The 144,179-nt window shown below is 44.4% G+C and overlaps 1 protein-coding gene across 1 annotated transcript; it reads left to right on the top strand.

Moving 5' to 3' along the window:
* The first annotated feature begins 39,804 nt into the window (after window positions 1–39,804).
* mphosph6 (M-phase phosphoprotein 6) lies at window positions 39,805–107,469 on the top strand. Its single transcript, XM_085991759.1, has 5 exons — window positions 39,805–39,993; window positions 62,243–62,355; window positions 89,044–89,134; window positions 92,598–92,695; window positions 100,964–107,469. The coding sequence occupies exons 1-5, from the start codon at window positions 39,943–39,945 to the stop codon at window positions 101,097–101,099; spliced, it is 489 nt and encodes a 162-aa protein (XP_085847885.1). The 5' UTR covers window positions 39,805–39,942; the 3' UTR covers window positions 101,100–107,469.
* The last annotated feature ends 36,710 nt before the right edge of the window (window positions 107,470–144,179 follow it).

Here is a 144,179-nt window from a genome sequence, read left to right as displayed (position 1 = left end):
ATGATTGCATATCGCACTTCAAAGCAAAACGCAATCACAGATGCCTTGTCCAGGTTGCCACATGAGGACTCATGTTGGGAGTGAAGGTGCTATTTTCATGCTAGGTGCAGTTGACAAAGACTTTCCTGTGAATGAAACTGAGATTGCAGATGAGACTCAAAAGGACTCAGTACTGAAAAGAGTGTATGAAAACACCTTGAATGGATGGACTGATCAGTGTATGGACACAGGATTGAAACCATTCCATAATCGTCGTACTGAATTGTCCTGTGAGCAAGGTTGTATCAAGTGAGGAAACAGAGTGGTGGTACCTACTTCTTTGAGAGATAGAAATCTGGCCGAACTTCATACTGAACATCCAGGGATCGTCAGTCTGAAATCAATTGCAAGAAGCTTTGTTTACTGGCCTGGATTGGACAGTGATCTTGAATCACTTGTCAGCAAATGCAGCATTTGCCAGAATTGCAGAAACAAACCACCCAAAACTCCACTACAACCCTGGTCATGGCCAAGTCGACCTTTACAGAGAGTACATGTAAACTTCTGTGAGAAAGCAAATGATTATTTCCTGCTACTTATAGATAGTCACTCAAAGTGGATTGAAGTGAAACACATGGATTCAAATACTACAACTAAGTTGAGGTCTATCTTTGCATGTCATGGCTTACCTGAAGAGTTTGTTTCTGACAATGGCCCTCAGTTCCATTCTGTTCTTGTCCAAACACACTCTCGTTCCACCATATCATCCAGCTTCAAATGGAGCAGCCGAAAGGTCAGTCAGAATAGTAAAAGAAGCTCTCAAAAAGCAAGTGTTGCAAAGTTGTTCGGGACTCAGCATGAAGCAACGTTTGGCAAATTTCTTGCTGAAGTACAGAACGACTCCACACACTACAACTGGACATACCCTAGCAGAACTCTTGATGAAGAGGAGATTGAGAACACGATTGAGTTTTGCTCAACTAAATTTGGCCTCAAGAGTTGAACAGAAACAGTTGAGTCAGAAATGTTAATATGACAGCAATCAGAAAGAACACAGTTTCAAACAAAACGAGTGTGTTCGTGTTCTCAGTCCCCCTGGCAAGTTGAGTTCACACAAATGAGATGTAGGAACCATAGTAGAGGTTGGTGGAACCAAGAGATATTTGGTTGAAATTGGTGACAACATCCAAAGTGTTCATGTAGATCAAATGATCTCTGCTAAAGATGAACCAAGACGTGATCTTGAACCATTTGATCATGAACACGTTCATGAGTTTAACTCAGTTCAGACTTCAGTAACTGAAGTACCAGGTTCAAACAAATCTGAGGCAGAAACAGTATCATCTTTGAGTTCAGAACTAAAACAAAACAGTCCGAAAATTGGTTCAACACCAAAACCTTCTTTAAGGAGATCAGGAAGGCTCCGCAAACCTGTTATTAAACTGGATTTGTAGTTCATTTAAAAAAAAAAGCCAGGAGTTTTAGTTGTGGTACATGTAATGCTGGAAAAGGTGGGACCATAGTTTTGTTATATTTCAGAGGGGAATACATACTTAAGGGGGAAAGCAGCGTAATGTATTATCACATGGTTTGTCACATGGTTTGCTATGAGCATGCTCAGTTCGCTCTGGCCTAATAAAGCAAGCACATGGACTAGCATCTCATCATGTCTCTGTCCTTCATTTGTTCTACCCACATATATTACATACACAGCCAGAAACTGGTGAGTTAAAATGGTAGGGTGGGGCTGTGAGAAGGGTGCAGGAAGCGCCCAGACGCAATTTTAATCCCTTCTACCCTGTGCGTGCCAGGCAGCCTAGGTTGAAATTGTGTATGCAAATAATTAGTATGATTCATTGTCAAAATAAATATCGAAGGTTACAAAAGTAGTTCAGTTATGTCACAGTAATTCAATGTTAACTGACTTTCTGATTATTAATTTAAGTAGAGGTCAGTGTCTCAAATTGAAATAAATTGCTGATATTAATTTAGGATTAGACTTCTTAGCTAGCTGACAAGTTCACAGCATTAGATACAAAAGCAAAATACTGCAGATGCTGGAAATTTGAAATAAAAACAGGAAATGCTGAAAATACTCATTAGGTCAGGCAGCATCTGTGGAAAGAGAAAAAGAGTTCGTGTTTCAGGTCGATGACCTTTCATCAGAACAGGAAAAAGTTAGAGATGTAACAGGATTTAAGCAAGTACAAAGACAGGGAAAGGGTGGAGGGAGGAAAGAACAAAAGGGAAGCTCGGTGATAGGGTGGAAGACAGGAGAGATTAAATGACAAAACGGATGGCAAAAGTGGATGGTAATGGGACAAGTAAAGAAACAAAAGATGGGTCTAGAAGAGGTGTAAATGGCAATGGCAGAATCATTACCAACAGCGGCTATCCAAAAAAATGGGTGTCGTGGTTTTGATCTGAAATTGTTAAACTCAGTGTTAAGTCTGCAAGGCTGTAAAGTGCCTAATCAAAAGATGAAGTGCTGTTCTTCAAGCTTCCGTTGAGCTTCATTAGAACAGTGTAGGAGACCAAGGACAGAGAGGTCAGAGTGGGAGTGGGGTGGAGAATTAAAATGACAGGCGACCAGAAGCTCAGGGTCACACTTGCAGACTGAATGGAGGTGTTCTGCAAAGCAATCACCCAATCTGCGTTTGGTCTCCCCAATGTAGAGGAGACCGCATCGTGAGCAGCGAATACAGTATACTAAATTGAAAGAAGTACAAGTAAATCGCTGTTTCACCTGGAAGGGGTGTTTGGGGCCCTGGACAGCGGGAAGGGAGGAGGTAAAAGTGCAGGTGTTGCTTCTCCTGCGCTTGCATGGGAAGGTGCCATGGGAAGGGGAAAGGGTGCTGGAGGTGTTTGAAGAGTGAACCAGGGTGTCGTGGAGGGAGCGGTCCCTTTGGAATGCTGAAAAGGGAGGGGCGGGGAAGATGCCTTTGGTGGTGGGATCACGCTGGAGGTGGCGGAAATGGCGGAAGATGATCCATTGAATGTGGAGTCTGGTGGGGTGGAAGGTGAGGACAAGGGGAACCCTATCATGGTTCTTCAGTGTCAAAAACACCATCTTATATATCCTTAATTTCCAAATTAATTTTAATTGCCAATCTGAGTGATATATTCAGAAGCGCGTTAAACTTGTTTAGCACTTCTGGTGTCAATCACCTTTAGACTATGTTGGTACCCCTGATAACCTCTAAATCATAACTTAGTCCCCTACGACCAGGAAATATCCTGATCACTATTTTCTGAAATCCTTTTTAATACATATACATATTGTTGTGTATGTACCTTTAAGGGAATAACTGGTCTTAGACTGCAGTACCAGCAGTGACCACCCCTGTATAAAAGGCCCCAGCAGGCTTCTGTAGTTTCAGTTTCAAGCTGCCTCTTGTTCAGTAAAGCACCTGTTAAACTGTTCTCCCGAAGTCCATGTATTATTGAGGCGCGGACTTTACAGTGGCGACGAGTAAGTTCGAACTCACCTGCAGTGTGGCATCATCTCACGGGGATCTCGCCTGAAAGGAAGGTCCTGGAAAGTCGTAGTCTGAGCAACGGGCGTCGACCGAGGGCAACCGCCCAAAGAATCCATCGGTGTTTGGAGAATTGCGGGAGAGACTGTGGTTCCAGCGAATCGTGCTGGTAGCAGGTAGCGCGCTGACCCTTCCGGACTGCGGCGGGCTCAAGCTCGATCGAGCGGCTCTACAAATCGGGCCGCGCAGCGTTGCCGGGAAAAGAAAACAAGAGAGAGAGGGTGGCGCGCACAGGGCGCGGTCGGTGCTCGAGAACAGGACAGCGGAGAGAAACTAAACGGGCGGGAAGGAAAGCAAGACGCGCCGAAGCTGCGGGTCGCCGCCATTACCCCGTAGAACGCTAGGAGCAGCGTGGCAGTAAGGGGAAGAAGCAAAAGCGCGGGAGGCGCCATTTTATCCCGTTGGGGAAGAAGCAAAAGCGCGGGAGGCGCCATTTTATTCCATTGGGGAAGAAGCAAAAGCGCGGGAGGCGCCATTTTAAATCGCCCAAGATGCCGAAAAGTGGCAGTATCACTGCTTTCGACAACGAGGTAGAAGACTGGACCACGTATGTGGAAAGAATTGAAGTGTACTGCAAGGCAAATGAGGTGGCTGATGGAAAGAGGGCGTCGGTATTATTAAATCTGATGGGTGCGAGTACGTACGGCCTATTGCGGAATTTAATTACCCCAGCTAAACCAATGGAGAAAAGTTTTGAGGAGATTGTTCATATCTTACAGGAACATCTAAGCCCTACACCACTGCTGATAGCAGAAAGATTCAAGTTCCATAAAAGAAACCAGCACAAAGATGAGAGCAATGCTGACTATCTTACGGAACTATGCAAGTTATCGAAGCACTGCCAGTTCGGAGCAGGACTGCTCCTATGTTTCTATGTTTCTAAGATCACCGAACCATTTGGATCACCCTCATGATAGCAGGGTCCCCAGTGAAGATGGAATTGGACACAGGATCAGCCCTAACTGTCATGAATCGACAAGACTATGAGCGGCTATTCTCACACATACCCTTAAAGGACACGTCCATTGTATTGAAGACATACACGGGGCAAAAGGTCTACCCCAGAGGAAAAATAAGGGTGCCAGTTGAATATAACGGAAAGGAAACACAGAAACTATACATGTATATACTACGAGATGGAGGACCACCATTATTGGGACGTGAATGGATCCGAAGACTACAATTGGATTGGCATTCCATTCTGGCACTAACTGTGACTGACAAAAAAGATGATGACGTCGCACCTGGACGTCTGTCACAAATTCTATCTGACGCGGAAGAGGTGTTCCAACAAGGACTTGGGACTCTAAAAGGAGTAAAGGCAACCATAAAGATTGAGGATAACGCAACCCCAAAATTTTTCAAGGCCATACGCGATACGCCCAGCTGTGGAAGCTGAACTGGAGAGTCTGGAGCATTCGGGGGTGCTGTCTAAGGTGGACTGGAGCGAGTGGGACACACCCATCGTTCCTGTAATGAAGAAAGCATTGAGCAGCACGCCTGGGGAGCCAAGGAAGGTTCGCATCTGTGGGGACGTCAAGGTGACTGTGAACCCAGTCCTGCACACAGTACAGTATCCGCTTCCGCGGATAGCAGATATTTTTGCCTCACTATCTGGAGGGAAACGTTTTACAAAGATTGACCTGGCTCAAGCGTATCTACAAATGGAGGTGGAAGAAGCATCTAGGAAATACCTCACGATAAACACTCACAAAGGCCTTTACCAATACAATCGACTGGTATTTGGGGTAGCATCGGCCCCGGCTATGTGGCAGAGGGCAATGGAACAAGTCCTGCAAGGGATCCTGGGGGCCCAGTGTTATTTGGACGACATCCTGGTTACGGGCGAAAATGACAATGAACACCTTGCCAACCTGGAACAGGTGCTCACGAGATTGCAGGAATATGGGCTACGAGCCAACCGTCCCAAATGCGAGTTCTTCAGGAGACAAATCTCGTATTGTGGCCACATGATTGATGAGGAAGGGTTGCATAAGTCGCTGGACAAGATTGAGGCTGTAGTCAAGGCTCCAGCACCAGAAAATGTGTCGCAACAGGTCGTTCCTCGGGTTGGTGAACTACTACCATAAGTTCTTGCCGAATTATCTACAACTCTGCACCCACTGAATGCCCTCCTTCAAACTGGTGTAACATGGAAATGGAGTGATGAGTGTAAGCGTGCCTTTCAGGAATGTAAATGCCAAATCACTTCAAAAGAAGTATTGGCCCACTACAACCCAACACTACCGATTCGGTTGGCATGTGATGCGTCACCTTACGGCATTGGAGCGGTGCTGTCACACAAATTCCGTGACGGTTCAGAGAGGCCAATAGCCTTTGCATCGCGCTCGCTAACCTCAGCCGAGCGTAACTACGCCCAGATTGACAGGGAGGCCCTCAGCCTGGTGTGGGGGGTGAAGAAGTTCAATCACTATCTGCACGGGCAGAAATTCACCCTACTGACTGATCATCAACCCCTGGTCTCAATTTTTAACCCAAAGAAGGGCGTTCTGGTGATGACAGCGTAACGGCTGCAAAGATGGTCACTTTTTCTAGGGGCACATCAGTATGACATAGAGTACAAAGGTACGAAACAACATGGAAACGCTGATGGGCTGTCGCGCCTACCGTTGCCTACGGCGGAAGAAGCACCTGCAGTGGACCCGGTGGAGATATTCCATGCGACCATAGTCGAATGTTTGCCTGTTACAAACGCAAGTATTGAGAAGGAAACCCGAAATGACCCGACACTCTCTCGGGTCTATGATTTGACGGTGAAGGGATGGCCAGCATATGGCGACTCACTGTTGCCAGCATTCTCGCCAAGGAGGGAACAGCTGTCAGTGTGCCGGGGAACCTTGATGTGTGGATCCCGAGTGGTAATTCCACCCAAGTTGAGAGATAGAGTACTCAATGAGCTTCACGAGGGTCATCTGGGAGGGGTAAAAATGAAGAGCCTAGCCAGGGCGTTTGTGTGGTGGCCGGGAATCGATAAAGAAATCGAGGATATGACCAAGAGATGCACAGGATGCCAGAAGATCCAAAACGCTCCACCACAGGCCCTGCTACATCCATGGGAGTGGCCCTCATCTCCATGGCAACGGGTACACATTGATTTCGCTGTGGGCGCCCATTCGAAATGGCCAGAGGTCATTAAAATGTCCTCCACCACCACGGAGAAAACTATTGCAGTCCTAAGGACCATCTTTGCCAGGAATGGGTTGCCAGAACAGATCTGTTCCGACAATGGCCCACAGTTTGTGTCTGAGGATTTCCGGAGGTTCTTGAAGAATAATGGGGTGAAACATTACACATCTGCCCCATATCATCCAGCCACAAATGGATTGGCTGAGAGGTTTGTTCAGACCTTTAAAAAAGCCATAAAGGCAATGTATAATGACGACATACCACTGCAACACAAGGTGGATAACTTCCTGTTTGCTTACCAGAATGCAACACATGCAGTAACCAAACAAACTCCAGCCGTACTGTTTTTCAACCGGAGACTAAGATGTCGCTTGGATTTGCTCAAACCAAACATAAGACGAGATGTTGAGGATAAGCAGTTCCAGCACATAAATGAGAAGCCAACCAGGAGCTTCAAGATAGGGCAACCAGTCTTGGCCCGCGACTACCGAACAGAAAAATGGCAGCCAGGCACGATATGCACACAGCAGGGTCCACTAATGTACACAGTGGACGTTGGAGAGAGCATCGTGAGACGCCATGCTGACCAGATTCTAGAGTCACAGGAACAAGCCAAACCTGTACCACAAGCATGTGCACCTGGTAATGAGCCCAAAGTACAGATTGCGTCTACCTCAGAAGCAGGGGTATTGGAAGCTGATGAACCAACCAATGACAATGAGCCAGAATTGACTCCACCGCCAGAACAGGATACTCGAGAAAGGCGCTATCCAGTCCGGATCAGGAAGCCTCCTCAAAGACTGAACTTATAAATGACTATTTCAGTTGATGTATATATTACTGAGAAAATTGTAATTGTAAATAGTTATTATTTAGTTGTTAAATGAATGTTATGTACTGTTTATCTAAAAGGGGAGGAATTGTTGTGTATGTACCTTTAAGGGAATAACTGGTCTTAGACTGCAGTACCGGCAGTGACCACCCCTGTATAAAAGGCCCTAGCAGGCTTCTGTAGTTTCAGTTTCAAGCTGCCTCTTGTTCAGTAAAGTACCTGTTAAACTGTTCTCCCGAAGTCCGTGTATTATTGAGGCGCGGACTTTACACATATATATATCTATATATTGAAGTAGAGTGATCAAAGCTGCATGTCAAACTCCAGAATTGTCCTCACTATTAATTAGTACAATATAACTTGTTCTGACTTGTGGCTCAATGCTCTCCAGAAGCACACTGGTACCCGATTTGCCTTATTAGTAAGTATCTCACATTGACCAGATGTTTTCATAATATGTTCACTTCCAAATATTGTTCCTTTTCCGTCTCCACCAACACAGACTGTGGCCCTTTCATGTTAAACTCTTACATGTTATTCAAACCTGAAATTTTAATGGCATCTCCATTTTGTGGAGGCAGCTGCTGATTCCTGGGGTTGGGCTTTGCCCAGTTCTGTAATTTCCACTGGCTTATCTTAAAATAGGACGTTTTTGTAGTGTATGTACCTTTAAGAGAGAACTACTTTTACAGCTCCTGTATACTGTAGTACCGGCAGTGACCACACCTGTATATAAGCCTTGAGCAGGCATCTGTACTGTTAGTCTTTATACTACCTTCCTCCAGTAAACACCTGTTGATTGTTAATCTGCAGCCTCCGTCTAGTTATTGAAGAACACCATACTTTAAGATTCACGGATTCAACAGTGGCGACGAGGTCGATTTGAATCTACCTGCAACTCTGCATTTCCTTCCAAGGATTCGCTCCAGGAGGACGGTGGAAGAAAGTCGAGGCCAGAAGCACAGGCGTCGACCACGAGCAACCGCCCAGTCATCTGGCAGAGAGTGAACATCGCAGGGGAGGCTGTTGAGAGCTGGGCTTGGTTCTCCAGCCACGACGATCCAGCAACAGACTGGCAACAGGTACAGCGCAGACCCTTCCTGGACAGCGACGGCTGGAGCCGACCGACGGCACAGAAAAGGCCGAGCAGCGTCGACAGGGTAAGAGAGAGGGTAAAGCGCACAGGGCGCAGCCGGGGGTTGAAGACCGAGCGGCGTCAACGGAAAACAAAAAGAGAGAGAGGGTAAAGCACAGCCGGGGTTCAGGACCGAGCGGCGGCAACGAGAGAGGCGCACAGGAGAACGCGCAGAGCGCAGCCAGGGCTCAAGGGCTGAGCAGTGTCCGCGGGGAAAGGAAGGAAGCGCGGGAGACGCCATTTGAGCTGCGGAGAAGAAGGGAGAGCGCGGGAGACGCCATTTTTGAAGCCGCAGTGGAGAAGAAGGGCGAGCGCGGGAAGAAAGGAAAGCGCAAGAGACGCCATTTTGAGCCAGCGGAGAAGAAGGGAGAGCGTGGGAGACGCCATTTTAGACAGTTTAACCACACCCAGGGATGCTGAAGTGTGGCAGTGTCACTGCGTTCGACAATGAAGTCGAAGATTGGGCGACATATGTGGAACGCATTGAGGTGTACTGCAAGGCGAATGAAGTGCCAGATGCTAGGAAAGCACTGGTTTTGTTGAATTCCATGGGTGCAAAAACATATGGCTTACTGCGAAACCTAATAACCCCAGAGAAGCCAGTGGATAAGGATTTCGAAAGCATAGTGGAAATCCTACAGGACCACTTAAACCCCACACCGCTGCTGATAGCAGAAAGATTTAAGTTCCACAAAAGGAACCAGCATAAAGATGAAAGTAATGCTGATTATTTAACGGAACTGCGCAAGCTATCGAAACATTGCCAGTTTGGAATGGGACTAGCAGATACGTTAAGGGACAAGTTTGTGTGTGGGCTTCAAAGTGAAGGAACCCAGAAACGGCTTCTATCAGAAAAGGATCTTACGCTGGACAAGGCTTTCAGCATGGCAGTATCACACGAAGCAGCCGCACAGGGCGCTGCAGAGATACAACGGAGACCGCAAGAATATGGCACCAATGAAATGTCATATGGAGCAGGAAGTGTTATCGCTGCGGCAGAACAACACACGACCAGAAGGATTGTTGGTTCAAGGACCAAGTGTGCAGACAGTGTGGAAAAGCAGGACACATAGCAAGAGTCTGCAGGTCAGGGAAGAAAACCAGCAGCAAGAAATCTCCACAGGAGAAGTACAAAAAGGTACATAAGGTGACGGAGAGTAGTTCAGACGAACAGAAAAGTGATACAGACTCCGGAAGCAAGGAGCTGGGTTGTCTGAAACTACGTAAGGTAATCAAAATGGAGGATCACCAGACTATCTGGGTCACGCTCAAGATAGACGGAGTCCAAGTGAAAATGGAATTGGACACAGGATCAGCCCTAACAGTCATAAACCGAAGGGACTACAAGCGGCTATTCTCACATATACCCTTGAAAGCTACAAAGATGGTCCCTTTTTCTAGGGGCGGACCAATATGAAATAGAGTATAAGGGCAAGAAACAGCATGGAAACGCTGATGGGCTATCACGCCTGCCACTGCCTACTGCGGAGGAAGCACCAGCAGTGGACCCTATCGAAATATTTTATTCGTCGATAATTGAACGCTTGCCAGTAACTAACGCGGATATAGAGAAGGAGACCCGAAATGATCCGACACTGTCTCGGGTATATGATTTGACGGTGAAGGGATGGCCAACACATGGCGACTCACTGTTGCCAGCATTCTCATCCAGAAGAGAACAGCTGTCAGTATGCCAGGGGACAGTGATGTGTGGATCCCGAGTGGTAATTCCACCCAAGTTAAGGGAGAGAGTGCTCAATGAGCTTCACGAAGACCATCTGGGAGGGGTGAAAATGAAAAGCCTTGCTAGGGCTTATGTGTGGTGGCCGGGGATCGATCAACAAATCGAGGACCTAACAAAGAGCTGCTCAGGATGCCAGAAGGTCCAAAATGCACCACCACATGCCCCTCTACACCCATGGGAGTGGCCCTCCTCTCCATGGCAATGGGTGCATATTGATTTTGCTGGTCCATTCATGGACTCAATGTTCTTAATAGCAGTGGATGCGCACTCAAAATGGCCTGAGTTGATCAAAATGTCCTCCACCACTACGGAGAAAACGATTGCAGTCCTATGGACCATATTTGCCAGGAACGGCTTGCCAGAGCAGATTTGCTCTGATAACGGACCACAGTTTGTGTCCGAAGAGCTTCGGAAATTTATGAGAAGGAATGGGGTAAGGCATTACACATCCGCCCCGTATCATCCAGCCACAAATGGATTGGCTGAGAGGTTCGTACAAACCTTTAAAAAGGCAGTAAGGGCCATGTGCGATTATGACATTCCACTACAGCATAAGGTGGACAATTTCCTGTTAGCCTACAGAAATGCGACACATGCAGTTACCAACCAGACCCCGGCCATGATGTTCTTTAACCGAAGTTTGAGATCTCGTCTGGATTTGCTCAGACCAAATGTGCGAAGAAATGTTGAGGATAAGCAATTCCAGCACATCAATGAGAAGCCGACAAGGAGCTTCAATGTAGGACAACCAGTCTTGGCCCGCGACTACCGAACAGAGAAATGGCAACCCGGAACGATATGCACACGGCAGGGGCCACTAATGTACACAGTGGATGTCGGGGAGAACATTGTGAGATGCCATGTCGACCAGATCCTAGCGTCACAGGAACGAGTCAACCCCATGTCTCGCGTACCTGGGGATGAACCCGACATACCAGTAGCATCTACCCCAGAAGCAGTAGCAGCGGAAACTGATGAATTAACCGATGACAGGGGGCCAGAATCGCCTCCGCACCAAGAACAAGACACTCAGGAAAGGCGCTATCCAGAAAGGATCAGGAAGCCGCCCCAAAGACTGAATCTATAAATGGACTATTTCAGTTAAATGTGCATGTTAAAGTGTTAACTGTTATTTGAATGTTGCGGGTACTGTTAATCTAAAAGGGGAGGAATTGTAGTGTATGTACCTTTAAGAGAGAACTACTTTTACAGCTCCTGTATACCACACAGGAGTGACCACACCTGTATATAAGCCTTGAGCAGGCATCTGTACTGTTAGTCTTTAGACTACCCTCCTCCAGTAAACACCTGTTGATTGTTAATTTGCAGCCTCCGTCTGGTTATTGAAGAACACCATACTTTAAGATTCACGGATTCAGCAGTTTTCATGTTACTATAAAATTTATCAGGTTTGTGCCTTGCTCTTTCTTCTGCACACTGAAACTACATTTTAGGAACATAGGAACAGGAATAGGCCATTTAGCCCCTCGAGCCTGTTCCGCCATTCAATGGGATCATTGTTGATCTGTGATCTAACTCCATATACCTGCCTTTGCCCCATATCTCTTAATACCTTTGGTTAACAAAAATCTAGCAATCTCAGATTTAAAATTAACAATTGATCCAGCATCAATTGCCATTTGTGGAAGAGAGTTCCAAACTTCTATCACCCTTTGCGTGTTGAAGTGTTTCCTAATTTCACTCCTGAAAGGCCTGGCTCTAATTTTTAGACTCTGCCCCCTAGTCCTAGATTCCCCAACCAGCGGAAATAGTTTCTCTCTATCTACCCTATCAGTTACCCTTAATATCTTGAAAACTTTGATCAAATCACCCCTTAATCTTCTAAATGTGTAATCTCTCCTCGTAATTTAATCCTTTGAGTCCAGGTATCATTCTGGTAAACCTATGCTGCACTCTGTCCAAGACCAATATATCCTTCCTAAGGTGTGGTGCCCAGAACTGCTCACAGTGCTCCAGGTGTGGTCTAACCAGGGTTTTGTAGAGCTGCAGCATCACTTCTACCCCCTTGTATTATATTCCTCTAGATATAAAGGCCAGCATTCCATTAGTCTTTTTGATTATTTTCTGCAACTGTCCATGGCCTTTTAATAATGATCTATGTAAATGGACCCAAAAGTCTCTTTGGACTTCCAGGGCAAGAAATTCATGGCCCAGAAATTTGGGTCTCCACGGGTGAGTACGCACGGGGTACTCACCCGTAAGCCCAATGGAAGTGCCGGTTTCCCGCATGCGCGGGAAACCGGCACTTCCGTTCCCCTGAAAGAAGGGGTTCAGAAATCGAACGCGTGCGCAGGAGAGGCAGCGCGTGCGCATCGAACTTACGTTTTTTTTGCAGGTTTTCCTGGGAAGGTAAGTCTCCAGAAGTTAGACATGTAAAAAGCAGTCGCAAGGCCTGCTTTTTACAAGGTAAGTGGTGAATTAATTAAAATTAAAACATTTTTTCCACAGGTTCATTATTTTTAAATACTTTGAAGAAAGGTAAGTTTATTTTTATCCCCATTAGAAAATAAAATTATTTTTTTCAAAAATTTAAATTATTGTTTAAAATAGTTATTTCATGTAATTTATAGTTTATTTAAAAAATGTGATTTAAAAAATATATATATATATTTGAAGATTTAGTGATGTTTTGGGGCTTATAGCATTTATAAGTTTGACAGCCCTTCTTGTCAAACTTATGAATGAATCATTCCCTGCTCCGATTGGCTCCCCATGGCCCACGTGATCCCAGGGGATGCATCGAACTAACTGCGCCCCTGGGATACGCAAGCACTGCGCGCCGGCAGTTGGAGGAGGCCCAGGATTGGAATCCCACGGGGGCCCACAGCACAACGGCCAGCGCGCAAGGTAAGTGCAGGTCGGGGGCTTGCACCCGCGGAAAGCCCCCGACCCGAATTTCTGGGCCCATATACTTACCGCCACCTGTTAGCACCAGCGATTCTCAATAAAATGGCGGCCGCCGCTCTTGCGTCAGCTGGAGGCGGTCCCTGCGGCGGCCACCATATTCGTGGGCCCTTTTGTGCTGCCAGTAACCGCCAGGCAGCGCCTGTAAAAAAAAAGGCGGTGTGGTGATGCCAGTCGGCGTGCAACATTGACTTAACGTCACCTGCACGAACTTTGACCCTAGCACTCGATTCAGCGCTGCGTCCTAAGCAAGCTGAATTGCATGCAAGCAGGCTGACAGACGCGATATCTGCAGCTGTTAAAGGGACGCACACACCAAGCAGGCAAGTTTGAATGGAAGGGCTTGGCCTTGGGTTTTTGGATTTTATTGAAGTGGTGGCTTTCTGCAATATATGTGAAAAGTTTTTTTTAAGTGTTTTGGGAGTGCTGCTGGACGCTTGCAAGGGCTCGGATGGTAAGTGAACGCATTTGAGAAGACAGGCATGCTGCGAATACTCAGCAGGTTACGCTACATCCGTGGAGTTCGCATCTCAGGTCGACATGCTGCCTGACCAGCTGAGTATTTGCAGCATTTTATGCTGTCATTTCACATTTACAGCATCCACATGCAGAGGGAAGAGGAAGACGTGGAAGATCAAGATGCAGTAGAGGAGGAATTAGACGGAAAGATGCATCCCGGATAGCCCCTTTGTGGCTGAGATATCCGGGGTGGAATCATCCGCCTGCGGTCCCACTGGCTGGGCAGGCTATCTCTTCTTTTTGACCCATTGACTGGGCAGGCTGCATTTCTTGGGTGTGTGAAATGAGGATGACACAAGGGTGGAGTTGTGCTGATGGGAGGGAGGGCAGGAAACCTAGAAGTGCATGCCAGAAGGGGGATAATGTATGAGGATACCCGCATCTTGTATCCTTTCAGCCCCGCCGCTAGCTAAGGGCTCAGCCATGTCCCTGCCAAGAATGGCCTGCACCGTCTCCTCCAAGGGGGTGAGGTGATGCTAGGAATGGTAGATGTGCCTTGTCATTGGTGCAGATTGTTGGTAGGTGAGTGAGTGGGGGGTCCTGCATTGAGCAGTGTGTGAGGCTAGTGGTGCAGTTGGTAGGCGACGGCCTTTGAAGATGCATTCACTGACCTTGACCAGTGGTCTGAGGTTATGAAGCTTCTTTGGGCACTGGAGCCAGGTGGTGGGGGTGACACTGCTGGCAGTGACGGCCTTGGTATTGTACTCCCACATTGTTCTTTCTGGAGGGCCTCCTGCCCCCTGTGGGTAGAGGGCCAGTCTAGCAGTGTTGACCCCCTGCACAAAGCTGGAGTGCTGAGTGCAAGACCCTGACTGCCCTTTCCCTGGCTTGCTGAGCCGTTTGTGTTAATGCTGAGGCAGTTTTCCCATTTGTTCAGTTTAGGAAGGTAATTCAGCTTTAAGCAATGAATAATCACATTTGGAACTTCTTTTAAATATTGAATATTTGTAAAAAGACAGAAAGGGCTGAAAAATGTACTGAATCAGTGCATTTTATTTTGTCTTGCTTCAATGTGCATGGCCCCTTTAAATTTCAGAGCTCCTCACTGCTCACATTGCATTGCGAGCTTCACAGCCTCACACACAGACACTCGGGGAAGCAGCAACGCCGCACCAGGACTACAAATTGGTCCCGGATCTCTCGTGCAACGCCACCAGGATTGCGCTGCGCCTAAGTTTAGCGCTGCACCACCTACCTCCATGCCCCCCCACCCCCCCAATTTAGGTCGGTTAACGTTGCGGCCATTTCGGGCGGCAGTGACACCGACTGCTTTGCTGGAAATCACCAATTTCCAGCCCCCGCCCCCCACATTATTCCTAGCTTTTCACCATTTAGAAAGTACTTAATTCTATCCTTTTTAGGTCCAAAGTGGATGACCTCACATTTTCCTACATTGAAATCCATTTGCCACAGTTTTGCCCATTTGCTCAATCTATTAATATCTCTTTGTAATTTTATGCTTTCATCTACACTGCTTAAAATGTTGCCTATCTTTATGTCATGGCAAACCTGGATATGTGGCTTTCTATCCCATCATCTAAGTCATTAATAAATACGGTGAATAGTTGAGTTCCCAACACAGATCCTTGCGGAACACCACTTGTCACATCCTGCCAATTAGAGTACCTGCCCATTATCCCTACTCTCTGTCTCCTGCCGCTCAGCCAATTTCCTAACCAGGTCAATAATTTGCCTTCAATTCCATGAGCTTCAACTTTAGCTAATAGTCTTTTATGTGGGACTTTATCAAGTGCCTTCTGGAAGTCCATATAAATAATGTCCATAGACATTCCCCTGTCCACTACTTTAGTCACCTCTTCAAAAAAATTCAATCAGGTTCATCAGGCATAATTTACCCTTTACAAATCATGCTGACTATCTTTGATCAGCTGAAAATTTTCAGTCACTCTATCCTTAATTATAGACTCTAGTAATTTCCTGAGAACAGAGTGATACGAGCAATTTTCCAATCTAAAGGAACAGTTCCCGAATCGAAAAAACTTTAGAAGATTATAGTTAAGGCAACTGCAATGTTCTCACCTACTTCCTTTAAAACATTGGGATGGAAACCATCTAGTCCTGGGGATTTGTCACTATTTAGTGCCATTATTTTCTTCATTACTGTTATTTTGCTTACATTAATTTTGGTGAGTCCCCATCCTTGATTCAATATTAGTTTCCTTGGGATGTCAAGCATGCTATCCTCTTTCTCTACTGTAAATACTGACGCAAAGTAATTATTCAGTATGTCTGCCATTTCCTTATTTTCATTTACAATATCACCGTTATCACTTTTCAAGTGGCCCACATGTTCCCTTTAATGTTTCCCTGGCCAATGTTCCCTTTAATTTTTTTTGGGGGGTGCGCGGCCCATTCAAAATACCGCGCATGCATGGTTTTTCCCATTTAAAAGCTGGTGAGCCAGCTGCGTGGGAGCTCCAGAGCACTGCATGGCCACACAACTTAAAGGAAGCATTGCTCCTGACTACCCTCATTTTCTGAATATAATTGCAAAAAATGTTGTGTTGATTTTGATATCCCTTGCAAGTTTATTTTCATACTCCCTTTTTGTAGCTCTTACTATCTGTTTTATCACCTTTTGTTGTTCTTTGTATCCCTCCTTGACTCAATTGACTAAGTTAAGTGTCAGCTGTGGCACACTCGCCTCTGAGTCAGAAGGTTGTGGGTTCAAGTCCCACTCCAGGGACTTGAACACAAAAATCTAGGCTGACACTCCAGTGCAGTGTTGAGGGAGTGCTACACTGTCGGTAGGGGCTGTCTTTCAGATGAGATGTTAAACCGAGGCCCTGTCTGCGCTCTCAGGTGGACGTAAAAGATCCCATGGCACTATTTTGAAGAAGAGCAGGGGAGTTATCCCCGGTGTCCTGGCCAATATTTATCCCTCAATCAACATCACTAAAAACAGATTATCTGGTCATTATCACATTGCTGTTTGTGGGAGTTTGCTGTGCCCAAATTGGCTGCTGCGTTGTGACACTTCAAAAAAAAAAGTACTTCATTGGCTGTAAAGTGCTTTGAGACATCCGGTGGTCATGTAAGGCGCTATAGAAATGCAAGTCTTTCTTTCTCTCAGTTTCCAGGATCTGTGCTAATTTTTGTACACTTTTTCTTTTCGTTTTATGTTGTCCCTTACCTCTTTAGTCGTTCATGGCTGGGGTTTTTTTGGCAATAGAGCTCTTGCCCCTTAGGGCTATAAACTGGTCTGTATCACATTAAATTATTTTTTGAACACCTCCCACTGATCTTTTGTCATTTACCCATTAACAGATTTGCCCAGTTTACTGTGGACAGTCTGTCTCATCGCATTGAAGTTAACCTTACCTAAATCTAGAAACTCAGTAGCTGTTTCGGGTTTCTTCCTTTCATACACTACTTTGAACTTGATCATATTATGGTCATTATTAGATAAGTGTTCATGCACCATTAGGCTGTTAACTAAATCTGGCTCATTACACATTACTAAATCCAATATGGCCTGCCCCCTGTTGGTTCTCAGACATATTGTTGCAGAAAACTATCCTGAACACACTCAAGAAATTTACTACCTTTCTGACATTGAGCTAGTCTGCTTAACCCAATCTATATGAAAGTTAAAATCCCCCATTAAAGCCCTCTACCTTTACTACATGCTTGTCTAATCTCTGCATTTATACATTCTACCACTTCACAGCTGCTACCAGGGGGCCTATGCACAACTCCCACTACAGTCTTAAATCCTTTTCTATTTCTTAATTCTACCCATAAAGTCTCCACTGCCTGCTTACCTCCCATTATATCCTCTCTGATCATTGAAGTAATTTAATCACTAAGGCTGCTCCTCCCCCTCAACACTTCTTGACTATTTAAGGAGCTCCGAAAAAAATCAATTAAAGCATCACCAATTTCCTCTTTTAATTCTTTGAGGATTTTATGATGTATCCCATCATGTGTGACATAATGAGGTATTTTTGTGTAGATTTTGATTCGGTAGCTATGCCTGTAAACTCAGTGATAGCGCATAAGGGGGTCAATTTTCATTGCTTTCACCTGGCATTAATGGAGCAGTAATGGCCTCAAAATGGGGTTGGTTGCCTTACTGCCATGTTAACACCAGCGATGTGGCTAGCTCCATTTTGAAAGGGGCCTACCACCGGGTATCCATAGCACCTGCTTGTTTCAGGCGCTAGGCCAATTTTAATATGGAAATATGACATAAATAGGAACCCTATTGCCAGTTTAAGTTGGAACTGGTTGGAGCAAACACCATGCACAATCCGATCAGTTCCACTGGTGATGGAAACCAAAAGGCCGGCAAAAGGTAAGTGTCGAATTATTTTTGTGGCTTGCAAAGGAGCAGGAATGCTCCTCTAGGGCTTACAAAAATATTCTGGGTTGTGATAAAATAGTGGACAGATGAATGTTATATGAATGCATTAACCAGTAATCCACTGATAACACCAACAATAATTTCTAGTCTTAGGAGAGATCTTTTATGACATTTAGCGGTGAGAAAAACAACCACTTGTACACGAAGTAATTCAGCTTGTATGCAGTTCAGTAAAATGTGAAGCAAATTGCAGACTTTGAACAGCTAACCTTTAAATGAGAGGAAATATGTTATGTTTTTAAAAAATACTTGCCATCGCTTTAGGCAAGCAGGTATCTTGAAGACATCTGACTGTACATAGAAAATCTATGAGTAAGATATTGCACCTCGCTTCAGAGGAATAACAAGTCCCTCAACCCCCTGTGGGAAGTCTTGTCACTGTGAAGAAATGTGGGATTGTACAATTCTGCTAAACACTTAATGGGACGCCAAGGGTATAACAGGTGTAAGTGTATCTCACAATGTAAGATTCCAAAACACTATGTAATTATTTACGGTAAGGCTATTGTTAATTTTTGCTGGATATTCAAATTATGTGATATGTACTTTATTGCAGTTTAATACAAAACATGTCATTATTATATAGGCTACATTGTTGTAGGAGTACATCTTTTGACATATAGGGGGGAATTTTAACCTAAAAAATGGGTGGGTTGGGATTAAAGTGTTAAAAATATGAATGGTAGCATAGTGGTTAGCTTACTGGATTAGTAATCTCGAGGCCCGGACTAATGATCCAGAGATGTGAGTTCAAATTCTACCATGGCAGTTGGGGAATTTAAATTCAGTTAATTAAATAAATCTGCAATAAAAAGCTAGTATCAGTAATGGTGACCATGAAACTATCGGATTGTCATAAAAACCCATCTGGTTCACTAATGTCCTTTTTAGGGAAGGAAATCTACTGTCCTTACCTGGTCTGTCACGGTGGCATAGTGGTTAGCACTGTTGCCTCACAGCGCCAGGGACCCGGGTTCAAATCCGGCCTCGGGTGACTGTCTGTGTGGAGTTTGCACATTCTCCCCGTGTTTGCGTGGGTTTCCTCCGGGTGCTCCGGTTTCCTCCCACAGTCCAAAGATGTGCGGGTTAGGTTGATTGGCCATGATAAAAAATTGGCCCTTAGTGTTAGGGGGGGGGGATTAAATATGTGGGGTTACGGGGATAGGGCTTGGGTGGGATGGCAGTCGGTGTAGGGACCGGGTGCTAGGGTTTGGATGATCAGCCATGATCTCGTTGAATGACGGAGCGGGCTCGAAGGGCCGAATGGCCTACTCCTGCTCCTTGTTTCTATATGCGACTCCAAATCCACTGAAGGGATAATTACTAGTCCTAGCCCCTTTAGGGCTACCCCGGATCAGGCGTATTCCTCAGACGTTCACTTTCAACTAAAGTTTGAAGTAGCCGAATCCTAAAGATGCTTAATTGGGTCTAAAGGTCTGGACTATCTCTCCCTAAAGGAAAGGAACAACCTGAAAATATTACCGTCCTCCAGATAACACTTTTAATAAGTTTAGCTAGACTGTAACATTCCTGATATTATGAGGGTCCAGAAAACTCCCCCAGAATTCTGCAACTCCTCACCATGAGTGTACAGAGATTGAGTTCACGAGTTTGATACAGAAGCATTATGTGAGACAATTCTAAAAATATATAGATTTATTAAAGAACCGACATGTAATTTACAGTTGGTGAGTCAATCGCAACATTAACAGTTCCAAAAAGAGAAAGCTTACAATTCTATTATCAGAGAACCTACTCTCAAATCTTAATTTTGCTACAGTTTTACAGTTCTTAGTTTTCTACAGGATATCCACCAAAATCAAATACAGTACCTTTGATCCCCGAGGTACAAACAGTTGGAGACTTACAGAACTGCCTCTGAAGCTGAGAATCGCTTTGCCCCTTTAAAGCGAGTCTACTATCCCATTTGCGAGTTCAATATTTATACCCTTTTCCAGTGTATTTCCTTTAAGGTTTTCTGCTGATGTAAGCTAATTATCTCTAGTCATTTTTCTGCTGACCCCTGCAATTCTTACAGTCACCTCAGCTGGTAACAGTACAGAATTATGTCTCTCCTCTAGGTGTTCTAAATTTATCATAAAAAACAGTGTACCATCAGGTATGTTTTACTTGATGTCATTTTTACAAAGGCAGATGTTTGTGCTACTTTACAAAGTGTAAATTAGAACACCTTGTACAGGATGAACTATTGTCTTGTTCCCAAAAGTTCAGACTGTCAGGAGCCTTTAACCTTCTCTTTTAATAAGGTTATTGATTCAGTGTCAACAACTTATCTTATCTCTATAGCCAGAATGCTATCACAGCTTTTTCATAGTTTGGTTTCTAGATTTCCAGACCCAGTTTGTCATGTTTTAATGAGGCCAGAATTCTTTCAAGGTGTATTTTTCTGAATAGGTTATATGGCTTATTCCTTCACACCACAGCAATGTGGTTGACTCTGAAATGGCCTAGCAAGCCACTCAATTGTACACAACAATTAAAAGAAACAATAATACGAATAAAACCGGATGGACCACCCAGCATCGACCTCGGTTTCAGACACAACAACGGCACACCCAGCCCAGCTGACCCTGCAAAGTCCTCCTCACTAACATCTGGGGACTTTTACCAAAATTGGGAGCGCTGTCCCACAGATGAGTCAAGCAACAGCCTGACATAGTCATACTCACAGAATCATACATTTCAAGCAATGACCCAGATTCCTCCATCACCATCCCTAGGTATGTCCTGTCCAACCGGCAGGACAGACCTAGCAGAGGTGGCAGCACAGTGGTATATAGTCGGGAGGGAGTGGCCCTGGGAGTCATCAACATTGACTCTGGACCCTCGTGGCTTCAGGTCAAGCACGGGCAAGGAAACCTCCTGCTGATTACCATCTACTGTCCTCCCTCAGCTGATGAATCAGTACTCCTCCATGTTGAACACCACTTGGAGGAAGCACTGAGGGTAGCAAGGGCACAGAATGTACTCTGGGTGGGGGAGTTGAATGTCCATCACCAAGAGTGGCTCGGTAGCACCACTACTGACCGAGCTGGCCGAGTCCGGATGGACATAGTTGCCAGACTAAGACTGCGGCAGGTGGTGAGAGAACCAACACGAGGGAAAAAGCTACTTGACCTCGTCCTCACCAATCTACCTGTCGCAGATGCATCTGTCCATGACAGTATTGGTAGCAGTGACCACCGCAGTGTCCTTCTGGAGACGAAATCTCATCTTCACACTGAGGGCACCCTCCATCGTGTTGTGTGGCACTACCACCATGCTAAATGGGATAGATTCAGAACAAATCTAGCAGCTCAAAACTGGACATCCATGAGACGCTGTGGGCCATCAGCAGCAGCAGAACCACAATCTGTAACCTCATGGCCTGACATATCCCTCACTCTACAATTACCATCCAGCCAGGGGAACCAACCCTGGTTCAATGAGGAGTGCAGAAGAGCATGCCGGGAGCAGCACCAGGCATACCTGGGGAAGCTGCAACACAGGACTACATGCATGCTAAACAGCAGAAGCAGCATGCTATAGACAGAGCTAAGCGATCCCACAATCAACGGATCAGATCAAAGCTCTGCAGTCCTGCCACATCCAGTCATGAGTGGTGGTGGACCATTAAACAACTAACGGGAGGAGGAGGCTCCATGAATATCCCCATCCTCAATGATGGTGGAGCCCATCACGTGAGTGCAAAAGACAAGGCTAAAGTGTTTGGAACCATCTTCAGCCAGAAGTGCCGAGTTCATGATCCATATCGGCCTACTCCTGAGGATCCCACCATCACAGAAGCCAGTCTTCAGCCAATTTGATTCACTCCACGTGATATCTAGAAACGGCTGAGCACACTGGATGCAGCAAAGGCTATGGGCCCTGACAACATCCCAACTGTTGTGCTGAAGTCTTGTGCTCCAGAACTAGCCGCACCTCTAGCCAAGCTGTTCCAATATAGCTATAACACTGGCATCTACCCGACAATGTGGAAAACTGCTCAGGTATGTCCTGTCCACAAAAAGCAGGGCAAATCCAATCCGGCCAATTCCCACCCTATAAGTCAACTCTCAATCAACGACAAAGTGATGGAAGGTGTCATCGACGGTGCTATCAAGCGGCACTTACTCACCAATAACCTGTTCACTGATGCCCAGTTTGGGTTCCGCCAGGACCACTTGGCTCCAGACCTCATTACAGCCTTGGTCCAAACATGGACAAAAGAGCTGAATTCCAGAGATGAGGTGAGAGTGACTGCCCTTGACATCAAGGCAGCATTTGACTGAGGGTGGCATCAAGGAGCCCTAGTCAAATTGAAGTCAATGGGAATCGGGGATAAAACTCTCCTCTGGCTGCTGTCACACCTAGCACAAAGGAAGGTAGTTGTAGTTGTTGGAGATCAGTCAGCTTAGCCCCAGAACATCGCTGCAGGAGTTCCTCAGGATTAGTGTCCTGGGCCCAACCATCTTCAGCTGCTTCATCAATGGCCTTCCATCTATCATAATGTCAGAAGTGGGGATGTTCACTGATGATTGCAGTGTGCAGTTTCATTCGCAACTCCTCAGGTAATGAAGCAGTCCATGCCCGAATGCAGCAAGACTTGGATGACATTCAGGCTTGGGTTGATACGTGGCAAGTAACATTCGTGCCACACAGGTGCCAGGCAATGACTATCTCCAACAAGCGAGAGTCTAACCACCGCCCCTTGATATTCAACGGCATTACCATCGCCGAATCCCCCACCATCATCATCCTGGGGGTCACCATTGACCAGAAACTTAACATAAATACTGTGGCAACAAGAGCAGGTCAGAGGCTGGGTATTCTGCAGTGAGTGTCTCACTTCCTGACTCCCCAAAGCCTTTCCACCATCTACAAGGCACAAGTCAGGAGTGTGATGGAATACTCTCCACTTGCCTGGATGAGTGCAGCTCCAACAACACTCAAGAAGTTTGACGCCATCCAGGACAAAGTAGCCTGCTTGATTGGTACCCCATCCTCCACCTTAAACATTCACTCCCTCCACCACCGGCGTACCGTGGCTGCAGTGTGTACCATCTACAAGATGCACTGCAGCAACTCGCCAAGTCTTCTTCAGCAGCACCTCCCAAACCCACGACCTCTACCACCTAGAAGGAGAAGGGAAGCAGGTGCCAGGAACACCATTAGTTGCAAGTTCCCCTCCGAGTCTCTCACCATCCTGACTTGGAAATATATCGCAGTTCCTTCATCATCGCTAGATCAAAATCCTTGAACTCCCTCCCTAACAGCACTGTGGGAGTACCTTCACCACACGGACAGCAGCGGTTCAAGAAAGCGGTTCACCACCACCTTCTCAAGGGCAACTAGGGATGGGCAAAAAATGCTGGCCTTGCCAGCGATGCCCACATCCCAGAAACGAAAAAAAATAAAATCCCAACCTGAACCTGCCTCCATCCCCCGCCCACTTCCGGTTTTAATGGAGGTGGGATGGAGGTGGGATGGGGGCGGGCAGCCAATCTGCTGCCAGGAGGCAGGCGGTCTATTTGCATATTATAATGAGGCTGGAAGCCTCTTTTTTAACCTCCATTTTGTGTTTAACTCTAGCTGGTCAGGTTTTACACACTTCATAAAACTGGGCAGCTACAACAAGGCGAGGACTGCTGCATCCAGTGGGTAAGTGCTTATATACCTACCACTTAGATCCAGGGTCCCACCTAACACCTCCTGCAATCAGAGACCTTTTCCACCACCAAACCACCCCCCCCACCCACCACCACGAGGCCACCGATTGCCTTCTCGGACTCCCCCCGCCCCCACGGATGATTGTCAGGCTGGCCCCATTCCTCTCTGCCCCCCACCGAGGATCGGGCCCCATTCATACCTCCCTCACCCTCTGCTCAGGAGTCCGGTGCTTCCTTCTCCCCCACCATCGAGTATCCAGCCCCGATCATTCCTCCCAGCCCCCCTGATCCTCAGGAGTCCGGCCATGAGCAACTCTTCCACCGCCCCCCCCCCGATCCTCAGGAGTCCGGCCATGATCAACTCTTCCACCCCCCGATCCTCAGGAGTCTGGCCCCGGCCCCCACCCAATCCCTCCTCTGTTTGGCCTAGTGCCACAGGCCTACCTGCCCGCAGCCAGCCAGCCTCTAAATTCTTAGTTTTGACGAAGGGTCATCGACCTGAAACGTTAACTCTGCTTCTCTCTCCACAAATGCTGCCTGACCTGCTGAGTATCTCCAGCATTTTCTGTTTTTATTTCAGCCTCTCAATCTAGCTGGCTTCCCATGCAAATCAGGCCCTGCCATTAAAGTCTGCCTCAGAGCCCCCACCCTTCCCCCCACCCCCCTCCTGCCTTCCCCATTAAAATTTAGCCCATAGATACAAACTGGAGAAGCTTTGCTCCTGAAAAAATGTACTTCCTTGTTCTCTCCATCAGGAAGGTATGTATGTCTCTTGGCTGCAAGTGTGTCAAGATGTGGTTGGAATATGACGAACAGCAAATCTCATTCTTTGTCACTGTGTTTTATGTCAATCACAGCAATAGAAACTGAGGTGAAAAAGAAAAGTCACACTGGTGTGAGCACATACGTCACGTGTTCGTGAAATTGTTCTTGGATTCAAAAACTTGAATAGTTTCATAATGGATGATCTGTGGGATACTGAGGGGAGGCACTTCTACTTTAAAAATATAATCCGATTTTCTTCATTCCATTTCGAGTCAATGAAAGATAAATCTTTAAAGAAACCTTGACTTCATGTCAAAGTGTTTGGCAATTGATTTTATTTTGTTCGAATGAGCTTTATCATTTTCATGACAATGTCATCTCATGAATTATATGATGCATTTCAACTTAATTTGCTTCGCTGTGTTATGTATTTGTAAACAAAGAAAAAGGTTTTTATCGAGCACATTTTCACATCGATGCCACCTCTTTAAAATTGCAATAGAACTAATTCAGGAAAAACTGAATACCAATTGAATAACTATTGCAATAACCGGCCATGTATACTAGTATCAGCCAAAGTTGATTGATTTTTTTTTTAGGATTTATAAGCAATAGCATAATCTAGAGAGATCTCTAGTTCCCTGGACCTCAATATAGTCCGCTCAGGGTCAAATGTTCACTGTCCTCCGCAACCATAGGCTCAAATGACACAACAAATTATAGATATCAGAGAAGACACCCCTGTCTGGTTCCACTGTGCATATGAAAAAAGAAATGGTGGCATGGTCTCTCAACACTGTTGCCCTTGGGTTCAAATACAATGTTGCATCTCATCTAATAAACGATTCACTCAATCCATAGCACATGATGTGGAGAAGATGAACCACTCTACTCAGCTCAATGGAAAGCCATAAAGTAGACTCTGCAAATTAGAGGTCAGTGGGGGAAAATGGTTTATATATAGTGTGCTAAAACAGAAGAAAGCTGTATCAAAATTGGTTGGGAAGGAAGAGTCAAAAGTGAAGTAAAGGTCTGGGTATAAGATTAGCAGCAGGAGAGATAATCAGAGGTTCTAAAAATGCATTAACAATAGTGAAAGATAAAGGAATTTAAATAAATAGTTTAAAATCAACTAAATGGGACAAATTAACATAAGGTAGTGGGTACAATAGAATAGTGAAAGCTCATCCATAAAGGGCAGAAAGGAACTTTAAAACAGGTGGTAACATTTTCTTCCACAAAGAGAAACATCAAAATGGAAAGTAGAACTGAGAAAAATTGAAAGATGAATGCACAGCGACTAACAAATGAAAATAAGAAAGACATAGCAAAACAACAACACAACTTGCATTTGTGTAGTGTCTTTAATGTAGTAAACATTCCAAGGCGCTTCACAGGAGCATTATCAAAGAAAATTTGACACTGGGCCCCATAAAGAGATATTAGATCAAGGGCAATTAGGGATGGGCAATAAATGCCAGCGATGCCCACATCCCATGCTATGGTCTTCCCAATATTTAATTGGAGGAAATTTCTGCTCATCCAGTACTGGATGTCAGATAAGCAATATGACAAATCAGAGGCAGTGGTGAGGTCGAGAGAGCTGGTGGTGAGGTCGAGCTAGATGTCATCAATGTACCTGTGGAACGTGACATTGTGTCTTTCGATAATATTGCCGAGGGGCTGCACATAGATGAGAAATAGGAGGGATGTGATTCATTAAATATACTGTGAGATCCAGTGATCAAATCAACAGATGGTCCTCTAACATTACAACAGTGACTACACTTTAAAAGTACTTCATTGGCTATAAAGCACTTTGGGACATCCTGAGGTAATGAAAGATGCTATATGAATGTAAGTCTTTCTTTTAAGTACAACATTCCAATAATCCTTTTCATCCTGAAGGAAGAAGGTACCTGCAGGTCAAGAATTTTTTCAAATAATGGAATAGCTGAATAGATTGCACTTTTGTAATACAATGGAATATATAGCAAGGAACTATTGATTAGAAGAAATATTATGCTTGTATGTTCAATGCAGCATAGGAGAAACTGCATTACTTATGAGTTATGTAATCAGGTTAATTGTTGATTATCTTACACACGTAGTAATTCCTTGAATCATTATTTTAAATCGTGCATCAAAATTGACTCTTCAAATCACTGAATAACAACTATTGAATATGACAAATTAGTGAGCTGTGACTCAGATATGTGCCATTATGCATCAACTAAATGGAGCATGCTGACCAGCACTGTCAATCACGACATCCAAAGTGAAAACGATGAATAAAAACACACTTGTAATAACAGTATTGTAGCTGGTAAATCCATTAGCCACATATAGGGCTAGATTTTCAGTTGCTTGCGCCAGCAGTTAGCGCCTTAAGAGAAGTGATTTTCGGGCACTATGCGTGTAGCGCCTGGGCGCAGCGCAGTTTGCGCCCCGCCCCAAATTAAGTTGCCCGTTAGCGCCGGCGCAAAGTTTAGCGGCCGCCCGGATGCGCGCGCAGAAAATGACGTCACATCCTCGTGCAACGCCCTTTGGCCGCCCCGAATCCAAACTTCAGTCGGACCGCCCCATTGTGCGGTTGGCGTCCAGAGCGTTTGTAAAATGGAACGCAACACACCCTGGGGAGCGCAAATTAAAGGGCACTCGTACACAAGGCACTCTGCATTATTCCTCCTCCTCCTCCTCCTCCTCCTCCTCCTCCTCCTCCTCCTCCTCCTCCCCCCCCCCCCCCCCCCCCCCCCCCCCCCCCCTCCTCCTCCTCCTCCTCCTCCTCCCCTCCCCCCCCCCCCCCCCCCCCCCCCATGCACCCTTCCCCTTTACGAGCTCACTGGCACCAGAGTGTCTGCCGTGCGCTGCGCCCGAGCTCGGGTGTTGCGCTCTCCACCGCCGGCTTAGCGCCTAAAGATACTAGTGGAACGCCTCTTTTAGCGCTCCACCAACCTCTTAGGGCGAAGCCACTTAATTTCCGGCAACGGAGCACTACTTCGGCCGGGCGCTAAGCTTAGCACCCCAACTGTCTATACTGAAAATCTAGCCCAAAGAATTTTAATCAAAGGTTATCAGCTGAATCTCTAACCCCTCTGCCTTAGTCCCACATCAGAGAATTGGCTGGGGATTTATCACCCACATCTAAGGATTATTAGATGCCTAAAATTTGGGCTTGCCTCCAAATTGTATTACATTACCTATTCTAAAATATACTGACAGTTACACAAAATAAACCAGCTACCTGGGGGACTACAGTACACTACTTCACTTAACTAGTTAACCTCTTCTCATGAAAGAAGGAGTCATACACAAATCTGTGAACTAACACGATTTCGCAGCCAATTGAGCACTTCAAATGTAGCTGTAAATTTTTCTATATTAAAACAAAATAAAGTGGGAACGTTTGAACTATATCTGCACCGTTTCACAGGCAAAACAATGTAATACTATATAAAATGGCTGTATTCATTAAAAAAAAGTATTAGTGCAAACATGCTACCGGATCCCAAGAATGTCTCCATTCCCAGTCTCAGCCCGAGGAATGCCTCCACTCTTGACCTCAGCTTTAGGAACAGTTCCACTCTCATCCTCAAACTCAGGTATGTTGTAGCTACTGCCTTCAGCCCTAGGAACACTCCTGCTCTTTTTCTCAGCCCCAGGAATACCTGCATCTAGTTCAGGCCTTGGCTTTTCCATTTTACTTTGTCAGATAACAGAAAACTGACACACACCTGACCCATTCTTGCTGGCTGCAAGACAGAAAGTATTGGGGGGAATTTTGCCGGCACTCAGGGGGCAGATTTGGAGGCGGGACTGCTGGCAAAATTGCAAAGATTGACAGCGGGTCCCAAACCCGCTGTCAACCCACCTCCATACAATCTTCCCAAGTGTCAGGTCCCCAATTTGAGCGGGAACCCAACACCTAGCGGTGGGAAGAGGATTATAGTCACTTAACTGCCTGTTAACAAGTAGTTTACAGGCAGTTATGAGGCTTTTTTCAATTTTGTCAGGTCGACTGTGGGCCCCCTGACGTCTAGACACCATGCCAGGTAAGTGTGGCATGCTGTGGGTCTACTGTAAGGTTTGTGCATTGATGACAGTTGCAGAAGTGGTGTGAAGGATCCAATGGTACACTGGTGAGTTTCAGAGATAAGAAAATGCTGGGAAAATCATTTTTAATGGCCTGTATTTTCCAATGCCTATGGCTGTGTACGCGCTGCGTACACACCCGTAGGGACATCGGAAATGCCGGTTTCAGGCATGCGAAAGGCATGCGCTGAAAACCGCCATTTCCCGATCTGTCAAGAATGCTCTTGACTGATCAGCCGCCTGCCCTAGAGAAGGGCCTCTGCGGGGGGAGAGTTCCACTTTCTACAGAACCTCCGCCCGCTGAAAACCCTTAGAAATCTTACGCCTGGTTTTGTTTAAAGTATTTAATGTAATTTTAACTCATTTTAAAAACGTGATTTAAAAAAAAATTATTTAATGTTTTAGTGTGTTTTTGGGCTGATCTCCATTCATATATTTGACAGGTCTATCTGTCAAAAGTATGAAGGGAGATTCCCTTCTCCTACTGGCTGGCCTGGCCCACGTGATCCCAGGGACGCTTGCGAACTGCATGCGCCCCTGGGATACGTGGGCCCTGTGCAGTTCGACTTTGGAGAGGCCCAGGAGCGGAAGTGTCTGGACCTCGGGAGCCCTCGGGTAAGTTCGTAGATTTTTTTTCTGATAGGAGGCACCCGCACGCTGGAAGCCAACTATCAGAAATTACGGGCCATTGTATTTAGACTTTTCTGTAGGTAACAAGGTTTGAAGTGTTTGTGTAGTCCCACATCATTGGGAGAACCTCTCTCACCAGTGACAGATCGCTTCTGTAACCTCACCTGCAGCTGCCATCTGTTTTATCCTAAGCAGAGAGTCACTGGAGAGTCTGGGGGCAAGGGCTCACCTTGGTACAGTGTTTGGCAGTATTTGCAGCACCTCAATGCTGTCAAACACTGAAATATCATCTGTCAAAAAAAAAATGTGCGTGTCCCCTTTAAGCAAACCGGCAGATGACGCATCATCAACTGACATCATCTGACACCGGCTTTCTCTTAATTGGCCGGCAATCCCTCAGGGCGGGCTTAACAAGGCCAATTGACGTAAAATTACGTCTGCGTCGGACGTCATTGGGGGCGGAATCAGAACCCAGAAGGCAGCTGACTCGCTCCCAACTCGCACCGAAAGGCAAGATCGCGGGAAGTGGGGTCCCACAAGGATCAGTGCTGGGACCACAGATGTTCACAATTTATATTAATAATTTAGACTTTGGAATCAAAAACACAATTTCTAAATTTGCGGATGACACCAAATTTGGGGGGATAGTCAATACTGAGGAGGACAGAAACAAATTACAAGAAGATATTAATAAACTTGCAGAATGGGCATATAATATGCAAATGATTTGAACATAGATATAAGTGTGAGGTATTACATTTTGGTAAGAAAAATAAGGAGGCCACATATTACTTGGAAAATAAGAATCTAAATGGTGTCGAGGAGCAAAGGGATCCAGGAGTACAAATACACAAATCACTAAAAGTAGCGATATAGGTTAATAAGGCCATAAAATAAGCAAACCAACCATGAGGGTTTATTTCTAGAGGGATAGATAAAATTGAACAGTAGAGAAGTTATGCTAAACTTGTATCAAACCTTAGTTAGACCACACTTGGAGTACTGCGTACAGTTCTGGTCACCATATTATAAAAAGGATATAGAGGCACTGGAGAGGGTACAAAAAAGATTTACAAGGATGATACCAGAATTACAAGGTTATACCTATCCGGAAAGGATGAACAGGCTGGGTCTCTTTTCTCTTGAAAAGGCTGAGGGGTGACCTATAGAGGTCTTTAAAATTATGAAAGGTTTTGATAGAGTAGACACAGCGAGAGTGTTTCCACTTGTAGGGAAGAGCAAAACTGGAGGCCATCAATATAAGATGGTAATCAGGAAATCAAACAGTGAATTCAGAAGAAACTTCCTTACCCAGAGAGTGGTGAGAATGTGGAACTCACTACCATGGGAAGCAGTTAAGGCAAGTATTATAGATGCATTTAAGGGGAAGCTAGATAAGCATATGAGGGAGAAGGGAATAGAGGGTTATGCTGGTAAAGTTAGATGAGGAAAGATGGGAGGAGACTCGAGTGGAGCATGTACGCCAGCATGGACTAGTTGAGCTGAATGGCTGGTTTCTGTGCTGTATAGTCTATGTAATTCTATGTACTCCATCCTGCTTCAGCTCAGATTTCTAGCTCCCACTTTGCCTGACTCTTCTCTGCTCCCTGGCCCTCTCTTGCATTCACACCCAACTGCTTTGTTCTCCTCCAAATGTTCCATTACCTAACCAACTGCTCCACTCCCCAGTTTGTCACCCAGACTGCTATGGGAGAACTACCATTACATAACAAATATGGGTGATGCAAACGGACCCATCGCCGATTAATATAGTATTCCATATAATTCTGCTATTTCTTTACAATGTATAGATATTACAGTCAATACTTGTCAAATGAATATACATTTGCTACAACATGAGAATAGCCTGGTATGTGTTAATTGAAGTGAAATAAATAACAAGTACATGGGAGTGATCACAAGGCAATAATTTGTTCAGTGAATTCAGATGACATCATAAACCACAAAACTGAAGCTGCCATCTATAAACAGCAAAGAGAGAGAAAAACAGAGGGGGAAGAGCATAAAAAGAGAGAAATGATAAGGGAGGAGGTGGGAGAGAAGGGCAGGGAGGGAAGGTAAAGGGAAGGATGGGAAAAGAGAGGAAGGAGAGAAGGGCAGGGTAGGGGAGAGCAAGAGGGCATGAGGACAAAGGCAAGGGAAAAAGAATGAGAGGGTAAGAAAGTAGAAAGACACACAGAAGGGAAGGAGGTGCGAGACAGAACTAAAGGAAGAATGCAGCATGGTAGAAAGAAGTAAAGAGAGTGACAATTCTTCCAGCTTACCATATCATTATCAGTATTTAGAGGGTGAGATTTTTTTTTGCATTGCCGGTTATAAGACAAAAGTGAAAATTTATGGAAATTACTGAATGAGTTTATTTTAGATAATATTTGTCAAGGCTTACATTATGTAAATGATCCATCAGCAAAGTGGGTTTTAAAATATAAACATAATAATGCGGCAAAGCCATCAAGAGACTCTTGCAGTAACATTTATAATTGTCTTTAATCATAGTTGTTACCTTTAAGTGTGTGCGCTGTTTAAACAGCGCAGGATTGATAAAATCGCGATCTGACGCGATGACGTCATCACGCGGGTCACGTGACGTTCCCAACGGCGGGAAACGTGATGACGTCATGACGTCAGGGGGGTAGGGCGTTTCTGTTCAGTCCTCGTGGACCCTGCTTGTGTATAGACCTGTTTGGAGTTTCTCCTGCGTTCTTTTGTTTATAACTGTTTCAGTACATTAAACCACGTTTGTTTAATTGTCAGTTTCAACCGCAGTATTTTCGTAGTAGTGTAAAGACACCTACATTGGTGACCCCGAAATCTCGCGAACGTCTTTCGCGGTGGACACGGAACGCAGGCCAATGATGGAAGCCAACACAGTGGCTTTGAAGCTCCCCCAATTCTGGGAACAACAGGCGGCCTCCTGGTTTGTGCAGGCTGAGGCACAATTTGAGCTCCACAACATCGTGCAGAACCAGCTCCGATATTTGTACATGGTCTCCGCCCTCGACAGCTCGACGGCGTCGAGGATCATCAGCCTTCTGGAGAACCCCCCAACCGCTGACAAGTATGTCGCCATCAAGACACGGCTGCTGCAGGTATTTGGCCTTACAAAGGCAGAGCGCGCTCGCCGTCTACTTACACTACTTGGGTTAGGCGACTCCAAACCCTCGGAACTAATGAGCCACATGCTAACACTCCTGGGGTCCGAACCCCAATGTTTCCTGTTTCGCGAGCTGTTTACATAGAAGATAGGAGCAGGAGTAGGCCATTCGGCCCTTCGAGCCTGCTCCGCCATTCAACGAGATCATGGCTGATCATCCAAACCCTAGCACCCGGTCCCTACACCGACAGCCATCCCACCCAAGCCCTATCCCCGTAACCCCACATATTTAATCCCCCCTAACACTAAGGGCCAATTTTTATCATGGCCAATCAACCTAACCCGCACATCTTTGGACTGTGGGAGGAAACCGGAGCACCCGGAGAAAACCCACGCAAACACGGGGAGAATGTGCAAACTCCACACAGACAGTCACCCGAGGCCGGATTTGAACCCGGGTCCCTGGAGCTGTGAGGCAACAGTGCTAACCACTATGCCACCGTGCTGCCCTACTTAGTAGTTTCTTAGTCAGCTTCCCGAACAGGTCCAAGCAGCCCTCGCCAGGTCGGACGCCAGGGATTGCATCGCGCTCACCGAAGTGGCGGATAAAATATACGCGGTCCGACAGCAAAACTGCGCCATTGCGCAACGCCCAGCCCCGAAGGGCTCCACCTCGACACCTCCGACGACCAGTTACTGTTATTACCATGCTCGTTTTGGCCTGAAAGCCCGCTGCTGCCGCCCGCCTTGCAGTTTCGCGCCTAAACCGTCAAACAGACCGCCGCGAGTCAAGAACACCGGAACCGGGGCGTGCCCCACGGCCACGATGGCGATCAGCGATTCCGGGAATTTAGGAGTCGGTCAAACAGGCTTGTCCGACCTCCTCTGCGATTGACGTTCCTCGTTAAAGACAATTCTGGGAGGGCGTATGTGGCAAAGCCATCAAGAGACTCTTGCAGTAACGTTTATAATTGCCTTTAATCATAGTTGTTACCTTTAAATGTGTGCTCTATTTAAACAGCGCAGGATCGATAAAATCGCGATCTGACGCAATGACGTCATCACGCGGGTCACGTGACGTTCCCAACGGCGGGAAACGTGATGACGTCATGACGTCAGGGGGGTAGGGCGTTTCTGTTCAGTCCTCGTGGATCCTGCTTGTGTATAGACCTGTTTGGAGTTTCTCCTGTGTTCTTTTGTTTATAACTGTTTCAGTACATTAAACCACGTTTGTTTAACTGTCAGTTTCAACCGCAGTATTTTCGTAGTCGTGTGAAGACACCTACAATAAAATATAATTTTGCTCCAGAGCTTCAATAAATTACGTGTGCCTACCCTTGTATAACCAAAAGCCTGAGATGTGGTATACTAGTTATTATCACAACAATGTCAAATTGCATTGATTCGTTGCATTACAACAGTGACTACACTTCAACAGTACTTCATTGGCCGTAAAGTTCTTTTGGATGTCCTGAGGTTGTGAGAGGCACTATATAAATGCATGTTCTTCATTTGACATGGCATTGTCCAAATATGAAGCTACATGTAATAATGAATATTAAAATCAACAATTGTAGCATATCATTGTGTTATTCATTCATTCTGACTCTGACCTCTTATGCATCTCCTTCACCACACCATTGGAGGCCATGTCTAAGATCATCTAGGCCTTACGCTCTGGAATTCCCTCCCTAAACCTATCCACCTCTCTACCTCCCTCTCTTCCTTTAAGATCCTCCTTAAAACCCACCTCTTTGACCAAGCTTGTGATCACCCCTCCTAATACCTCGTTTTTTAGCTTGGCGTCCATTTTTGTCTGATTGCGCTTCTGTGAAGTATCTTGGGATGTTTTTCTACATTAAATGTGTTGTAGAAACATAGAAGATAGGAGCAGGAGTAGACCATTCGGCCCCTCGAGCCTGTTCCGCCATTCAATGCGATCATGGCTGATCATCCAAATTCAGTACCCTGTCCCTGCTTTCTCCCCATATCCCTTGATCCCTTTAGCCTTAACAAATATATCTAACTCCTTCTTGAATATATTTAATGAATTGGCCTCAACTGCCTTCTGTGGTAGAGAATTCCACAGGTTCACCACTCTCTGGGTGAAGAAATTCCTCCTCATCTCAGTCCTAAATGGCTTACCCCTTATCCTTGGACTGTGACCCCTGGTTCTGGACTCCCCCGCCATCAGGAACATCCTTCCTGCATCTAATCTGTCTAGTCCTGTTAGAATTTTATAAGTTTCAATGAGATCCCCTCTCATTCTTCTAAACTCTAGCGAACATAAGCCTAATCAACCCAATCTCTCCTCATACGTCGTTCCTGCCATCCCAGGTATCAGTCTGGTGAATCTTCGCTGCACTCTCTCCATGGCAAGAACATCCTTCCTCAAATAAGGTGACCAAAACTGCACACAATACTCAAGGTGTGGTCTCACCAAGGCCCTGTACAACTGCAGCAAGACATCCTTGCTCCTGTACTCAAATCCTCTCGCTATGAAGGCCATTTGCCTTCTTAACCGCCTGCTGCACCTGCATGCTTACCTTCAGTGACTGGTGCACAAGGACACCCAGGTCTCGTTGCACTTCCCCTTTTCCCAATCTATTGCCGTTCAGATAATAATCTGTCTTCCTGTTTTTGCCACCAAAGTGGATAACCTCGCATTTATCCACATTATACTGCATCTGCCATGCACCTGCCCAATCACCCAACCTGTCCAAATCATACTGGAGTTTCTCTGCATCCTCCTCACAGCACACACGCCCACCCAGCTTTGTGTCGTCTGCAAACTTGGAGATATGAAATCTTGTTCCCTCGTCTAGATCATTAATATATATTGTGAATAGCTGGGGTCCTAGCACCGATCCCTGCAGTACCCCACTAGTCACTGCCTGCCACTCGGGAAAAGACCCGTTTATTCCAACTCTTTGCTTCCTGTCTGCCAACCAGTTCTCTATCCAAGTCAGTACCTTACCCCCAATCCCATGTGCTTTAACTTTGCACGCTAATCTCTTATGCGGGACCTTATCGAAAGCCTTCTGAAAGTCCAAATACACCACATCCACTGGTTCTCCCTTATCTATTCTACCAGTTACATCCTCAAAAATTTCCAGTAGATTAGTCAAGCATGATTTACCTTTTGTAAATCCATGTTCACTTTGTCCGATCCTGTCACTGTTTTCCAAGTGCTCTGCTATTACATCTTTTTTAATGAACTCTAGCATTTTCCCCACTACCGATGTCAGGCTTACCAGTCTATAATTCCCCGTTTTCTCTCTACCACCTTTTTTAAATAGCGGGGTTACATTAGCTATCCATGGGAACTGTTCCAGGGTCTATAGAATTTTGGAAGATGACCAGCAATGCATCTACTATTTCTAGGGCCACTTCCTTAAGTACCCTAGGATGTAGATTATCAGGCCCTGAGGATTTATCGGCTTTCAATCCCATCATTTCCCTACAAATACTGATTTCATTCAATTCCTCTATCTCATTTGACCCTATGGGGGAAAAATTCAGTTGGTTGCGCCTCCCGTTAGCACCTTAAGAGTGCGCTAACAGGACGCAAACCAACTAGCGCACTGCCCACGCCTCCCGCAAAATTCAGTGGGAGGTTAGTGGTGGCGCTAACCGGTAGCGCCCTGCGGCACTGCGCCGCTGGCGATGACATCATTGGCGTGCGCAGCGCCCCACTCATGCCCCGGCCACGATCTTTGGGAGCGCCCCCTGACTTACCGCCGGACGCTATGTCCGACAGTGCCAGGGGGGGCGTACCTGCGGCTGGGGAGGCGCAATTTAAAGGCGAGGTGCGGGACGGCCATTTTTGTTGCTGGCCTGCCAGCACCTGCCTGCGCTCCTGTCCTAGACCTCCTGAAACGCCACCCCCCCCGCCGAGTGCTGGCTGCGCTCCAAGATCCCGGCACTTCTCTTGAGTGCTGGGCTCTTTTGCCTGCACTCCCGATCCCTGGGGGCCCAGCTGGGCCCCAGGTCCCGCTGCACAAGGCCCTTCCCCTGTAAGAAGGGGAGGAAGGTCTGCAATACCGCGGCGCGACGTGCCGCAGCGTGTGGCGCTGCGGCACATAACGCCGCAATATTGACTTGCAGCGCCCCAATAGGGATGCAGGGCGTTTCCAGTAGCGCCCCGCTTCCCCCTTGAGGCGCAGCCACTCAAGTTCCAGCGCAGGGGCGCTAATTATTCTGGGGTGCTAAAAGTAGCACCCCGGCGAAGTTAGTGCCCCTAATTGGGGCGCTACTCAATTTTTAGCCCTATGTTCCCTGACATCTCTGGGAGGTTATTTGTGTCCTCCTTTGTGAAGACGGAACCAAAGTATGTATTTAATTGGTCTGCCATTTCATTGTTCTCCATTATAAATTCCCCTGATTCTGACTGTAAGGGACCTATACTTGACTTCACCAATCTTTTTCTCTTCACATATCTATAGAAGCTTTTGCAGTCAGTTTTTATGTTCCCTGCAAGCTTACTCTCAGTCTATTTTCCCCCTCTTAATTAATCCCTTTGTCCTCCTTTGCTGAATCCTAAACTTCTCCCAATCCTCAGGTTTGCTGCTGTTTCTGGCCAAATTATATGTCCTCTCCTTGGATCTTATGCTATCCCTAATTTCCCTTGTTAGCCACAGTTGAGTCACTTTTTTCCTTAGTTTTATGCCAAACAGGGATGAACAAATTCTGTAGTTCATCCATACGATCTTTAAATGTTTGCCATTGCCTATCCACCGTCAACCCTTTAAGTAACGTTCCCCAATCCATCCTAGCCAACTCGTGCCTCATGCCATCGTAGTTTCCTTTATATAAATGCAAATGCTTGCTGTTATGTGTTGCAACAACAACAACAACAACAACATGTGGTGCTATGATGTGATGAGATGCAGGTTTGCTGTGGGAGCTGCTGAGTGGAGGAGCCCTCTTCCTCCTCTGGGAAAAATCAGAGATGTTGTTAGGCTGGTCTCACACTCCTCCTGGTAACAAGTTGGCCATTTTAAAGGAGCATTGGTAAAGGCTTTATGAAGGATTATAGGAACATATGAAAATCCATTGTAAGTTAAAGCCATTTAGCCCATCAACATCACTCCGACCAGAGTTCACAGATGATTAGCTTATCATGGACTTCCCTCCCTCACTACCAAACATGAACATCCGAAACCAATCTCCCGGGAAAAAACAAAGTAGTGTAGTTAAATATTTCTGTAACCTCCTCAAGAGATATCGATCTCATAATCATAATCAACTTTATTGTCATTGTTAGTGCACAAGTGCAGTACAACGAAATGTAGGCTTGCGGCTCCCTGTTGAAGGTGCCAAATTGGCCCTAAATCAACGATGATCTCTGTGAGTTTGATCCACATATCCCCATCCTATGGGGGGTGGGGGGAGTTTTTCTAATCTCTAACCTTCTAGTTCTATGCCAGGGAAGTTAAATAGCATAAATAAAAACAGAAAATGCTGGAGATACTCAGCAGGTCCGGCAGCATCTGTGAAGAGAGAAACAGAGTTAACGTTTTAGGTTGATGACCTTTCTTCAGAACTGGAAAAAAGCAGGAAATGGAACAAATTTTTAAGCAAGTTTGGGGCTGGGAATTGGGGGAGGGGATGAAAGAACAAAAGGGAAGGTTTGTGATAGGATAGAAGGCAGGAGAAGTTGAGATATTAAGAGATATTCAAGGCAAAAGGAGATGGTACAGGAAACTCTCTTTTAACCGGCACCTAAATAACCGGAAACCTCTTAACCGGCAAAATTCAGGAGTAGGTTCGGGTAAGTTTTACTTCATATTAGTGGCAGTTCCTGGATCTGTGGCTGTGTAACTGAGGTTCGTGCACTTACAGGGACGCTTGGTCTGTGGCCGGAGTTCCTGCACATGTTGCTGAGCAACAGGGAAGCCTGGATTTGTTGCTGTGTACGGAGCTCTCGTACCTTTTAACTATAACTCTCTGTAATCTGGACTTTTTGATAAACCGGCACCATGCCGGTCCCGTTGGTGCCGGATAATAAAGAGTTTCCTGTAATGGGACAGGTTAAGAAACAAAGGATGGCTCTAGATGAAGTGTAAATTGCGCTGGCAGAATGAAAGACAGCTGCCATGTGGGGGAGAAGAACAGAAGGCACAAACAAAAAGTGTGGATAAAAAATATATATGATAGGGGCCAGGTTATGATCTGAAATTGTTGAATTCTATGTTGAGTCCAGAAGGTTGTAAAGTGCCCAATCAAAAGATGAGGTGTTGTTCCTTGAGCTTATGCTGAACTTCTGTGGAACAATGCAAGAGACTGAGGACGGTGAGGTCTGAGTGGAAGTGGAGCAGTGAATTAAAGTGACAGGCGACCGGAAGCTCGGGGTCCCCCTTACGGACTGAACGCAAAGCGATCACCCAATCTGCGTTTGGTCTGCCCAATGTAGAGGAGACCACATCGTGAGCAGCGAATACAGTATACTAAATTGCAAGAAGTACATCGCTGTTTCACCTGGAAGGGGTGTTTGGGGCCCTGGACAGTAGGAAGGGGGGAGGTATAAGGGCATGTGTTGCATCTCCTGCGCTTGCACGGGAAGGTGCCGGGCGAAGGGGAAATGGTGTTTGGGGTGATGGAGGAGTGGACTATGGTGCCGTGGAGGGAGCAGTCCCTACGGAATGCTGAAAGGGGAGGTATGGGGAAGATGCGTTTGGTGGTGGGGTCACGCTGGAGGTGGCGGAAAGGGCGGAGGATGATCCGTTGAATGTGGAGGCTGGTGGGATGAAAGGTGAGGACAAGGGGAACTCTATCGTGGTTCCGGGAGGGAGGGGCAGGGGTGAGAGCAGAAGTGCGGGAGATAGAACGGACACGGTCAAGGGCCGTGTCAACCACTGTAGAGGGGTATCCTCGGTTGAGGAAAAAGGAAGACATGTCGGAAGAGCAGATGCGGCAGAGACAGATGTTAAATAGCATGTTTATTTCTACCTCAATCTATCACTTTCAGTGTTTTGAAGACCTGTAACATTTTATCCAACTGTCCCATTGGGTGCAAAAGATGCATGATCTGGCGAAACTAGAAAGGGGAGAAGTATAAATAAAAACCAGGGAGTAACACCCTGAGGGGGGTCGCATCTTATTATTCAGTCCAACACAACAGATAGAATGACATTCTAAAATAACTAATTTTAGAGGCATGCTTTGAGTTTATGGCTAAGAAAAAAATCCCAACATGAAGTCAAAATGATATTTTTTGACTGAAAGTTTTCCTTTCCGAACCATAACGTGGAATCTAAGCTTCCTTTTTAAAAAAAAAATGTGTTTTGAGAAGTTGGAGTCAAGGGCTCAGCATCGTGTTTCCAGCGATTGATTTCGCAGCCTGCGACGGTTCGAGAGTCGGGCGGATCGGCTGGTTGGGTCTGTTGCTGGGGAGCGAGGCCTGAATTGTAATGTTGTCTGGTTTGTGGGTTTAACTTCAGCGTTTTATCGTTTCGTGGGGAAAAAATGGCGAGAGAAAGCACGATGAAACTGTCAAAAAACCTGCTGAAGATGAAGGTAGGATATTATTGCACGGGCCGGGAGGAGCTGGAGCTCCCGGGTCTCGGGGCCGGGCTCACCGGCAGTGGGCCACAGGCCCCGGCAGCCCTCAACATCTTTGTCTCTATTTACACAAAAAGCAAAAAAAAAAACCACACTGCGGATGCTGGAAATCTGAAATAACAGTAGGAAAGGCTGGAAACACTCAGCAGGTCAGGCAGCATCTGTAGAGAGAGAGAGAGAGAGAGAGAAACAGTCTGACCATCGACCTGAAACGTTAACTCTGTTTCTCCCGCCACGGATGCTGCTTGACCTGCTGAGTGTTCCCAGCATTTTCTGTTTTTATTTTACCTATACTTGCACTGTTCCAATGAAGTGGAGATGCCGGTGTTGGACTGGGGTGGACAAATGTGAGAAGTCACACAACATCAGGTTATAGTCCAACAGCTTTATTTGAAATCACAAGTTTTTGTGATTTCAAATAAAGCTGTTGGACTATAACCTGGTGTTGTGTGACTTCTCACATTTGTTCCAATGAAGCTTGAGGAACAACACCTCACCTTTCGATTAGGTACTTTACAGTCTGCTGGACTCAACATTGAGTTCAACAATTTTAGACCATAACCTCTGCCCCTTTTTTTCCCCACATGGCAGCTGTTGACGTTTCTTCCATTCCCGTTTACATCTCTTCTAGACTCACCCTTTGTTTTTTTACTTGCCCCATTATCATCTCCTTTTGCTTTGTACTATCATACCTTTCCGTCGTTGAATCTCTCCTGCCTTCCACCCTATCACAGACCTTCCCTTTTGTTCTTTCTTCCCTGCCCCTGCATTTTCTCAAAACCTGTTGCAACAACAACTTGTATTTATAAAGCGCCTTTAATGTAGTAAAATGTCCTGAGGCGCTTCACAGGAGTATTATAAGACAAAAAAATTTGACACCGAGCCACATAAGGAGAAATTAGAGCAGAATGGCAGAGAGGTTTAGGCAGGGAATTCCAGAGCTTGGGGCCTTGGCAACAGGATTGGCGATTATAATCAGGGATGCTCAAGAGGGCAGAATTAGAGGAGCACAGATACCTCGTGGGGGGGGGGCGGTTGTGGGGCTGGAGAAGATTACAGCGATAGGGAGGGGCGAGGCCATGGAGGGATTTGAAAACAAGAATGAAAATTTTGAAATTGAGGCATTGCTTAACTGGGAGCACAAGGGTGATGGGTGAACGGGACTTGGTGCGAGTTAGGAAATGGGCAGCCGAGTTTTGGATGACCTCAAGTTTACATAGGATAGAACGTGAGAGGCCAGCGCATTGGAATAGTCAAGCCTAGAGGTAACAAAGGCATGGATGAGGGTTTCAGCAGCGGATGAGCTGAGGTAAGGGCGGAGACGGGCGATGTAATGTAGGTGGAAATAGGCGGTCTTAGTTATGTCACGGATATGTGGTCGGAAGCTCATTTCAGGGTCAGATATGACACCAAGGTTACGAACAGTGTGGTTCAGCCTCAGACAGATGTTACGGAGAGGGATGGAGTCTGGCTAGGGAACGGAGTTCGTGTCAGGGACCGAAAACAATGGCATCGGTCTTCCCAATATTTAATTGGAGAAAATTTCTGCTCATCCAGAACTGGACGTCGGACAAGCAGTCTGATAATTTAGAGACCGTGGAGGGGTCGAAAGAAGTGGTGGTGAAGTAGAGCTGGGTGTCGTCAGTGTACATGTGGAAACTGACGCTGTGTTTTCGGATGATGTTGCCAAGGGGCAGCATGTAGATGAGAAATAGGAGGGGGCCAAGGATAGATCCTTGGGGGACACCAGAGGTAATGATGCGGGAGTGGGAAGAGAAGCCATTGCAGGTGATTCTCTGGTTACGATTAGATAGATAAGAATGTAAAAAGTTATATTCTAACTTTTTCCAGTTCTGACGAAAGGTCTTCGACCTGAAACGTTAACTCTGTTTCTCTCTCTGCAGATGCTGTCTGACCTTGAGTATTCCCACCATTTTCTGTTTTTATTTTATTTTTATTTATCGTTGAGTCAAAGTGGATAAGCTATGCTATTGGGGCAGTGTTGGACCAGGCCGTCCAAGGAAATTTATAAAATGTAATCTACTTAACCAAAAGTTCACTTTTAAAAGAAATCGAAATATATTCTCATTTTAAAAAAAAGACTTGCATTTATATAGCACCTTTCATGACCTCAGGATGTCCCAAAGCGCTTAACAGCCAATTAAGTGCTTTCTTTGAAGTGTAGTCATTGCTGTAATGTAGGAAATGCAGCAGCCAATTTGCACACAGCAAGCTCCCACAATCAGCAATGTGATGATGAGACCAGATAATCTGTTTTTTGTGATGTTGATTGAGGGATAAATATTGGCCAGGACACCAGGGATAACTCCCCTGCTCTTCTTCGAAATAGTGGCATGGAATCTTTCACATCCCCACCCGAGAGAGCAGACGGGACCTCGGTTTAACATCTCATCCAAAAGACGGCACCTCCGACAGTGCAGCACTCCCTCAGTACTGCACTGGAGTGTCAACCTAGATTTTTGTGCTCAAATCTCTGGAGTGGAACAACCTTCTGACTCAGAGTCGAGAATGCGACCAACTGAATCACAGCTAAATACAAAAGCAAAATACTGTGGATGCTAGAAATCTGAAATAAAAACAGAAAATGCTGGAAATACTCAGCAGGTCAGGCAGCATCTGTGGAGAGAGAAACAGAGTTAACGCTTCAGGTCATTTCAGGAAAGGTCATCAACCTAAAACGTTAACTCTGGTTCTCTCTCCACAGTTGTTGCCTGACCTGTTGTATTGCCAGCATTTTCTGTTTTTATTTTATAGTTTTCTCATTCTGCATAATTTTGTTGCTGCCTGCTTGGTGTCCTGTTATCATTCAGGATATAATGAAGCTTCTTTTAATGACTTGGCTTTGGCTGGTGGGACAGCCTGCCAGTTTGAATTTTGCAGGCTGTACTCCATCCGCAGCAGCTTCGTTGGAGATGCCGTTAGCAACTGCTGACTGAAATTTTGCTTAAGTCCATTTTTTGGACTTGGTAAAGGTGGTGCCAGTTAGTTATATCGCGTCTCCAAAGTGGAAATATTTCTCAAGTTGGCTGTGATTTTTTTTTTTTGGAGAAACTGGAGGGCCAAGGCCCACTGAGCAGGACACTATCAAGGTTGAAAGAGTAGAAGAGAACGTGAGGTGCTGTTGAACCTTGAAATAAAGAATAGATTTGCCTTCCAAAGTTAGGCTTTATTAACTTTAAAATCAGCAACATATCTTTCTACATCCAGTCCCAACGAAAGCTAGAAAAGGACTGAATTTAAGGTAGCCACAACACATCATGTGATCATCAACTACCAATGAGATGACAACACATATCCCAAGGCAGTTAACAAACAATGAATCATAATACTTTTACTAATCAAGGAATAATCACCACATTCACCCCTCCTTTTAAAATATACTCCAACCTAATAACTTTTACAATTTACAATTAATTATTTACAACTAAACTATGCACGAGAATAAAACTATTTACATAACACAATACTAAATGAACAACAACAAATAATAACATTACGCATAAGTATTAAGTATCTCTCAACTAAAACAATATACTATAATATTTCAACAATTTTTAAAACATTATCAATTTAAAAGTCCATTTTCAATCGGTCGACCGGATATCTTGTTCGTGTCGACCTTCTTAACCTTGGTGAAATTCCTTGCCCTCCCACGCCAGAAGGCACAGAAGTATCTTCAACAGGAAGGCTATCCATATCCCGATTCTCAACGGTTTCCGGATTAGAAATCCCATCAGAAGATGAACTGGGACGGTCATAAACATCTATCAAAGGCTGACTAATAGAAGTATGATTATCTGCAATCGGATTGGAAATATTCGTAGTATCTGTAACAGCATCCACCTTATCCGAATCATGACCATTATTAATATCCTCAGAAGAGGGCTGGCCCCCACAAGGAGCCAAGTCTTTAATTGAAACAGTACTTTCTTTCCCATCTTGGAATCGAATATGAGCATATTGGGAATTTGCCTCCAACAGCTCCACCAAGGGGTCATATTTTGACAATCTAACATGGCGTCGAAGCAACACAGGTCCCTGCATAGTAAGCCATGAAGGTACCGAATATCCCGTAGTAGATCTCCGCGGATAGTTAAAGAGCCTTTCATGGGGGGTCACATTAGTAGCCGTTGAAAGCAATGATCTAATGGAATGCAGGGCATCAGGTAGCACCATTTCCCCACTGTGTATTCTTAAGGTTCCAGGATGTCAACGCCAACATAACTGCCTTCCAGATCACCCCATTGTATCGTTCGCACTGTCCATTACCCTGGGGATTATACGGGGTAGTTCTACTAGTAGAAATTCCCCGACTCTGAAGGTATTCCTTCAACTGGGAAGACATAAAAGAACTTCCCTGATCCGAATGGATATACGCAGGCATCCCAAAGATGACAAAAAGTTGAGTCAAACATTTAATAACTGTAGCAGCTGATACATCTGCACAAGGAAAAGCAAAAGGGAACCTTGAAAACTCGTCCACAACAGTAAATATATATCGGTTTTGAGTAGTTGAAGGAAGAGGTCCCTTAAAATCAACACTCAAACGTTCAAAAGGAGAAGTAGCCTTTATAAGATGAGCTCGTTGAGGCTTAAAGAAATTCGGTTTACATCGAGCACAGATAGAACATGATGAAGTCATCCGCTTGACGTCTTCAACTGAAAAAGGCAAGTTCTTACTGCGTACAAAGTGTATCATCCTCGTAACCCCAGGATGACATAAGGCATTGTGAAGATTAATAAGCGTATCTCCGTGAATCACCGAACAATAAGCCCTCGACAGTGCATCAGCAGCAACATTATCCTTCCCCGGACGATAAACTATGTCAAAATGGTCACATGCCAACTCAATCCTCCACCTCATTATTTTATCATTTTTAATCTTTCCAAAATGTTTAACATCAAACATAAAGGACACAGATTTTTGGTCAGTTACCAGCGTGAAATGTCGCCCCGATAAATAATGTCTCCATTTACGCAATGCTTCTACTATTGCGTATGCCTCTTTTTCTATTGAGGAATGTCTTTTTTCACTATTATTCAAAGTACGTGAGAAAAAGGCCACAGGTCTTCCATTTTGGTTCAAAGTAGCCCCAATTGCAAAATCCGAAGCATCCGTCTCAATCACAAAGGGAACCTGCTCATCAATGGAATGCACAACTGCTCCTAAAATATCCTTTTTAAAATTCTCAAAACATGTCCTGGCCTCCCATGATAGAGGATATGTCGTAACCCGAATAAGAGGCCGGATCTTCCGTGAAAAATTTGCAATCCAATTAGAATAATAAGAAAACAGTCCAACAACTCGTTGCAAAGCCTTAGAATTAGTAGGACAAGGTAAATCGATCAATGGTCGCAGACGTTCTGGATCTGGTTTAATCTTATTTCCCGAAATAATATACCCCACTAGATTTACCTCAGTAGTCGAAAAGACACATTTCTCTTTGTTAAAAGTTAAACCAACTTTTTCCGCAGCTTGAAGGAATCTTTTTAAATTAGAATCATGCTCCACCCTTGATTTGCCACACACTGTGATGTCATCCAAGTATGAAAAGGTGTCAGAGAGGGAGTTATCACTTATAAAAGCATCCATTGCCCGTAGAAACCAAGCAACACCATTAGTAACACCAAATGGTATTCGGCAAAACTGATACAGCTTTCCACCAGCCTCAAAGGCCGTATATGGTTGATCCTTCTTAACAATAGGAATCTGATAAGCACTCTTTAAATCAATAGTGCTAAAAACTTTATACTGAGATACTTTATTGATAAGCTCATCAATCTTAGGCAAAGGGTACGCGTCTAATTGAGTATACCTATTAATAGTTTGGGAATAGTCTTATCACCATTCGTTTCTTGTGTCTCTCATTAGTCGTGACAACTACCTGTGCTCGCCAAGGCGAACAACTAGGTTCAATGATTCCTTCCAATAAGAGACGTTGAACTTCAGAATTAATAAATTCTCTATCCTGACTACTATATCTTCTTGACTTGGTAGCAATTGGCTTACAATCCGACATCAAATTGGAAAAAAGTGATAATGGAGGAATAGATAAAGAGGTTAATCCACAAATAGATAAAGGTGGCTTAGTCCCTCCAAATGAAAGACTAAGAGACTCGTGTAACTGAAGCACATCATGTCCAATCAAAATATCCGCACAGAGATTAGGCAAAACAGATAGGCGTATATCAGTATACGTATTACCTAGAAGAACCATTTTCACAAAGCAACAACCAGCTATTTGTGAAATAAGGGTCGTCTGAGCCATACACACCTGATACGTAACAGGCGAGATTTTCAAATGCTTCTCCTTCGCAAACTGAAGACTTATAAAACTCTCAGTACTGCCCGTATCTATAAGGGCCTTCACTTCCAACCCATTAACTTGAGCCGTAACTATAGCTTTGTTTAGGCCATGAGCAAATGCAGCAGAAATTGATGCAATAAACGCCCTATCTAAAGGCTGAATAGTCACAGAAGAGGTAGTGGAGGAAGACCCTCCCACACCAGAAGGGGGGGGAAGGTAATTGAACCTGATGATTTGCACACACGTGCATAATGACCTCTCTTGCCACATTTACTACACACAGCCTCCCGAGCAGGACACTTCAGACGAGGGTGCCGGATATTCCCACAAAAATAACACTTCTGAATCCTAGAGGCAACGGCCGCCGAAGTAGAAACTGTTTCAAAATCTAGTAAACCACTCCCATTAAGTCCACATAATTCCTTTTCATCCGAAACTGCCGAAACCATAGTCGCAGGCCGATTAAAAAGAGCATAAGAATCCAAACTTCTCTGAGCCACATCCAATGTAGAAGCTTGCTCAAAAGCACTTTTAAGATCCAGAGTCTTATTTTCTAACAACCGCTGACGAATTGATCTAGACAGTAATCCATTAATAAAAGCATCCCGTACCGATTCGTCCTTATGTTCTTCAGCCGTCACAGCCTTATAATTACAGTCAACACTAAGGCACCGAAGTGCTTGTAAATAAGTATCCAAAGATTCTCCCACCTGCTGCCTACGGGCAGATAAAAGATGACGTGCAAATACCTCATTCTTTGGTTTAACAAAAATCTTTTCCAATGTAGAAATAGCCTCTTCATAAGTTTTACAGTGCAAAATATATTTATATACATCCGGCTCAATGTAGTTGATCAGCATATTCAGCTTATTTAGAGCCTCTTGATCCAACACGCCCAAAAAGTTTTTAAATGTACAATACCAATGTTTCCATTTATCATCCACTCCAGCAGAATTGGGGTCAGCCTTGAATCATTCTGGTTGAAGATATCGCTCCATTCTAACATAAAGTTAATAAATTGAAATAAAGAATAGATTTGCCTTCCAAAGTTAGGCTTTATTAACTTTAAAATCAGCAACATATCTTTCTACATCCAGTCCCAACTAAAGCTAGAAAAGGACTGAATTTAAGGTAGCCACAACACATCATGTGATCATCAACTACCAATGAGATTACAACACATATCCCAAGGCAGTTAACAAACAACGAATCATAATACTTTTACTAATCAAGGAATAATCACCACAATCATTTACTGTATATAAGGCTGAATCAAGAACCCAAGACTTTTTTTTTCCCAAAGTCTCAGTTGTGGTTTAGTTGTCTTGTGAAAAACTAAATACGAACTCCCGCAAAAATCCTTGTGGCTAATGAAGGATATGAAGATAATTGAGGCTACTTATTCTTATAGAATCATAGAATAGTACAGCACAGAAGGAAGCCATTTGGCCCATCGAGTCTGCGCCGGCTCTTTCGAAGAGCAATCCAGTTAGTCCCACTCCCCCGCTCTTTCCCCATATCCCTGCAATTTTTTCTCCATCAAGTATTTATCCAATCCCCTTTTGAAAGCTATTATTGAATCTGTATCCACCACCCTATCAGGCAGTGTATTCCAAATCATAACCACTCGTTGCATACATTTTTTTTTCCTCATGCCGCCTCTGGTTCTTTTGCCAACCACCTTAAATCTGTGCCCTCTGGTTATCGACCCTTCAGCCATTAGAAACAGTTTCTCTTTATTTACTCTCTTTATTTACTCTCTCAAATCTCCCCTTAGCCTTCTCTGCTCTAAGGATAACAACCCCAGCTTCTCCAGTCTATCCACGTAACTGTAATTCCTCATCCCTGGAACCACTTTCGTAAACCTCTTCTGTACCCTCTCCAAAGCCTTCACATCCTTCCTAAAGAGTGGTGCCTAGAATTGGACACAATATTCCAGCTGGGTCCGAACTAGTGTCCTAGCTTTTGTACTCCATGCCTCTGAAGCCCAGGAAGTAGTGATTAGTTTGGATTTTTAAAACTTGAGCATTGTAAAATGATGGAAAGACTGATGTTGCTAAGGAGTTCCACAGTTTTGAGGTCTTGGGAAAGAATGAATTAGAGTCGGAAACTGTTATGTTAATGGTTCAGATCAATAGAGGGACTTTGAGGTAATAGTTGGTAACTTGTTAAAAGAGCACAAGCAATGTGAGATGGCTATAGGAAGGCAAATAAGGTTTTGGGGTGTATTTCTCGGATTAGAGTATAACACAAAGAGTACTATACTTAGCTTATACAAGGCTTTCTCGACCCTATCTATGGCTTTAATATCTTTCCTATAATGGGTGTCCAGAACAACAAGTAATATTTAGTACAAATTCAACATCACTTGCTTGCTTTTATATTCATTGTCCCTATATATAAAACACAGAAGCCCATTTTATTATGGCCTGATCGCCTTGCAATCCCACCAAGATGTATGTGTATGTATTCCCATCACTCTCTGCTCCTGCACTCTTGCCATTTAGGATATACTTCCTTTCACTCACTGCTTTTTACCAAAATGTACAACTGCATTTAATCATGACATGACTTATCCTGATGTGGTTTAACTACCTAGTGAACACAAACATCCAGGCACAGAATACTTTTGAATGTGGCATCTGTACTTCTAGTACAGGTATTGTGGATGTCCTGCTTCTATCACCAAGCATTCTATCAATTTAAAACTATTCCATGTAAATAATCTGTGTTTGTGCAGTAAAGCTTACTTACTGCATTCAAAAAAAGTTCTAATAAAGACCATATCATCTCCGCTCTGATATTTGCCCAACTTCTATAGGTTAGTCACTGTTTATCTTTGTGGTACTCTTCTTCTTCTTGGGTAGTCCCTCGGAACCGAGGATGACTTGCTTCCACATTAAAAATGAGTTCTCAAGTGACTGATGAGTCCAATGCAGACTTGCAGTCTCTGTCACAGGTGGGGAAATGTCTGAGATCCCGGGCAACGATAGCAGTACGGTGTTCCGGTCTGTCACTGTTGGGGTTGTCCATGAGGGTTCCAGGTCCAGAACTTCATTTTAAAGGGTGGAAGATGCCTGTGCGTGAATTCTTTTAACGTGGGGTGGCCGTTGCACACCAGCTATCACATGGGCTTGACAGAGCAAGGTCTTGTGGTACTCTATGCAGTTGATCAATTATGTGTGAAAAATATTTATTTCTTTGTAATGTGAAGTACATCTGAGATGCTTTGAGCATTTGCAGTTTACAAAAAGCATCGAATTCAGTTAAAATATGACCTGATCTGAGGTTTGTTTCTTTATCGTATGGATTTAACTACTTGCGCATTAATAACTGCATTAATTTGTTTATGTTTAATGGAAAAAAGTACCTTGGACAAATATGCGGGTGAATTCCAGAAACTTCTCAAGTTACTGAAATATATAGAAACATAGAAACATAGAAGATAGGAGCAGGAGTAGGCCATTCGGCCCTTCGAGCCTGCTCTGCCATTCAACGAGATCATGGCTGATCATCCAAACCCTAGCACCCGGTCCCTACACCGACAGCCATCCCACCCAAGCCCTATCCCCGTAACCCCACGTATTTAATCCCCCCTAACACTAAGGGTCAATTTTTTTTATCATGGCCAATCAACCTAACCCGCACATCTTTGGACTGTGGGAGGAAACCGGAGCACCCGGAGAAAACCCACGCAAACACGGGGAGAATGTGCAAACTCCACACAGACAGTCACCCAAGGCCGGATTTGAACCCGGGTCTCTGGTGCTGTGAGGCAACAGTGCTAACCACTATGCCACTGTGCAAATATCCATGATTATGGGCATTGCTGTAGCTGCTGCAGCTCTGTAGTACATCAATCTGTAACTGGATTACCTTATTGGTTATTTGTGTAGATTGGATACTGCAGCATAAATGCACGAGAAAACAGTCCAAAACATCTACAGTATGATTTTTTGAGGGTGAGGGCAAAAGGGATAAGTGGTTAATTCTGATTAAAGCTATATTTTACACTTATTTTCTATAGCTGTGAAACCAAAATGAGCCCGATGTTGCTGTATCATTTGTTGAGGATGTGACAATATTTAACTCAGTTACATATTATGTAAATGATGCAATATAGTACATCAATTGTGCTAGATGCATTTATATTCGTGCACATTTCAGCAATAGCTACTTTGGCTGTCTGAAATACTACTGTTCATCCAACATTCAGTTCGCTCAAGTTCCTCTGCAAAGTGCAACTGACCCATTTTACAGCATATATGTACAGGAGTTAGGGTTGCAAAGGGGTGGAAAGTTTCCGGGAAATTTCCGGAAATTTTCCACGGGAAGTTTAGCTTGGGAATTTTGCCCAAAAAAGCACATGCTAGCATAATATTGTTTTTTTTGTATTTCTTTCTTTTTTTTCCACAGGTCCTCTCTTAAAATTACTAACAGAGATGGAATCTTAATTATTAAGGAATTTCTTAATCAATATATGTTTATCTTCTTACTTGGCTTGTTTTAATAATTACAAGTTTTGTGTGTGACTGTGAACAAATGTGTCCTGATTGGTTGGATGAGTGGATGAGCGATTAGCTCCCTCTATTTGTAATATTTGCATATCGAATTGTGATTGGCCTGCAGGCATCTGTAAGACTGCTATAGTTTTTTTAAGATCCAGGTTAGGGGTCCTGAGGGAAGTCATTTTGTTTTCTGCTGATGTTGTGATGATGCAGTAAGTAAATCAGACTTTATACCAAATAAACCAGTTACTTGTTGAACTCTGTTGTCCTTCAATTTAAAATATACAAAATAATACACTATTGGTGATGTAGCGTCGTGTGTGTACAGGTCATGCTTCCATCACATGGAGCATCAGCAAAAATGTACTCACCCTGTTGCAATCGTGCTGATCGACCGCAGTTCGACACAGAGATGAATGCCCTTTATTTCTCTGCATAGAACAATGCCACGTTTACCGTCGGATGTGTGGAAGCATTTTACCCCAGGCATTAAAGATGGAAAGACTGTGTACATGTGCAAACACTGTAGAAAGCCATATGTAAAGAATGCCACAAAGATGCAGCAGCATTTATCCAAATGCAACAACTTCACTCAAAGCTCACAGCAGTCAGCCCAGAGTTCCTCTGCTTCCATTCAAGAAGATGATGGTTCTCATTCAGCATCAGGCTCCTTATCATCAGCAACTCCTGGCCCACTTGGAAGGTTCTTTGATACAATGGATAACCATAGCCAGAAGAATGCAAATGAGTGCCTTGCTCGAGCTGTATATGCAACAGGCTCACCCCTCATGCTCACAGCCAATGTGTACTGGAAGAGATTTTTCAATGTTATTCGCCCTGCATACTGTCCTCCCACCAGACATGCTTTGTCTACTTATTTGCTGGAGGCTGAGTATAACAGAGTCCAAGGAAAGCTCAAAGAAACGATAGCGATGGCAGACTGTGTTGCAGTTATCTCAGATGGGTGGTCAAATGTACGAGGGGAGGGCATCATAAACTACATCGTCTCCACTCCTCTCCCAGTGTTCTTCAAGAGCACAGACACGAAGGACAACAGACACACAGGCACATACATTGCTGATGAGCTGAAAGCGGTCATCAACGATCTTGGATCACAAAAGGTCTTTGCAGTAGTTACTGACAATGCTGCGAATATGAAGGCTGCTTGGGCTCAAGTGGAGGAGGCCTACCCTCATATTACGTCTATTGGGTGCGCAGCTCATGGGCTTAACCTGCTCCTCAAGGACATCATGGGTTTGAGAACCATGGAAACACTGTACAAGAGAGCCAAGCAAGTTGTTAAGTATGTCAGGGGAAAACAGGTAGTTGCAGCAACCTACAACTCCAAGCAAATGACAAAGAACAAGAACACCACACTGAAGCTGCCCAACAACACTAGATGGGGTGGTGTTGTCATAATGTACAACAGCCTTCTGGAGGGTAAGGAGTCGCTGCAAGAAATGGCAATATCCCAGTCTGGGGATATGGAAACCACCATCAAGAAAATACTGCTGGATGATGTGTTTTGGGAGAGAGTGGTTAGCAGCCTTAAACTATTCTCACCAGTAGCATCTGCAATTGCTCAGATTGAAGGAGATGACGCTGTCTTGTCAGATGTTCTCAGGCTTTTTACTGATTTAGAAGAACAAATCAGCATTGCCCTACCCACATCCCTGCTGCCCAAAGCAGAGGAGAAGGCAATTGTTCAATTCATACAGACGTGTCAAGAATTTTGTGTCAAGCCGATTCATGCTGCAGCATACATGCTGGACCCAAAGCATGTTGGGAGACCAGTACTTTCTGGAGAACAGATCAACAGCGCTTACAGTGTGATTTCTACCCTCTCACACCATCTCAATCTGGATGTGGGCAAAGTTCTGGGAAGTCTGGCAAAGTTCTCTACCAAGCAAGGTCTTTGGAATGGGGATGGGATATGGGAATCATGCAAGCATATCAGTGCACATACCTGGTGGAAGGGACTTTGTGCATCTGAGGCCAAAGATAATATAAGGGTCAGAGACAAAAACCATCAGTGTGCAAAAAAACTCTAAATTCCCGAAAATTCCCATGGAAAGTTTCCTCTTCTAAAAATTCGCAGAATTTTGCAACCCTAACAGGAGTTGGTATTACAATGTAGAGTACACGTGTAAAGAATAATAGAAACAGATTTAAGATGATTGGCAAAAGAACCAGAGGTGACACGAGTAAAAATGTTTTTACTCAATGAGTGGTTAGCATTTGGAATTCACTGCCTGATAGGGTGGTGGATACAGATTCAATAGTAGCCTTCAAAAAGGAATTGGATAAATACTTGAAGGAGAAAAAATTGCAGGGCTGTGGGGAACATAAGAACATAAGAAATAGGAGCAGGAGTAGGCCAACCGGCTCCTCGAGCCTGCTCCACCATTCAGTAAGATCATGGCTGATCTGATCCTAACCTCAAATCTTCTATCACTCTCCATCCCACCCGAACCCATGTGATCTCCCGGGAGAGGCGAAAAACCAGATAAAAAACCCAATGGCCAATTTGGGAGAAAAAATCTGGGAAATTCCTCTCCGACCCATCTAGGCGATCGAAACTCGTCCAGGAGATCACTCTGTCCCTATATTTTCTACAGTACTTACCTTCTGTAAAGGCGATCGCCACCCCAGCCAGGAACAGGAATAAAACCATCTCCTGAAATCTAACACAGAATTAGAACACAAGAAGTAGGAACAGAACCAGGCTACGCGGCCCCTGGGCCCGCTCCACTACTCACAGGGCCATGACCATTCCTAACCTAGATTCATGTCCAATTTCCTGCCTGCTCCCCGTAACCCTTAATTCCCTTTACTTCTAGGAAACTATCTAAAGAGCAGGGGAGTGGGACCAACTGCATTTGAAAGAGCTGGCACAGACTCGATGGGCCGAATGGCCTCCTTCTGTGCTGTACTATTCTATGATATGATATGGTCAACAGAAACAAAAGCCTTGAGATGTTACAGTTTCACAGTGCAATTTCAAAGTGTTAACTTAAATAGGTTGAAAAGTCAGAAGGCCAAAAAGGGGTCCTGCATTGTCAGATGTGAGATGTCTGCTTTTTAGGTGGTCATAAAAAATTCTATAAGGTAGTATCATTTGAGGAGGAGTAGGAAGATCTAGGTGTCCTCGCCAACATTCCTCCTTCCATCAGCTCTACTAAAACAGGTTAATGGGTCATTTGTGTTATTTGCTGTTTCTGGAATTTTGCTGTGCAGATAGGCTGCCATATTTGCCTACATAACAGCAAATACATTTCAAAACAAATTCATTGGATGTCCTGTGGATACAATAAAGCATTACGTAAATGCAAGTTCATTCTTCTTTCTATGCAGATCTGAATGGACTAAAATGAAGTGGACATACAATGGCAACTCGCTACCAGGAAAAATTAAAAATGTTCTGGTACCATGCCATGCTAAATTAAATAGTTGGATGTAATGATTTTTTTTTTTGGTCAGCCGAGTGTCTGATACTGCAGAAACCCATCACCATGTGTTTGAGTCTCTAAATCAAGTTACTGAGAAATCTAACCCTGTAGTGTTTCTGTTTGCCTAGTAAGGAGTAGACACACTCCCCATTAGTGTACAACCCACTTACTCAAGCCCAGGAAACTTAATGAAGGAATTCCCAAATGTGCACCGCAATGTTCCCTGTAAGCTGCGCTATGTTCTGCGCGGCCTGTTTATTTTACTACGCGGTCCCTTTAAATTCCTGCACATGCACGGTACTTGCAATGGAAAAGCCAGTGAGCGGCCTGCGCGGGACCTTTCCCATTGCTGCTCGGCCGCGCAGCATAGAGGGAACATTGGTGCACATTACTACCGCTGGAGGTTAACCAGCTAAAACCATCAGCCTACCAGCACAGAGCACGTGTGTACTTCCCGCTGCTTGTCCACTTAGGACCATCCTATCAATTAGGGCGTTAGCTAGGCGGGCTATTTGGAGATGAGTGCGAAGGATCCCAGCTCCGAGTGAGCGTTCTGCTCCCTGAGTTCCATTAGTGAGTTAGGCTGGTTGGAGCACCACTGCAGACGCACACACCATAACCTTTCGAATAGTGGTTTTACTAGCTGGAAGTGCAGAGCTTTGACAACAGCTTCTTGCCTCTGCTGCTCAATCATGGTAAGCACTGAACCCTGGGTATATGAGCGCATATTCTCATACCCAGACTCCAGTAGCTGTTGGCTATTGTTTCAGTCTGCCTTCAGTGAGGCCATCATGACTCCACTGTCTGACCTGATTCTATTGCAGGCCACCATTTCCTTGTGCATTCAGGCATTTGAACTTCAATCTCTTTGATTAACGTAGTGCTCCTTAACCTGAAAGCCATCTTGTTTGTTGCGCTGGTTTCTGCAAGGAGGATGCTTGAGGTGAATTTCATGATTATTGGCTAATCTGATCCGACATGAGGATGGGGCAATTCTTAGAGAAATGATCAGATGGAGGTAAATGGGGAGGCTGTTCTTGTCAGACTTCAATTCTTCCCATTGCAAACTTGAACAGAATGTAGATTCCAATATGCAACTACTGTTCGATGGGGTATAGATGGAACTAAAGCTATTGGAAAGTTCTGTGTATGGTCCAGTATTAAGACTGAGCAAACTTGTCACTGAGCCGAGTATGAGCCTTGGGTAGGATACTGCACATGCATTGGTACCAATGGTTAACTTCCCTGTCACAAGTTATAGTGAAAAGAGATTATTAGTGCTCCCTCTTGGAAGGATAAAAACAACAAATCTAGGTGACTTCATTACATCGGGGAAATTTGAATTCTATGGTCATTTCTTTCTAGGTTGAAAGAGTTGAACAGTGAGACATGAGAGCACAGGAAGTGAAAGGGACTTGTATGGCTTACCTTACCAATAATATGTGGATGCTAGCTTAGTGAGGACTGCTGACTCCAAGGTAAATAATGTCATTTTTATGCAGGGAAGAATAAATGAGCAAAATAGACATAATTGAAGAAACCCAAAATACCGATTATACTATTGTATATATTTTAACAAAGAAAGGACTTTGCCTACAAAGCAGTCTCTGTACTTCAAAATAAAGCAATTCATTGTATGAAGTAATTTTGAAATCTTGCGACAATATGGCAAATATATTTGTGCCTTTCCACCACCTACAAGGCACAAGTCAGGAGTGTGATGGAATACTCTCCACTTGCCTGGATGAGTGCAGCTCCAACAACACTCAAGAAGCTCGACACCATTCAGGATAAAGCAGCCCGCTTGATTGGCACTCCATCCACCACCTTCAACATTCACTCCCTCCACCACCGGCGCACTGTGGCTGCAGTGTGTACCATCTACAAGATGCACTGCAGCAACTCGCCAAAGCTCCTTCAACAGCACCTTCCAAACCCGCGACCTCTACCACTTAGAAGGACAAGGGCAGCAGACGCATGGGAACATCACCACCTACAAGTTCTCCTCCAAGCCACACACCATCCTGACTTGGACCTGTATTGCCGTTCCTTCACTGTCGCTGGGCCAAAATCCTGGAACTCCCTTCCTAACAGCATTATGGGTGTACCTACACCATATGGACTGCAGCGGTTCAAGAAGGCGGCTCACCACCATCTTCTCCAGGGCAATTAGGGATGGGCACTAAATGCAGGCCTAGCCAGCCAGCGACGCCCACATCCCATCAATGAATAAAAACAAATATATGTTCCAAGTTTGAGGTCTTTTTCAAAAAAATATATAAACTAATTCCAACAATTAAGTTGAGAAATCCTGGGATCTAAACTTAGCTTCAGTCAAAAAATACTGCTGCATGTATCATCAGAAGCACAGTTAATGGTCCAGACCATCCAGCCTGATGAAGTGACACTGCATTGATGACTTATTGGCACAGTACGTGCAATAAGCAGCAAAAAAAAAGCACAACGTGTTGTTTTAGAAACAAAAACATAAAATGCCAAAACACACAAAGTCAATCGGCATCTGTGAACAGAACCAACAAATTATAGTTTTAGGCATACGAGCCTTTATCAAAACACTGATTTTGTTTCCTATTTGCAGTATTTTTTTGCTCTTTTATTTTGTTTTGGATGATGTGAAACCACTGCCCGACATGGATATCCTAATGCATGAAGTTTTTTTTGGAGCTTTTGATTGGTGAAGTTTTCCATATTCTTAGCAACATGTTGTTAACTATTTTGTAATTAAAAGGAGCATCTGAAGAATCACTGTTGTTCCGCCTTTGAAGACTAGCAAAATTGCACATTGAAATCATTCAAAGGAAAATTGTGTTGCAAGCTTGGTTCGCTCTAATATTTGAGACCGTGATACTGTGAGCAGTGATTTGCCTGATCCATATTGCAAGACTGAGGTTTTACAGTCCTGTTGTAATATTGAGCAGCCCCTTTCTGGAATAGCTTACTAGAATGAAAATGTGCTCTAGCAGAATGGACAGGCAGGGAATTCAATGAAATGACAAGTTTGCTATTTTATCTACAACTGACCTAAAGTAAATTACTTGTTCTATATGTCATTCCTGGATCATTCAAATCAGTAAGAGTCCAATTGATGTTTGATCATTTCAGCAATGCATTTATTCATTGTAGACTGCTAACCAAGCTAAATCTCTAAAAAGTGGCACTCGACTAATAAATTTTACATGCACGCTAGAATGCTCAGTAATTGCTTTGTATTAAAGTTTATGTCCTAAACGTATGAGGCATTTTCAAAGCTAACATTGCTTGGCAGAAATTGTAGAGCCATCAGCATTTCAACACATTTGTATCATCAGCCCTTTGAATACATCAGAAAGCCTCACCATTTATCAAAAACTAAAACGAGTGCTAATATAGGTGGGGCATGTTTTATTGTTGCAGTAGCAGATTTTAAGGAATCAGGATATTTCTAGAATTTGTATACATGGAGCTACTTAATACTTTGACATTGATAATGTCAATTATTTTTATAATTGTATGACTGTAACCTTTGGCTACAATTGTTATCTCTGCATTTTAGAGTGATATTTTTCCCATCCGGATACTGCACCCATGAATATATCCCTCTGCTCACGTATCACTTAACCTGGCTATACCACAGTCATATGTAGACTTCAAAACTTACCTGTGAAAGCCCAATTACTCAAGCACACAGTGTTAAAGCCTCTTACTGATACAGTATCTGCCACTTCCAGTTCCACTTTCGGAAGTGCTGTCCTACTAACCATAAGGACAGTAGATGTGGCCTGCGTCTTGCAGATAAAAGTGTCACTGCATCTCACCGGTTTTGTAATCGTCCTTAATAATGGTGCATATGTCAACGTTTCTGCACGTTTTCTCTAATCTATGTGAGTTGGACTACATGATTGTGGGGGCTGTTCAATTGAAGGCAAATAAAGTGATTTAAAAAAAAATGTTGGTTGCTATATTTTTCTCTGTTCATTTTCAGTGTTCAGTAATTTAGGAAAATAAATTGCAGACTATGCACTTTTGAAGCATTATTTACTGTAAATTTTCAAATTAATCTGCAGACACACAAAAAAATGAGTTTAACAGTTCAGAAGTCCAAATAAATGTAGCCTGGAAAAACAGATTGGGTTTAAAAAAAAAAAAAAAATCTATATTTAAAAAGTGGTTATGGTGGTGTGCAAAGAGTTTGACCCCAGTATTTTATTTAACCTGCTGTACACAGAAGAACGGGTTTAGCGCTACTGTACTGTGAAAGTCATCTAAATTCTTCCAAATTTGCATTTTGCAGATGACTGCAAATCTCTGCAAGATTAAAAAAACAACACATTCCAAATTGCTGCCAGATTCTTAACTAGGTTAAAACATAAATGCAGTTCACAAAAAGAAAATAAAAGTTATGTGTTTTTATCTTATTCTGTGTCATGGTAATAGTGTATACTCCATGTCCAGAAAGATACGGGAAATTTAACTTGATTCTATCTCTTACCATCCCCCCACCTCCACAAAAGAAAATTCCCTGCCATCATATGGATAACGTTGGAGCAATACTTGATTAACTTAATGTGGTGTAAATGTGCAGTGATTTGCATTTTGTAACTGGACATTCTCATTTAAGTACACTGTGAAAACTATGCCAAATAATGAATACAAATTTACTTGACCATCACATGCACATAATAAAGCACAGGATAATTTTAATTTTCCCTTAAATGATGGTGTAACGTGTATTTAATGTAAGAAATCAAGACTACATTGGTTTAATCAATGACAAATTAACTGACAGTTATATTTTCTAATCAGTATTGCAGCATGATGAAATACGAGCTTTAAGGAAGAACTTTCTTTTAACTATGATGTGGAGATGCCGGTGTTGGACTGGGGTGGACAAATGTGAGAAGTCACACAACACCAGGTTATAGCCCAACAGCTTTATTTGAGATCACAAGCTTTCGGAGTGCTGCTCCTTCGTCGGGTGAAGTGAAGAGATGCATAAAGGCACAGCATATATAGTCAGAGAACACTGCCAGATGATTACAGGTAATCTTTCTAACTGCCCTTTATCACACCTCGGCAGAGAGATAATCACAGCAATCAAAGGTATGAAAGGTGTCCAAACAGGTCAGTCAGGAAAACATTACATCAAAGAACAATGAGGTGGGGTCACAAGGGGTCAAATGTTGCAGATGCTGGGGTCTGTATGAAAAACAAAAAACAAATTAAAAAAAACATTTTTTTTTGCTGGAAATCACAGCAGGTCCGGCCGCATCTGTGTAGAGAGAACAAGCCAACGACGCGAGTCTGGATGACTCTACGTCAGGTGGGGTTACATGTAGCATGACATGAACCCACGATGCCGGTTGAGGCCGTCCTCATGAGTGCGGAACTTGGCTATCAGTTTCTGCTCGACGATTTTGCGCTGTCGTGTGTCTCGAAGGCCGCCTTGGAGAATGCTTACCCGAAGATCGGAGGCTGAATGTCCTTGACTGCTGAAGTGTTCCCCGACTGGGAGGGAACACTCCTGCCTGGCGATTGTTGTGCGGTGTCCGTTCATCCGTTGTCGCAGTGTCTGCATGGTCTCGCCGATGTACCATGCTCCGGGGCATCCTTTCCTGCAACGTATGAGGTAGACAACGTTGGCCGAGTCACATGAGTATGTGCCATGTACCTGGTGGGTGGTGTCCTCACGTGTGATGATGGTATCTGTGTTGATGATTTGGCATGTCTTGCAGAGGTTGCCGTGGCAGGGTTGTGTGGCGTCGTGGTCGCTGTTCTCCTGAAAGCTGGGTAATTTGCTGCGAACGATGGTCTGTTTGAGGTTAGGTGGCTGTTTGAAGGCGAGTAGTGGTACTCGCCTTCAAACAGCCGCCTAACCTCAAACAGACCATCGTTCGCAGCAAATTACCCAGCTTTCAGGAGAACAGCGACCACGACGCCACACAACCCTGCCACGGCAACCTCTGCAAGACATGCCAAATCATCAACACAGATACCATCATCACACGTGAGGACACCACCCACCAGGTACATGGCACATACTCATGTGACTCGGCCAACGTTGTCTACCTCATACGTTGCAGGAAAGGATGCCCCGGAGCATGGTACATCGGCGAGACCATGCAGACACTGCGACAACGGATGAACGGACACCGCACAACAATCGCCAGGCAGGAGTGTTCCCTCCCAGTCGGGGAACACTTCAGCAGTCAAGGACATTCAGCCTCCGATCTTCGGGTAAGCATTCTCCAAGGCGGCCTTCGAGACACACGACAGCGCAAAATCGTCGAGCAGAAACTGATAGCCAAGTTCCGCACTCATGAGGACGGCCTCAACCGGCATCGTGGGTTCATGTCATGCTACATGTAACCCCACCTGACGTAGAGTCATCCAGACTCGCGTCGTCGTTGGCTTGTTCTCTCTACACAGATGCGGCCGGACCTGCTGTGATTTCCAGCAAAAAATTTTTATTTTATGTGGTTTTTTTTGTTTTTTGTTTTTCATACAGATCCCAGCATCTGCAACATTTGACCCCTTGTGACCCCACCTCATTGTTCTTTGATGTAATGTTTTCCTGACTGACCTGTTTGGACACCTTTCATACCTTTGATTGCTGTGATTATCTCTGCCGAGGTGTGATAAAGGGCAGTTAGAAAGATTACTTGTAATCATCTGGCAGTGTTCTCTGACTATATATGCTGTGCCTATATGCATCTCTTCACTTCACCTGACGAAGGAGCAGCGCTCCGAAAGCTTGTGATCTCAAATAAAGCTGTTGGACTATAACCTGGTGTTGTGTGACTTCTCGCATTTCTTTTAACTAGCACCTTTTTATGTCCTCAGGACTCCCAAAGCACTTGACCGCCAATAAATTACTTTTGAAGTGTGGTCACTGTTGTTTTGTAGGAAACGCGGCAGCCAGTTATTGTGCATGGCAAAGTCCCACCAACAGCAGTGAGATGATGACCAGTTAATCTGCTTTTGATGGTGTTGGTTGAAGGATAAATGTTTGTCAGGACCCTGGAGAACTCGCCTGCTCTTCTTTGAATCATGCCGTGGAGTCTTTTACATACACCGTTACGGCTGTAATTCCGTTTTTTCAATATTTGCTGTTGTGTTACTGTAGTTTTGTATTACTTGGATTTGTTTTCAATGTCTGATTATTGTTCACAAGTGATCTTGTACTATTTGAAATAAATCATTTTGCCAGCACTTTACTTTTACCATAAAAAAGAAAGACTTGCATTTATATAGCGCCTTTCACGACCACCGGATGTCTCCAAGCGCTTTACAGCCAATGAAGTACTTTTGAAGTGGAGTCACTGTAATGTGGGAAACGTGGCAGCCAATTTGCACAGAGCAAACTCCCATAAACAGCAATGTGATAATGACCAGAGAATTTTTTTGTTATGTTGGTTGAGGGATAAATATTTGCCAGGACACCGGGGAGAACTCCCCTGCTCTTCAAAATAGTGCCATGGGATCTTTTACGTCCACTTGAGAGAGCAGACGGGGCCTCGGTTTAATGTCTCATCTGAAAGACGGCACCTCCGACAGTGCAGCACTCCCTCAGCACTGCACTGGAGTATCAGCCTAGCTTTGTGTGCTCGAGTCCCTGGAGTGGGACTGGTACCCACAACCTTCTGACTCAGGCGAGTGTGCTACCAACTGAGCCACAGCTGACACTAGACATAGATCACACTGTAGTTGCATTATGTGTTTAAATCACCAGGAAGGAATATATAACCACAAAATAACTTGCTAAGGATACTGACTTGCTTAGAATACAACATGGATTATTGTGGCATCTCTCTTAACTAGGATATGTTTGGCTCTGTGGTACTTTAAATCAACAAGGTAAAACAGTTTTTAATTTTTAATTCCTTAGAAGAATTGATGTTAATATTTGATTTGTTTTTAGTTTATGCAGAGGAGTTTGGATACAGAGACCAAGAAGCAGTTGGAAGAAGAAGAAAAGAAGATAATTAGCGATGAACACTGGTATTTGGACTTGCCAGAATTGAAAGAAAAAGAGTAAGTGAACAATTCTTTATGAAGATTCATTAATGGCACCACTTGGGTAAAGTTGCAGCATCTCTTCCCAAGCAATTTCAGGTTAGTTTTTGAAATTCAAAAATAATTGTGTACTCAACTTGGAAGTAAGATCAACTAAGTTTACTGAACTAGATTTGATTTAGAAGACAAAATAAACATTTTTTTTAAATGTATACAGCAATAATTTCTGTAACATCACCATTTCATCACTATACCATTGAATGTTCATTGTTTCATTCTGTACTTTCTTGCATGTGATCCTTTCTAGACTCTTGCAGCTTTCCTCTGCGAGTCTGTCCCGAGCGAATATGTCTGCAGGAGATGTCTCCATCTTGGAGTGCGAGTTGGAGACACTCCAACACATAAGGGAGGGGGAGGAATTTCTGGACCGTTTTATCCAGAATGCAGTCACACCGCGGGTGTCGGCGGGAGGCGCAAGCGGGAAGCTTAAAAAGGCTTCAGAGACCCAAGTAAGACCTCAGACCGCGGGTGTCGGCGGGAGGCGCAAGCGGGAAGCTTAAAAAGGCTTCAGAGACCCAGGTAAGGCTTCAGACCGCGGGTGTCGGCGGGAGGTGCGAGCGGGAAGCTTAAAAAGGCTTCAGAGACCCAGGTAAGGCATACCAATCTCCAGTCTCCGAAGTCAGAGGGAAGGAGAGAGGTAAAAAGTAATCCAAGTGTGACGTCACCAGAAAGCGGGTAAGTGATTGGTTGGTAAGTATTTCTCTCTTTTTAAGCTTAAACTCTGTGGTTTATAGTTTCTAAGGTGCGATATTCATCTAGAATCGGGGCAGAGGGTATTTAAAAATAATATTAATAAATTTAATTAATTACATAGAATGGGAGATCAGGTGATGTGTTGCTGCTGCAATATGTGGGAGCTGGTGGACACCATTGATGTTCACGGTGATCACATTTGCAGTAAGTGTTGGCTGCTCGAGGAATTCCGGCTCCGTGTTGAAGAGCTGGAGTCCGAGCTTCAAACACTGAGACACATCAGGGAGGGGGAGAGTTACCTGGACTCTGTGTATCAGGAGGTAGTCACACCAATTAGATTAATTAATTCAGATGTAGTCCGTGGCCAGGGTCAGGATGGCGTGACGAAGTGAGGCAGGTACGGGGATCCAGGAGGTAGTGTTGGAGGAGCCGCAGCCCTTGCTCTTGTCCAACAGGTTTGAGGCTCTTACTCCCTGTGAGGATGGGAACAGGGACTGTGGGGAGGATGAGCAACCTGGCCACAGCACCGTGGAGCGGGGGGCCATTCAAGTGGGGGGAGTTAAAAGAAATGTTGTAGTGGTAGGGGATAGTATCGTTAGGGGGATAGATAGAGTTCTTTGCAGCCGAGAGCGAGAGTCCCGAAGGCTGTGTTGCCTGCCCAGTGCCAGGGTTAAGGACATCTCCTCTGGGCTGAAGAGAAACTTGGAGTGGGAGGGGGAGGATCCAGTTGTCGTGGTCCACGTTGGTACCAACGACATAGATAGGACAAGGAAGGAGGTTCTGCTGAGGGAGTTTGAGCAGCTAGGGGCCAAATTAAAAAGCAGAACCACGAGGGTAATAATCTCTGGATTACTACCTGAGCCACGTGCAAATTTGGCTAGGGTAAATAAAATTAGAGAGTTAAATGCGTGGCTCAAAGACTGGTGTGGGAGAAATGGGTTTTGCTTCCTGGACACTGGCATCAGTACTGCGACAGGCGACAGCTGTTCCGTTGGGACGGACTTCACTTGGCCAGTGCTGGGACTAGAATCCTGGCGAATCGAATAACTAGGGCTGTAGAGAGGGCTTTAAACTAATTAGTGGGGGGGAGGTTTTAAGAGAGTGAAAAATAAAAATGACAGCGGAGAAGGCAATAGAGCAAGGTAGCAGTGGGGGAATTAAAAACCAGAGCGTGTCGGGAAGGGACAGAATGTATAATGATAAAGGTAAAGTAGTAAAAGGGGTAAAAGCAGGAATAAATTGTCAGAAAACATATTTGAAAGTTCTTTATCTGAATGCACGCAGCATTCATAACAAAATTGACGAGTTGACGGTGCAAATAACGACACATGGGTATGATCTGGTGGCCATTACGGAAACATGGCTGCAAGATAATCATGAATGGGAACTAAACATACAAGGGTACTTGACAATTAGGAAGGACAGACAGGAAGGAAAGGGAGGTGGGGTTGCTAGGTTAATCAAGGATGGAATCACTGCAATAGTCAGAAATGATATTGGGTCAAAGGATCAGGATAGTGAAACAGTTTGGGTGGAGATAAGGAATAATAAGGGGAAAAAGTCACTAGTGGGCGTAGTCTATAGGCCTCCTAACAGTTGCAACTCTATTGGTCGGAGTATAAATCAGGAAATAGTTGGGGCTTGTAATAAGGGAACAGCTATAATCATGGGGGATTTTAACTTTCATATTGACTGGACTAATCAAATTGGGCATGGCAGCATTGAGGAAGAGTTCATGGAGTGTGTTAGGGACGAGTTCCTTGAGCAGTATGTAACTGAACCAACCAGGGGGCAGGCAATCTTAGATCTGGTCCTGTGTAATGAGACAGGATTAATAAAAAATGTCCTAGTAAAGGATCCCCTTGGAATGAGTGACCATAATATGGTTGAATTCCAAATTCAGTTTGAGGGTGAGAGTTGGATCTCAAACCAGCGTACTAAGCTTAAATAAAGGAGACTATGAAGGTATGAGAGTAGAATTGACTAAAGTGGACTGGGAAAACAGATTAAAGTGTAAGACGGTACAACAGCAGTGGTCTACATTCAAGGAAATATTTCACATCTTTCAAGATAAATATATTCCACTGAGGAAAAAGGGGAGTCAAAGAAAAGACAGCCATCCGTGGCTTAGTAAAGTAATAAAGGATAGTATTCGACTGAAAACAAGGGCATATAAATTAGCCAAATCTAGTGGGAGGATAGAAGATTGGGAAGCATTTAAAAGCCAGCAAACAATAACTAAAAGATTAATTAAGAAAGGGAAGATAGATTATGAAAGTAAACTAGCAAAAAATATAAAAACAGATAGCAAGAGTTTCTACAGCTATATAAAAAGAAGAAGGGTGGCTAAAGTGAACATTGGTCCCTTAGAGGATGGGACTGGGAAACTAGTGGTGGGGAACATGGAGATGGCAAAGACGCTGAACAAATATTTTGTATCAGTCTTTACAGTAGAGGACACTAAAAATATCCCAACACTGGACAAACAGGGGGCAATGGGGGGGGGGGGGGAGGAGCTAAAGACGATTATAATCACTAAGGAGATGGTACTCAGTAAAATAATGGGACTTAAGGCAGATAAATCCCCCAGACCTGATGGCCTACATCCTAGGGTCTTGAGAGAAGTGGCGGTAGGGATTGTGGATGCATTGGTGATCATTTTCCAGAACTCCCTGGACTCGGGAAAGGTCCCGGCAGATTGGAAAACTGCTAATGTAACACCCTTATTTAAGAAGGGAAGTAGACAAAAAGCTGGAAACTATAGACCAGTTAGCCTAACATCTGTGGTTGGCAAAATGTTGGAGTCCATTATTAAGGATACAGTAACAGAGCATTTGGATAAACATAATTTAATAGGACAGAGTCAGCATGGTTTTATGAAGGGGAAGTCATGTTTGACAAATTTGCTCGAATTCTTTGAGGATGTAACATACAGGGTGGATAAAGGGGAACCAGTGGATGTAGTGTCTTTGGACTTCCAAAAGGCATTTGACAAGGTTCCACACAAAAGATTACTGATCAAGATAAAAAATCACGGGATTGGGGGTAATATACTGGCATGGGTGGAAGATTGGCTATCTAACAGAAAACAAATGGTTGGGATAAATGGTTCGTTCTCGGGCTGGCAATCAGTAACTAGTGGTGTTCCGCAGGGGTCAGTGCTGGGACCCCAACTCTTTACAATCTATATTAACGATTTGGAGGAAGGGACCAAGTGCAACATATCCAAGTTTGCTGACGATACAAAGATGGGAGGGAAAGCAGTGAGTGAGCAGGACATAAAAAACCTGCAAAAGGACATAGACAGGCTAAGTGAGTGGGCAGAGATTTGGCAGATGCAATATAATGTTGGAAAGTGTGAGGTTATGCACTTTGGCAGAAAAAATCAAAGAGCAAGTTATTATCTAAATGGAGAGAAACTGCAAAGTGCTACAGTACAAAGGGATCTGGGGGCCCTGGTGCATGAAACACAAAAAGTTAGTATGCGGGTGCAGCAGGTGATCAGGAAGGCCAATGGAATCTTGGCTTTTATTGCAAGGGGGATGGAGTATAAAAACAGGGAAGTCTTGCTGCAGTTATACAGGGTATTGGTGAGGCCACACCTGGAATACTGCGTGCAGTTTTGGTTTCCATATTTAAGAAAAGATATACTTGCTCTCGAGGCGGTTCAGAGAAGGTTCACTCGGTTGATTCCAGAGATGAGGGGGTTGACTTATGAGGAAAGGTTGAGTAGGTTGGGACTCTACTCATTGGAGTTCAGAAGAATGAGAGGCAATCTTATCGAAACATATAAGATTGTGAGGGGGCTTGATCGGGTGGATGCGGTGATGATGTTTCCACTGATGGGTGAGATTAGAACTAGGGGGCATAATCTTAGAATAAGGGGCCCCCCTTTCAAAACTGAGATGAGGAGAAACTTCTTCACTCAGAGGGTAGTAAATCTATGGAATTTGCTACCCCAGAGAGCTGTGGAAGCTGCAACATTAAATAAATTTAAAATGGAGATAGACATTTTCCTAGCAGATAAGGGAATTAAGGGTTACGGGGAGAGGGCAGGGAAGTGGACGTGAGTCTAGGTTCAGATCAGCCATGATCCTATTGAATGGCGGAGCAGGCCCGAGGGGCCGTATGGCCTACTCCTGCTCCTATTTCTTATGTTCTTACTGGAAAGCACAGGTTCAGGAAAGGGAGGGTGTAACTGCTCGGGAGACGGGTAGCGGGGATTTTGGAGAGGTTGAGAAGGAGGTCCCGCAGACACTGGTCCTGTCCACAGGTACGATGTACTCGCTACCTGTGAGGGCAAGGAGAAAGTCTGCAAGGAGGACAGCCACAATGCAGACCAAGGTACCGTGACTCAGAAGGCTGTCCAAGGGGGGAGGGAAGAGCAGAATAGAAATGTGGTAGTGATAGAAGACTCTATAATTAGGGGGATAGATAGCATCCTCTGCAGCCAAGAGCGAGAATCCCGAAGGGTGTGTTGCCTAACCGGTGCCAGGGTAAGGGATATCTCACGGCGGCTGGAGAGGAACTTGGAAAGGGAGGGGTTAAATCCAGTTGTCGTGGTCCATGTTGGAACAAACAACAGGTAGGAACAGGGAGGAGGTCCTGTTGAAAGAGTATTAGGAGTTAGGTTCTAAATTAAAAAGCAGGACCTCGAGGGTAATAATCTCTGGATTATTTCCTGAGCCATGTGCAAATTAGCATAGAAGCAGACAGATCAGGAGAATTAACACGTGGGAAAGAGGGGTTCTTTTTCATGGGACACTGGCACCAGTTCTGCTGTACCGATGGGACGGGCTCCACCTAAACCGGGATGGGACCCGTGTCCTAGTGGAAAGGGTAAATAGGGAGGTGGCAAAGGCATTAAACTAGGAAGATGGGGGAGGGATCTACAACGTAACCAGCCTAATTATAAACAAAACAGGAAAAGAGAGCATAGGAAAGAATAAAGTAAGGGAGGGCATTGATGGCAAGGGAATAAATAGAGTTATAGAACAGGAGTCTAAAAAGATGGTTAAACATAAAGTGAGAGAAAATCCTATTAAAATGAGTTAAACTGTCTGTACAGCAATGCACACAGTGTCTGTAATAAAACAGGGGAGCTGGAGGCAATCATGTGTTGCAAGGAACCAGACATAGTAGAGATTACTGAGACAATAGCAAAATACTGCGGATGCTGGAAATCTGAAATAACAACAGAAAATGCTGGAAACACTCAGCAGGCCAGGCAGCATCCGTGGAGAGAGAAACAAGGGAGGATTTGCTATTGGATCTAGTAATGGGGAGCAGACAAGAGAAGTAAAAGTAAGGGAATATCTAGGCAATAGTGACCATAATATAATACGCTTTAAGATGATAATTGAGAAGGACATAACTATGAAAAAAACCAGGGTAATAGATTGGAGAAAAGCTGATTTTGAGGGACTGAGAATAGAACTTGGAAATATAAAATGGGCAACAATATTGGCAAACAACGATGTAGAACAGCAATGGGAAACATTTGAAACGGTGTTCAACAGAGTGCAGGAACAATATATTCCGCTAAAAGGAAAGAACAAACTAAACACTAATGAGACTCTATGGATGAATAAAGCCATAAGGGAACAATTGAGGGTAAGGAAAGAGGCATGCATTAAGTGCATAGACAGCAGCGTAAATGTGCATGATAAGGGAGAATACGAAGAGATTAGGAGAGAAGTCAAAAAAACAATTAGGAAGGCAAAGAGGAACTATGAAATTAAATTATCAAGGAACATAAAACAAAACAGTAAAATATTTTACAGGCACATCAATAAAAAAAAAAGGAAGGTTGGGATGGGAATAGGGCCATCAAGGGATAGACAGGATAATACCACAGGTAACGATAGAGAGATGACAGAAATATTAAATAATTATTTTGCTTCAGTATTTACCGGGGAGATAGAACAGGTAGACCTGACATTGGATAATGAGATTACAGGAAACTTTTTTTTATCCGGGACCGACGTGGTGCCGGTTCATCAAAAATTCCGGATAACCGAAAGCTATAGTAAAAGATACGGAGAGCTGAGAGCTCCGTATAAAGCAACAAACCCTGTTGCTTAGCAACAGGTTCAGAAAAATGGCCACAAGTTCCAAGCGTCTCTGTAGCTTAGCAACAGCTGCAGCCACACCCTTGCACAGCAACAGATCAAGGAAGGCAAGTAGAATATGAAGTAAAACTTACCTGAACCTACTCCTGAATTTTGCCGGTTAACTGAGATTTCCGGTTATTTAGGTGCCGGTAAATCGAAAGTTGCCTGTCGTAATGAGATTAGTGCATTTAAAATAAAAAGAGGGGATATATTAAATAAACTAATCAAACTCAAAGAGGATAAAACCCCAGGTCCAGATGGATTGCATCCACGCATTTTAAAAGAATCTAGGGAAGAGATAGCAGAGGCATTACTACACATATTTAATAATTTGTTAGAAAAAGGTGTAGTGCCAGAGGACTGGCGGATAGCTAATGTAATACCTTTTATTTAAGAAGGGGGATAGAACAAGTCTAGGGAATTATAGACCAGTCAGCTTAACATCGGTGGTAGGAAAAATAATGGAATCCTTACGAAAGGAGAAAATAGAAGAACATCTAGAAACCAAAAACATAGTAATGAATAGTCAGCATGGATTTCAAAGCGGAAAGTCTTGCTTGACCAACCTAATTGAATTTTTTGAAGCGGTAACGGAGAGCGTAGACAATGGTGATGCAGTAGATGTAATTTATCTAGATTTTCAAAAGGCCTTCGATAAGGTACCCCACAATAGCCTGATGAACCAGGTCAGAGAGTGCGGAGTCAGGGGAGTGCAAGTAGCAGAGTCGGGTAAAAGGTAGCTATTCACAGTGGCAGAAGGTGGGTAATGGTGTTACACAAAGATCAATGCTGGGGCCACTGTTGTTCACAATTTATATTAACGATTTAGACTTTGGAATCAAAAGCACAATTTCGAAATTTGCTGATGACACCAAATTGGGGAGTAATCAATACTGAGGAGGACTGCAACAAATTACAGGAGGACATTAATAAACTTGCAGAATGGTTATATAATTGGCAAATGAAGTTCAACACAGATAAATGTGAGGTATTACATTTTGGTAGGAAGAATAGGGAGGTCACTTATTACTTGGAGGGTGCGAGTCTCGGTGGGGTAGAGGAACAAAGGGATCTCGGAGTACAAATACACAAATCACTAAAAGTTGCGACACAGGTTAGTAAGGCCATAAAAAAACAAACCAAGCACTAGGGTTTATTTCTAGAGAGATAGAATTGAAAAGTAGGGAAGTTATGCTGAACCTATATCGAACCTTGGTTAGACCACACTTGGAGTACTGCATACAGTTCTGGTCGCCATATTATAAAAAGGATATAGAGGCACTGGAGAGGGTGCAGAGAAGATTTACAAGGATGATGCCTGAAATGTGAGGGTATACATATCAGGAAAGGATGAACAGGCTGGGTCTCTTTTCTCTTGAAAAAAGAAGGCTGAGAGGTGACCTAATAGAGGTTTTAAAAATTATGAAAGATTTTGAGAGAGTGGATACAGAGAGAATGTTTCCACTTGTGGGGAAGAGCATAATTACAGACCATCAATATAAGATCGTCACCAAGAAATCCAATATGGAATTCAGAAGAAACTTCTTTACCCAAAGAGCGGTGAGAATGTGGAACTCGCTACCACAGGGAGTGGTTGAAGTGAATAATATAGATGCATTTAAGGGGAGGCTAGATAAGCCTATGAGGGAGAAGGGAACAGAGGGTTATACTGATAGATTTAGATGAGGAAAGATGGGAGGAGGCTTGAGTGGAGCATAAACGCCGGCATCGAGTGGTTGGGCCGAATGGCCTGTTTCTGTGCCGTATGTCCTATGTAATCTGTGCCAATGCATGGCTTTACCAAATATCCCTGTATTAATCAAGATTAATTATAACCATTTTTGGCAAGTGAATAGTTAATTGAGGCAGTTTGAAGTTGTATGTTTTTGATGAGTGCTGAGAAACATTAAAAAAATAGTATTGATTTGTATTAGTGATGAATATTTCGTGTATTAAATAATCGACTTAGTAAACTGCTTCACTGTAAAATAGTTAACAGAAAAATTCTTAACATATTCTCGACAGTGCTATTGAATGCAATTTTGTGAGGGTCAACATGAAAGCAATACTGTGTTTTGTTATAGTAGCTAAAAACACATTGGGGGTGAAATCGGGTGCGTTAATGGGGCGCAGATGGCTTTGCGACCGGGCACGGCGCTGACATTGACTCCCGCCATATTCGGCAGGAGTTTTACAGCAGCGCTACGGCGTTGCGCCTAGATCTCCTTCGCCCGGAGATCATGACGTCATCGGCCCGTACCCAAAATTGACTTCCGCCCCCTGCAGCAGCGCCGGTCGAAAACACCGACTGATGCAGGAGGTGTGCATCGGGCGACCAGCCGCTTTGGGGGTGATGATTAAAGGCGAGGTGGCGAAGGTAAGTGGGGAAAAAAAACTTACCTTTCATGTTCTAGTATTTTTCATGGGTTCCTGCCCGTGATCGCGGCTGCCTTGGGGGTCCAGGTAAGTACTTATTTAGCGCTCCACTTCCCTCTTGTGGCACTAAAACTCAATTTCGCGGTCACCGGCGCTAAAGTTAGCGCCCTAAAATGGTCGATAACGAAGTTTTCCCCCAGCTATGTTTGTAGCTTCTAAAACCTATGCATGCAGGACTGCACACAGCAATCTATTCAGCATTCTGCTTATAAATGGACATTGCTGCTTGCTGAAATCTGCATAATCCTATACAGTATGCCTTTGTTAGTACGCAGTTTGTGTGTGGCTTCAAACTAAAATACTGGACAGAGATCCAGTTTAATTAAGGTTACATTCACAAAACCTTTGCAGTAACACTGAAGATGTTGTGTAAAGGGATTTGATGGTAGATTGCTTCTACTGTCTAACTCGGAACATCTGGTGGTTTCAGACAGGACCATCAGATCTTAGATAAGGGCGTAAATATGGTCTTCTGTAGTTTGGATCCCGAAGAGCAATGTTCAGGGCTAAGGAAGAGACATTTTCAATAATCACTGAAATGATTGGTTGTTTCTCCTGGGATAAAGTTAAGAATAATTTTAATGCCTCCAGAATTTACCAGTTTGCGCATGTATTGTAATGTCATGACATCACCACCAAAGAATCCCAACAAGCTTGGGTTGGGTTTTAGTTGTGCCAGTGTGAATGGGGCCTCCAAAACAGAAGTGAGCTTGGAAGTGTGTGCACTAAGATAAATAGTCCAACATTAGATCTAAAGCAACTTATAAAGTACAGGAAACTCTCGTTTAACCGGCACAATTCTCACTCCAAAAACTACAGCATACAGTCGTTTATAAGTTTTGTTTTACTGTTAAGTAATTAAAGAGTTATGGATTACCCTCAACTGGCAGTACTGTACTTAATCAAGCATCTTCCACCATCCATTTAACACAACATTCTGTAGGTGAGTACCCAATTATACTGCACATTTCTTGATTTTTTTATTTTTGTTTGTTAAAAATAGCCTCGGTAGCTATACCTCTCCGTTATCCGGAATTTTTTATCAACCGGCACCATCCCGGTCCCGTCGGTGCCGGATACCAAAGAGTTTCCTGTATAGTTGCATTTCAGATATCGGGAGACCGTCCTCCATAATCCAGCTCTTGGCATTTACATTGATAAATCTGACTCCCTTATCCTGGTGGCGGATTTGTAGATGCAATTTTTTGTGATCCAGGAGATGACAAACTCCAGGTTTTCAACTGTAACAGTAGCCGTATTGAAGCAGCTTTGGAGAGCTATAGTGGTAGAAGTACTAGCAGCAATTTAGTTCATCTGTGTTGGTGATCTAATTGTTTACAAAATGAGATTTTTTTTTAAGCATGTAAATGAAAGTAATATCAAGGAACTGCAGTTATCTGGGATTACAGAGGGCGTTGTCGTGTAAATGGGCCAGTTAGGAGTCTTCTATTAGGAGTTTTTTTTGTCTTGCACTACTCCTGTGAAGTGCCTTTGGGATGTTTTACTACGTTGAAGGCGCTATATAAATACAAGTTGTTGTTGAGTTGGCATTAATCCAGTTTGTGATGAACGAAGTGTTTTTTCTCATGTATTTTCAGTTGGGGATAGACAGGGAATTATGTGGATGTTTTATAGTACTAGTAAGAAATGTGTTTTCTTATCAGCATCTTTCTCTAGTTTCTTTCCTATCTCCCCTCATTCCCTTTCCGAGCTCATCTTGTCCATGAGACCTACCTCCTGCTCTCTCAACCCTATTCTCACTAAACTGCTGACCACACAAATTCCCTTCCTGACCCCCTTGCTAGCTGACATTGTAAACGGTTCCCTCTCTTCGGGCATTGTCTCCCTCCCTTTCAAATCTACCAGCATCATCCCCTCCTCAGAGAGCCCACCCATGACCCTTCTTTCCTTGCAAAGTACCGCCCCATCTCCAACTACCCTATCTTCTCAAGTCCTTGGAACATGTTGTCGCCTCCCATATCCATGCCCATCTTTTCTTCCGCTCCTCTGTGACTGTAGCGTACTATCTTTCCTCATCTTTCTTGACCACTCTGCAGCCTATGACATGGTCGACCACTCTGTCCTTATCCAGTGCCTCTCCTCCGTTGTCCAACTGAGTGGGACTGCCCTCGGTTGGTTCCACTCTTACCTATCCAGTCATATCCAGAGAATCTGCTGTAATGGCTTCTCTTGCATCCTTCAAACCTTTACCTCTGGAGTCCCCCAAGGGTCTATCCTTGGCTCCCATGGCTACATCATCCAAAGACATGATGTCAGGTTCCACGTGTACATTGATGACACCCAGCTATATCTTGCCACCACCTCTCTTGATCCCTCCACTGCCTCTGTGTTGTCAGCCTGCTTATCCAACATCCAGTCCTCAATGAGCCACAATTTCCTCCAATTAAAGGTTGAGAAGACCAAAACCATTGTCTTTACCCCTCTCCAAACTCTGTTTCCTCGCCACCGATTCCATCCCTCTCCCGACCACCCTCTCAAGCTGAACCAGACTATTCACAACCTCTGCATCCTTTTTGATCCTGAGCTGAGCTTCCGATCTCATATCGCTCCATCACAAAGACACCCTGCTTTTGCCCATTTGCTGCTGAAACCCTCATCCATGTCTTTGTTACCTCAACTATTCTAATGTTCACCTGTCCGGCCTCTCACCTTGCACTCTCTGTAAACTTGAGTTCACCAAAACTCTGCTGCCCATGTCCTAACTCGCACCATCCCGTTCACCCATCACCCATGTGCTCGCTGACCTACATTGGCTCCCGGTCCGGTAACACCTCGATTTTAAAACTCTCACCTTTGTTCTCAAATCCCTCCCTGGCTTCGCCCCTTGCTATCTCTGTAACCTCCTCCAGCCCTACAACCCTCTAAGATCTCTGCATTCCTCCAATTCTGGCCTCTTGTGCATCCCCTATTTTCAACGCTCGACCATCGGTGGCCGTATCTTCAGCTGCCTAGGACCTAAGATCTGGAATTCCCTGCCAAAACCTCTGTACCTCCAATTCTCTCTCCTCCTTTAAGACCCTCCTTAAAACCTACCTCTTTGACCAACCTCCTAATATCTCATGTGGCTCGCTGTAAGTGTTTCTCATTATGCTCCTGTAAAACGCCTTCGGGCATTTCAGTACATTAACTGTGCTACGTAAATGCATGTTGTTCAGTTCTCAATTAGTTAAAATAGGAGTAAAAATGTCTTGGCAGATGGAAGAAGTTTGCTTGAGAATAGCTTGTGTTATGTGGAATTCTAAATGGAATATATCTGCATTTCCCTAACAAGGCACATATCCCAGATCCATTACCTACAGTACAGACAGCAGTTGCCTTGTTCTTCCACATTTCTGTGGACAATGATGCAAAACCGGCTGATATTGATAAAAACATACCTGTCACCTTGGTGGATGGTTTCAATTTAGAACCTCAGTCTGATTCAGCTCATCTACTGAAACCCTCAGTCATGCCATTGTTACCTCTGGACTTGACTATTCCGATGCTTTCATCACCAGCCTCCCATCTTCCATCCCACATAAACTTGTGCTCCTCCATAACTCTGCTGGCCTACCTTAACTCGCACCAAGTGCCGTTCACCCATCACCCCTGTACTTGCTGACCTACATTGGCTCTCGGTCTGCCAGCGCCTCAATTTTAAAATCCTTTTTTTTAAATCGCTCCATGGCCTCGTCCCTGCCTATCTCTAACCTCCTCCAGCCCTGCAAGCCTTCGAGATCTCTGCGCTCCTCCAATTCTGTCATCTTGTGCATCCCCGATTTTACTCACTCCACCATTGATAGCATCTTAAAGGAGGAGAGAGAGGCAGAGAGCTTTAGAGAGGGAATTGCAGAGCTTAGGGCCGAGGCAGCTAGGCTCTGGAAATCCCCCCCCCCCCCGCCCCGAAGCTCTCTGCCTCTCTCTCCTCCTTAAGACGCTCCTTAAAACCTACCTGTCACCTGTCCTGATATCTCCTCCTGTGGCTCGGTGTCACATTTTGATTTGATAACACTCTTGTGAAGCACCTTGGGATGTTTTGCTACGTTAAAGGTGCTGTATAACTGCAAGTAGCTGTTGATGGTTCAGAAATTAATGTACCTACCTTTGTAGGTAGGGATGTGGATGTCATTGGCAAGGCTAGCATTTATTGCTCATCCCCAGTTGCCCGGAGGAGGCGGTTGTGGGCCTTCCTGAATCACTGTAGCCCGTGGTGAAAGTGCTCTCACAATATCGTTAAGTAGGAACTTCCAGGATTTTGACCAACAACAATCTTCCTATATGTCAAGTATGACTCCAGTCACTGGAGCATTTTCCCCTGATCCCCATTGACTTTAGTTTTGATAGGGTTCTTTGGTGCCACACTGTCAATTGCTGCCGTGATGGCGGAACCCATTGGTGAGCAGGGTATTGGTGAGTAATTGCTGCTTGATAGGACTCCTTCCATCACTTTGCTGATGATTGAGCATAGGCTGATTGGGTGAAAATTGGTCGGGTTTGATTTGTCCTGATTTTTGTGAACAGCACATACCTGGGCAATTTTCTAAATTGTTGGGTAGATGCCAGTGCTGTAGCTGTACTGAACAGCTTGCATAAGAGCATGACTTGTGCTGGATCACAGATCTTCAGCACTACAGCTGGGATGTTGCTGGGGCCCGTAGCCAGCGTTCTCAGCCATTACTTAATGTCATGTGGAGTGAACCGAATTAGCTGAAGACTATCATCTGTGATGGTGGGGACCTCAGGAGGCGGCTGAGAAGTTTCCCCAGATTTACCAAGCTAAGCTATGGTGTGTGGAGGACACGTATTGCTCAAAGAATAGAAAAAAAAACCCTATCTGGTCAGCAATCTCTCATTTCAGATGGAGTGCATTAGAAAATTTGAAGTAGATCAGGAAAACCGATATAATTGTATAAATGATACATTTTTGAATCCGTAAAGGAATTGTCCATCCAGCCTCCTTTATATACAATTTGTTTTTCTCTTTCCTAAACTATCTACAGGAAACTTTGTGCTATCCGGAAGTTGAATGTCCGGCAACTTTGATCTAACAGCAGAAATCAGCAGCCGTTTTGGTTAGGTGTTTTTTTTCTGCTTTTCACAGGCAGGCTCTGGAAAGCGTCTTTGTCGCTTAGCAGCAGCTTCAGAGACACTTCCAAACTACTGGGCCGAGTGTTTACAAGCTGTTGCTGAGCAACAGTGTTTGTGGTCAGACACGGCAGGCTCTAGAAAGCGTCTCTGTATCTTAGCAACAGCTTCAGAGACGCTTCCAAGCCACGGGCCGAGTGTTTACAAGCTGTTGCTGAGCAACAGTGTTTGTGGTCAGATACTGCGATGAAAAGCTCCTATCTGATAACATTGACGCTGGTCTAGCCGGAGCTTTTAAAGAAAACGGCAGGGTGCCGGATAGCACAAAGTTTCCTGTACATCAATGTGTTTGGTGCCTATAGAGAAAATTGCAACATTATGATAAAAATCGATAGCTGTGGAAGTTGCCGTACAGCACGTCTTCCTGTAATATAAATGCAACATGTTTTTTCAATATGTTTATTCCAAAAAAACTTTACTTCCAATAGCCCAAAGGCATGAATGCAAGTTCACCAGTTGGCATTTGCATCTGATAAGGTTAGCTGGATAAAGCTAAATGACTTCAGTTTCTGAAATGTAGCCAGGGCACTGGAACCATAGAATGAGAATGGGGATTGAGGCAGAAGTATTAGAGGGGAGAAGCAGGTTGAAAATGATTAGATAGTAATGAGTTAATAATGAGTCAGTTTTTCTTCCGTGAATGAAATCCGAAAGTTCAAATAGCATCTCCTGTTACATTTGGGGTACATACTATTCAGCTGGGAAGGGGGGCATAATTGACTTGAAACACTGGGGAATAAGGTCAGGAACAGTGCGCCTATACAGATGGGTGATCAGTACAACAAAAAAGAATAGAAAAGCATTGCATAATTTGAACAAAGCCAACTCTATGCACAATTATATATTTACATTCTGTATCCCTTATTTTTCAGTCAGCCTAGCAGATGGTCTATTTCCCTCGCAGTCTGTAAATCTTGCCCAATGCTCCAACTCCATTTGCACTCATTATTTCCTTTATTCATTTCAGTCTCGAATCTTGATCCCAGTGTTGATTGTTAGTTATTTTTAGATAGATTTTCCCAAATTAAATAAGTATCACACTCATATGGTAATGCCTTTGTATATTGTCAAAAACACATTGTATAACCTGATTTGTCAAAATGCCTAGCAGTAATTCCATTATAGTAATATCATCCAGGAGTTTGGATAATGTTCTGGACTCGAGAGGAAAGTGCAGACACTTTGTAAGCATTGTCAGCTCGCCAAGACTGAATTACTGCCATGTATTCATTCCCTAGTATCTTATCTTTTCAATTATGCATATTTATATATTACTAGCAGGGGGTGCCCGGCGTTGCCAGGGCAATTTTGGGCGGCACGGTGTCCGTGCCAGTGTCTGTCCCCTGTCATTGAGCTCCGTAGGGGATCGCGCGGTTGACGGCCGGCAGCTGGAGTTGGCGCGGCGGTTGAGTGTCTGGGGCCTAGCGCTTGAGGCCCGGCCGGGCTGTAGGGGCGAGACGGAGCCGAGCTGAGCTCACCCGCGGGTGGCGCGGTTGACGGTCTGCCGCTGCCGATGACCCGCCTGCTGTGTGGAAACTCACCTGCAGCTGCTGGAGTGGCAATGTGGGGGTCTGTTTGGCTGGTGGTGTCCCTGTGGGGATGAAAAAAATGGCGGCGAAGTTTAGGGAGACTGGAGGATTAGGTCCCGCCCGTGACGCACCGATTGGTCAACGATGAAGTGAGTGAACTGTAGGATTGGTCAAGCAGCACGTCAGTCAACGCTAATGAGAGGTATGATTGGTCAACCGCTAATGAGTAGATTTTTGAGTATTTTTGAACGTTTTTTGTACACTGTCGAAACAATTTTTGTGTGACGAAAAAGTAAATACGCCTACGAGAGTACCCTAACGATAAGCTTTCTTTCGATATAACATATGTGTAGGTACGCTGTATAACTTTTGATTGTATAGCCGGACAGACAAAATGCAACGTACCGTTTTATATATAGAAGCTGGAGTGCCCGGCGGTGCCGAGGCTTTTTTGAGGGCATGTTGTTGTTGGAAGAGAGAGAGAGAGCGACTGGGGGGGAAGAGAGAGAGCGACTGGGGGGAAGAGAGAGAGAGCGACTGGGGGGAAGAGAGAGAGCGACTGGGGGGGAAGAGAGAGAGCGACTGGGGGGAAGAGAGAGAGAGCGACTGGGGGGAAGAGAGAGAGCGACTGGGGGGGAAGAGAGAGAGCAACTGGGGGGAAGAGAGAGAGAGCGAGCGACTGGGGGGGAAGAGAGAGAGCGACTGGGGGGGAAGAGAGAGAGCGACTGGGGGGGAAGAGAGAGAGCGACTGGGGGGGAAGAGAGAGCGCGACTGGGGGCAAGAGAGAGCGCGACTGGGGGCAAGAGAGAGCGCGAGTGGGGGCAAGAGAGAGCGCGAGTGGGGGCAAGAGAGAGCGCGAGTGGGGGCAAGAGAGCGCGCGAGTGGGGGCAAGAGAGCGCGCGAGTGGGGGCAAGAGAGCGCGCGAGTGGGGGCAAGAGAGCGCGCGAGTGGGGGCAAGAGAGAGCGCGAGTGGGGGCAAGAGGGCGGGCGAGTGGGGGCAAGAGAGCGGGGGAGGGGAGTGGGGGGCGGGAGGGGTGGGAGGGGGGGTGTGGAGGGGGAGGGGGTGTGTGGGGGGTGGTGGGAAGGGTAAGTGGGGGGAAGGAGGGGGGAAGGGAGAAAGGGAGGGAGGGGGGGAGTCAGCAGACCCTCTCCCCTCTGCCAGCGATGGCTCCGCGGAGCTCCGTGCCGCCCCACGCACTGACATGGCCCAGCCGAGCGCAGCGCCCTGGTCAGCCCGAGCCCCGCCTCCCGATCCCCGCCCCACGCCCTCCCAAGCCCCATTGCCGGGGTTACCCTTCCCGCTCTCCCGAGCCCCGGCCTCCCAAGCACCGGCCCCCCACCCGAGCCGCGGGGGCGAAGGAGAGAGAGAGCCGCCGCTCCTCCAGTCGATGTGTTGCGGGCCGACCCCTGATGAGCGCCCGATCAGCTGAGCCCGAGCCCCGCGGTGACCGCAACTCACCTCCCGCCCGCCAGCCTTTACCAAGATGGCGGCGATCACAGGGCGGGCCAAGCGGGAGGGGCGGTGCCGAGCTCGGGCGTGGCTGGGCAACAGAGGCCCAGGCTTCCAGGCCTGGAAAAACGGTGAAAGGTAGGAAAATTATAGATGTTAGAGAAAAGATTGACAAATGAATTAACTTTTTTTTAAACATAATTTGTGTTTTAAAAGCAACTTTTTTTTTGTGCTGGAAATGTAGATTTGAAAAGAAACACGCAGAAAGCGGGAAAAAGAAACAAAGAGTTTGGAATCAAGATGGCGGCCACTCACCTTGGTTCAGAATGATTAGGCCCGCCCACACACGCACCGATTGGTCAACCGTCAGGTCACTGAAGTGTAGGATTGGTCAATCGTCCTGTCACTCGACTCTAGGACGGCCCGCCCGCACGCGCGACGAACCCGCCCCCGTGACGCAGCGATTGGTCGACCGTCGGGTCGCTCAACTGTACGATTGGTCGACCTTCACGTCACTCGATGCTAATAAGCGGAATTTTGAATAATGAGCGGATAAAGAGTGGAATTTTGAACGTTTTTTGGATACGCAATTTTTGTCCGACCGAAAAGTAAATACGCTTATGACCGTTCCGGCGTAAGCTTTCTTTTGATGTAACGCACGTGTAGGTACGCTCTATAACTTTGGAGTGTATAGCCGGACAGACAGAAGGACAGAAGTACCGCTTTTATATATAGACTAGCTGGAGTGCCCGGCGGTGCCGAGGCTTTTTTGAGGGCATGTTGTTGTTGGAAGAGAGAGAGAGAGCGACTGGGGGGAAGAGAGAGAGAGCGACTGGGGGGAAGAGAGAGAGAGCGACTGGGGGGAAGAGAGAGAGAGAGCGACTGGGGGGAAGAGAGAGAGCGACTGGGGGGAAGAGAGAGAGCGACTGGGGGGAAGAGAGAGAGCGACGGGGGGGAAGAGAGAGAGCGACTGGGGGGAAGAGAGAGCGACTGGGGGGAAGAGAGAGAGCGACTGGGGGGAAGAGAGAGAGCGAGTGGGGGCGAGAGAGAGAGAGCGAATGGGGGCGAGAGAGAGCGAGTGGGGGCGAGAGAGAGAGAGCGAGTGGGGGCGAGAGAGCGAGTGGGGGCGAGAGAGAGCGCGAGTGGGGGCGAGAGAGAGCGCGAGTGGGGGCGAGAGAGAGAGCGCGAGTGGGGGCGAGAGAGAGCGCGAGTGGGGGCGAGAGAGAGCGCGAGTGGGGGCGAGAGAGAGCGCGAGTGGGGGCGAGAGAGAGCGCGAGTGGGGGCGAGAGAGAGAGCGAGTGGGGGCGAGAGAGAGAGCGAGTGGGGGCGAGAGAGAGAGCGAGTGGGGGCGAGAGAGAGAGCGAGTGGGGGCGAGAGAGAGCGAGTGGGGGCGAGAGAGAGCGCGAGTGGGGGCGAGAGAGAGAGCGCGAGTGGGGGCGAGAGAGAGAGAGCGAGTGGGGGCGAGAGAGAGAGCGAGTGGGGGCGAGTGGGGGCGAGAGAGAGAGCGAGTGGGGGCGAGAGAGAGCGAGTGGGGGCGAGAGAGAGCGAGTGGGGGCGAGAGAGAGCGAGTGGAGGCGAGAGAGCGAGTGGGGGCGAGAGAGAGCGAGTGGGGGCGAGAGAGAGAGCGAGTGGGGGCGAGAGAGAGCGAGTGGGGGCGAGAGAGAGAGCGAGTGGGGGCGAGAGAGAGAGCGAGTGGGGGCGAGAGAGAGAGCGAGTGGGGGCGAGAGAGAGAGCGAGTGGGGGCGAGAGAGAGAGCGAGTGGGGGCGAGAGAGAGAGCGAGTGGGGGCGAGAGAGAGAGCGAGTGGGGGCGAGAGAGAGAGCGAGTGGGGGCGAGAGAGAGAGCGAGTGGGGGCGAGAGAGAGAGCGAGTGGGGGCGAGAGAGAGAGCGAGTGGGGGCGAGAGAGAGAGCGAGTGGGGGCGAGAGAGAGAGCGAGTGGGGGCGAGAGAGAGAGCGAGTGGGGGCGAGAGAGAGAGCGAGTGGGGGCGAGAGAGAGAGCGAGTGGGGGCGAGAGAGAGAGCGAGTGGGGGCGAGAGAGAGAGCGAGTGGGGGCGAGAGAGAGCGAGTGGGGGCGAGAGAGAGAGCGAGTGGGGGCGAGAGAGAGAGCGCGAGTGAGGGGAAGTGGGGAGAGGAGGGGGGGCGGTGTGTGGGGGGTGGGAAGGGTGTGGGGGGAAGGGAGGGGGGGAGCCAGCAGACCCTCTCCCCTCTGCCAGCGATGGCTCTGCGGAGCTCCGTGCCGTCCCACGCACTGACATGGCCCAGCCGAGCGCAGCGCCCCGGTCAGCCCGAGCCCCGCCTCCCGCCCTCCCGAGCCCCCCCTCCCGAGCCCCGCCCCACACCCTCCCGAGCCCCGGCCCCCCGCCCGAGCCGTGGGGGGGGAAGGAGAGAGAGAGCCGCCGCTCTTCCGGTCGATGTGTTGCGGGCCGACCCCTGATGAGCGCCCGATCAGCTGAGCCCGAGCCCCGTGGTGACCGCAACTCACCTCCCGCTAGGCTCCCTCCCGCCCCGCCAGCCTTTGCCAAAATGGCGGCGATGGCTACGCTCGGCCCAGTCCCGCGCCGCCAGCCTTTACCAAGATGGCGGCGATCGCGGGCGGGGCGGTGCCTAGCTCGTGTGTGGCTGGGCAACAGAGGCCCAGGCTTCCAGGCCTGCAAAAACGGTGAAAAGTAGGAAAATTATAGAGGTTAGAGAAAAGATTGACAAATTAATTAACTTTTTTTAAAAACAATTTATGTTTTAAAAGCAACTTTTTTTTTGCTGGAAATCTAGATTTGAAAAGAAACACGCAGAAAGTGGGGGGAAAAAAATAAATTTACAAATCAAGATGGCTGACACCTCAGTTCAGAATGATAAGGCCCGCCCACACACATTGGTCAACCGTCAGGTCACTGAACTGTAGGATTGGTCAATCATCACGTCACTCAACTCTAGGATGGCCCGCCCGCACACACAATGAACCCGCCCCCACTCGATGCTAATGAGCGGAATTTTGAACGTTTTTTGGATACCGTCGGCACAATTTTTGTCTGACCAAAAAGTAAATACGCCTACAAGAGTCCCCTAATGATGAGCTTTCTTTTGATATAACATATGTGTAGATACGCTCTATAACTTTTGATTGTATAGCTGGAGAGACAGACAGAGAGACATACTGTTTTTTTATATATATAGATGTGGAATTTAAGAATTCTATTTACTTGTTTTGAAAAAAAATTATTTTGCTTGCCAGCAAAAATATAATGATGATCAGTGTTCCCCATGTAGTTGATGTCTAACAATGTTTGCATTGAAAGATCAACCGTTATGACATAATCACAGCAAGATTATCAAGTAATAATCAGTTTATTACTGGGAAATAACATTCATTGTATTATAATGTGATCATTGTGGCATAGCACAAATCATTTAAGATCTCCTTATCCAGTATAAAATGTGCACTGTGCTTCATCCAAATAAACTAGAAATGTTTCAGGCTGTTGGCAAATATTTATTTATTTATATATATACTTTAAAAATCACATTTTAAATCTCAGATTTTCTCCATTATCCAGTCTATATGCATTGTCAGTGTTCTGTGTGTACTGTGCACTGCAGTTGTATGATTGTAATTGGTGGTTAAATTGGGTATTAATCAGGACTTCGGCTAATGCAAGAGTTCATGGTTGAGTTGCTCCATTTTAAAATCTCGACTTGCATCAAGGAGCTACCCTGTTTCGGATTCACCATGCTATAGTCACCGTAGAGGGTGGTGCTTACTGCTACAGAAATCAAGGCTCTCCTTGGCTGCGTGGTATAATGATCTATATGTTTTTTAACAAGTTTACAAAAATGCCAAATTCATAATTTTAACATTCTTTCGGCAGTGCTTGCTCAAATTCTGTGTTGAGGTAAATGTTGATAACACCAAAGGTATTCTTTTCAGTTCATAGCAGCACCTACTTGCCTCTGGCTCCAGTTCCATCAACCACTCTGGATCTTCATTCAGTGGTATACAATCTTAGCATGCTGCTTACCTCTCGGCTGATCTGTTTACCCACCTCCAGTCTATCACCAAGACTGTATTTTTCCACCTCTTGGACGTTGCTATTTGCGCTTTTACCTCTCTCCCTCTGCTCTTAATCCTAACCCATTCTTAAGGATTGAATTCCCGGATACTTTTTAAAAATTCGGTTATGGGATCTGGGCGTCGCTGGCAAAGCCAGCATTTATTGCCCATCCCTAGTTGCTCTTGAGAAGGTGGTGGTGAGCCGCCTTCTTGAACCGCTGCAGTCCGTGTGGTGAAGGTACTCCCATAGTGCTGTTAGGGAGGGAGTTCCAGGATTTTGACCCAGCGACGATGAAGGATCAGTGATATACTTCTAAGTCAGGATGGTGTGAGACTTGGAGGGGAACTTGGAGGTGGTGGTGTTCCCATACGCCTGCTGCCCTTGTCCTAGGTGGAAGAAGTCGCGGGTTTGGGAGGTGCTGGCCAGTATCTCCTCTTCCACCCATCACGAACTTCAGTGAGTCCAGAACTCTGCATCCTGAGTCCTCTCGTACACAAAGTCTCACACACCCAATCCCTTCCCATTGTCACCAAGCTCCGTTAGCTCTTCCTCATCAAGATCCTCATCTTTCATCTCCTTCCACAGCCTTGCTTCACCTGAACTGAACAATATTTTCCAGTTATATGTGCCAGTCCACATACTCCAGCTCTAGAACCAAATAAGTTTAAGCAGAGAAGCACATTTGGCCAATAGTGTCTTCGCTAGAGCAATCCAAAAACTAATCCCACTGTTCTGGTTTCTCCCCATGGCTTTGTATCATGCTCTGCCTCAGATATTTATCCAATTTTCCTTTAAAAGATTCAATGGTTTCTGCTTTTGGCAAAACAGTCCATGCTTGAACAATTCTGTGAAGAAATATTTCTGAACCTTTCTCTTCACTTTCTTCAGAATTTTAAATCAATGACCCCATGTCATTGTTTCCCCAACCAGAGGAAAGACTTTCCCAGCGGTTGACAGCATTCTGGCTGTGCCTGCCGATGGGGCTGCTCTGCTTTGGCTTGTTGGCTATGTATGCCTCCTTCATGCTGCCCTAGCCCTGAACTCACATCTTTCTCCAGTTTCTCTCCGATCTCCCCTCATGACATCTCCGTGCTCATCTTGTCCATGAGACCCCCTTTCCGCTCCTTTGACCCGATTCCCACCAAACTGCTGACCACCCAGCTTCCTTTTCTGGCTCCCATGTTAGCTGATATTGTTAACGGTTCTCTCTCCTTAGGTACTGTCCCCCTCTCCCTCAAATCTGTTGTCATCACCCCTCTCAAAAAACCAACCCTTCACCCCTCCGTCCTTGCAAACTACCGCCCCATCTCCAACCTCCCTTTCCTCTCAAGTCCTTGAACATGTTGTCGCCTCCCAAATCCATGCCCATCTTTCCCGCAACTCCATGTTTGAATCCCTCCAATCAGGGTTCCGCCCTTACCACAGTACCAAAACTGCTCTCCTCAAAGTCACAAATGACATCCTTTGTGACTGTGACAAAGGTAAACTATCCCTCCTCGTCCTTTTTGACTTGTCTGCAGCCTTTGAAACGGTTGGCCACTCCATCCTTCTCCAACACCATCCAGCTGGGTGGGACTGCACTCGCCTGGTTCCATTCTTAACTATCTAATTGTAGCCAGAGAATCACCTGCAATGGCTTCTCTTCCCTCCACGGTCTCTAAATTGTCAGACTGATTATCTGACATCCAGTTCTGGATGAGCAGAAATTTTTTCCAATTAAATATTGGGAAGACCGAAGCCATTGTTTTCGATCCCTAGCCACTGACTCCATCCCTCTCCCTAACATCTGTCTGAGGCTGAACCACACTGTTCGCAACCTTGGTGTCATATTTGACCTGGAAATGAGCTTCCGACCATATATCCGCGGCGTAACTAAGACCGCCTATTTCCACCTCCGTAACGTCACCCGTCTCCGCCCTTGCCTCAGATCATCCGCTGCTGAAACCCTCATCCATGCCTTTGTTACCTCTAGACTTGACTATTCCAATGAACTCCTGGTTGGCCTCCCGCATTCTACCCTACGTAAATGTGAGGTGATCCAAAACTTGGCTGCCAGTGTCCTAACTCGCACCAAGTCCTGTTCACCCATCACCCCTGTGCTCGCTGGCCTACATTGGCTCCCGGTTAAGCAATACTTCAATTTCAAAATTCTCATCCTTGTTTTCAAATCCCTCCATGGCCTCGCCTCTCCCTATCTCTAATCTCCTCCAGCCCCACAACTCCCCCCCCCCCCCCCCCCCCCCCGGCCAAGATATCTGAACTCCTCTAATTCTGCCCTCTTGAGCATCCCTGATTATAATCGTTCAACCATTGGTGGCCATGCCTTCTGTTGCCAAGGCCCTAAGTTCTGGAATTCCCCCCTAAACCTCTCCCCCTCAGTACCTCTCTTTCCTCCTTTAAGAAGCTCCTTAAAACCTACCTCTTCCTGCCCTAATTTCTCCTTATGTGGCTCGATGTCACTTTTTGTCTTATAATACTCTTGTGAAGCGCCTTGGGACGTTTTACTACGTTAAAGGTGCTATATAAATACAAGTTGTTGTTGTTGAAAGCTTGCAAATTCGCCTTGCTTTCCACCCTGGGCAGCCTGTTCCTTCTGGGCAGCCTGGCCCTCCTGCACGGGCCTTGGAACCAGCTGCACCAGCTCTTCTCCCACAACCACCTTCAGCGCGACCTACCTGGGCTCGCTCCTTGCCACCCTGTACTGCGCCCTGGTGCTGCAAAGCACTACCGTGACCGCCACCTTCCAGCTCCTCATCCTCGCTACATCATCAGCTCCGACCCGGGGATGCGACCAGTCTCCGATTTGTTGGTAGCCTCTTCACCTTGGCCTTCAAGTGGACCATCAGCGAGACCTTGCCCGGGTGATGGAGTGCAAGGGCTCTGGCGGAAAGAACAGAAATTCCTGGTGGGAATTGTCAGTCGTGGCTCAGTTGGTAGCACTCTTGCCTCATGAGTCAGAAGGTTGTGGGTTCAGTTCCCACTTCAGAGACTTGAACACAAAATCTAGGCTGACACTTCAGTGCAGCAGTGAGGGAGTGCTGCACTGTCGGAGGTGCCATCTTTTGGAGGAGACAATAAACCGAGGCCCCATCTGCCCTCTGAGGTGGACGTAAAAGACCCCATGGCACTATTTCGAAGAAGAGCAGGGAAGTTCTCCCCAGTGTCCTGGCCAATATTTATCCCTCAACCAACACCTAGAAATGGATTATCTGGTCATTATCGCATTGCTGTTTGTGGGAACTTGCTATGTGCAACTTTGTTGAAATGTGGGAAATGCAGCAACCGTGATTACACTTCAAAAAGTATTTTATTGGCTGTAAAGCGCTTTGGGATGTCCTGAAGTTGTGAAAGGCGCTATATAAATGCAAGTCTTTCTTCACTCTATCCAAACTTTAGAATTTTAAAATCTCAATAAATTTTCTCTTGGCCTTCTCTGCTCCAATAGATATAGACCTAGTATTTCAAGTCTCTCATAACTAGTTTCCTGTCGCTGCTATCATTCTGGAGAATTTACGCCGTGTGGATTTAATGTCCTTTCTATATAATGCACCCAAAACTATGTACCATACTCTAACTGTGGCCTAACCAATGTTTTGTATAAATTCATCAGTACTTTTTTGCTCTTGTACTCTAAGCCCCTATTTATAAAATCCAATTTTCTGTTGACCTTTTTATGGCTTTATCTACTTGCATTTGCACTTTCAGGGAATTATTAAAATATATAAATGAAAATGTCAACACTGATGTCCCAATCACTCCTGCTGATGTTATACTCCACACTCTTCTGGCCTCTCGCACCTCAAGATTACTAGTTGCACTCCCGGTTCACTAGTGCATAAAGACCAGTCTTTCAGTCCTGTAGCCTAGCTGTTTGGAAGTCTCTGCCAAGACCACTCTCTTCTATAATGAAAACACAAAATGTTGGAAATACTCAGCAGGTCAGGCAGCATCTGTGGAGAGAGAAACAGAGTTAAAGTTTCAGGTCGATGACCTTTTTTCAGAACTGGAAAAAGTTAGAGGCAAAGGTGGGCACGGAGGGGAGGAAAGCACAAAAGGGAAGGTCTGTGCTCGGGTGGAAGGCGGGAGAGATTAAATGACAAAAGGGATGATAGTACAAAGTAAAAGGAGATAGTACATTACCATCTCCTTTTGCTTTCTGTCTCACTCCTTTTAACTTTTCCAATGTACTGCTTTCCCTCTTGGGTAAGAGATGCTATCTAAATACATGTGGTGGTGTTGACAATATTTTTACATTAAATCACTTGATGTTACATCACTGTCCTTTTGATGCTATTGGCCATTTATTTCTTTTCAGCTACCTGCTGACGTAATAGAGACTGCTCACTGACATTAATTAGTGGAAAATAATGAAACTTTCTTTGTTTGCAAGCTCCACGTTCAGTCACTTCTAGTATTTAGCCCAAGGATCTGGTAATAGCCATAAAAATCTGATAATTGCAACAGCGATCCTGTCTGTCCTGTTTTGTCTTATGTTAGCTGCAGATTAGTATGGAAAAGATAATGCCGTCACACCATGGACTGAATAATTTTAGTTGTCAAAAGTAGCATCATAACTTTTCTTGCATTATATTTGAAAATGTTTTGTAGAGTTCACTTATTGTCTCTAACTATTAATGACTAGGTATTCTATATATAGGCAATTTATAAATTCTGTAAATCATAAATTCATTTTTCAGAACCAATGTAGAAACCGATATTTTATTGCATCATTGTATATTTGGCATGTCATTCATAAAGAAATGCAAATGCTTTATAATTTCATGGTTTTGGAATATATAATTTACAAAGTAATAAACTGTATGACAGATAATACATCTCCTTGGCCTTGCACAGTGTGCATGAGAATGATTAATGAATAGCCCAATTACATTAGTATTTATTAAAAAAATATCTGCCAGTCTAGGTTATTTTATTAATTTTTGTTATAATTTAGGAAGGTAAAAACTAAAATTGGTAAAGTGATGGATGTTAAACTTTAGATGTTGAAACTGTCTTTTTTTATCAGCGCAAGAAAATTATATGTTTGAGCATCAGAATAAAAAGTCTTGAGTAATACGCACAACATTTCTGTGCAGAAGCAATGTGTAACTTTTCAGACAGCCTGTTATGGCACAATCAGAATTTCGTCCATTGAATAACCTAAGTGTTGCTCTTTCAAAACTCTCAAATATTTTCCTTATTAGCTAATTCCGCCAATCTGTTAATTTGTTTCAGGAGTCATATTATTGAAGAAAAGAGCTTTGTGCCATGTGAAGACTTGCTGTTTGGCCGCATGTCCTTTAAAGGTTTTAACCCAGAGATAGAGGTATGTTTTTACAGGAAATCCAGTTTTGTGTTTTGATTTCCAATAACCTTTTGCGTGCTGAAGGACTTTATCATCACTTTCGTACAACTGAATACAATGAATTTCTGTAAATTTCAAGTATTGAATGTTACAAAGTTAAGTTCGGCAAATGCTATGAAATAGACATTGCTGAATACATAGTATGCTTGAAATCTTTTAAGTCAGCATTTCAAATTCTTTATGATGCTGCTCCAAATTGTTCAGGTAGGATGGACGGGAGGAACTGCTTCAGGAAATGTGATTTCTAGACCTTGTTAGAACCATAATGTCAGTGGAAATGTTCACACCTGTTGTACAGAATGGGTTAGGGAATTAAAATCAGCAATGACCGCTCTGTTTTACTCTGCAATATTCAGTACTGTGTCGGATTAAAGTAGAATCCACTATTACTCCAGGATGATCTGGGAATAGTAAGAGAATTTGGCTGCGGAGATGTAGAAAATGATTGCTTGCGGTGGTCAAACCAGCTCTGATGATGAATGACCAAAACACGTGCTTCAAGCAGAGATGCGAGTTGCACTGGGAACACAGTGCATGTGGAAGATGGCAAGAGATTTGGTGGGGACAGGGGCACCAATGTATAGGTAATGCTTAACCCGTGAAAATCATTTATTAGGACGTAGTGTGCTCCGTTTTGGGTGCCTTACTTTAGGACGATGTCCAGGCCATGGAGTAATGCAGGAGAGCTTCACTAAGGTGATACCGGGGATGAGAGGCTTTAGTTATGCGGAGAGGTGAAAGAAACGGCCACCTTTTTCATTAGAACAAAAAAGGTTAAGAGATCTGATAGCAGTGTTCAAAATTATGATGGGTTTGGTGAGGTAAATCAGGGAAACAAACATTTCCCCACTGGTCAATGAGGCAGTACTTTGTGAGTATAAATTTAAGATCATAATCACAAAGAATGAAAGGAGAGCTTAGGAGAACTTTATTTTTTTTTACACAGGAATGTTAGGACATGGAATGTACTACAGAAACAATGCTGTAAGCTGAATCCATAGTAATAGCTTTTGAAAGTGACGTGGATAAACATTTGAAAACATTAAGTTTGGATGGGTATGGGGTAAGGGCGGGGGAATTGCATTGCTCATTTAGAGAGCCAGCACAGACATGATGGGCTGAATGGCTGCCTCCTGCGCTGTAAAATTCTATGATTCCATGAAGGGAGTTTAGGAGAACTCTTTTCACCAGAGGGTGGTGGGGTCTGAAACTCACTGCCTGAAAGGGTGGTAGAGGCAGGAAACCCGCATCGCATTTAAAAAGTTCTTGGACATGCGCTTGAAGTGTCGTAATCTACAGGGCTACGGACCAAGAGCTGGAAAGTGGGATTAGGCTGGATAGCTCTTTTTCGGCCGTCACAGACACAATGGGGTGAATGACCTCCTCTGCTGTAAATTTCTACAGAAAGCAGAAGGAAGGGAGCTACTGAGCAGGCCTACAAAGGTGGAGATAATGTGGTGGAGGGCCAGAGGAGAGCGGTTGCGAGTTAAAGCAGGTGCTGATGAAGGAACAGGAAGGAGGGGTGTTTTTTCCAACAGCAGCAGGTGAGCTTAGTGGAGGTAGGAGGGGAAAATGCATGGTGAGGGAGTATTAGAGATAGCCTTGTCAGTGAGCAAGATCTTGGAGGTGATGAGGCTTGCACAATGGCAAGATTTGAGGTTGTGTTAGTGAAGGAGTTGATGTGCAGGGTGAAAGTCAGTGTAAAGTCAAAAAAGAGACAGGAAGACAATTTGCAAGTTGAAAGCGCCACGGATTACTCGGTGCAAAAGAGCAGGTGTGAAGGAGAGACTAGAAGTAAGAAGAGGGTGCAGTAATTGCAGATGGGAGATTTAAACCAAAGGCTTTATTTTAAATGAAAAAATAATTGGTAGAAAGAATGAGGAGAGGACACATAAACAAAATGGTACAATCCTGAAGGGGGTGCACGAACAGAGAGACTTGGGGTATGTGTGCACAAATAGTTGAAGGTGACAGGGCAGGTTGCGAAAGCAGTTAAAAAGGCTTACAGGATTCTGAGCTTCATAAATAGAGGTATAGAATACAAAAGTTTGGAAATTATGATGAACCTGTATAGAACACTGGTTCGGCCCCAACTGGAGTACTGTGTCCAATTCTGGGCACCACGCTTTAGGAAGGATGTGAAGGCCTTAGAGAGGGTGCAGAAAAGATTTACGAGAATGATTCCAGGAATGAGGGACTTCAGTTATGTTGATAGACTGGAGAAGCTGGTGTTGTTCTCCTTGGAGCAGAGAAGATTGAGAGGAGACTTGATAGAATTGTTCAAAATCATGAGGGTTCTGGACAGAGTAGATAGAGGGAAACTTTTCCCATTGGCAGAAGGGTCGAGAACCAGGGGACACAGATTTAAGGTGATTGGCAAAAGAACTAAAGGCGACATGAGGAAAAACTTTTTAATACAGCGAGAGGTTAGGATCTGGAATGCACTGCCTGAAAGGGCGGTGGAGGCAGATGCAATCACTGCTTTCAAAAGGGAATTGGATAAGTACCTGAAGGAAAGAAATTTGCAGGTCTGCGGGGAAAGGGTGGGGGAGTGGGACTAGCTGAAGTGCTTTTGCAGAGAGCCGGCACAGGCTCGACGAGCCGAATGGCCGCCTTCCCTGCTGTAACCATTGTATGATTCTATGAAAGTGTGTTTGTAATGTTGCTACTGTTTTCGCCAAACACGCTTTCCATTAATGTTGTATACTTTTATAAAACTGGACTTGTGTACTTAGTACCAAAAATACAAGGGTTGTAACTGCAATACATATGTGGCACCCACTATAAACGGAAGCCATACTGCAGATGACATGAAACCTAATTTGTGTGTCTGGCCTGGTCTAAAATCATCCAAGTGCCATACCTACATGTGTGAAAGAAATTTTAGAGTAAATAGTGGTTATCATACTCAATTGCAAACTCAGAGGCCATGTTTCACATCCCAACATTGTCACTTCTGAATTTGAAATTGAATTCAATAAATCTGGTAATATGTGAACCAGCTGCTGGTTGTTGTAAAAACTCAACTAGTTCACTAATGTCCTCCAGAATGCCCAGTCTGGTCTACATGCAACTTCAGTCTTGCACTGTGGTTTATTACTAATGTCATCTGAAGAGGCCTAGCAAGCCACTCGGATGTAAAAACAATTAGTATGAATCGGGCAATCTTGATTATTGACTGAAACTTGTCAGTACTGCACACTCCTAAGAACAAATAATTTAAAAAAAAGCATCCTATTCATTTCAATATGTCCTGCAAGTACTAACAAATTGCAAATCTCAGCAGCTAAGCCTCTATTGGTTTTAAATTCAGAACGTAAATCATAACAGAAATATGAGTTATTTTCAAGACAACCTAAAATAATCGCATTTGGCAAAATGTCCAAATAATAGAGTTAATACATAAGCATTGCCTTTATTCCAGAAACTAGTTGCACAGATGTATTCCCAGAATGAAAATGAAGAGCCTGAAGAAGAGGCTAAGATGGAAGTAGATATTTCAGATGTAGAAATGGCTAAGAGGTAAGCTACTATATCCAAGAGGTGTGGTTCTACATATTGGGCTGAATTCATCTATCAGACATGGAATACAGAATGTATTTAATATCTCAAAGTTAAAGATGCAGTACATATTTCAAGGCAAATGATGGATGTTATAGTAGCAACAGCTTTTGAGGTGTTGCAGTATATCATTTAAAAGTGGTCTTTTTTTCTCCCATTACAATAATGAAGCATGAAAATAATGCTGGAGTTTCAACAGAAAAGGATTAGTGAACCAGTGAACTGTAACTGGAGTAAGTGATCCCAAATTTAGGGAAAAGATTAGGATTAATAGATTCATTGGTGCAGTCAGTCTGATATTAAACAGTTACACTGTAGAAAATAATTGTATACTATGAGATCCATTCTTCAGCTTATGATTGCTATCTCTATCTCTCACACACAATCTCTCAATCTTGCTTTTTTGGTACAGAAGTAGTACCATGTCTGAAGAATGTCAAAAGCCTTGGATCACCATTATGCACAATTGTTTGTTTTTTCTTGCCAGTTTTTCCCCCTTTCCTCCTTGCTGGAATTACATAGGCATCACATACCCCCCAGTATCTAGTCCATGTGGCAATTATTCCTCTGTGAGCCTAGGCAGTGAGTATCGGCAGATTGTGTAACCATGGAGGGGATTTCCCCTCCCAGCCATGTCAGATCCTGCCTTCACCTGTAGATGTGGAAATGGCTAGGAGGTAAGAATCAGTAATGGGAACTCCGACTGATTTTTTTTTTCCTTCCCTAACCCAGGAGTGCTGAGACCAGTTGGTGCACACTTACTGTCATTCTAGGCGAGACCAGCTAAGTGAGCATGCACTGGTGATTGAACCTGGGAACCTCTAAGTCTATAAAGCTCAGCTATTTACTGAATAAACTCACTGAGCCACTGAGGAGGCTCGATTACTTGTACTACTGTCCATTTCGAAAACTTCAAATTGTTTCACGGACTAGGTTAAATATGATTATCTAATGGACAGACCCAGTATTATTGTGCATTGGTCGCTTTCACTTCTGTGTCTTAACTGTCCATGGGATGAAGATCACAATTAGTGTGAATTGTCTATATTTTTCAGGTATTATAATTTAGAAAGTAATGTTATAGTTAATTCACTTCCCACCCCAACCTCATTCTGCTTATAATGAGTCCCTTTTCCATTCTTCAGACATTGTGCTTTTTTTTGAAAATGGGCAACCCCTTGAGTTTGCTCTCTTGGAGGAAGTAATGTATTATTTCAGTACCTTTTGAATTGAGCAGTTTTCTGAGAGATTTCCTCTAATCGTCCTGCGTTTCTTTGAAAAATGGGAATGCTTAAAAAAAACTAAAAGTCAAGTGAGCATTCTGTCTTTTAATTTAAGTCCCCCCCCCCCATGGTCTTAGTTCAGATTACCATAAAAATTATATTCCTATTTGCATGATGAGAATCTAATTCTTTATGGTCCTTATGCTAGGTGACAATCCTAATCAGTTCAACTGTATGTTAAAAATGTTAAAAAGACAAATCTAAAGGCACTGTATCTGAATGCACAAAGCATTTGCAATAAGGTAGACGAATTAACAGCGCAAATAGATGTAAATGGATATGATATAATTGTGATTACAGAGACATGGCTGCAGGGTGACCAAGGCTGGAAACTGAATATCCAAGGATATTCGATATTTAGGAAGGACAGGGGAAAAGGAGGTGGGGTGGCGTTGTTAGTAAAGGATGAAATCAAAGCAATAGTGAGAAAGGATATTGGCTCAGAAAATAAAGATGTAGAATCAGTCTGGGTGGAGCTAAGAAGCGCCAAGGGACAGAAAACATTGGTGGGAGTTGTCTATAGGCCTCCAAACAGTAGCGGTAATGTAGGGGATGGCATCAAACAGGAAATTAGAGATGCACGTAACAAGGGTACTACAGTAATCATGGGTGACTTTAATCTACATATAGACTGGCCAAACCAAATTAGCAGTAATACTGTGGAGGATGAATTCCTGGAGTGTGTATGAGATGGTTTTTTAGACCAGTATGTTGAGGAGCCAACTAGGGAACAGGCTATCCTAGATTGGGTATTGTGCAATGAGAAGGGGTTAATTAATAATCTTGTTGTGCAGGGTCCTTTAGGGAAGAGTGACCATAACATGATAGAATTCTTCATTAAGATGGAAAGTGAAGAAGTCCAATCCGAAACTAGGGTCCTAAATCTAAACAAAGGAAACTATGAAGGTATGAAGAGTGAGTTGGCTATGATAGATTGGGGAGCTTCATTAAAAGGCATGACAGTGGATAGGCAATGACTAACATTTAAGGAATGAATGCATGAATTGCAACAGTTATACATTCCTTTCTGGCGCAAAAACACAAAAGGAAAAGCGGCAGAACCATGGCTAACAAAAGAAATTAAGGATAGTATTAGATCCAAAGAGGAGTCATATAAAGTTGCCAGAAAAAGCCTGAGAATTGGGAGAAGTTTAGAGTTAAGCAAAAAAGGACCAAGAGAGCGATTAAGAGGCGAGAAATAGAGTATGAGAGTAAACTTGCAAGGAACATAAAAGCGGATTTTTAAAGCTTCTACAAGTATGTAAAAAGAAAAAGATTAGTGAAGACAAATGTAGGTCCCTTACAGTCAGAAATGGGAGAATTTATAATGGGGAACAAGGAAATGGCAGAGCAATTAAACAAATACTTTGGTTCTGTCTTCACAGGAGAGGACACAGATAACTTCCCAGAAATGCTAGGGAACCAAGGGTCTAATGAGAAGGAAAAATTAAAGGAAATTAGTATTAGTGAAAAAGTAGTGCTGGAGAAATTAATGGGACTGAAAGCCGATAAATCCCCAAGGCCTGATAATCTGCATCCCAGAGTACTAAAAGAGGTAGCCATGGAAATAGTGGATTGGTTGTCATCTTCCAAAATTCTATAGATTATGGAACAGTTCCTGCAGATTGGAGGGTGGCAAATGTAACCTCACTATTTAAAAAAGGAGGGAGAGAGAAAACAGGGAACTACAGACCGGTTAGCCTAACATCAGTAGTAGGGAAAACGCTAGAGTCTATTATAAAGGATGTGATAACAGGACACTTAGAAAATATCAATGAGATTTAGACAAAGTCAACATTTATTTATGAAAGGGAAATCGTGTTTGACAAACCTACTGGAGTTTTTTGAGGATGTAACTGGTAGAATAGATAAAGGAGAACCAGTGGATGTGGTGTATTTGGATTTTCAGAAGGCCTTTGATAAAATCCCACATAAGAGGTTAGTGTGCAAAATTAAAGCACATAGGATTGGGGGTAGTATACTGGCATGGATTGAAAATTGGTTAACAGACAGGAAACCGAGAGTAGTAATAAATGGGTCTTTTTCGGGGTGGCAGGCGGTGACTAGTGGGGTACCGCATAGATCAGTGCTTGGGCCCCAGCTATTCACTATATATCAATGATTTGGATGAGGGAACCAAATGTAATATTTCCAAGTTTGCTGACGACACGAAACTAGGTGGGATTGTGAGTTGTGAGGAAGATGCAAAGAGGCTTCAAGGCGAGTGAGTGGGCAAATACATGGCAGATGCAATATAACATGGATAAATGTGAAGTTATCCACTTCGGTAGGAAAAACAGAAAGGCAGAGTATTATTTAAATGGTGATAGATTGGGAAATGTTGATGTACAGAGGGACCTGGGTGTCCTTGTACACCAGTCACTGAAAGCAAACATGCAGGTGCAGTAAGCAGTTAGGAAGGCAAATGGTATGTTGGCCTTCATTGCAAGAGGATTTGAGTGCAGGAGCAAGGATGTCTTACTACAGTTATACAAGGCCTTGGTGAGACCACACCTGGAGTACTGTGTGCAGTTTTGGTCTCCTTACCTAAGAAAGGATATACTTGCCATAGAGGGAGTGCAGCGAAGGTTCACCAGACTGATTCCTGGGATGGTAGGACTGTCGTATGAGGGGAGATTGGGTCGACTAGGCTTGTATTCACTAGAGTTTAGATGAATGAGAGGGGATCTAATTGAAACATATAAAATTCTGACAGGGCTAGACAGACTGGATGCAGGGAGGATGTTTCCCCTGGTTGGGGGGTCTAGAACGAGGGATCACAGTCTCAGGATATGGGGTAGGACATTTAGGACTGAGATGAGGAGAAATGTCTTCACTCAGAGGGTGGTGAACCTGGGGAATTCTCTACCACAGAAGGCTGTGGAGGACAAGTCACTGAATATATTTAAGAAGGAGATCGATAGATTTCTAGACACAAAAGGCATCAAGGGGTATGGGGAGAGAGCGGGAATATGGTATTGAGATAGAGGATCAGCCATGATCATATTGAATGGCGGAGCAGGCTCGAAGGGCCGAATGGCCTACTCCTCCTATTTTTCTGTGTTTCTATGTACGATCGTGTTGATGACATTTAGGAAAAAACATCCATGAGTAGCCGATTGATTACTTCTGTATCAGTCAGTTCTTCATGATGTTAGGAACAGCTTTACACATGATCAGACTATTAAAATAAGAGATTTTTTAAAAATCAGATCATTGAGGTAGAGCACTGCATGGTTTCAGCTCATGCTAATGGTATGACAGTCCACTGCTGTCATCTGATGTCTCCAGCGGAGTGTAATATCATTGTACTATGCTTATTGACAGCAGAACTATTACACTGTTAATCATACTGTATGTTCATATGAAATAATTGAATCATAAATAAAATCTAGTTAATAAATGTCATGTTTTTCATGAGTATTTTTATAGTACTCTTGGGCTTTTGAAACCCCCAAGTCCTACTATACTGCTAGTTATTGAGAGTTTATTAGCCACCTGTCTAATAATCTTTACTGCTGGAAGACAGCTGCTTGATAACTATTTTATCACTCGAAGATGACACCTCTGAGGTTTCTGAGGCTTGTCTAACAAAGAGTAGTGTACAGCAACAAATGCTTCATTGTACAGGTGTGAAAGTTTCATAATGCATTGCACAAAATCTTTTCATAATTTGATAATTCAGATATATTTCATCTGTTTTAAATTTGCTAAGGCAAGCAATATGGATTTTACGTAAATGCACTGCTGGCTTCTCAGCTACTGCTGCTGTGTTGGTTCCTGAACAGAAGTCTGCTTTCTCCTGGACCAAAGTCCATTTCTCCGCTGGCTTTTGGGCTTTCCTGTGACCTCCACCATCTGCTAGTGAATGACTGCTTTCCGCTCCCTTCCTGTGGGTGCTGACTGCACTCATCCTTCAAAACTCCTCCATCACTCTTCACTAGGCTGGGTTGGTCTGACTCTTCAAGCTTCTGATGATGTGTGCCCCTCACCTCCCTACAGCTGTTCCTCGGCCAGCTCCTTCATCTGCACTGATCCCGCAATTTACCTTTCATTGGCTTCCTGGGCTTCACTGTTCTCAATCTTTGTGTTACATTCCCACTGTCCTTCGCTATACTGGTTTCGCTGGTGTATAGAATCATAGAATAGTACAGCATCCCATGATTGAATCCTCCTTGGATAAGCTCATAGCTATCCTCTGCCTCTTGACATTTTCCGAAGGGCCGATAGAGGTACCTGTTGCTACTTTCTTAAGAGCAGCAACGCCAACTGCATCATCATCCTCCTCTCTTGCCAACCTTCTTGCCCAGTACGCCTGTTGGGCGCTAAGCCCGCCAACCATCTTCCACTGCCTCCTCAGGTGGATCAACAATCGCCGTCCCTCTCCGTATTTCTTCCAGAATGTCCATTCACTCACTAACCAGGCCTTTTCCATCCATGACCTTATCATGATGACTGCATTGCCATCCAGGCTTTGATGGAAACTTGGCTTGGAGGTGGCAACACCTTGCCTCTTACTGAAGCCTCACCGCTTGTCTATACTTTCCATTATCAACCCCACCCAAATAACTGTGTGCAGGTGTAGCCTTTATCACTAAATTACACCTTGGTCTCTCCCCCTACGTCTCCTTTTGAACATCTCGCCTTGATCCATCCCTCTTGCCTCCTTTAAAATCCTCATTCTCTAGCACCCCTCTTAGTTTTGGCCTGCATTTCTCAGAGATTTTCTCCCTCCTTTCCTTCCTCAGACTGTGCATTGAGAGACTCTTCGTTGTCAATGATTTTGATCTCCTTCTTAACTCACCATGCCCCCTGACCTTTCGTTCCCGAACTTCTCCCTCCATATAAATCCTCCTACCCCTATTAACGGCTAACTTCTCGACCTTGACATCTCATGTGGCCTCTGTACTCCCATTGTTTCGATCACAGACAAGGTCATCTCTCACCACCCACCGCCCCCTATCCCTTTCCAGTGGTGTCTGCCTCTGAGAAAAACTTTACTCACTATTGCACTTTCAAGATGCCAACTGCCATTGGCCAAGATACTTCAGCTGTCTATCTGCCCTTGTCCCCAGTAAAATCTTTACTATGCTATTCTAGTTGTTCCCTTCTGGTATGACCCCCACCTTTGCTTCTTCAAGTCCACGGCGTGGAGACTTGAGTGTATATGGTGCACAACTGGTTCAGCTATTCTTTACAAGACCAGGCTGGACCACCATGTAGTATAGGGCCTCACTCTCCTCTGCCAAAGCTGCTCAATGCACCAGGATCATCATGGAGAGTAAAAATAACTCCCGATGGCTTTTCTCCACAACCACCCTGCCCACTCCACCAACACCTCAAACAGTATGAGGAGTTCATGGACTTTTTGGTCACGAAGATTGAAACCATCCGTTCAGCTGCCTCTTCTGCTTTCCTCTCTTGCCCACCAAGCCAAATTTTTCCCTAGGCACGCTCTCTTTCTCTTCTTCCCCACCCCGTGCCCTAGTTGTGAACCCACATCTTTCTCTCCTATCTCCCCTCATACCCTCTCTGAGCTCATCTGCTGTTGAAACTCTCCATGTCTTTGTTACCTCTAGACTTGACTATACTAACGCTCTCCTGACCGTCCTCCCACCTTCCACCCTCCATAAACATTAGCTCATCCAAAACTCTGCTGCCCCTATCCTAACTCGCACCAAGTCCCATGCACCCATCACCCCTGTGCTCACTGATCTACATTGGCTCCCGGTCTGCCAACACCTCAGTTTAAAAAGTCTCATCCTCATTTTCAAATCCCTCTATGGCCTCACCCCTCCCTATCTATGTAACCTCCTCCAGGCCTACAACTCTCCGAGATCTGTGCACTCCTCCAATTCTGGCCTCTTGCACATCCCTATTTTAATCGCTCCACCATTTACAGCCGTGCTTTCATCTGCCGAGGCCCTAAACTCTGGAATTCCCTCTCTAGACCTCTCCGCCTCTCTACCTCTCTCTCCTCCTTTATGACATTCCTTACAACCTAGTTCTTTGAACAAGCATTTGGTCACCTGCCCTAACATCTTCTTATGTAGCTCCGTGTGAAATTTTGTTTGATAACGCTCATGTGCAGCACCTTGGGACATTTTACAACATCAAAGGTGCTATATAAATGCAAGTTGTTGTTGTTGTTTTGTCCATGAGCCCACCTCTTGCTCCTTTTGAACCTATTCCCATTAAACTGCTGACCACCCAACTTCCTTTCCTTGCCCCTATACCAGCTGACATTATAAATGGTTGCCTCTCCAAATATTGGTGCCCCCGTATTTCAAAACTGCCATTATCGTCTCCCTCCTCAAGAAAATCCAATCTTGACTCCTCTGTACTTGCAAACTACCGCCCCGTCTCCAACCTCCCTTTCCTCTTCAGTCCTTCAGTGTACTGTCTCATCTCAAATCCACCATTCCCACAACTCCATGTTTGTATCTTCAGCCTAGTTTCCATCCCTGCCATGGCACTGAAATGGCCCTAATCAAAGTTAGGATCGACATCCTCGGTGAAGTTGACCCTGGTGCACAATCTCTCCTCAACTTCTGCAGCCTTTGGCATGGTCAACCATGCTCCTTCAGTGCCTCTCCTCCCTTGTCCAACTCCATGAATATTCATCCATTGTCACATCTCCGCTATTTAGCTATGCCCTCTACAGGTCACAGCTGCCTTGCATCCTAGGCTCAGGAACCATTCTGATTAATGGATTATTGTATCTGCATCTTAAGAGTCCCACAGTACCTGAACATGTGCTTAAAATTTTAGTTAAGACTGGCTTAACCCCTGGATGTAAATATAGTAGTCTTAGCATGAAATTGTGGTGACTTACTTTAGAATTCATGCTTCAAAATAATACTACAAATTAGTGGATAACGTGCAACTGTTAACATTGCAAATTATTTGCATTCAGTGAAGCATTATCAAACCTTGTCTTTTCCAGATATGAAAGCTTAGTGGGGACTATAAAAAGGAAGTTTACCAAAAAGAGAGATCGATCAACTCTTCAAAGTGAAGAAGCAGAAGGTAGCACCAAGGGTGGTAAAGTCAAGAAGACATTCATGAAGCCTCAGGAATAAATAACACAAGCGTGTCTTTCAATATTTTCATATGTAAGGCGATGAACTTCCTGTCTGAAACTCTGCAGCAGCTGGCTGTTTATTGTAATTATGGAAATATAAGTTTTGTTTGCATACTAAATTTGGAAAGCATTACAGCTTGCTGCAATGAAAGTATTTTGTGACGGTAAACAGATTCTGCTGTTTCCTTGCATTGAAAGGATACTGGTCATTCTCTATTATACATCTACAACATGTTAAAATATCTGCACAAGTGAAAATCAGTTCAATTATACTAAAAGTTGACTTTGAGAAAGTTATCCTGGGACAGAACTATATTAAATATATAATAGTGCAAACTTAATACATTTGATTAGATGTTACAGTTCGAAAAACAAATGTGATGGTCTTCCCTTTCTTTGGGACTTTCTAGTAATATCTTTGTACAGGTAAATCTTAATGTGCTAAAAGTATAAATATTGCCTTTATGATGGGGATGTCCAGGTTGCTGAGTATCTTTTTCTGCTTCTCTCATGGAGATTGTTTTATTGTGTGCATAAAAGAATGTCAGTGATTTGAATATGAAAATATTGAGGTCTTTATACAGCCCCTTCCATGCTGGATTGTTCCAAATGTTCCTGAGATTTGACTTGTGTACACAGCGTTAGTCAGGCTGTTACTCTGTAGCAGGGGAGGTGGGGTATGCTCTTCAATCCCTCTGAGCACATTGCTCTGTCCCACTGAGAGTTTTTTTGTCAGATTCCACAGTTATTCTTTTATGACAAATCTCTGCGGATGAGCTGTTTTGTACATCGTGTCACGCACAATATATAATACAGCAAAGAATTCAGTACTGTACTACGTTGGACTTCAGTTTGTTTTGAAAATTAAATGAAAGCTGATTTTATTTTATTAAAGTACATTTTATAAATCCAGAATTTTTGAACACCGTTATAAAAACACTGGACATTTATAGTAGATTTCACTGATTTTGAATGCAAGAGATATTGCACCAGCAGAAAATAAAAATAGAACCCAAATTCATGATGTGAGATGAAGCCTTACCCCACCAAACCAAAAACTGATCGTGAAACCCTCCCTCAGAACATAGAATTACCTGACCACACTAACCATGGACATTCAAAAGATGGTAAATTGCAGGCAGGAGTAATGATTTTTTTTGATAAAGTCACAAAACATAAATTTTTACTAGCATTTTGACAGAAGATGCCTCTAATTGCAGCCCCACACACAGCTTTTATTGACCTGGGCAACAAATGTGGGCTGACACCTAGGTTGCACTATAGGTTTTAATCTAATCGCGACCTCAGGTCATCGAATTGAGTGATAGTCTCAGAGGTTTGGAGGAGTATGTCATTTTTGCACATTGCTGCCACCAGCATCATTCGACTCTTTCACTGAATACATAGAATAATAAAATAAAAAGTTATTGTCCCACAGGAGCAGCAGCAAAAGGAGCATCTGGTCTAAACAGACGGAAGAATGAGCAGTCTGTGTGCGTACACGTGATTTGCATCGTTTCACAGGAGATGTGATTTTGGGGCACATTAGCCTTCCAATCAATTCAAGTATACACAATGAGCTAGAGTAGCGTGTAGCTGGATACTGAAGTCATGCCTGCACAGAGACTAAAACAAAATCATGAGTGAAAATCCAGCAGAAGAAAGCAAACTCCACTTAAGGAGCCAAACTCTAGTCCCTGGGTGCTGAGAAAGTAGGCTTTGGGAAGAGAAAGAGAAACTTACTAGATGGATTTTGAACATGACATGGGTAAGTTTAGAGATTTTTTTGTGAATGGTTTATGTTTTTGTGTTACATTAAGTTTATTTTTTCAGCCACATATGGCCATAGCAACATGGCCATTAGAAAAAATGGAATGAATTGCTTGGTTCATTTTTAGCAGCTGCTGGTTCTTGACTGGCGGGGGAGAATGAGCAATTTGATTGCATGGATTGCCGATTCAAGATTGGTCGCTTTTCCCACCTGTCAAAATTTAATCAAATCAGCATGGATATCTTGACAGATAATAACTTGAGGTAATCCACAAAGTTTGATGGCTGATTTTTTCATGTTACAGACACATTTCATGTATGACGTGCACTATAGACAAGACTTTTTATAAATGAATTATCAAAATTCAGAAAATGGAAATCAAGCAGAAGCCTTTTGCCTCTTGGGCTTTGGTTGAAGTCCAGCCCAGACAGATGGAATGAAAGATCCCTGTGCTGGCAGTAAGGGTTCTATGTAACATGAGTTTGGGCAATCTGAATTCAGTTCCTACTGGGTATTGGCCCCCCAGCACAAATCTGTAGTTGTCAATCTAAATCAAGAGGCCAGTGGTTACCTTAATGGTTTCTATGCTTTTCATGGACGGGGGTTTGGGCATATTGGGGCACAACAGAGGAGCTTTTTTTCTGAATCTAACCTTGCAATAGCTGGGAGCTGACACTTGGTACTTGAAACTCCCTAGCACTAATATACCTCATCGTGATGCGCATGAAGTGCCCAAAAAAAGAAAGGTAATTTTTTTTAAGTTGAAGGTCCTGTTCTAAGCAAGGTTCAAAATCTCATCCGGAATCCATTCAGTATTTCCACAGCAGTGTCAATTTTCGCTGTATAATCCATCCAATACCAGCAATGCACACTGCCCAGAAAGTAGTTTTTTTTCATTTATTCATTCCTGTGCCACTGTAGTTGGTACAAACAGTAGTCCCCTTGACTATGACAGTTGTTTATTTTAGCCTCAGCCTAGCTCTCAATTGAAACAATACGCTGGCTTTAAAAACATAAATAAATATCAGGACAAACTAAATAGTTTGCTTGATATTGTAATGGTTATTGAGAGCTACAAGAACTACACTGGCAACATGAAATCTGTAATCACAGATACAATTTTTAGATAAACCCAGACACCATTCCTCAGAAAACTGTCTCAAATTAACTGCTACCCACTGTCGCTGTTCTACAGATGTGGCTGTTGCTTTCTAGAACAAATTAAACATACAGAAGCATTCAAGAAAATATTGTCAGGAGGGCAAATAAGAGCTACAGTGTCTAAATCTTGAATGTAGTGACCGTGCTCTATTCACACTGCATTGTAATAAGCATCATTAATCATTAGCACTTCTAGGTACAGTAATCATAAAACCTGTCTGAAAAGAAATTAGGAGCACTCCAGCACTAGGGAATTTCAAATAGCATTTCTGCATTGTAAATGCAGCAAAGATTGCATTGATTTTTTTTATTATCAACATCTCAAATAGATATAAGAGCAAGTGGGAGCTTTCTAAGGAAGCAAACTGATGAGTAGCTTATTTTTTAGCTAAATTTAAAATTATGTAGTATGATGTCTGATGCTAAAATCATTGGTGATGTACTTTTAAGAGCATTTGCCATTATCTGTTAATGTAGATTTTACCCACCGATCGAGTTAACTTTCATTCCAAGTATGTCGGCGTGGCTCAGTAGCACTTCTACCTCTGAGTCGCAAGCTTTTTGCTTCAAGCCCCACTCCACTTAATCTAGACTGACGCTCCAGTGCTGTACTATCATAGGTGTTGCTCTTCAGATTAGACTGGATCACGCTAAAGATCCCACACCTGCATTCAGTGAATACCCAAGAGTTCTCCCGGTATTGCGTCCAACATTCTATCCCCCGTCAATACAACCAAAAATAGATTAACTGGTCATTCGTCCCATTGTTTGTGGATCTTGCTGAGTGCTGAATCTTTGGCACATTTGTCCACATAACAACAGTAAATCGCTAAGTGAAGTTTGAGAGATATAATGAGACACTAAATAAATGCGCAACCATCTTTCAAATATGAACATAACCTTCAAATAGCAGGGAAATTAGATATGCATTTAACATTTTTCTGAATTTTTATGTTCAAGTGTGAGCATTGGGGAATGAAATCCTGTTCCATTTTGGGGTCCATTGTTTATTTGCAGCACTATTAGCCATAGACTTAAGCTTCCTCTAATCTGCTCAGACTATGTGCCGCAACCTCGAAATCAGAAGACTACCCTCTATTACATCAAAATCTCTACTTCCCACACCTGCCACCCATATGACCTCAGTTAGCTGTTGAATGGTGAGTAATTCACACTGGCTTCTATCCTTGAAGAATGGAGCTTCATTTCCTACAGACAACCTATAAAAGATTTTATTCCATTAGTCAGGATTCAGTTTAAACTGTGGTTTGAGAGATGAAAGATGGTGTGCTAATTGAGTACCACATTGTACCCAAAATTCAATGGTGACATCTACATGCTCCGCATATGGTTACATAGCTGAGAACAGATATCCGTGTCTCAGGACTGAATTCTGAGGTACACTTGGTCATAGCTGTCCAATTAGAACTGCTAGAAGTGATCCATTTACATTGTTTTCTATAACTTAACTAATCTACTATCCAATTTACATCATCCTCTTAATCTGAGAGAGTCTCTTGTGAGCCACCTGAAAAGGTCTCTTTATCTAAAATCCACTGTACTCCCATTATGCTACATCCTGAAAGAATTCCAGTAAAATTGATAGAAAAGAGCTTCTTAAACTTATATTGGGTTGGAATTATTGGTTTTATTCTCACTGAATGCTTTTGAATTGCTTTGTTTTTAATCTACACCTAGATGCACCATTGGAGTCTTAAGATAAAATCAGGTAGGTGAAAATGAAATTATCAGCTGATAGTGGGCAATTGACACTGCTAAGGAAAAATAAATTCTTCCTTGAGAGCTTTTATCCTCAACTTCGTATCTTGCCTGGGTTGGTTGCCCTCCCACCCATACTCCTGTGCCCATTAAAAATTGGATAGAAATATATTGCCTGCAAGTGTCATGTAACTGGCAGAGCATGGAGAATTCCCCATCCGTTCTGGATTAGATTCACACCCAAGTCCTAAAAATGAAAGTAGTGTTCCAATACACTGTGCCACCCAATACCTGACTTAATGGAGTTTAAATGTGACTATCCATTTGTATACATGGAATGTGTTACGGAAACTCAAGTGCTATTTATTTTTAATGAGTGGGCTGCCTGCTAAGTCACAAGTGAAGTTGTGAATGAGTCATGGTTTGCAACAAAAGAGATAAATCATAGCGCACAGTTCTTCACAATGCATTCTGTTTATTGCATACATTAAAGAAAAGAATTGTATTAAAAGGTAAGCGATTGGGTTCAGTGAGGCTGTTTCTTTGCAGATTGGTTTCAGTGTGGCAGAAGGCAGCATGAATGTTAATTAGACCATTGTTTCATGAAGTGGATTGAGAATGTTTACATTTTGAAGATCTTGTTAAATGAAATTGCAAAAGAAATATAGTTTTCGTAATTGGAATGTAATATAAATAATATGAACAGTACATACACCTAAAAATGCTGGATTTATGTGTTCAAATCCAGTTTGATTACATTTTAAAAGATGACTCATACAATAAAATGTTTCTAATTATATTTGATGCATAATGAAAATACAAGGCAGTGTTGCCACCAGATTTATTTAGCGAACTGGTGTCATTGCGCTACAGAAGTCACTTAGACCAATATGTTTAATATTGTGCCAATATGCTCCTTGTGTGATGCTCTTGATTCGTCACTTCAAATTGCTCCTATCACTACCACCACCCTGGAGTACAAAATACTCTCTTCAGACCCAATGTAAGTCTGGAAACACACAATCGGTACTTGCACTGCTTGATGTTTTCACAGTTCAAGTGAATATAAGATGAATATTTCATAAGGCCACCATGAAACTGTGATAAAATCACAGTCACAATGCTGCACTGATTTAACAACTGAACGCCCCATTCCAGCATATGTATTCTCTCAGATTTACAATAAACTTAGTAAACTTCTGATTGTGTTGTTTGGGGAAAAAACTACCATTTACTAAATATTGGAGTGTACGTTTTTGAGCACCCTGACAAGTCTACGTACAGTAATTAGCCCTTTACTTGGATGTTGGGTTGATGGAGACCAATAAGCCCAAAGAACATGAGGCTAAATCTGAAAGTTGCCCTTGTTTGGTATTTGGTGTCTTGCCAAAAGCAAAGTTGTTGATCTGCTTCTGTCTTGTTTGCCCTTTATTTACTGACTGATTTATAACATTGGTAACTGCACATCTATCTAAAGGTTTATGCTGTCGTAGCAGAATCTTATTTATGCTCACGTAATTTTATACTGATGCTGTATAAGGGTTAAAGCAAAATGTAAACACCCTCACTAGGGCAGTTTTTATTGGATAGTGTATATTGTATTCTCAACATAAAGGTAAAATTCAAACTTGAATTTGAAGAGCTGACTGATGTTGATGTAAATCCCAATGATTGGTATGTTCAACCATCTAATAAAATATATTTTGTAAGTTTGTTACATTCTTGCTGCTCAGACTTTCTTTACAATTTCTCAGTCTGTTTTTCCATTGAATAGGATCACTTTAACTGATTTGTGGTGTGGGGGTCGCGGGGGGCCTTTCTCTGCAGTGCTAACTAGAATCTTAAATTGGTATCTCTAGAAGCAATTTTTCTGCGTCTGTGATAAATGTTATGTTCAGCAACTATAGCAATATCTGTGAGTGTTGACTCTTGCTATTCCTCAACAAATCTCAGTTTTGAATTACTTTTCCAGGCTCCTCAGTGCCTCGGTTTGTTAAACCAGCGAGTAGCTGAACCACACAGAACAAGAAACCCCCACAATTGGTACCTCTTCCTTGCTGAGTTAATTGATCTAAACCAGGATCGGGGTGCTACAGCTGGCCACAGTGCCCTTAGAGGAAATTTGCCTGGGTTAATTCTCCTGGAAGTGCACTGTCTAGGCTCTTGGAAGATGGGGGTGGGGGGGCAGAGTTATTGGAGGGTAACTTAAAGATGCTCCCATACCCCAGCTAGAAGTTGACACTTCTGGGAAAGGAGGAGGGGAAGGGGATAATTGGCAGGAACAAGGAGAGGGAATATAGTTTTTATTTGGTGTTATTTCAGGCAGAAGAATAGACGAGTAAACAATCCTAAAACAGAAATGCCCCGAAACTGCAGTATATCTTCTGAGCAACACATATTTAAAGTTGGGCAACCAGTAGTCTCTGCCTGGGCTACATATATAAAGCATCAAACAAAAAATATGCGACGTTAGGGTGTTAATTTTTTTTAATGATTGTTAGAATAAAGTGGTCAAGATTAAATAAATATGAAATAATACTGTAATAGAATGGTAGAATTTAATATGCCCATGGGAGAGAGAAAGCAATCGTATCTAGTTAAGGAAAGTAATTTAATGTAGTCCTTTCTATGAAATCAGATGAAATACATTGCACTTGCCATTAGGCTTTATACATGTTTCTGTTAAGGTATTAATATGCTGTACACGATAAGTTCTTGATCTGAGAGTAGTAGTCCATAAAGGTTATGAGCAGAAGTGAGAAACTTCTCTTGAGGGAGGAGGGATAATGAAGGGGTGAGTCTGCCCTGCAATGTTCGTGTGCCACCCAGAGGCCATTTTTGTAGCATCACTGGCAGAGACCAGAGAATAGGTCACGCGCTGCGAAGGAATTGTGTGGAGAAACATTAGAGAATTGGAAGTAACAAAAAGTTAATTAGAACTGACCCAATGTAAATCTCTTCCTATAAGTTGTACAAATTTGACTTTGGTGCAATATTTTAAACTGAAGATGTTTTAAGTATTCTCATTTAATTGTGATTAAAACGCTCATTTAAATCATTGCATTTTTATGAAGTACTGTACAGCTATGTTTAGCCCACTGATGGAGAGTTAATGTGCAACAGTTTTTTGAATAATGGTGCATTGTTAGTTCCGCATAATTAACATATTTTCCGTTTGAAGCAGACGTTACTTTTCTCCCCCTCTATTGTCTCTTATCCTGCCATTCCCATAATTCTCCATTATTCCATAAATATCAGCATCTGGATGTGTTGGATTACCTTAGAACAATAACTATATTATATCGTTCAGGAAAAATGGAAGCAGCTGTTATCCTTTGAATATAATTCACCCAGTGCCTAACAGTTAACCCCACTTTGAGACACAACCATTGGAAAAATACAGTGTCCGTTTCTAATATATGTGCCTTAGCAAGACCGAAAATGTAGCAGAGAATGAATTTTCCATTTCCAATGGTTTCATTCATGCATTCCAACACATTCCTGAGTCTGTTACAAACGGTTTTCATTTTAGCACCCATGTATAATACACACCTCCCCTCAGAATTGTTTGGAAAATATGCATGGTTTTCAAAAGCTACATGGTATCTAAAATTTTAGCTCAGCACTTGTTCATTACTTTTGAATTCTGTTGTGACAGTTGTATGGTGTTTAAATAGTCATTGTTTAGTAGCTGCAGTCATATACCTTGCATCAAAATCATATTATTCTGCCATCTTCATACCAAAGTCCTTTCTGGCTGGCAGAGATTTGCTGACTTTTGAATCTGGAAGCTGAACTTTACATTGAGCTAGTCTAACTAATGGCAGAGATCCATTTGCAAGCAACTGTCTTACAGCCCAATATATATGGTTGTTGGATTTTAAATTATTTTGGGCGTTCAACCTTTTACGTGAAGGATGAAACAATGTTTCAGCTTTAGAATTAGTGCCCTGGTCCTGTGTTGCCAGAATAACCTTTTAACATCACCTACAGGAACTTACTAAATGTAAGGGGTGCAAACCTGTACCTTTCCACTTCATGGAGCAGCACATTAATACACCAACATGACTTGGATTTTTCCTTTTAATTCATAATTTTTTGATAATTTTTGCACACATCCAAGTGAGGTGTGTCAGTGCTGGAGATTGGAACACTTTGTCAGTTTTGAACAAATACAACAACTCCACTATCTGTAGTTTAATAACTTGTAGTTTTTATACATTTCTCGCTCCATCATAGAACAGGAAGTAGGCCATTCAGCCCCTTGAGCCTATTCCGCTATTCAGTTAGATCAAGGCAGCATTTGACCGAGTGAAGCACAGGAGCCCAAGTAAAATTGAAATCAATGGGAAACGGGGAAAACAAAGGAAGATGGTTGTGGTGATTGGAGGCCAATCATCTTAGCCCCAGGACACCGCTGCAGGAGTTGCTCAGGGCAGTGTCCTGGGTCCAACTATCTTCAGCTGCTTCACCAATGACCTTCCCCCCATCATAAGGTCAGAAGTGGGGATGTTTGCTGATGATTGCTCAGTGTTCAGTTCCATTCGCAACTCCTCAGATAATGAAGGAGTTCGTGCCCACATGCAGCAAGACCTGGACGACATTCAGGCTTGGGCTGATAAGGGACAAGTAACATTCGTGTACACAAGTGCCAGGCAATGACCATCTCCAACAAGAGAGAATCTAACCACAGCCCCTTGACATTCAACAGCATTACTATGATGGAATCCCCCACCATCAACATCCTGGGGGGTCACCATTGACCAGAAACTTAACTGGACCGGCCACGTAAATACTGTGGCTACAAGAGCAGGTCAAAGGCTGGGTATTCTGTGGCGAGTGACTGACCTCCTGGCTCCCCAAAGCCTTTCCATCATTTCCAAGGCACAAGTCAGGAGTGTGATGGAATACTCGCCACTTGCCTGAATGAGTGCAGCTCCAATAACACTCGAGATACTCGACACCATCCAGGACAAAACAGCCCGCTTGATTGGCACCCCATCCATCTTCTTAAACATTCACTCCCTCCACCACCGGCGCACCATGGCTGAAGTGCGTACCATCGCCAAGGCTTCTTCCACAGCACCTCCCAAACACACAACTTCTACCACCTGGAAGGACATGGGCAGCAGGTGCATGGGAATACCATCACCTCCAAGTCACACACCATCCTGACTTGGGGATATAGCACTGTTCCTTCATCGTCGCTGGGTCAAAATCCTGGAACTCCCTAACAGCACTATGGGAGTACCTTCACCACACGGACTGCAGCGGTTCAAGAAGGTGGCTCACCACCACCTTCTCAAGGGCAATTCGGGATGGGCAATAAATGCTGGCCTTGCCAGCAACGCCCACATCCCAGGAACGAATAGAAGAAAAAAGATCATGACTGGTCTGTACCTCTACTCCATTTACCCACCTTTGCTTCATATTCCTTGATACCCTTACTTAACAAAAATCTATCAACCTCAGTCTTGGAAAATTTAATTTGACCCAGCATCCAAACCCTTTTGGGGGAGAAAGTTCCAGACTTCCACTACTCTTGGTGTGAAAAAGTGCTTCATATTTCATCAATCGTAAGTAGCCTAGCTCTAATTTTAAGATTATACCTGCTTGTTTTGGACTCCCCCCACCAGAGGAAACCGTTTCTCTGTATCTACCCTATCAAATTCAAGGGAATACAAACCAATTTTATGCAACCTATCCTTGTAATTTAACCCTTTAAGTCCTGTTGTCATTCTGGTGGACTTGCGCTGTAGCCCCTCCAAGACCTGTATCTATTTCCTGAGGATCAGGGCCCACAAAGAAAAAGGTGGGACTCCCAAATGGAGCCCCTGGATGTCAAGGCGTATACAGGGTAGGATAAGGCAAAAAAGGGAAGCTTATGTCGGATACCGAGAGCTAAATACTGCAGAAGGCTTAGAGAAGTATAGAAAGTGCAGGGAAAAGGAAATTAGGAAAACAAAGCGAGGGCATGAAAAAGTATTGGCAAGTAAAATCAAGGAAAACCCAAAGATGTTTTATAAATACATAAAGAGCAAGAGGATAACTAAAGAAAGAGTAGAGCCTATTAGAGATCAAAAAGGAAGCTTGTGTGTGGAGGCGCAAGATGTGGGTATGGTTCTTAATGAATACTTTGTGTCTGTCTTCACAAAAGAGGGACGATGCAGACATTCTAGTTGAGGAGGAGTGTGACATATTAGATGAGATGAACACAGCGAGAGGGGAAGTATTAAGGGGTTTAGCATCTTTGAAAGTAGATCAATCACGAGGCCCAGATGAAATGTATCCCCAGCTGTTAAGAGAAGCAAGGGAGGAAATAGTGGAGGCTCTGACCATCGTTTTCCAATCCTCTCTGGCTACAGGTGTACTGGAGGAATGCTAACGTCGTACCATTGTTTAAAAAGGGAGGAAGGGACAGACCGAGTAATTATAGGCCAGTCAGTCTAACCTCGGTGGTGGGCAAATTGTTGGAAAAAATTCTGAGTGACAGGATTAATCATCATTTAGAAATGCACGGATTAATCAAGGACAGTCAGCATGGATTTGTTAAGGGAAGGTCGTGTCTGACTAACTTGATTGAATTTTTTGAGAAGGTAACAAGGAGGGTTGATGAGGGTAGTGCATTTGATGTACAGGAAACTCTTTTATCCGGCACCGGCGTGGTGCCGGTTTATCAAAAAGTCCGGATTACCGAGAGGTACTAGTAAAAGGTACGAGAGCTGAGAGCTCCGTATACAGCAACAAACCCAGGCTTCCCTGTTGCTTAGCAACAGGTGCAGGAACAATGGCCACAAGATCCAAGCGTCCCTGTTGCTTAGCAACAGCTGCAGCCACAGATTACACAGCCACAGATCGAGGAACGGCCAGTAATATGAAGTAAAACTTACCTGAACCTACTCCTGAATTTTGCCGGTTAACTGAGATTTCCGGTTATTTAGGTGCCGGTAAATCGAGAGTTTTCTGTAGTCTACATGGATTTTAGCAAGGTTTTTGACAAGGTCCCACATGGCAGACTGATCAGAAAAGTAAAAGCCCCTGGGCTCCAAGGGAAAGTGGCAAGTTGGATCCAAAATTAGCTCAGTGGCAGGAAGCAAAGGGTAATGGTTGACAGATGTTTGTGACTGGAAGGCTGTTTCAAGAGGAGTTCCACAGGGCTCAGTACTGGGTCCCTTGCTTTTCGTGGTATACATCAATGATTTAGACTTCAATGTAGGGGGATGTGATTAAGAAGTTTGCAGATGATACAAACATTGACCATGTGGTTGAACATGAGGAAGAAAGCTGTCAACTGCAGGAAGATATCAATGGACTGATCAGGTGGGCAGAAAAGTGGCAAATGGAATTCAATCTGCAGAAGTGTGAGGTAATGCATTTGGGGAGGGCTAACAAGGCAAGGGAATACACAATAAATGGTAGGATACTGAGAGGTGTAGAGGAACCTTGGACTGCATGTCCACAGATCCCTGAAGGTAGCAGGATAGGTAGATAAGGTGGTTAAGACAGCATACATGATATATTCTATGCCTCTGCTAATAAAGGAAAGTAAGAGCAGGGAGGTTATGCTTGAACTGTATAAAACACTAGTTAGGCCACAGCTAGAGTACTGCGTACAGTTCTGGTCACCACATTACAGGAAGATGTGATTGCACTAGATGGGGTGCAGAGGAGATTTACAAGGATGTTGCCAGGACTGTTTTCTTTGGAGCAGAGAGGAGACTTAATTAAGGTGTATAAAATTATGAGGGGTCTAGATAGAGTGGCTAGGAAGGGCCTATTTCCCTTAGCAGATGAGGTCAATAACCAGGGGGCATACATTTAAAGTAATTGGTAGAAGGATTAGAGGGGAATTGAGGAGAACTATTTTCAGCCAGAGGGTGGTGGGGGTCTGAAACTCACTGCCTGAAAGGATGGTAGAGGAAAAAACCCTCAACACATTTAAAAAGTTCTTCGATATGCCCTTGAAGTGCTGTAACCTACAAGGCTACAGACCAAGAGTTGAAAAGTGGGATTAGGCTGGATAGATGGGACGATTGGCCTCCTTTTGTGCATAAATTTCTATGATTCTATGAAAACTGAACGCAATACTTCAGATAGGGTCTGACCAAGGCTTTGTACAACTGAAGCATAGGCCGGGATTTCACCGTTGGAGGTGGGATCGCAGCAGGAGAGGTCGTTGGCGAGTCACGATCCCGGCTCCAGCCGCACTGCGAAAAGGATTTTACATTAATTGGGTTTGTTAATCCCGCCCTGCGCGTTACCCAGCCCAATTACATGGTGTGGGTCTGGTGACATCACCTGATGACGCATTTGTTGCCGGTATATTTAAAGGGGCCATGTCCCCATTTGCTCTCCATTCTGATTTAATGCTCCTGAGTGCTGGTTCAGGCAACAATGACTGCAGATAGACAAAGGGCTGTGCCACATTTCAATGATGACTCCCTCCATGTTCTTGTGGAGGGAGTCAGAGGACGCAGGGAGGTTCTATTCTCTGGAGATAGAAGGAGGAGACCTCCTCAGCAGATGAAGGCAGCCTGGCTGCAAATAGCTGAGGAGGTCACTGCAAGTTGTGTGTTTGTTCTCACCTGGGTGCAATGTAGGAAGAGATTTAATGATCTTCTGCGTTCAGGAAAAGTGAGTATAAAAGCACACTTACCTTCATTCTGCTGTGCCTGTCATCACATCCCCATCACTCTGCATTGCCAACCCTACTCCTGAATATCCTTACTCACCCCAACAACCTTTGCACCATCACACATCCATCTCTCCCTATGTACAGAATCACATTCCCATCTTACTATGCAGCCCTCACACTCACCCTCATCGTTATGCAATGACAACAACTAACAACTCAAAAGGAGGCAACTTGGTATTGGCACCCCATTCCATCATAGTCTTCCCCTAAACATCTATCCATCCATTCTTTACACTCATTCCATCAGTCTCACTCAAACTTCTTTTTTCCCCTCATTGCAGGAAAAGAGAGCCCACAATAAGAGGGAGAGAACAGGAGGAGGACCGCCATCATTGGCTGTGCTCACCAACACTGAGGAGGCAGCTCTCGATATTACAGGAATCGTTGACGAGCCTGAAGTGGGGGACGGAGAGAGGGGTTCATTAGAACAACCTGGTGACAGAATTATTTTCCATGCATCTAGTTGGTATTCATGAGTGACTCATATGGGGTCTGATGTCATCATGTGCATAATGGGATGTGTCTGCAATCTACATATCACATGTCTAACTCATGTCTTTACTCTCCCGCAGGACCATCAAGAGACCCCCACCCCCCCAACTGTCCAGGAGGAAGAGCAGGAGCACTTCTCAGAGGATCCTCCAGCCTCTGAGGGAGCAGTGTCAGCAGAAATGAGCGCACCCAGCACAGAGACGCACACTTCAGTGGGTCCTATGCAATATAGAGTAGTGTTGTAACCTGGTGTATCAGAAATCACAAGTGTGCAAGATCAGATGGTGGAGAGAGGGACAGCAGTGGAGACTCCTTGTCAGAGGCTACAGGAGTCTCCTAGCTCTGCTGAGCCTCGGGGACCATCCAGGAAGAGGGCAATCCTGGAGCTTCAGGGTTTGCAACCATGGTGACTACGAGTGTGCAGAGAATGGAGGAGTCCATCTCAAATATGAGCAACACCATGGTGCATGCACTGGCAACTGTAGGTTCCGCCATGGAAAGGATGGCCACCTATGGAGGACATAAATCACCAGACTCAGGAGAACATGGTAACACTTCTAAATAGATGGTCATCCATGGAGGATAGATGGGCATCTATTGAGGAGAGAAACCAGAGGTTCATGGACGTCCTCATTATGAGGAATCTCAGTACAGACATGGGTCCTCGTGGCCCCATTGATGTGCAGCAAGGTGCTCTCCATCTAGCAGAGAAGTGCAGGTGATCCATGAGGGGGATAATGGTGGGAGGGGACATGAAAGTGGGGGCTCCTCTGCAAGCGATCAAACTTCCACCCCCTTGCCAACCCCTCGGTCAGAGCCCCAGATGCCTGCCCGGACAGTGATAGCTGAGTCTGCCCCTGCACAGCCGCAAGTGTGTGCGGCCGACTGGGAGATGCCGCTAATGTCTGTTGCAGATCCCTGGAAGGAGCCTGATGCAAAGAAGTGGAGGGCGGTGGTGACTTTGACAGCCACTGGTAAGGGGTGTCCACCCGCTCCTCAGGGCTGCAGGTCTTGATTGAGCATTGTGCAAATATCTGCGACTACCTGTTGCGATAGTCTCAGCCTCCTTTGGCATTGCTGCTCCGTCATGTTGAGGAAGCTTATCCTCTGCCTGTAAACCCTGTGTTGGGGGTATCTTCTGCGATGCAGTGCAGCCCTGCACTGATGCCTTCTGCCCTGTGCAGCAGTAGGTGGTTGAGGAGAAGGTTGGCGCTCTTGTTGTTGGTGCTGCTGGTGTACCTGGTTCTTCTGCTGCTGCGGCTGATCGTGGTCAGATTCTGAGGACCAGGGTGAGAGAGTATACATCGTTCCTATTCTGCTGTTATATATGGCAGGTGAGGATGAGATGTTAGAAGCAATCTGTCAATGGAGAGAGGTTATTCCAAGGAGGGGACAGTGGACATAGAGTTAACACCACACACTTACAGCCCCAATAATGATCAAATGTGTCTTCAAAATCCTGAAATCAGCAACTTCTGACATTGGAAAGTGAACAGATGTGAAATGTTAGCTTTTATACTACATTTGCAGCTGTGAACTATTCAGCTCGATTGAACTCCCGACCTACTTACCGGACGTGATCTCCGAATGACGTGAACCTCGCTCAAAATGTGGTAAAATAGAAATAGGCTGGCAAAATAGTAGTTAACAAGCAATTAACTATCTTAAATGCCTCCCCGTTGCTTGGTGTTGGGTCTGTTCTGCAATCGCAGATCCAACACTTTGGAAACTTACATGGAAGCGGGTTCAGAGCAGGCTCACAACCCGCTGTCAATCATTTTGATTTTGACAGCGGACCCACCTCCGACCCCACCCTCTGAGCGCCAGCAAAATCGCAGCTATTACTTACATACATACAAACATACGAATTAGGAGCAGGAGTAGGCCACTCGGCCCTTCGAGCCTGCTCCGCCATTCAATAAGATCATGGATGATCCGATTACTCCATGTTCCCGCCTACCCCCGATAACTTTTCACCCCAAGAATCTATCTACCTCTGCCTTAAAAATATTCAAAAACTCTGCTTCCTCCACCCTCTGAGGAAGAGAGTTCCAAAGACTCACGACCCTCTGAGAAAAAATTTCTCCTCATCTCTGTCTTAAATGGGTGACCCCTTATTTTTAAACAGTGACACCTAGTTCTAGATTCTCCCAGAAGAGGAAACATCCTTTCCACATCCACCCTGTCCAGACCCCTCAGAATCTTGTATGTTTCAATCAAGTCACCTCTTACTCTTCTAAACTCCAGTGGATACAAGCCTGGCCAGTCCAACCTTTTCTCATAAGACAACCTGCCCATTCCAGGTATTATTCTAGTAAACCTTCTCTGAACTGCCTCCAACGCATTCACATCCTTCTTTAAATAAGGAGACCAATACTGTACACAGTACACCAGATGTGGTCTCACCAATGCCCTGTATAACTGAAGCATAACCTCCCTACTTTTGTATTCCATTCCGCTCGCAATAAATGATAACATTCTATTAGCTTTCCTAATTACTTGCTGTACCTGCATACAGGAAACTCTCTTTTTACCGGCACCTAAATAACTGGAAATCTCTCTTAACCGGCAAAATTCAGGAGTAGGTTCAGGTAAGTTTTACTTCATATTAGTGGCCGTGTAACCGGGGATCCTGCACCCGTTGCCATGCAACAGGGACACCTGGATATGTGGCCGTGTACGGGGCTCTCGTACCTTAGTAAGTATACCTCTATAATCAGGACTTTTTGATCAACCAGCACCACGCCGGTCCCATCGGTGCCGGATAAAAAAAGAGTTTCCTGTAGTAACCTTTTGTCATCAGCAAATTTAGCAACCATACCTTCGGTCCCTTCATCCAAGTCATTTATATAAATTGTAAAAAGTTGAGGCCCCAGCACTGATTCCTATGGCACACCACTCGTTACATCTTACCAATCAGAAAATGACCAATTTATGCCTACTCTCCGTTTCCTGTTAGCTAGCCAATCTTCTATCCATGCCAATATGTTACCCCCTGCACCATGAGCTTTTATTTTCTGCAATAACCTTTGATGTGGCACCTTATCAATTGCCTTCTGGAAATCTAAGTACAGTACATCCACCGGTTCCCCTTTATCCACAGCACATGTTACTTCCTCAAAGAACTCCAATAAATTGGTTAAACATGATTTCCCTTGCACAAAACCATGTTGACTCTGCCCGATTACTTTGAACTTTTCCAAGTGCCCTGTTATAACGTCTTTAATAATAGCTTCTAATATCTTCCATTTGACAGATGTTAAGCTAACTGGCCTGTAGTTTCCTGCTTTCTGTCTCCCTCCCTTTTTGAATAAAGGAGTTACATTTGCTATTTTCCAATCTAATGGAACCTTCCCCGAATCTAGGGAATTTTGGAAAATTAAAACCAAGGCATCAACTATCTCACTAGCCACTTCTTTTAAGACCCTAGGATGAAGTCCATCAGGACCCAGGGATTTGTCAGCCCGCAGCTCCAACAATTTGCTCAGTACCACTTCCCTGGTGATTGTAATTTTCTTGAGTTCCTCCCTCCCTTCCATTTCCTGATTTACAGCTATTTCTGGGATGTTACTTGTATCCTTTATAGTGAAAACTGATGCAAAATACCTGTTCAATTCAACTGCCATCTCCTTATTTTCCATTATTAATTCCCCAGACTCACTTTCTATAGGACCAACGCTCATTTTGTTAAAGCTTTTCTTTTTTAAATATCTATAAAAACTCTTACTATCTGTTTTTATATTTCTAGCTAGCTTTCTCTTGTACTCTAATTTTTCTCTCCTTATTAATCTTTTAGTCATTCTTTGCTGTTTTTTATATTCTGCCCAATCTTCTGACCTGCCACCCATCTTTGCACAATTATATGCTTTTTCTTTAGGTTTAATACTATCTTTAATTTTTTTGGTTAACCATGGATGGTGGGTCCTCCCCTTGGAATTTTTCTTTCTTGTTGGAATGTATATATTCTGTATATTTTGAAATATCCCCTTAAATGTCTGCCACTGCAACTCTATTGACCTATCCCTTAACCTAATTTGCCAGTTCACTTTAGCTAGCTCTGCTTTCATACCTTCATAATTTCCCTTATTTAAGTTTAAAATATTAGTCTTGGACCCACTCTTCTCTCTCAAACTGAATGTAAAATTCAATCATGTTATGATCGCTGCTACCTAGGGGCGCCTTCACTATGAGGCCATTAATTAATCCTATCTCATTGCACAATACCAGGTCTAGTATAGCCTGCTCTCTGGTTGGCTCCAGAACGTGCGGTTGTAAGAAACTATCCCAAAAACATTCCATGAACTCCTCATCTATGCTACCTTTGCCCATCTGATTTTTCCAGTCTATATGTAGATTAAAATCCCCCATGATTATTGCCGTAACCTTCTGACAAACTCCCATTATTTCTTCCTTTATACTCCATCCTACCGTGTGGTTACTGTTAGGGGGCCTGTACACCACTCCCACAAGTGACTTCTTGCCTTTATTATTTCTCATCTCTACCCAAACTGTAATGTATATACCTTTAAGGGGGGATCTACTTTTTACAGCTCATATATACTGTAGTACCGGCAGTGACCACACCTGTATATAGCACTGAGTAGTAATCTGTACAGGCAGTTGCAGTGTGAGCCACGTTGAGTAAACACCTGTTGTACCGTTCTCCGCAGTCTGTGTCTTATTATACCCGGACACAACATTGGCGATGAGGCAAGTTCGAACCTACCTGCAACTCTGCATCACCTCCCGGGGATTCGTTCCTGGAGATCAGTGGATTGGAGGTCAAGGCCAGAGACTCAGGCGTCGACCACGGGCAACCGCCCAGTCATCCAGCAGAGACTTGAGAATTGCGGGGGAGGCTGTCGAGAGCCAGGCTTGGCTTTCCAGTCGAGGTGGTCCAGCGAAACGGGCTGGCAACAGGTAGTGCGCAGACCCTTCCTGGACAGCGGCGGGCTAGAGCCCGACCGAGCGGCACAGCAAAGGGCCGAGCAGCGTCGACGGGGGAGAGAGAGAGAGGGCAGAGCGCACAGGGCGCAGCCGGTGTTCAGGGGCCGAGCAGCGTCGGAGAAAGGGAGAGAGAGACGCGCAGAAACCAGCGAGGCGCCACCATTGCCACGAGGACCGCCGAGAGTGGCGTTGGCAGCAGCGCAGGAGAAGCGCGCAAAACCTACAGGGCACCGCCATTGCCACGAGAACCGCCGGGAGCGGCGTTGGCAGCAGCGGGGGAGGAAGGAAAGCGCGGGAGACGCCATTTTAAGCCATTGGGAGACGCCATTTTAAACCACACCCAAAATGCCGAAGAGTGGCAGTATCACCGCATTTGACAATGAAGTCGAAGATTGGACTACATATGTCGAACGAACAGAGGTGTACTGCAAGGCAAATGAGGTGTCAGATGACAAGGAAGCGTCGGTATTGTTAAATTTAATGGGTGCAAAGATGTATGGTTTATTACGAAATCTAGTAACCCCAACGAAGCCAATGGAAAAGAGTTTTGAAGACATAGTAATGATACTAAAGGAACATTTAAGCCCCACACCGCTGCTGATAGCAGAAAGATTCAAGTTTCACAAACGGAACCAGCATAAGGATGAAAGTAATGCTGATTATTTAACAGAACTGCACAAACTATCAAAACACTGCCAGTTTGGAGCAGGACTGGCAGATACCTTAAGGGACAAGTTTGTGTGTGGGCTTCAAAGTGAAGGAACCCAGAAACGGCTTTTATCTGAAAAGGACCTTACGCTGGAAAAGGCTTTCAGCATTGCGGTATCATATGAAGCAGCAGCACGGGGCGCTGCAGAGATACAACAGAGACCGCAAGAATATGGCACAAATGAAATGTCATATGGAACAGAGAAGTGCTATCGCTGCGGCAGAACAACACATGACCAGAATGATTGCTGGTTCAAAGACAAAGTGTGCAGACAGTGTGGAAAAGTAGGACACATAGCACGAGTCTGCAGGTCGGGAAAGAAAACCAGCAATAAGAAACCTACCAAAGGAAAGTGCAAGAAGGTACATAAGATGACGGAGAATAGTTCAGATGAACAAAAGAGTGATAACGACTCCGAAAGCAGGGAACTGAGTTGTCTGAAACTACATAATGTGATCACAATGGAGGATCACCGAACCATTTGGGTCACTCTCAAATTAGTAGGAGTCCAGGTAAAGATGGAATTGGACACAGGATCAGCCCTAACAGTCATAAACCGACGGGACTATGAGCGGCTATTCTCACACATTCCCTTGAGAGACACAAAAATTATTTTGAAGACATACACGGGGCAAAAAGTCTACCCCAAAGGAAAAATAAGGGTGACCGTTATATATAACGGTAACGAAACACCAAAACTAGACCTGTATGTATTGCAAGATGGAGGACCACCATTACTGGGACATGAATGGATCCGGAAAATACAACTGGATTGGCATTCCATACAGGCACTGACTGTGGCTGACAAAATGGATGACGACATCACACCTGGGCGACTGTCAAAGATCCTAACTGACGCGAAAGAAGTGTTCCAGCAAGGACTCGAAACACTAAAAGGCATGACAGCGACGATTAAAATTGAAGAAAACGCAAGCCCAACATTTTTTAAGGCCAGACCGGTACCTTATGCGATCCGCCCAGCCGTCGAAGCAGAGCTGGAGAGTCTGGAACGTTCAGGTGTACTGTCCAAGGTAGACTGGAGCAAGTGGGCTACACCCATCGTCCCTGTGATGAAAAAGTCGTTGACCAGCACGCCTGGGGAACCAAGGAAGGTTCGCATCTGTGGGGACTTTAAGGTAACAGTGAACCCGGTCCTTCACACCGTACAATATCCACTTCCGCGGATTGAAGATATTTTTGCCTCGCTATCTGGAGGGAAACGCTTCACTAAGATTGATCTGGCCCAGGCGTATCTGCAAATGGAGGTAGAAGAAGCATCAAAAAAATACCTCACAATCAACACCCATAAAGGTCTCTACCAATACAACCGGCTGGTATTCGGGGTAGCATCAGCTCCGGCTATTTGGCAGAGGGCAATGGAACAAGTCCTGCAAGGGATCCCAGGGACCCAGTGTTATTTGGACGACATCCTGGTCACGGGCAAAAATGACCGTGATCACCTTGCCAACCTGGAGCAGGTGCTCACTAGATTGCAGGAATATGGGCTCCGAGCTAACCGCCCCAAATGCGAGTTTTTTAGAAAACAGATCTCGTATTGTGGCCACGTTATCGATAAAGAGGGGTTACATAAGTCCCCAGAGAAGATTGAGGCAGTAGTCAAGGCTCCAGCACCGGAAAATGTGTCACAACTGAGGTCGTTCCTCGGGCTGGTAAACTACTACCATAAGTTCTTGCCAAATTTGTCTACAATACTACACCCACTGAACACCCTACTGCAAACTGGGGTGCCATGGAAGTGGAGTGACGAATGTAGACGAGCTTTCCAGAAGAGCAAAACACTAATCACATCAAAAGCGGTATTGGCCCATTACAACCCGGCATTACCAATTCGGTTGGCATGTGATGCGTCACCCTACGGCATTGGAGCGGTGCTGTCGCACAAATTCTCGGACGGCTCAGAGAGGCCAATAGCCTTTGCATCACGATCACTAACCTCAGCCGAGCGTAACTACACCCAGATTGACAGGGAGGCCCTCAGCCTAGTGTGGGGAGTGAAAAAGTTCAATCACTATCTGCACGGGCAGAAATTCACCTTGCTGACTGATCACCAGCCTCTTGTCTCCATTTTTAATCTGAAGAAGGGAGTTCCGGTGATGACTGCGCAATGACTACAAAGATGGTCACTTTTTCTAGGGGCGCACCACTATGAGATTGAATATAAGGGCACGAAACAGCATGGAAATGCTGATGGGCTATCACGCCTGCCACTGCCTACTGCGGAGGAAGATCAAGAAGTGTATCCTGTTGAAATATTCCATTCGACTATAGTTGAATACCTACCGGTAACTAACGCTTGTATCGAAAAGGAAACCCAAAATGACCCGACACTGTCTTGGGTATATGATTTGACGGTGAAGGGATGGCCAGCACATGGCGACTATTGCGAGCAAGCACTGAGTGCGAGTCATCAAAGAGTGCTCTGAGTTTGGGTAAGTGTGAGAGTTCTTTAATTGTTATTTCTCTTTAAATCATTCTTGATAAGATTACTTAAGCAGTTTAAGTAAAGGGGAAAAGTTAAATATTTGGGATTCTGTTGGTTTAAGAAGAGTAAAACAAGGTTACACTGCAGTAGGAGTAAATTGGCACAGCAGGCAGTGGAAACCAGTTTTCTAACCAATCAGCAGGGGTGACTCATTTGGCTGTAAACAAACAAACAATATAAAAAGACCAGTCCTAGTGCGAGCAAGCACTGAGTGCGAGTCATCAAAGAGTGCTCTGAGTTTGGGTAAGTGTGAGTTAGGGTAAGTGGGGTGTTAGGTGCTCTTTTCAAACTTTAACTCTGTGGGTTGTAGTTAATAAGGCAGAGTGACTGTTGGTAAACCATTTAACTGGTGTAACTAGAGGGATTGATTTAAATTTAAATCCAATTAATTAAAGGGGATATTAGCATCTAAAATCGGGCAGAGGGTGTCCATAACTAACAATAAAAAATTTAATTAATTACATAGAATGGAGCAGGTGATGTGTTACTGTTGCGAGATGTGGGAGCCGGTGAACCCCATTGAGGCTCACGGTGATTACGTCTGTGACAAGTGTCTGCTGCTACAGGAACTCCAGCTCCGTGTTGATGAGCTGGAGTCTGAGCTTCAGACACTGTGACACATCAGGGAGGGGGAGAAGTACCTGGACTCTGTGTATCAGGAGGTGGTCACACCTATGAAGTTAATTAATTCAGATGTAGCCCATGGTCAGGGACAGGATGGTGTGACTACGAGTGAGGCAGGTACGGGGATCCAAGAGGTAGAGCTGGAGGAGCCGCAGCCCTTGTTCTTGTCCAACAGGTTCGAGGTTCTTACTCCCTGTGGGGACAGGAGCAGGGATTGCAGGGAGGATGAGCAACCTGGCCACAGCACTGTGGAACGGGAGGCCATTCAAGTGGGGGAGTAAATAGAAATGTTGTAGTGGTAGGGGATAGTACTATTAGGGGGATAGATAGAGTTCTCTGCAGCCGAGAGCGAGAGTCCCGAAGGCTTTGTTGCCTACCCGGTGCCAGGGTTAAGGACATCTCCTCTGGGCTGGAAAGAAACTTGCAGTGGGAGGGGGTGGATCCAGTTGTCATGGTCCATGTTGGTACAAACGACGTAGATAGGACTAGGAAGCTGGTTCTGTTAAAGGAGTATGAGCAGCTAGGGGTCAAATTAAAAAACAGAACCTCAAGGGTAATAATCTCTGGATTATTACCTGAGCCACGAGCGATTTGGCTAGGACAAATAAAATTAGAGAGTTAAATGCGTGGCTCAAAGACTGGTGTGGGAGAAATGGGTTTTGCTTCCTGGGACACTGGCACCAGTACTGGGGCAGGAGGGAGCTGTTCCATTGGGACGGGCTTCACTTGGCCAGTGCTGGGACTAGAGTCCTGGCGGAGCATATAACTAGGGCTGCAGAGAGGGCTTTAAACTAACTAGTGGGGAGGAGGTTCCTAGAGAGCAAATAATAAAAATGACAACAGAGAAGGCCATAGACTTAGGTAGCATTGGGGAAATTAAAAACCAGAGCGTGTCAGGAAGGGGCAGAAGGTATGAAGTAAAAGGTAAAGTAATAAAAAGGGCAAAAGCAGGAACTAAGTGTCACAAAACATATTTGAAAATTCTCTATCTGAATGCACGTAACATTCGTAACAAAATAGACGAGGTAATGGCACAAATAACTACATATGGGTATGATCTTGTGGCCATTACAGAAACATGGCTGCAGGGTGACAATGCCTGGGAATTAAACATACCAGGTTATTTAACGATCAGGAAGGACAGGCAGGAAGGAAGGGGAGGTGGGGTGGCTATGTTAATAAAGGAAGGAATCACTGTAATACAGAGAAATGATATTGGGTCAAAAGATCAGGATAATGAAACAGTTTGGGTGGAGGTAAGGAATAATAAGGGGAAAAAAAACACCAGTGGGCGTAGTCTATAGGCCGCCGAGCAGTGGCAACTCTGTTGGATGGAGTATCAATCAGGAAATAGTTGAGGCTTGTAATAAGGGAGCATCTATAATTATGGGGGATTTTAACTATCATATTAATTGGACAAATCAAATTGGGCAGGGCTGCCTTGAGGATGAGTTCATTGAGTGTATTAGGGATGGGTTTCTTGAGCAGTATGTAACTGAACCGACCAGGGGGCAAGCAACCTTAGATCTGGTCCTGTGTAATGAGACAGGATTAATTAAAAATGTCCTAGTAAAGGATCCCCTTGGAATGAGTGACCATAACATGGTTGAATTTCATATTCAATTAGAGGGTGAGAAGGTTGGATCTCAAACAAGCGTGCTAAGCTTGAATAAAGGAGACTATGAAGGTATGAGAGTGGAATTGAGTAGAGTGGATTGGGAAAATAGATTAAAGGGTAAGACGATACATGATCAGTGGTGTACATTTAAGGAGTTATTTTACAACTTCCAAAAAATATATATTCCACTGAGAAGAAAAGGGTGTAAAAGAAAAGACAGCCATCCGTGGCCAAGTAAAGAAATTAAGGATAGTATTCGACTAAAAACAAGGGCATATAAGGTAGCCAAATCTAGTGGGAGGATAGAGGATTGGGAAAACTTTAAAAGACAGCAAAAAATAACAAAAAGATTGATTAAGAAAGGGAAGATAGATTATGAAAGTAAATTAGCAAAAAATATAAAAACAGATACAGGTAGACTATCCTTTATCCGAACTTCCGAAAACCGAAACCCTCTAAAAAGCGAAGGTTTTTTCGTTCAGCGTAAGTCGTGCGCACGACATGACCAGAGTGGCGCACGACTTACGCTGAGCAGGGCAGAGGGTCACTGAGTTCCCTCCTGGGTAGGAGATTGCAGGCCGAGCCGGGCAGTTGTGAAGGAGGTATACCGGGAGAGTGAACCCAACAATACAGCGGCCCGTCCGATAGCTGCAGCGGCCTGTCCGATATTCTTTTCTCCCCCCCCCCGACCCCCCGCCGACCCCCACCCTTTCGGATAAGGGATAGTGTACCAGCCGTTATCCGCACTTCCGAAAACAGAAAACCTCTGAAAACCAAAAGTGTTTTCGTTCAGCGTAAGTCGTGCGCACGACCCCGACCCCCGCCGACCCCGACCCCCGCCGACCCCGACCCCCACCACGACCCCCCCGCCGACCCCGACCCCCCGACCCCCCCCCCGCCGACCCCCGGCCCCCCGCCGACCCCCGACAAATTTCCCAGTCTTATAAAATACCTTCTGAAATCCGAAATTTTCCGAAAACCGAAACACGGCTGGTCCCGAGGTTTTCGGATAAAGGATAGTCTACCTGTAGTAAGAGTTTTTATAGTTATATAAAAAGAAAAAGGGTGGCTAAAGTAAATGTTGGTCCCTTAGAGGATGAGACTGGGAAATTAATGGTGGGAAATATGGAGAGGGCAAAAACACTGAATGACTATTTTGTATCAGTCTTTACAGTAGAGGACACTAAGAATATCCCAACACTGGACAAACAGGGGGCTATAGGGGGGGAGGAGCTAAACACGATCAAAATCACTAAGGAAGTGGTACTCGGTAAAATAATGGGAATCAAGGCAGATAAATCACCTGGACCTGATGGCTTACATCCTAGGGTCTTGAGGGAAGTGACGGTAGGGATTGTGGATGCATTGGTAATAATTTTCCAAAACTCCCTGGACTCAGCAAAGGTCCCGGCAGACTGGAAAACTGCTAATGTAACACCCTTACTTAAAAAGGGCAGTAGACAGAAGGCTGGAAACTATAGACCGGTTAGCCTAACATCTGTGGTAGGTAAAATTTTGGAGTCCATTATTAAGGAGACAGTAACAGGACATTTGGATAATCATAATTTAATAGGACAAAGTCAGCATGGTTTTATGAAGGGGAAGTCATGTTTGACAAATTTGCTGGAGCTCTTTGAGGAAGTAACATATAGGGTGGATAAAGGGGAACCAGTGGACGTAGTGTATTTAGACTTCCAAAAGGCATTTGACAAGGTGCCACACAAAAGATTATTGCTTAAGATAAAAAAGCACGGGATTGGGGGTAATATTCTGGCATGGATAGAGGATTGGTTATCTAACAGAAGGCAGAGAGTTGGGATAAATGGTTCATTCTCAGACTGGCAATCAGTAACTAGTGGTGTTCCGCAGGGGTCAGTGCTGGGTCCCCAACTCTTTACAATCTATATTAACGATTTGGAGGAGGGGACCGAGTGTAACATATCAAAGTTTGCAGATGATACTAAGATGGGAGGGAAAGTAGTGAGTGAGGAGGACATAAAAAACCTGCAAGGGGACATAGACAGGCTAAGTAAGTGGGCAGAGATTTGGCAGATGGAATACAATACTGGAAAGTGTGAGGTTATGCACTTTGGCAGGAAAAATCATAGAGCAAGTTATTATCTTAATGGCAAGAAACTGGAAAGTACTGAAGTACAAAGGGATCCGAGGGTCCTGGTGCACGAAACTCAAAAGGTTAGTATGCAGGTGCAGCAAGTGATTAAGAAGGCCAATGGAATGTTGGCTTTCATTGCTAGGGGGATAGAATATAAAAATAGGGAGGTATTGCTTCAGTTGTACAAGGTATTGGTGAGACCGCACCTGGAATACTGCATACAGTTTTGGTGTCCATACTTAAGAAAAGACATACTTGCTCTCGAGTCAGTACAAAGAAGGTTCACTCGGTTAATCCCGGGGATGAGGGGATGGACATATGAGGAGAGGTTGAGTAGATTGGGACTCTACTCATTGGAGTTCAGAAGAATGAGAGGCGATCTTATTGAAACATATAAGATTGTGAAGGGGTTGGATCGGGTGGATGCAGGGAGGATGTTCCCGATGATGGGTGAAACTAGAACTACGGGGCATAGTCTTAGAATAAGGGGCTGCTCTTTCAAAACTGAGATGAGGAGCAACTACTTCACTCAGAGGGTGGTAGGTCCATGGAATATGCTGCCCCAAAAAGCTGTAGAAGCTACATCATTACGTAAATTTAAAACAGAAATAGACAGTTTCCTAGAAGTAAAGGGAATTAAGGGTTACGGGGAGCGGGCAGGAATTTGGACATGAGTCTAGGTTCGGATCGGACATGGCCCTGTGGGTAGCGGAGCGGGCCCAGGGGCCGTGTAGCCTGATCCTTCTCCAATTTCGTGTGTCTAATTCTGTTAGATTCAGGAGATGGTTCTGTGATAGTAGATTGGCGGTTAGGATCAGATCAGCCATGATCTTATTGAATGGCGGAGCAGGCTCGAGGGGCCGATTGGCCTACTCCTGCTCCTATTTCTTTTGTTTTTATGACTCACTGTTGCCAGCATTCTCAACAAGGAGAGAACAGCTGTCAGTGTGCCGGGGGACCTTGATGTGTGGATCCCGAGTGGTAATTCCACCCAAGTTAAGGGATAGAGTGCTCAATGAGCTTCATGAGGGTCATCTGGGAGGGGTAAAAATGAAAAGCCTAGCCAGGGCTTATGTGTGATGGCTGGGAATCGATAAACAAATCGAGGACCTGACCAAGAGCTGCTCAGGATGCCAGAAAGTCCAAAATGCACCACCACAGGCCCCTCTACACCCATGGGAGTGGCCCTCATCTCCATGGCAACGGGTGCATATTGATTTTGCTGGTCCATTCATGGACTCCATGTTTTTAATAGCCGTGGATGCGCACTCGAAATGGCCTGAGGTCATCAAAATGTCCTCCACCACCACGGAGAAAACTATTGCAGTCCTACAGACCATTTTTGCCAGGAATGGCTTGCCAGAACAGATTTGCTCCGATAACGGACCGCAGTTTTTGTCGGAAGAGTTCCGGAGGTTCTTGAAAAAGAATGGGGTAAGGCATTACACATCCGCCCCGTATCATCCAGCCACAAATTGATTGGCTAAGAGGTTCGTACAAACCTTTAAGAAGGCAATAAAGGCTATGTACAATGACAACATTCCGCTGCAGCACAAGGTGGACAATTTCCTGTTCGCCTACCGGAATGCGACACATGCAGTCACCAAACAAGCCCCAGCCATGATGTTCTTTAACCGAAGGTTAAGATCGCGCCTGGATTTGCTCAGGCCAAACGTACGAAGAGATGTTGAGAGTTAGCAATTCCAGCACATCCATGAGAAGCCAACAAGGAGCTTCAATGTAGGGCAACCAATCTTGGCCCGCGACTACCGAACAGAAAAATGGCAGCCAGGAACGATGTGCACACGGCAGGGCCCACTAATGTACACAGTGGACGTTGGGGAGAGCATCGTGAGACGCCATGCTGACCAGATCCTAGAGTCACAGGAACAAGTCAACCCCATGCCTCGCCCATACGTACCTGGTGATGAACCCGACGTACAGGTCGCATCTACCCCAGAAACAGTAGCATCGGAAGCTGATGAACCAACCGACGACAGGGGGCCAGAATCGCCTCCGCACCAAGAGCAAGACACTCGGGAAAGGCGCTATCCAGAAAGGATCAGGAGGCCTCCCCAAAGACTGAATATATAAATAGACTATTTTCAGCTAATGTTGCATGTTAAAAGTGTTAATTGTAATTAGTTTGATATTTAATTGTTAAATGAGTGTTATGGTACTGTTAATCTAAAAGGGGAGGAATTGTAATGTATATACCTTTAAGGGGGGAACTACTTTTTACAGCTCATGTATACTGTAGTACCGGCAGTGACCACACCTGTATATAGCACTGAGTAGTAATCTGTACAGGCAGTTGCAGTGTGAGCCACGTTGAGTAAACACCTGTTGTACCGTTCTCCGCAGTCTGTGTCTTATTATACCTGGACACAACACAAACCGCTTCTACATCCTGGTTTCCCAAACTTAGGTCATCCCTCTCTATTGTGCTAATACCATCATTAATTAACAGAGCCACCCCTCCACCTGTTCCCACTTTCCTAAATGTCATGTACCCTTCAATATTCAGGTCCCAATCTATTTCATCCTGCAGCCATATTTCTGTAATGGCTATCAGATCATATTTATTTATTTCTATTTGCGCTATCAGTTCATCTGTTTTGTTTCGAATGCTACGTGCATTCAGATGCAGAGCCTTTAGTTTTGTCCTTTTATTATTTTTGTAACCTCTAGCCTTATCTGTTGATTTACTCTTAGATTTGTACTCTCTATCCCTTCCTGTCACAGTCTGTTTATCATTTCCCATATTAATACCTTTCTCTATTGCCTTGTCTCTATTCTTTGAATTACCACATCTTCCCAAATTTGATCCCATGCCCCCAATATTTAGTTTAAAGCCCTCTCTACCGCCCTAGTTATACGACTCGCCAGAACACCGGTCCCAGCACAGTTCAGGTGAAGACCATCCCAACGATACAGATCCCACTTTCCCCAGTACTCGTGCCTGTGCCCCAGGAATGGAAACCCATTTCTCCCACACCAGTCTTTGAGCCACGCATTCATCTCTCTCATTTTATTTACCCTATGCCAATTTGCTCGTGGCTCAGGTAATAATGCAAACATTATTACCCTTGAGGTTCTGCTTTTTAATTTAGCCCCTGGCTGCTCATACTCACTCAGCAGAACCTCTTTCCTAGTGCTACCTATGTCATTGGTACCTACATGGACCACGACCACTGGCTCCTCCCCCTCTCACTGCAAGTTCCTCTTCAGCCCAGAGCAGATGTCCCGAATCCTGGCAGGCAACACAGCCGTCTGGACACTCGCTCTTGGCCACAGAGAACTGTATCTATCCCCTGACTATGCTGTCCCCAATTACCACTACATTCCTATTAACTCCCCCCGCTTGAATGGCTTCCTGTACCTCGGTGCCATGGTCAGTTTGCTCATCCACCCTGCAGCCACTGCTTTCATCCATACAGGCCGCAAGAACCTCAAACCTGTTGGACAATTGCAAAGGCTGAGGCTCCTCCACCTCCTGGATCCCCATACCTGCATCACTCGCAGTCACATCCTCCTGTCCCTGACCACTGACCAAATCAGAAGACCCTATCCTAAGGGGTGTGACTGCCTCCTGGAATAAAGTGTCCAGGTAACTTTCCCCCTCCCTGATGCATCGCAGTGCCTGCAGCTCAGCCTCCAGCTGATCAACTCTGAGCTGAAGCTCCTTGAGCCGCAGACACTTACTGCAGACGTGTTCGTCCTGGCATCCAGGAGCTCCCACATACTGCAGTCGCAACACATCACCTGCCCTGCCATCTTTATTGAGTCTTAATTTATTTATTTTTAATTAATAAACCCTACTACACCTAATAAGATTTATTACTGCTAGTAAACAAGTACTAATGAAACCTTACAATTACTGATACATTTCCTGGGCTTTAAAAGATAAGGGAAGTGAGCAAAATACTCACCAACCAATCACTTACCCTTTTCTTTGTCACCTTTTATTTTTCTCCAAAAACGGTTGCGGGGGTGGGGGGTCACAGAGCCGAACTCCCGCTGGTTCTCTGTCCCCTCTTGTGAAGAGAAGTGAAGAGAAGAGAAGAGAAGAGAAGAGAGTCCATGACAAACTGCATTCTAGCCTCCCTTATTTATACTATTTAAATAAGTGAGCTCTCTGGCAGTTACAGAAACAGATTAGACCAGTTAATTAATTAATTATTCTTACCTGCTCTCCAGCACAGAGCTTGCTTAGCCCTGCCCAAGCCTGGAAGAAACTTAAAACTTGAAACAGTAAATTTAAATTTAAGTTAAATGCTAATTGCAAGCACACAAGACTAGATTTTATAAAAAAAGAGATTAACCTTTAAGATTCACTCCCTGATTCACCAAACTCGCAGCTTTACACGCTGGTTCGAGCTGCACTCACTTTTGTATTCCAACCCCTTGCGATAAATGTTAAGTCTGTGTGTTATACTGAGAATTACTACACAGACCACAAGAGTAAATTTTAACAGGTCTTTACTAGTCGAAGGTCAGGGCTGAACTGCCCAATAAATCGTTACACAGCACTTATATACCGGTGTGGTCACCACCAGTATTACAGTATACAGCAGCCAAGATAAAGTAGTGCAACTCTTAAAATAGTTCTCTTAAAAGTGGAACGGTTACATACACCACAATCCTCCCTTTTTAGCTTAACAGTATATATTCCCCATTAACATCATATAACAACATATATACACAACTTCATGTAAAAACAGTTCACAGATTCAGTCTCTCTGGAGGCTTCCTGACTCGGTCCAGATAACGCCTCGGTGGTGTCGTAGTTTTCGGTGGTGCATACTTAAGAAAAGACATACTTGCTCTCAAGTCAGTACAAAGAAGGTTCACTCGGTTAATCCCGGGGATGATGGGTTGGTCATATGAGGAGAGGTTGAGTAGATTGGGACTCTACTCATTGGAGTTCAGAAGAATGAGAGGCGATCTTATTGAAACATATAAGATTGTGAAGGGGCTTGATCGGGTGGATGCGGTGAGGATGTTCCCAATGATGGGTGAAACTAGAACTAGGGGGCATAATCTTAAAATAAGGGGCTGCTCATTCAAAACTGAGATGAGGAGAAACTTCTTCACTCAGAGGGTGGTAGGTTTGTGGAATTTGCTGCCCCAGAAAGCTGTGGAAGCTACATCATTAAATAAATTTAAAACAGAAATAGATAGTTTCCTAGAAGTAAAGGGAATAAAGGGTTACGGGGAGCGGGCAGGAAATTGGACATGAGTCTGGGTTCGGAATGGTCATGGCCCTGTGGGTAGTGGAGCGGGCCCAGGGGCCGTGTAGCCTTGTTCTGCTCCTACTGTGTTCTAATTCTGTTAGATTTCAGGAGATGGTTTTATTCCTGTTCCTGGCTGGGGTGGAGATCGCCTTTACAGAAGGTAAGTACTGTAGAAAATATAGGGACAGAGTGATCTCCTGGAAGAATTTCGATCGCCTAGATGGGTCGGAGAGGAATTTCCCAGATTTTTTTCTCCCAAATTGGCCATTGGGTCTTTATCTGGTTTTTCGCCTCTCCCGGGAGATCACATGGGTTCGGGTGGATGCAGAGTGATAGAAGATTTGAGGTTAGGATCAGATCAGCCATGATCTTATTGAATGGTGGAGCAGGCTCGAGGGGCCGATTGGCCTACTCCTGCTCCTATTTCTTATGTTCTTATGTTCTTTTGGCAAGGTCGATTCGGCTTGAATGCCAGTGTCGGGTTCATCTGGTTCCAGTATCACCGGATCGGAGGTAGATACTATGGGTATCTCTGCTTCATCATTAGGCGTATAAAGTTGTGGTGTAGGTTGTCCCTTTTCGGATGACTCTATGATCTGGTCAGCATGGCGCCTTATTATGCTTTCACCAATGTCCACGGTATACATCAGCGGTCCGAGTCGTATGCAAATAGTTCCAGGCTGCCATTTCTCGGTACGGTAGTCCCGGGCCAAAACTTGTTGACCTATCTGGAAGGTTCTAGTTGGCCTTTCATTCATGCCTTGAAATTGCCGGTTCTCTACGTCCCTTCTGATGTTTGGCTTGATCAAATCCAGCCGGCATCTTAGTCTTCTATTGAAAAACATCATGGCGGGAGTTTGGTTTGTAACCGCATGTGTTGCATTCCTGTACGCAAACAAGAAGTTATCTACCTTATGTTGTAGATTTATGTCTTCATTACCCATGGCCTTTATGGCCTTCTTGAAGGTCTGGACAAACCTTTCAGCTAATCCATTGGTGGCGGGATGGTATGGGGCGGACGTGTAGTGCTTAACCCCATTGTTTTTTAAGAACTTCCTGAATTCTTCGGACACAAATTGTGGTCCATTATCAGAACAGATCTGTTCCGGCAGCCCATTCCTGGCAAATATGGTCCTTAATACTGTGATGGTTTTTTCCGTGGTGGTGGAGGACATCTTTATTACCTCCGGCCACTTGGAGTGTGCATCCACCGCGATTAAGAACATTGAGTCCATAAATGGACCAGCAAAGTCGATATGTACCCTTTGCCATGGAGATGATGGCCACTCCCATGGATGTAGAGGGGCTTGTGGTGGGGCGTTTTGGACCTTCTGGCATCCTAGACAGCTCTTGGTCATTTCTTCGATGTCTCCATCGATACCTGGCCACCACACAAACGCTCTGGCTCGGTTCTTCATTTTCACTCCATCCAGATGCCCCTCGTGAAGCTCCTTTAGCACTTTATGCTGAAGTTTGGGTGGAATCACCACTCTGGAGCCACACATCAAGGTTCCTCGGCACACTGTTCTCTTCTTTGCGAGAATGCTGGCAACAATGGTTCGCCATGTGCTGGCCATCCCTTCACCGTTAAATCGTAGACTCGTGAGAGAGTCGGGTCATTTCTCGTTTCCTTTTCAATGGTAGAATTTGTTACTGGTAGACATTCCACTATGGTTGAGTGGAACATCTCCACTGGGTCCACTGTAGGCGCCTCTTCTACCGTTGGCAACGGTAGGCGCGATAAACCGTCAGCATTCCCATGCTGTTTTGATCCTTTGTATTCTATGTCATATTGGTGTGCCCCTAGGAAAAGGGACCACCTCTGTAGCCTTTGCGCTGTCATAATGGAAATGCCCTTTTTAGGGTTGAATATGGATACCAACGGCTGGTGGTCTGTCAGCAGTGTAAACTTCTGGCCCTGCAGGTAATGATTAAACTTCTTTACTCCCCACACCAGGCTGAGAGCCTCCCTATCTATCTGAGCATAGTTGCGCTCAGCGGAGGTCAATGATCTGGATGCAAATGTGACTGGCCTTTCCAAGCCATTTGGCAACTTGTGTGAGAGTACTGCTCCAATACCATAAGGAGAAGCATCACAAGCTAAACGAATAGGTAGCGTTGGGTTGAAATGAGCCAACACTTCCTCTGAGGTGATCAATGCCTTGCTTTTGCGAAAGGCCTTCTTACAGTCCTCGCTCCACTTCCATGGTACTTCTTTCTGCAAAAGAGCATTCAGCGGGTGCAGCACCGTGGATAGATTTGATAGAAACTTATGGTAATAGTTAATCAACCCTAGGAACGACCTCAACTGGGATGCATTTTCCGGAGCGGAAGCCTTCACAACAGCTTCGATCTTGTCAGGTGACTTGTGCAGCCCCTCCTGGTCAATGACATGACCACAGTACGAGATCCGTTTCTGAAAGAACTCACATTTCTGGCGATTAACTCGAAGTCCATATTCCTTCAATCTGGTGAGCACCAGTTTCACATTTGCAAGGTGTTCCTCATCGTCATCTCCTGTAATCAGGATATCGTCCAAGTAACATTGAGTGTTTGGAATTCCCTGTAATACCTGCTCCATGGCCCTCTGCCAAATTGCTGGAGCCGAAGCCACTCCAAAAACCAGCCTATTATATCGATACAAGCCTCTGTGCGTGTTGATTGTGAGATACTGGCGCGACTCTTCCTCAACTTCCATTTGTAAGTACGCTTGCGCCAGGTCTATCTTGGTGAAGTGTTTCCCGCCAGACAATGAAGCAAAGATATCCTCAATCCGCGGAAGCGGATATTGCACCGTGTGAAGCACCGGATTAACTGTGATCTTGAAGTTTCCACAGATGCGGACCTTCCCCGGTTCCCCTGGCTTGTTACTCGATGAACGCTTCATGACGGGAACAATGGGCGTGGCCCACTCACTCCAGTCCACCTTAGACAGTACTCCTGAACGTTCTAGCCCTTCCAGCTCAGCTTCCACAGCAGGTCGTATCGCATAAGGTACCGGTCTGGCTTTGAAAAATTTTGGGTTTGCATGTTCTGCAATCTTGATTTTTGCCTTAATTCCTCTCAGTGTTCCCAGTCCCTGTTGGAACACCTCTTTAGCCTCATCCAATATTCTGGACAATCGTTCAGGTTTGACATCTTTTTTTCCGGAATCTACCGTTATTGCTTTTAGGGAGTGCCAGTCCATATTTATTTTCCTGATCCACTCCCGTCCCAGAAGTGGTGGACCCCCCTCAGGTAGTACATATATGTCCATTCCTTGGTGTTCTTTGCCCTTATGTATCACCTTGACTTTTATCTTTCCGATGGGGTATACTCTTTGCCCCGTGTATGTCTGTAATACTATCTCCGTATCCCGTAGGGGAATATGTGTGAATAACCTTTTGTAATCTTGCTTATTCATGACCGTCAACGCCAATCCGGTGTCCAATTCCATCTTCACTTGGACTCCTGCTATCTGCAGTGTGTCCCAGATAGTTTGTCGGTCAGCTTCCTTACTCACATTGTGAATTCTCAGACTACCCAGTTCCTTGCTGTTGGAGTCTGAATCTGAATTCTGTTCATCCGAACTCTTCTCAGCCACCTTATGTGCCTTTCTGCACTTTTCCTGCGGTGACTTTTTGTTGCTGGTCTTCTTTCCTGACCGGCATACTTTAGCTATGTGACCAAGCTTGCCACATTTCCTACATTCCTGGTTTTTAAACCAGCATTGGTTCTGATCGTGTGTTGTCTTTCCACAACGATAACATTTCGTTGTACCCAAAGCCATTTGATCTACGCTGAGTACCGCTGCCTTCAGCTGCATTTCCGCAGTGCCTCTCGCTGCGGCTTCGTGCGATGCTGCAATAGTGACAGCCTTATCAAGTGTAAGATCATTCTCTTCAAGCAGCCGCTTTTGTGTTCCTTCTTTCGACAATCCACACACGAATTTGTCTCTCAGTGCCTCTGTCAGGCTTTCCCCAAACTGACAGTATTTCGCTAGCTTACGCAGTTCAATTAAATACTCTGCGTTGCTTTCCTCTTTCAGTTGCGTTCTCGCATAAAATTTAAATCGTTCCGCTAACATCAGCGGTGTGGGGTTCAAATGATTCTTCAAGAGAGCAACAATATTAGCGAAAGTCTGATCCGCCGGTTTAGCTGGTGATAGAAGATGCTTCAATAGCCCGTATGTCTTCGCACCCATTGAGTTTAGTAAGGTTAGTGCTTTATCTTCATTTGATATTTTATTTGCCTTACAATATATCTCTATGCGTTCTACATACGTGACCCAATCTTCAACATCGGGATCGAAATCATTGATGTTACCACGCTTAGGCATCCTCGCAATCTTCTTGAGAAACAAAAATAATTTATTTATTTTTTTTACAAAATGGCGGTTTCCCGCGCTTGTCTTCTTCCCCCGCCTACGAAAATGGCGGCTTCCCGCGTTTGCTTTTCTCCCCCGCTGGCTGTAATGGCGATTGCCGTATTGCTGCGTTCGCCCTCCCCAGCGGTTCTCAAATCGTGCCTCCCAGCCCCTCCTTTCCCCCCCCGGCTGCGGCTGAGTTCTCCGCGGTTTTTTATTTTCTCCCGCGCCTTACGCTGTCCCGGTCGCTGCGCCTCGCGGCCTCGGTAGCTGCCCGGCTCTTTTCCCCGGCCGTGGTCGAGTTCTCCGCCCTTATATCCTCTGTTTTTCCCTCCCCTACTTCACAGCCAACGTGGCCGACTTGCTGCTCGTCGCTGATCGGCTTACCCACCACCGTGATAGAAGGGATGATCACTGCCTGTTGCTGATGGAAGGCTTCGTGTCAGAATTCTTCCTTTGCTCTGCAGACCCGAGTCTTTTCTCAGCAGAATGATGAGGGCGGATGCCTCTTCTCGACGCCCGTTAAACTGCCTTGGATGTATCTCTGCCGCAGGGTAAGATCGTACTCGTTGCCACTGTTAAGTCTGTGTGTTATACTGAGAATTACTACACAGACCACAAGAGTAAATTTTAACAGGTCTTTACTAGTCGAAGGTCAGGGCTGAACTGCCCAATAAATCGTTACACAGCACTTATATACCGGTGTGGTCACCACTGGTATTACAGTATACAGCAGCCAAGATAAAGTAGTGCAACTCTTAAAATAGTTCTCTTAAAGGTGGAACGGTTACATACACCACAATAAAGGCCAACATGCCATGAGCCATTTTGATTACTTTTTGTACCTGTGCACTGTGTACTTGAACACCTAAATGCTTTTGCTTCTTCACAGCTGCTTGACTCTCACAACAACAGTTTGTATTTATATAGTGCCTATAACATAGTAAAATGTCCCACGGTGCTGAGCCACGTAAGGAGATATTAGGATAGGTAACCAAAAGCTTGGTCAAAGAGGTAGGTTTTAAGGAACATCTTAAAGGAGGAGAGAGGTTTACAGAGGGAATTCCAGAGCTTGGGGCCTAGGCACCCGACGGCACAGCGGCTAATAGTGGAGTGATTAAAATTGAGGATGCGCAAGAGGCCAGAATTGGAGGAGTGCAGAGATCTCGGAGGGTTGTAGGGCTGGAAGAGGTTACAGAGATAGGGAGGGGGCGAGGCCATGGGAGGATTTGAAAACCAGAATGATAATTTTAAAATCGAGGTGTTGCTGGACTGGGAGCCAATGTATTGAGAAAATATTCCAATTTGTCTTTCTCCGATCTAAAATGGATGACCTCATACTTTCCCACATTAAACTCCATCTTCCATAGTTTTGCCGACTCACTTAGTCTGCCTGTGTCCCTTTATAATGTCCCGCTCCCATCTATGCAACTTGCTGTTTCTCCTAACTTAGTATCATCTGCAAACTTGGAAAAGCAACTTTATTTTTTCATCCGAGTCATTAATATAAGCGTAGTCTACAGGCCACCTAATAGTGGAAGGGAGGTGGAGGAAGAACTATACAGATAAATTAGAGAAATGAGTAAAAAACATAGAATAATAATCATGGGGGATTTCAACTACCCTGATATTAATTGGACAGAAGAGGTAGGTAAAGGGAATAAGGAAATGGAGTTCCGACAATGTCTACAGGACTCCTTTCTAATCCAATATGTAAATAGCCCAACAAGGGAGGATTCACTATTGGATCTAGTTATGGGGAATGAGCCAGAGTAGATAAGAGAAGTAAAAGTAGGGGAACATTTAGGCAATAGTGACCATAATATAATATGGTTTAAGATGACAATCGAGAAGGATGTAAGAATGACAAAAAACAAGTTAATAGATTGGAGAAAAGCTGATTTTGAGGGGCTGAGAATAGAACTTGGGAAGATAAAATGGGCAACAATATTGGCAAACAACGATATAGAACGACAATGGGAAACATTTAAAATGGTGTTCAACAGAGTGCAGGAAAAATATATTCCGCTAAAAGGAAAGAACAAACTAAACACTAATGAGACTCCATGGATGAATAAAGACATAAGGAAACAATTGAGGGTAAGGAAAGAGGCATACATTAAGTATATAGACAGCAGAGGAATGCATGATAAGAGAGAATATGAAGGGATTAGGAGAGAAGTCAAAAAAACAATTAGGAAGGCAAAAAGGAACTATGAAATTAAATTAACAAGGAACTTAAAACAAAATAATAAAATATTTTACAGGCACATCAATAAAAAAGGAAAAGTTGGGATGGGAATAGGGCCATTAAGGGATAGTCAGGACAATACCGTAGGTAACGATAGGGAGATGGCAGAAATATTAAATCACTATTTTGCTTCGGTATTTACCAGGGAGATAGAACAGGTGGACATGACATTGGATGATGAGATGAGTAATGAGATAAGTGCATTTAAAACAAAAAAAGGGGATATATTAAATAAACTAATCAAACTCAAAGAGGACAAAACCCCTGGTACGGATGGAGTGCATCCACGCACTTTAAAAGAATCTAGGGAAGAGATAGCAGACGTATTACTACACATATTTAATAATTTGTTAGAAAAAGGTATAGTGCCAGAGGGCTGGCGGATAGCTAATGTAATACCTATATTTAAGAAGGGGGATAGAACATGTCCAGGGAATTATAGACCAGTCAGCTTAACATCGGTGGTAGGAAAAATAATGGAATCACTACTAAAGGAGAGAATAGAAGAACGTCTAGAAACAAAAAGTATAATAATGAATAGTCAGCCTGGATTTCAAAAGGGAAAATCTTGCTTGGCCAACCTTATTGAATTTTTTGAAGAGGTAACAGAGAGAGTAGACAATGGTAAAGCAGTAGATGTAATTTATCTAGATTAGATTAGATAAGGGAGTGAAGGGTTATGGGGAGCGGGCGGGGAAGTGGCTTTGAGCCCAAGATCAGCCATGATCTTATTGAATGGCGGAGCAGGCTCTAGGGGCCAAGTGGCTTATTCCTGCTCCTATTTCTTATGTTCTTATATTCTTATTTTCAAAAAGGCCTTCAATAAAGTATCCCATAATAAACTAATGAATAAGGTCAGAGAATGCAGAGTCAGGGGACAAGTAGCAGAATGAACTGCTAGCTGGCTTCAAGACAGAAAGCAGTGTGGGAGTAAAGGGTAGCTATTCACAGTGGCAGAAGGTGGGTAGTGGTATTCCACAAGGATCAGTGCTGGGACCACTGCTGTTCACAATTTACATGAATGATTTAGACTTTGGAATCAAAAACACAATTTCTAAATTTGCAGATGATACCAAATTGGGGGGGGGGGGGGGATAGTCAATACTGAGGAGGACTGCAACAACTTACAGGAGGTCATTAATAAACTTGCAGAATGGGCAAATAATTGGCAAATAACGTTCAACACAGACAAATGTGAAGTATTACATTTTGGTAGGAAGAATAGGGAGGTCACTTATCACTTGCAGGGTATGAGCCTAGGTGCAGTAGAGGAACAAAGGGATCTCGGAGTACAAATACACAAATCACAAAGTTGCGCCACAGGTTAGCAAGGCTATTAAAAATGCAAACCAAGCACTAGGGTTCATTTCGAGAGGGATAGAATTGAAAATCAGGGAAGTTATGCTAAACCTGTATCGAACCTTGGTTAGACCACACTTGGAGTATTGCGTACAGTTCTGGTCGCCATATTATAAAAAGGATATAGAGGCACTGGAGAGGGTGCAGAGAAGATTTACAAGGATGATACCAGAAATGCGAGGGTATACATATCAGGAAAGGATGAACAGGCTGGGTCTCTTTTCTCTTGAAAATAGAAGGCTGAGGGGTGATCTAATAGAGGTCTTAAAAATTATGAAAGGTTTTGATAGAGCAGATATAAGAGAATGTTTCCACGTGTGGGGAAGAGCATAACTAGAGGCCATCAATATAAGATCGTCACCAAGAAATCCAATAGGGAATTCAGAAGAAACTTCTTTACCCAAAGAGTGGTGAGAATGTGGAACTCGCTACCACAGGGAGTGGTTGAAGCAAATAGTTTAGATGCATTTAAGGGGAGGCTGGACAAACATCTGAGGGAGAAGGGAATAGAGGGTTATGCTGATAGATTTAGATGAGGAAAGATGGGAGGAGGCTCGAGTGGAGCATAAACACCGGCATGGAGTGGTTGGGCCGAATGGCCTGTTTCTGTACCGTATATCCTATGTAATCCTATGTAATGTAAATGGTGAAAAGCTGAGGTCCCAGTACACATCCCTCACTGGCTTTCTAAATATATAAGCTAAATAGATTTTAACAGTGCTGGTTATGTGACCCTGATCTGCTCCCCACTCTTAAGTTCTTCCTTGATCTGCCTGTGGGAAAATATATTTATATTCTTGCAAAAAGACTTGAATTAAAGAGAATTGTCCTCTCGCCCACAGGTTAGTACATATGTGGAACAGACTCCCAGGTTATGCGGTTAATTCTATCTCACTTAACACTATTCAAAAAGAAATGAATGATTATTTGTATAGTAATTGGTTTGAATGTTATAAGCACAAGTATAGATCGAGATGATTGAATGCTGCGTGGAATATGATGGTTCCTGTACTACTGTAATAATGGAAATGTTCCAAGTACAGTAACTAGTGAAGAATTAATAGTATAGGATGTACTGTTAGATATTCCAGAGTTTGTCTTAATTTACTTTTGAGTGGGAGGTAGCGAGCAGGTTTGAGGAATCTTCTCAGGCGATTAAAATAATTAGAGACCATGATCGTGAACAATACACGATCTCTATTTAATATATTTAATATTTTTTGACTTCCTGTATTTAATGTAAATAATTGACTTGACACTCATTTTTACAAATGAAATTAGGACTCCAATTAGTAAAATGTTAATTATATTTAAATGGCTGGGAGAAGCCTTTGCATAATATTAAGTGTTTTGTGAAAATGTTTTAAATCTGATTCTTTCTCAAAAAATCACATCTGTTGGTTTGTCTCCTAAAATGTTCTTGACTTGAGTCACTCAACACTAACATAACCATTAAAGTCTTAATTTACATGAATCTAGGTATATTAATGTTTCTGTTTAATCCAATGTTTTGTGCATCACAGGATTATATATTAAAAATAACTAAACCCTGTAGTGATGGTTCTATATGGTTAGACATGGTATTCAGAAGGTTACGCATGTTAAATTCACTGCTCAGTAGGTTATTAACAATGTGGATGAGCATAAGAACAGACATTTTCTTATACTTTATGCTGTGCTAGAATGCCCAGAAGGTCACCTTCATTCCCGTTAGATGATTAGTTGCTTTGAAGTTGTGTCCATGTCCTTGTCACACTAAACCACGCTGAAATGTAAATGTGTGGATGACAGTTATCTGATTTAAGTTCCTTTCCCTGATGAAACAAGCACTACATTTGTTTATTTTTTTTCAGAAGCAAGGAGTGTTAACCCTGAGGATCAAGGGCAATGCTGTATGTTTATTGATTTTAATTTACAATACATTAAAATAAGACCGCACTGCATGTTTGAGGTGATCTCAGAATTTAAAATTGCATGCAAAATGAAAAGAGTGGAGGTGCCTGCTGCACTACAGCAATTATTGCATTAGCTTTAAAACATTTCCCCACTGTGGCCCACTGCAACTTCTGAAATGTTAAAATGCTAATTTAAAAAAAAATTACTAATTTCACCCAGCTGCCCCACGATTTGCCGCAGCTTATCATGCCTTAAAAGAGATGATACACCACAGGCCTTAATGTAACTGTTGTGTATGTGCCTTTAAGAGAATAACTGATTCTATACTGCAGTACCGGCAGTGACCACCCCTGTATATAAACCCATGGCAGGCTTCTGTATTTCAGTCTTGAATTACTCTCTGTTCAGTAAATACCTGTTTTATTGTTCTCCTGCAGTCTGAGTATTATTGATCCTCGGACATTACACTGGCGACGGGCAGGTTTGAACTCACCTGCAGTACTGCATCACCTCACGGGGATCTTTTCCCTGAAGAGAAGCTTCTTGGAGGTCGAAGTCAGAACGGCGGGCGTCGACCGCGGGTAACCGCCCAGGGATCCATCGGAGAGTTGCAGGGGAGGCTGTGGAGAGCTGGGCCTGGCTCCCCAGTCGAGGTGTTCCAGCAAGTCGTGCTGGTAGCAGGTAGTGCGCTGACCCTTCTGGACTGCGGCGGGCTCGGGCTCGATCGAGCGGCTCTGCAAAGGGGCCGTGCAGCGTCGTCGGGAGGAAGAGAGAGAGAGAGGGTGGAGCGCACAGGGTGCGGTCGGTGCTCAAGAACAGGGCAGCGTGGAGAGGATAGAACGCGGGGAAGGAAAAGTGAGACGCGCCGAAGCCGCGGGTCGCCGCCATTACCCTGTAGAACGCTAGGAGCAGTGTGGCAGCAAGGGGAAGAAGGAAAAGCACGGGAGGCGCCATTTTATTCCATTGGGGAAGAAGGAAAAGCGCGGGAGGCGCCATTTTATTACATTGGGGAAGAAGAAAAAGCGCGGGAGGTGCCATTTTAAATCACCCAAGATGCCGAAGAGTGGCAGTATCACTGCTTTCGACAACGAGGTAGAAGACTGGACCACGTATGTGGAAAGAATTGAAGTGTACTGCAATGCCAATGAGGTGGCCAATGGAAAGAAGGCGTCGGTATTATTAAATTTGATGGGCGCGAGAATGTACGGCCTATTGCGGAATTTAATTACCCCAGCTAAACCAATGGAGAAAAGTTTTGAAGATCTTACAGGAACACCTAAACCCTACACCGCTGCTGATAGCAGAAAGATTCAAGTTCCATAAAAGAAACCAGCACAAAGATGAGAACAATGCTGACTATCTTACGGAACTACGCAAGTTATCGAAGCACTGCCAGTTCGGAGCAGGACTGGCAGACACCTTGCGGGATAAGTTTGTCTGCGGGCTCCAGAGTGAAGGAACCCAGAAACGACTACTTTCAGAAAAGGACCTGACGCTAGAACAGGCTTTCAGCGTGGCAGTATCCTACGAAGCAGCAGCACGGGGAGCTGCGGAAATACAACAGAAACCACAGGAATACAGCGCTAACGAAATGGCGTATGGAGCAGAAAAGTGCTATCGCTGCGGCAGAACAACCCA

The sequence above is a fragment of the Somniosus microcephalus genome, chromosome 6 (genome assembly GCF_052327205.1).
Source record: "Somniosus microcephalus isolate GS21.2 chromosome 6, FLI_Smic_1.0, whole genome shotgun sequence".
NCBI classification, from domain to species: Eukaryota; Metazoa; Chordata; class Chondrichthyes; order Squaliformes; family Somniosidae; genus Somniosus; species Somniosus microcephalus.
The sequence above is the reverse complement of the archived record's forward strand: the minus strand, read 5'-3'. Positions and strand labels throughout refer to the sequence as shown.

Coding starts and splice junctions, on each gene's coding strand:
- mphosph6 (XM_085991759.1), top strand. CDS start 39,943: ATGGCGAGAGAAAGCACGATGAAACTGTCAAAAAACCTGCTGAAGATG. Junction 39,994..62,242: donor AAAACCTGCTGAAGATGAAG/GTAGGATATTAT, acceptor ATTTGTTTTTAG/TTTATGCAGAGGAGTTTGGA. Junction 62,356..89,043: donor CCAGAATTGAAAGAAAAAGA/GTAAGTGAACAA, acceptor AATTTGTTTCAG/GAGTCATATTATTGAAGAAA.